The following is a 144,179-nucleotide window of genomic DNA, read 5'->3' on the forward strand; positions in this document are numbered from 1 at the left end:
ATTGGGCATTAAGCTCTAGAAATCATGTGGAGTGGCTTTCTTGATGGTGACAGCAACTGTCTTCTCTCAAAGAAACGTATTATGGGGCTGGGGATGTGGCTCAAGCAGTAGCATGCTCGCCTGGCATGCGTGCGGCCTGGGTTCGATCCTCAGCACCACATACAAAGATGTTGTGTCCGCCGAAAACTAAAAAATAAATATTAAAAATTCTCTCTATGTCTCTCTTAAAAAAAAAAAAACGTATTATGCCAATACTATCAATTTCTTAAAAAAAACAAAAATCTGAGGCAGGCCGTACAAGAGGTAGGGGTGATATGAACCCCCCTCAAGACTGAGGTCAATCCAAAGGGACATGGCTTCTGGAGGGTGTGAGTCACGGGAGCCTGTTGGCACCAACACGCACACCACGCAGCCAGGGACACACCTGTCAGTGTTCACAGTCGACACACATGTGCACAGCATGGTTCTACCTGAAGCCGTGGTGCAACTGATCCTTCTTGAACAGCTCACCTGCGATGCCCGGTGGAGTCGGGGGAACGCCCACAGTTGTTTACAGAAGGAGGACCACATTCTCAGGATCCTAAGAGGTGGCCTGAGCGACAGCGCTTGATGGTTTCAGAGAAGTGAAAGGAATGTCTGTTAGGGCGGCTTTGAGGCGAGTGGTTCCAATAATGCTGAGCTAGCTCCAGGTAAGGACCCAGCCCTCTTCTTGGCCCCTAAGGGATGGCCCAGACACACAGCCCGCCATCCACCTTGCTGCACCCCCCTGCAGCCTCATTGCGGAGTCCTCTTCCCCTGCCAAGTGTCTCCTGTTGCTGTAGGTACCAGGGCTTACTCTCTTGTGGGCTGCAGCAGTTATGGGCTTTGATGGACAGCCCAAGCACTGGCCATGGCTGTGCAGGTCCACGGCAGAACTTTCACTGTCCAGAACATTTTTTTAATTTTAAGAATCCTGCATTCTTTTTGTGTATAACAACTGTGGTGACGACAGATGACCACTGATTTTAGTAGCCTGTTTGGGTGAAATCAGAAAGCTATTTTTGCCAGAAGGTAACAGTGGCTGTGTTCTCAGTCCTCACCAGTCTGTCACGACACCGTGCAGGTTCACCCTCAGGTGGCACAGTCTACCAAATAGGTCGGCTCTGCCCCACAAAGAGCTGTCAGCCTGAGAATCCCACCAAGTCCAGATGTGGCAAGCGCCAGCACCCAGCTGTTCAGCATGTGCGTTCCCGCTGCACCTGGGGACAAATGCGCATTGAGCACCTGGCAGGAACATGGCAGCGGCTGCAGGCTGGCTCTTACCTGCAGTGTGCCGAGTGTTTCCACTGCTTCACGTCACCATCCTGGAAGGGTTAAAACAGCTGGGTCTTGAGTTACCTATTTCAGAATAACTCTGATGTAAATGCTCTGCTGCCTGAACTCCGTAAATGACAGCGATAGTGGAACAGAAACACGCAGGAAGCTCAGTGGGGAGCCGACGTGCACGTCTACGAGTGTGTGGATGTGTGTTCTCAGTGTCACGTTTACACACAATTCCCGGTTCTCTGAACAGCTATTCCTCACCAGGACCCTGGTGAGGCACGAGATAAAACTTGTGGCCTGCCAGGAGTCAAGTCCACGGAGGACCCTGCTTGTCGGTGGCTTAGTAAAGCAGAAGTGGGTTAATTCCAGGCGGCTGCCTTACTGCTCCTGAGGCCGCTGTGTCGCACACACTGGCGGTCTTTGGTGTACTAACCCCACGCTGCCACACATGCGGCTTGTGTCAGACACGCTCCCCAAGGGACGCTCTCGGGCCCCAGGGCCGCAGGACATTTGGGGGCCAGAGCACTGCCCTTCCCTGCGGCTGCACCAGGCCAGCACCTCTCATGGAAGGCCCCGTGGCCAAGGCAGCAGAGCCGTCCTGCGGGGCTGCCTCCTCAGGCTTCCCTCGTCCGCGCTCCTGCCCTGTCTTCTGGCAGGTGGGAAGTCCCAGGTCAAGTGCTGGCAAGCTGGTCCCTCCTAGGGGACCTCCCTGGGCTCTCCCCCAGCCTGAGCTTGGGAACTCCTCAGTGCTCCTTGGCCTGTCCACACGTCACCTCGGGCTCTGCCTCCGTGTTCAGGGGCCTTCTGAACCTTCTGAGGGTTTATTCTTATACAATTCAAATAAACTAAAAGCTATCAACCCCGAACTCCACGAACCACGGTCTACTGCTCGTATGGGATTAACGCACTAGTAACTGTGGGGGGCACAGAATAAGACCCACATTTGTGAATATGCTGCTTCCTGACAAATGGTAGTGACGGGGAGGCAGTCATCAAGGAGACTTGGCCATCCTGTGTCATCCCCCGGGGGAGGGGCATGTGGCCTGCTGATGTGGGTGGGGGCTGGGTTCGACACACATGTGTCAGGCACCTAGATGGACTGTCACCAAACTCCACTTTGGTGAGACTAAGTAACTGCTGTGGGCTTTCCTTAGCCTCCTGGAGAGAACTCGGCCGGCCACAGTGAGACAGGAGAGGAGCGCCATCAGCTCTCCTCAGTGTTACACTCAGGAGCAGGGGAGAGGGTGAGCAGCCAGACGGGGGGTCTTTGTGCTCATGTTGCTACCATCTACAGGCAGACGGACACCAGACAACCACGAAAACCACCACCTCAATGTCGACCAGTGTTACTGAAAAGGCACCGACTGCTCCCAGCGGTTTCTGCGGATGGGAACCTTGGGCCTGCTCCTCAGCTCCTGGAAGAGGGACAGCTGAAAGGAGATCAGCACGTGCAGAGGGACGGCAGCTCGCGGTGGGCAGTGCAGCTGGACACATAGCAGGTGTGGGCAGCATTCTGCAGCAGCCTGGCGACTCGGGGTGATGGTGGGGTCAGATGCCTTCTTAGACGGGCACACAGGACATCCTCGTAAACTCAGTGAGCAGCTGTCAGAGTGACCTGGGGATGGAGGCCGTCTGTGCTGTGGCTATAAAGGTGAGCACCAGCACTAAATGCTACCCCAGTCACGACGTGGGGTTTCACCAAGAAGGGCATGTGGGAGGAGCTTCCACGACACTGATACAGCTGTGTCTCCCTGTGTAACTGAAGGTCCTGATCCCTGCCCCGCCCCGGGAAGTCCCCCACCTGCTCTGCTCCTGAAGACACCTTCCGAGTTTGTAACTCCTGGTGAACTAGGCTGAGTGAGACCAGAGAGGGGGGAAAGACAAGGACGGGGGCTAAGGACAAGCCCGGGGCAGCCTGTCACTGGAAATGGTGGGAGAGAGAAGTCCATAGGGAGATGAGGAGGAGCACCCAAGTCTGCGTGGAGGGGTAGGATCTGCAAGGTGGCAACACCACGGCCCTGTGATGGGTACTTAAGAAATAACTGTCGTCGGCTTTTTAAAACACTGAATTTGAGCCAAAATCAGCTTTTCTTTATAAAAGTAAATAAACTGCTGCTGAAACATCAAGTGATAAATCTGTCCAATAATGTGAAAATACTAAGTGGGTTAGAAGGAGTCAGACACACAAGCTCAGGTCCCTTTCCTGCTCGGAGGGTGCCACGTGCATCCTGTCCTGCACCGGTCCAGGGCTGGGGACAGACTGGACTGCTACACCGTGTGCTTAGTGAATCTGCTTACTAGGAGAGGAAGCTGGACGTCGCGGTCAGGAGCCTCGGTACAGGCATGAACCCTCTCCCCAAGCCATGGAGAAGGGCCCCAGAGGTGGAACACAGTGGGTCCCTACCACTTCCCCCTTAGGAGGGGGCGCTTCTGTCCCTCTCCCTCCTCGCAGCACAAGCAGAGCCATCCTGTCACTTGGGAGGCAGGATGTTTAACAATGTACCCCTCCCCGTCTGGACCTGGGGCAGATCTTTACAGGATCTCCCTAGGCACTGCACAGCCCAGACCTGGAGGCCCAGGATCCTGTGGGGAGAAGGGCAGGCCCACAGGAAGCCACATTTGGGAGCAGTGGACCCTCCCACCCTCAGGATCTGGTTCACATGGGTACCACACACTGAACAGGACTCCTTTCTGCAATTGGGCTAACTCCAACGAAATTCAGTATGACTGCATCATGAAAAGAGCAGAAAAACAGGACTACTGAGCTATGTTTTGCAAATGCTAAAAGCAAGGCTTGATCCCCATGAAAGTCAAGACAGAGTCCCTTCAAGGCAGTGGAGAAGAGTATATGCGAGCCTTCTAGAGCGTGGACAGGCTCTGCCCTGGTCTGGGGGGAGACCACGATGCTGGCTTTATCTTTTGTCCAGCTCATGTATAGGCTTTATGAATCGTCTGTGATGCTGTGTAACTAAGAAACGGATGCAGTGGATAGAGGTCACCCTCTATCCTGCACAGCAGGAGAGCCACATGGGATCACTGCCTGGAAGCCAGATCTGGGGTCAAGGAGACAAGGACTTGTGACATTTGCCATGTAAGAGGAGGAGAAAGGGACACAGAAGGTCAAGAAATCCAGGCAAAGTTGTTTTTAAATTAAATTTAAGGTAGAACTTTTCACAGGTTTTCCAACTCATTGCTCCTGTGAGCACGTGTGCACAGTCCTCTGTGGGCTGACGCACAGAACACGGCGGTTCTAGCTCCTCGGACGTCTCGGTGCTGCTTCTATATCCAGACCCACGCCTGCCTTAACTCCTGGACCACTCACCTTTCTCTCCCAGTGCTTCCCTCCTTCCAGAACAAGGCAGACAGGACTGCACCATACCTGACCTTGGGGCATGGCAAGTTCCGTTCAGCATAATGCAACAGAGGGTCACCCAAGTTTCACATGGCATGTCTCTATCACCCACAAACTTTCCACTGTATGCATGGACCCGTTTGCTCATCCATTCACTTGCCCAGGAACATTTGTGTTCATAATCATATCTGGGTGATTTTAAGTAAAGCTACAAAAGCTACACACACTCATGCAGATTTCTGTGTGAACATAAGCTTTCATATCTCTGGGGCAAATATCTGCCCCAGAGTAATCATTGCGGCTATTCTAGTAGAAACATTTGACACCAGCCCAGAGCTCTCCCCTCCACCCAATTACCCACTTCTTGGGCATGTGTGATCCCACGTGGGCATGGTCAGCACCAAATGCTTATTTTGAAAATATAACTTTTTTGTTTTATTTTTTAGTTGTAGTTGGTCACAATACCTTTAGTGTATTATTTATTTGTATGTGGTGCTGAGGATCGAACCAGGACCTCGCATGTGCTATTCGAGTGTTCTACTGCTGAGCCACAAACCCAACCAAAATATAACACTTTTTGAGTGTCAAACTCAGTTTTTCTCCTAAAGGAGGAAAAAAACTTTTTATTAAGTCATCCTACCAAAGCTTAGAGCAAATTTGACAGAAAGCACCTTTCACAAAGTACTGTTCATCATCTTCTCTTAATGCCTTACAAACTTTCTTTCTAAATGTTCTAACTTTCTGAGCAAATGACTCTCAGGTCTCTCCTATCTCACAATGACCTTCCCAACACTGTCAGTTCTAATGTGCCCTTCTCTCCCCCTCCCAGCACGGCTTGGGAATCCGTGGGGAGATGCCAGGACCTGAAATGCCACCCGAGCCCCACTCAGCAGGTTAAGAAGTGAGTGTCTGTCCTCTGCACAGGTGACTAGGGGGCAGAGGCAGTCTTCCATGCTGGCACAGCTTCCCCCACTGAGTGTGGCTCTTGATCTCAGCTGATCTCCATGCACTGTCCACCTCTGGTGGTCAGGTGCTTCACCTGTGAGGCAAGGCTGTAACACCTTGGGCTCTGCGGGGCAGAGACGAGAGGGTCAGAACCCAGTCCAGCACCATCTGCACCAGGGGAGATGGGGCCAAGAATGTAGTCAAAATTATTAAATATAGAAAAAAGTAAGGACAAATAAGATAAAAGAAACTAACAGCAAAAATAAGTAAACCCCTCTAAAGTAATCTAAATAACTAATTTCTGAATATCTGATTTTCTCCATTGCCAGTCCGCCGGCTACCAGCAGATGTGCAAATGACTAGAAGTAGCTTTAGACCTGGACAGACCTTGCAGTATCAGACTGCCCAGGTCTCGTTCTTAAGGCACACAGCATTCTAGGATTAAAAAAAAAACCAAAAACAAAAAAAAAAAAACAAGAATATGGCCTAAATGAAAATTTTCTTTTTAAATTTTTTAATAAGAAAATGATAAACTTTTTTTAAACCTAGGAACAAATGTGGACTTTTAAAACATTATGCCCGTATTCAATATTACATCTGTATTACTGTTTAAAATGTTCAATATATTTCATAATATATTTACAAAAATTAAAAGCGAGCTCCCCCCCACAACTACATGATGACCAGTTTTTAAAGAATCAGTTGTTTCATTTCCATACCACGGGCAGGAAAAGGAGCCTGCTTCAGAATGTGGCCCACACATGCGCTCTCCTGCAGTGAATTTTTCAGCAACATGCCGAATGTTTTGGTGCATATCTTAAAACCTCAAAACCTATGATGGTATATAAAAAACATCGTTTTCCCCTTCAAATAGAAATTCAACAATCTGTCCCAGGGAATATAGCCCTGTGTTTTTGTTGGATGCTCTCTGCTGCACTAAATGTTTAAGGGAGATGATAAGCGCAGGCCAGCAAGCCATTAACCCTTCGGCAAGATGCGAAGATGGCTGCCTGACACGGATTCAGGAAGGCTCTACCCAGGGCTCCTGGAGACCTTTCAGCAAAGTGCCGGCTGGTGCTGCTCCACTCACTGAACCTGTGTGGGAGGGAGGGCAGGCAACGCCATCAGGAGCTCAGCAGGCCCAGGAACAGCAAGGACAGGCCACCCCCCGACACTGCCTGGACACCCCTCAGCTCTCCAGGATTAGGAAAAACAAAAACAAAAATCAAGACTATGGCCTAAATACTAGTTTTCTTTTTAAATTCTTTAATGAGAAAGTGATGAACTTTTTTTAAATCTAGGAACAAATATGGACTCCCCTTCAGCCAGTTTTAGTTTTCAATGATTTTCTAACTCACATATTAATTACATCCAATAAAAGTGACACAGTACAGACCTGTAACTGCCCCAAAGCGCACAGAACTACAGAATGCAAGCAAGGAGGACGACCAGATTTCACATTGAACAGAAAGTTATGAAAAGAACAAGGACTTACTCGGATGACATGCTGGTCATGACTAATGTTCTCGTTGGCTAGAGATTTCAAAACAGAAGGAACAAAAAAAAAAGAGTAAAAAAAAATGTTTTTCTCACAGAAATAAACTTTAATACTGTTTTTGAAAAGTTACATCACTTAAAAACAAACATTAAAATATATATCAAAGAAAAAAACCCTCTATATTCCCGGGAGAAACAGCCCACAAGATAGAAATTAAGATACTATTCCCAAACCCATCCCAAATAATCCAGACATGAAGTAGGAGAGAGATGTCCACCTACTGGCTGGAGGGCCTCTGGCCACATGGACATGCAGACCTGGTCGTGAGTGGTGAGAACTTCGAGGATGGCCTGCCAGAGGCTCCCTGGTGACCACACTAGCCCTGCAGATGTAGGTGTGGGTCAGCAGGCCCCACAGAGAAGCACGGGCCTTGCTTACAGTGCTGGCGTTTGCTACCGACTGGAGATGTACATGTTTTCTTAGAAGACTAAATACTCAGAAATAAATGCACACTTACTGTAAAAAAGCTCAAACGCTATAGAAAATAATAAAATATGAATCCTCTGTAACTGTACCAGCCAGAACCAATAATAATAAAATATATATATATATATATATATATATATTTTTTTTTTTTTTTTCCTGACAATTTGGTGACCTATTGAGCCCAAAGTACACTCTCTGGGAGTCTGTTGGTGTACATTTTAATCTTTGTAGTAAACAACACAAAATGGAAACTAACAAAAGTACAACTGATTTGTGTGTCGATTTTATATCCTGCAACTACACTGAATCATTTATTACTGAACGTTTTATGGCTTGTATTTACCTGAATCCACATGACCCGTGGGTTCCCTGGTGCACACGAGGTGCCTCCAACGTGGCCGACTGTGGGGCATGACCCTTAGCCAGGCACTCACATCACTCATGTCCTGAATGGCCAGCATGCAGCACATGAGGGACAGACAGGCTGACAGACGGCAGGCCTGGAGGGACCCGACGTCTGGGAGGCAGAGGAAGAACGTGGGGGGAGCACAAACCCGAGGACTGGCGACTGCTGCCCGTCCTTCTGCCAGCCTCCCGGAATATTCCACAGTTAGCTCTTCTGTATTTCATACTCCACACGTGGAACCCCACACGCAGCTCCCTGGGTCAGGTGGAGACCAGGGCTTTCCACGGCATCTCTGGTTATCAAACACCGGTGGCCGAAACCCAGGCCTGCTCTTCAGTACCATCCAGACAGGAATCAAAGGTGCACCGTGATGCACCACCCAAAATGGCTCTGTGGCACCACCCTAAAGAAACCTGTGGTGTTCCATTTGTAGGGGGTGCCCATCTCAGGACACCAGCAATGGGACACTGACAAGGGAACTCTCCATTACTGGAGCTGTGTAGTCGAGGCCTCCTCCCCGTGCTTCACCCTGACCCACGCTAGCCCCCCGCCTGCTGCCGGCCCTCTGGCTTACACACCAGCCCCTGCTGTGGCCCTCTGGCTTACACACCAGCCCCTGCTGTGGCCCTCTGGCTTACACACCAGCTCCCTCCTGGTGGTGGCCCTCTGGTTTACACCCCAGCTCCCTCCTGGTGGTGGCCCTCTGGCTTACACACCAGCTTCAGAGTACCTGGTGGCAGTTCCCAGCGTCACATCTGCAGCAGGGCCCTATTCCCTGTGTTCCAGACTCGAGCATTCCCCTTTCCTGGCATGTGCCCCTGGAGTCTAATAAGGATCTCAAATCTAATGCCTTCAAAATAAACCTCTGCTCTCACCAGGTGATGAGGCCAGAAAAAGAAACCAGTGAGATCCAGATAAAGAAGAACTATCTGCTCACTGATGAGATTAATTTATATGCAGAAAGCCCTGAAGAATCCAGAAAAAAATCCCAGTAACTAATAATTCAACAAGTTGCAGGATATAAAATCAACACATAAAAGTCAATTATATTAGTATAAATGAGAAACAATTCAAAGAGGAAACTAAGAAAACAGTTCCATTTAAAATATCAAAAAGAATAAAATACTTGAAAATAAACTTAACCAAGGTACAAGATTTATGCCTTGAAAATTAAAAATATATTGCTGAAGCCCAGTAAAGTCGACCCAAGTACAGGAAACCGTTCCACGTTCACATGTGAGCTGACACTGTTAAGACAGCAGCACACCCCAGGGGCTCCCACAGAGGCAAGCCGAGGCCCGTCAGAAGCCCAATGGTCTTTTACTCTGTTTTTGCAGAAATGAAAAAAGGCCTCCCCCAAACTCCTGTGGGATTCCAGGAGTCCCACATTCCCAGGTCCAGAACCAGGCTGCAGAGCGACACATCTGAACTACGGGGTGCAGGCACAGGGACAGGCAAGCCACCTGGAAATAAAGGCTTGCCTCTGGGTCAGCGGGTTCTTTTCACAAGGACACAAGTGGGTGACGACAGTGTCTTCAACAAATGGTGCCAGAACACTGGACATACACATGGAAAAGGGAAAGCCGGACCCTCCCCCTACACCATGTATAAAAATCAACTTAAGAGACCAAATACCTATGTTTAAGAATAAAAATATAAAATTCCTACATGAAAAACTTCATGGTGTTAGACCTGACAACGGTCCCTTGAATATGGGACCGAGAGCTCAGGCAGAGGAGGACTGGGACTTGTGGAACCAGACAGGCCCCACAGGAAAGAAGTCTCCAGGAGAGGGAAAGGGCAACCCAGGGACGGGAGCGAACACTGCCGGCCACACCCTGATGGGCTGGCCACGTGGACTGTGGTAAAAAAGGCCAAAGCCCTAATTTAAAAAGTGGGCAGAGAAGACAAGCACGCGGGCAGCAAGCACGAGAAAACATGCTCTCCTGGAACTGGAATCCCACCTCAGTGACAGCAGCCTCCAGCCCGCCAGGTCGGCTGTTCAACAACACCCACAAACAGAGTGGAAGACAGCAGCGGGAAGGAGCAGGTTGGTGAAGCCTTCTGTGCTGCGGGGCTGGGTATGCAACAAAGGGAACGGCGACTCCACCAGAGTGACAGTGGGGGCAGCCCAAGGCCGAACACCAGGCTTCCTCTGATTGTGGTGCTGGGACATCAGACAGGTATGTTCTGAAGAGGAGAAATTCATTCTACCCAGTCCTGGAGACTGGGAAGACTGGAACTGGGGGGCCAGCCCTGGAAGGCTCTTCTTGGGGAGGCGTCCCATGGCAGAAGGCAGAAGGGCTCGCTGCTGCAGTAGAAGTGCTCTAGGGATGAACACACTAATCCTCACGAAGGTCCCACCCCTTGCACTGGGGACAAAGTCCCCAGCACACAAACTGAGACAGTCACAGCTGGGCTCAACCCACATCATTCAACAGATGAAGAACTAACAAAAGCTGGCAGACACACAACGGAAAACCACCCAGGCTGAGGAAACACGGGCACTCTGGTACGTGCTCCAACACGGTGAACCTTGAAAACCCACTGAGAAAAGCCAGGAAAAAGGACAGCATGTCCAGGTCCCCTCCCATGAGCTCCTGAGAGCAGGCACTTGCTCAGACAGAAAGCACTGCTGCATTCCAACCCCCAGGGCAGGGCCTGGAGGACAGCAAACATTTGTCTGATATTTATCATAAATGCATCAATGAAAAACTGGAGATGAAAGTCGATTTCTACAGATCAATGCATATATTTCATATTACCTATCAGTCTCTAATGTCGTATCTGTTAATATCATTCAAACAAATTGAGACCTCCATAGGGCTGGGGTGAAGTACAGCTTGAACAATTCCAAGTCAACAGGGCCACGGCAGCACGTCCCAGGCCCTGGGAGAGCAACTATCTCTATAAAGAAACTCCAAACCCTAAAGAGAAGGAAAAAATAGAGGGAAGGTAAGAAAGTGATCATACAAAAGAATACTGTTCTTCTGCATCCCTCTGGCTTGCAGATAGCTAAAAAGAAATCTGGAAGACCCAAGGTTCTTTCCTCAGGCCAGCTACAGGACCTGAGAGGCAAGTGCCCACAGAGTGTGGTGCGTACCCCCTTGGAGTGTGCCAAGAGAGATGGCACTTGCCAAGGCTGTGTGACAAATGACCTGGCCCGTGTGCCAGTGAGTAAAAAGAGCAATCTACAGTAACAGCACGTGGATCCGCTTCCTGATAGTTTGAGCAAGAGATTGGAAAACATATGCAGGATGATTCCTCTGGCTAATCAACGAAGCTCCTAAGAACATGACAGCTACTGATGTCTGCAACTACTTGGAAACAAACTGAAAGATGAGAAGCTTGGTGGATGAAGACATGGAGAGAGAGATGGTAAATACAGCCCAACAAAGGAAGTGAGCAGGCCCTTCACAGAAGAAAAATGAGTGCTCAACAAATATATGAAAAAGCGTGAAACATCTCTAGCATTACAGAAATGCAAATAAAACTACACTGAGAGTCCATCTTAATCCAGTCAGAATGACAGTTATCGAGAATACAAGTAACGGACAGGCTCAGTGGTAGAGTGCTTGCCTAGCACACGTGAGGCACTGGGTTCGATTCTCAGCACCACATAAAATAAAGTAAAGGTACTGAGTCTACTTACAACTAAAAAAAAATTTTTAAATAATACAAGTAATAATAACTGTTGGTGAGGGTATGGGGAAAAGGAATGCTCATATATTTCTGGTGGGACTGCAAATTGATGCAACTACCATGGAAAGCAGTATAGATTCCTCAGAAAACTTAGAATGGAATCACCATTTGACCCAGTTATCCCACTCCTCAGTTTATACCCCAGGGATTTAAAGTCAGCATACTACAGCAACACAGCTACATCAATGTTTATAGCGGCTCAATTCACAATAGCTAAGCTACAGAACCAATCTAAGTGCCCCTCAACAGATAAATGGATAAAGAAACTGGTATATACACACAATGGAATACTACTCAGCCTTAAAAATGAAATTACGGCATTTGCCAGTAATTGGATGGAACTGGAGACTATCATAGTAAGTGAAATAAGCCAATCCCACAAAACCAAAGGCTAAATGTTCTGATATGCAGATGCTAACAATCGAGAGTGTGTGTGTGTGCTGGGGGGAGAATAGACATTCATTGAATTAGACAAAGGGGAATGAAAGGAGGGAGGAGGAATGGAAATGGAGAAAACGGAACCAATTGGACATAACGTTCATATATGAACACATGACCAGTGTAACTCCACATCATGTACACCACAAGAATAGAAGTTATACTCTATCTATGTATATCAAAATACACTGTCATGCGTAACTAAAGAGAAAAAAATCTGAAAAAAGAGCCCAAAGGTAACAGTTATGAAGTCAGGGCTGGGGGGGAAACTGGAACACAGCACTGCTCACCACACACGCTTCAGGGGTAGGGTTCCCTGTCTGTCACTGTTTCTGATCTAGTGACAACTAAGTAGAAAACTCTTAGTAATGCAAATAATTCTTGTCTTTGGCATTTCTGTCACTGTGTTCTTTTGATTCTCCTTTGACAGGAAAAAACGGTTTTCTGGTTTGCTTGTAAGTTAATGAATTAAATTAAGCTTCAGGAGAGGGAGGGAGGGAGGGGGAGAAAGAGGGGGAGGGGGAGGGGGAGGGGGAGAGAGAGGGGGAGAGAGGGGGGAGGGGGAGAGAGAGGGGGGAGGGAGAGGGAGAGGGAGAGGGGGAGAGGGAGAGGGAGAGGGGGAGAGAGAGAGAGAGGGAGGGAGGGAGGGAGGAAGGGAGGGAGGGAGAGGGAGGAAGGGAGGGAGGGAGAGGGAGGGAGAGAATGGCCATTATCAAGCATACAAGCAACAATAAACGTTGGCAGAGATATGGGGGAAAAGGCACACTCATACACTGCTGGTGGGACTGCAAATTGGTGCAACCAGTCTGGAAAGCAGTATGGAGATTTCTCAGAAAACCAGAAATGGAACCACCATTTGACATTTGACCCACTCCTCAGTTTATATCCAAAGGACTTAAAAATCAGCATACTACAGTAATGCAGTCACATCAATGTTTACAGCAGCTCAATTCACAATAAATACCTAAGCTATAGGAACCACCCTAGGTGCCCCTCGACATTTGCTTGGGTAAGTAAAACATGGTATATATACACATAAGAAACTACTCAGGCATAAGGGAAAAAATGATGGCATTTGCTGGTAAATGGAGCTGGCGAATATCAAGCTAAGTGAAATAAGCCAATCCCAAAGAACCAAAGGCCAAATGTCTTCTGATATGCGGATGCTAATTCACAATGCGGGGGGTGGGTGCAGGCTAGGGAAGATAGAGGTACTTCAGACTAGACAGAGGGGACTTAAGGGAGGGTAGGATATATGATTACATGATCTGTGTAATTCTACATCATGTACAACCAGAAGAACGAGAAGTTACGGTACGGAACAACACAACATACCGATCGTTCTCCCAACTTTGCTCTTACAGAAGGCTTAATTACGAAGGGGGCTGGTAGTGTTGTTGCTTTATCCCTGTCTTTATACAGCTGCCACATACATTAAAGAAAGTTATCAAGAGAAAGAAACACGTGTTAATAGAAGAGATAACGGCAGATGACAACCTTGAGCTTCCAAGAGTCTCTCCTGTTTCTTCTGCTGAGTCTCTGGGTTACTGGAATGCAAGTCACCAGGTTAACAACATAACTGGACACCCTTTAAGCCAGACTGTTCTCGGCAGATGATGGTCCATATCTGCCATCAGACTGTGGCATGCGTTGGATCTGGAACGTCTCCCAAAGGCTCACGGCTTGAAAGCTGGTCCCCAGGGCAGCAGTGTTCAGGGACAGCTCTTGGGAAACTGGATCATGAGCGCTCTGCCCTCTGAGTGCATTAACCTGAGGGCTTCACAGCAGAGCAGGGTGGAGGCTGTAGGAGGCAGGAGCTACTTGAAGGAGCAGGTCCTCAGGGACCTGTGGTGCCCCCCCCTTCTTGACCACCTGAGGTGAGCAGCTCTTCTCTGCCAAGCCCTCCCCATCATGATTTTCTGCTTTGTAACAGGCCCAAAACAATGGAGGCGCTGACTTCGGACTAAAACTCTGAAACCATGAGCCAGCACAGATCTCCCCTCCTCTAGCTTTTTCTCATCTGTTTTGTCAGCAAGGAAAAGCAGACAACAGTCCCAACGGACTGCGATAACTGGATCCGAGTGCTACTGAACCCTTGGTTCTCAGGGGCTTCTGGTAGGACTACTCTCTGTGTTTTGAGCCTGACAAAATGATGGGATGCAAACTCTTAGGTCTTAAATGTTTGAATGCAGCCATCTGGGAGTCACACTTTGACCATATAAATAAGAACAAAGAATTATATTCAACTGATGTGACGACAACTCGTGAGTTCCATACGGAGATCAAATACATCCATAACAGTGACAGACCATGGAATTCACGCTCAAGGTTTTGGTCAATCGAAATTGAGAGGCTGCATGCCTGTAGCTTAGAATGCTATCACTACTGGAAACCCCAAAACCCCACAATCACACAAGAATATTCAGAAGACAGAGAAACTCTGCTGCCAGTAGACAGAACAAGCCCAGCTCAGGGAGGCTTGCCGCTCCCGTGTGGGTGCGCACTCGACGGCCACCTCGTCTTCAGGTCTCATCTAAGAGATGCCACACTAGATCACTCCCAGAGCACCACTGGATCAATGATTCTGCTGAAAGTCAGCCTTGACAATAGGAGTTCTGCAAACCAAAATCTTCATCATATGTCATTACAGGGGAATATGAGCCACTTCTCAATGCAGTAATTTATCTATATAACCTCTTCTTCGTCACATTTCAACCACAGTGATGAAGAAGCTGGGAAATTTAACTACTTTAATAAGGGTAACCTGGCCCTCCCACTCCCAATGCCATCTACAGTGTAAGACGATAGTACTAATGCACAAACCTAGTCAGTAAATTTCATGTAATGTCACTGGAAAAGACCAAAAGGACAAACTAACATAAAGATCAACAAATTAAGTGCTGAAAAATTGAATAGATCTTTACATTTGAGTCTTGGATAGGTACGTTATATATGCCTATTTTGTTGAAAGTCAATTCTCTGCAACAAAGTTGAACTTAGTTAACTGAGCCCTATGTCCCTAGAAAACAGAGGAATGGTCAAGGAACCTCCCTGGCCTGCCTCCTGAGAAGAGGCTAATCCAAAGGACCCCTCTGCTCTCCCAGAGTCCAAGCCGACACCCACTCCACTCCTGGTCTGCGACTCAGAAGACCACAGCTATCACCTCCCCCAGGGCATAAGACTCGCTAGTGATGCCGTCGGCCTGCTCCTAGAGCCCCTTCCTTTCCTCTGGAACAGCTCTACTGCAGCAGTTTGAACAGCACCATCTTAATGGGCGCATTTGACTTTCCCAGTTTGGCTGCTCTGGCTGAGGTCTTGCTTCCTGGTCCAGGAAAAGGGGACCCTAGGTGACCAGTATGCCTCACTCCTGAATGGAGATCCAGGGACCTATGGCAGAGTCCAGCTCCTAATATTGGGCTCTAGACTTGTCAGTTGGGAGCATGATAGAAAAAAATATTCAAAATTAAATTCTTATGTCTTCTGTCAGCTTCTTTTGGCTTCATGGTCTGACCTTTTGGTGATCTTTATGAATAGACAGTTTAGAGAGATCTTGTCTTTGTTGGTGAAAACAACGCAGAATCCAATTCATGAAAATTGTCAGTTTCTTTTCTTTTCTGAATTAAGCTCAAAACAACTAAGAATTTCATACCACCAGGAAGCAGATACACTGAGGGTTTTTGTTTTTGTACATATGCCTGATCCCGACTGAAATTCTAGAACTAAAGCTATAAACTATTTTATGTGTTTATGTGCCTGTACTACAGACACAACACTGTAGTGAACACACATAAGTTTAACTTTCTTGTACACAAGCAGCGCTCAATCACCTTTAACAGTTCCAGGTCTAAACCTGCCTCCTCCAGGTCTCCAGATGGTTGCCTTATACAACCTCCTCCTCCTTACTCTTAGCAAGGTTCATACACGTTTCTCAACTTCTAGTTTCTGAAAACAATGAGGATGTATGTCAAGTCAAGATTTTAAGGAATGAGTAAACGTTTTACTTGCCCAGCATCTGTGCTGACACTCTTGGGGTCACAGCACTGGCACATGTAATTTCTACGCTCCCATGAGATGGAGAGGCCAGGACCTCTCCAGAAGACAGATGGATATGCGCCTACTTGACTAGTCCCACTGACGCTCACACCTACACCACAGTGACCATCTCTCAGTCACAGCCTGGTGCCACAGAGCTTGTTCTAGCTTGCTCTAAACCTGCCAGGAAATGCTCCATGGCAATCCTATTTGGGTAACATCCTAGACCCTGATCAAGGAATGGGCCCTTAGTATGTCCCTGGTTCTTCAATCCTTCCTCACCTGACCTGGGGATGGAGGACTGCCCTCCTGATCTGCAGCAAACTGCTCAGGAAGTGTAGGTAATGTCTTTGACCTCATTCCCTTATTGAGGCAGTAAGTGGTGGTATGCGGAAGTTAGCTTCCAGCTGAACAGCAAGGGCTACCCGCACCCCTCCCCCCCAGCTGGACTCCCCTGGGATGTCAGGGAGCATTCAAAGAAGCATTCCCAGGACCAAAGAGATAGCCAGGTCAGTGTAAACAGGACACAGGTCAGATATGAGCACCAACGTGTCGGCCAGGACAGAAAAGGGTGCTGTGTGAGAGACCGTAGTTGTGGGTCAGAGCTCTCTACGCATTGGCCCCCACCTGGTGAAAAAAGTGTCCACAAGAGGCCCCAAAGCACCTGGGTTCCTGTTGTGGAAGGTGCCAATTTATGGCGGGGGCCCTCAAACAGCTGTTGCCTCCAACCTGATCTCAGCTTCAGGCTGGCCCAACGCCCCGCCCTGCCCCTCGGCCCTGAGGTTCTTCAGGCCTAGCTTCACCCTCTGACGGCTATTAGGCTACTGACCACGATCTGCCTGACTGTGAGGGTCGAGTGTCCTTGCCTCGGGTGTTCCCCATTGTGAGCACAAACACCACCCCAATCTGAACAGCCAGCCCTTGGATGTTCAGTACATCCTGCCCCCTATGCGCCCCACGTCTGTGTCGAAGGCCCCCTAGCCGTGCTGCAACCTCTGCCCCCTATATGCCGCACGTCTGTTAAGTCCCCCCTGGCCGCTGGGCCCTCTGCCCCTGGACACACCGCATGTCTGTATTGAGCGCCCCCTAGCCGTGCAGTGCCCTCTGCCCTCGTATGTGCCCCACATCTGTGGTAAGCGCCCCCTGGACGCGCTGTGCTGTCTGCCCCAGGATGCGCCCACGTCTGTTTGAGCGCCTCCTAGGGGTACAATACCCTCCACCCCCATACGTACCCCACACCTGTGCTAAGCGCCCCCAAGCCATGCAGCGCCCTCTGCCCCCGTACGTGCCCCATGCCAGTGTTGAGCGCCCCCTAGCCATGCAGTGCCCTCTGCCCCCGTACATGCCCCACATCTGTGGTAAGCGCCCCCTGGACACGCTGTGCAGTCTGCCCCAGGATGCGCCCACGTCTGTTTGAGCGCCTCCTAGCGGTACAATACCCTCCACCCCCATACGTACCCCACACCTGTGCTAAGCGCCCCCAAGCCATGCAGCGCCCTCTGCCCCCGTACGTGCCCCATGCCAGTGTTGAGCACCTCCTAGCCGTGCAGTGCCCTCTGCCCCCATACATGCCCCACGTCTGTGTTGAGTGCCCCCTAGTCATGCAGTGCCCTCTGTCCCCGTACGTGCCCCATGCCAGTGTTGAGCACCCTCTAGCCGTGCAGTGCCCTCTGCCCCCATATGTGCCCCACGTCTGTATTGAGCGCCCAAGCCATGCAGCGCCCTCTGCCCCCGTACGTGCCCCACGTCTGTGTTGAGCGCCCCCTAGCCATGCAGCACCCTCTGCCCCCCGAACGTGCCCCATGCCAGTGTTGAGCACCTCCTAGCTGTGCAGTGCCCTCTGCCCCCATATGTGCCCCACGTCTGTGTTGAGCGCCCCCTAGTCATGCAGTGCCCTCTGCCCCCATATGTGCCCCACATCTGTGTTGAGCGCCCCCTAGCCATGCAGTGCCCTCCAACCCCATACGTGCCCCATGTGTGTTAAGTGCACCCTAGCTTTGCTGTGCCCTCCAACCCCGTACGTGCCCCACGTCTGTGTTAAGCACCCCCTGGCTACGCTGTGTCCTCTGCCCCGTGCGTGCCGCATGTTTGTGTTGAGCGCCCCCTAGGCGTGCAGTTCCCTCTGCCCCCGTACATCTTGAGTGCCCCCTAGCTGTGCAGTGCTCTGCCCCTATGTGTCACACACCTGTGTTGAGTGCCCCTCTAGTTGTGCTGTGCGCTCTACCCCTACGTGCCCCACGTCTGTGTTAAGTGCCCCTAACCATGCAGTGCCCTCTGTCTCCGTGCATGCCACATGACTGAGTTGAGTGCCCCTTAGCCATGCAGTGACCTCTGCCCCGTAAGTGCCCCACGTCTGTGTTGAGCACCCCAGCCGTGCTGTGCAGTCTGCCCTGTACGTGTCCCATCTGTCAAGTGCCCCCTAGCTGTGCGGTGCCCTGTCCCCTATGTGCCGCACACCTGTTGAGTGCCCCCCTAGCCGTGCTGTGCCCTCTGCCCGCTACGTGCCCCACGTCTGTTAAGCGCCCCCTAGCTGTGCAGTGCCTTCTGTACCCTTTGTGCCGCACGCCTGTTGAACAACCCCTAGCTGTGCTGTGCGCTCTGCCACTGTATTTGCAGCATGTCTATTTACACACCTGGGAAGAGGTTTGACGAAGGCTGTGAAGACCAAGACACGACTGGCTCAGCTGGCCTTTCACTGAAACCTTATAAAGCTATATAGCATAAATAAACTTCCAAGTTTGCCTTTGGTGGGTTTCAAATTAAAATTGACAGAGGAGGAGGAAGCCCTGGCATAATTAGAGTAGACAGACTCAGGTTCCCTCTGAGAAAGGGCACTGTCCCTGGACATGGCCCAGTCAGGGCTGACATACATGTGAGCCACAGCAAGGCTCCAATCACAGGACCAGGTTGGGGATCCAGAGGTGGTCAGGTCATCCCTGCCCTCGAGAAGCCACTAGGATTCCGAGGGCCTCCTCGACCATTTTCAAGCCATTACAATCCAATCATATCTATGATCAGATACAAGCACAGTCCAGAGTGCAGAGAGAAGAGAACTCTGCCCAGCACCTTATAGAAACAAGTGACAAGCTCAGGCTGCGAGGAGGAAGAGGAGTTGGCAGATGGGAAAGGCCTGCAGCGGGCGCATGTGAAAGACAGTGGCTCCGGGGAGCCTGGAGAGGTGCCCCTGGCTTCACCAAGATGCTGCCTAGGTGACAGACGTTGTAGAAGCTCTTAGGGCAGCAAATAACTGTCCCAAGTGGAGTTTAGGGGACAGAGGCGACTCCCACAAAAGCCTGGATGGGAAAGGGTGGAGGTGCTACCACACCCATGGGGACGAAAAGGGGACGCTGGACTCCATGACGGGAGTGGCAACGCCCAAGGGCAGCAGGGGTTCTGTGCAGGTGGACATGGGTGACAGAGGGCCTCCTGGGCTGTCTCTCTCTGCCACACAGAGGCTCAGGGCTGCTAGCCCAGCCAGGCAGGAGGCAGAGGCAGGGAGTTGCGAGGGTGAGGCCAGCTTGGGCAACTCCAGGAGACCCCAACTCAAAAGAAAAATGGGCTGGGATATGGCTCAGTAGTAGAGCACTAGCCTGCCAGTGTGAGGCCCCAGGTTCAATCCCCAGCACTGCAACAGGACATCTGTTTACTTCTGGCGGAGTATAGCCGTGGAGGATTAAGCCATGAACATCTTTTACTTCTCAACAATGGCAACACCTTAAGAACAGCAGTCCTTAGACCGTGGCCAACTCTTGTGCAGAGAATTGGAGAGAGAATCAGGCTAGTCACCTGGCAATGGACGAGTTCAGAGAAAAGGGGGACCTTCCTAATCTTACTAGGAAGGAAGGAACGGCCTACAGCAGTACCGTGGGTGTTCCCCAGCCCGGGACGTCACAGATTAAGAACCATCTGTACATCTGCCACTAATGGAGCCAAAAGAAGCCTCCACAAAGTGAGGGGTCCACTGATTGTCTCGGTACGCTGTCAGCAGGGCACAGCTGGCAGCAGGACACGGCTTGGGGCCCCACAGGCTTATGTGTGTTCATAGGCTCACTATATTTATGCAACCCAAGAACAAATGAATGCATAAGCACACAACGCTAACATCCAGCCTACTGCACGAAGGTCTCAGATATGGAAAAACATCAAGATGGTACTAGCAGACAGCCCCCAGAAAAGCTAGAAACTTGAAGCTGCTGTTTGCAAGTGCATTCATATAACGTTTATTTTCCACTCTGGTCACAACTTTTCCCTTTTTGAAGTACCCATTACAAAAAGAAAACAAGCCTTTTATGTTTTTGATTGTTATTCAATGGAAATAGAAGAGGCAGGACTCTTCCTGGATGGGAAGGTGCTGGTCCATGCAGTGACAAAGCCCGATAGGCCAGGAGACACCCCAACCAGAAGCCAGTGGGCACCTGAATCACTGCACTGGCTCCAGAAATGGGGGGGCAGGGGGTGAGGAAGGGAGGGAAGGGAGAGCATGACATTTGGGAAACGCGGTGGTTGATTTCTTTTACTAAGATCAAAGGTAAGTCAAACAAATGTACTTGTTTTATTAGCAATAAAAAAAAATTAAAACATGCTTTGAAGTCTTTTGGGTTTAGGTACCAGTTTTTAGGTAAATAGTAAAAGCTACTTTTCCTTTAAAAGAAATGAAGTAAGGAGATAGTCCACATATGTGCAAAGATTAGTGATCTGTTCACTACTGATAAGCTACTGATAAGTCCATGTAAATATATGAGCACTATCAGAATCAATTATATGAATTTTGACTAGAGAGAAAATTAAACAGACCGAGTCAAATATGACAAAAAATAAACTCTGGAGAAGTGCCCTCACACCTCTCCCTGTGGATATTCTTTGATCAGAGTCCTGGAGGCCACGTCATTTTTCTTCTAAAGGGCCTTGCCCATGTCCCCAGGCTCCATGCTCACAACCAAGCAGCTCACAATGTGTCCTTCATGCTGTTGATCCCCGCCTTTCACTTGATGGATTTCACGCCCTGCAAAGCTGAAAACTGGACCTAAGTACTTCTTTATATCAATAGTTCATAACTTCATTTTCCTTCCTTATATGGAATCTTTGTTTAGAATTCCAGAGACTCCTAATATTTGAGTAATTTTTCCTAAAAAGCATAGCATCTTTTCTATATGTTCTCAGCTATGATAATAGTGATCAGCACAGCATCATTGTAAATTCTGAAGGCCCACTGGCCTGGATGAGGGTGGATTTCTACAGTGAAAAGCAAACAAAGCGTACAACCAAGTAAGTCACCACCGATGCCCACGTTGCTAGAGATCCAAGATGCTTTATCAAATGTAGCTGCGAAACCCAACCCTTGGCCTGGGTCAACACACACTCCCTCTCTGGTTCAAGGGGCAGGGTAGACGCTGCCGCAAGGGTGGCACCTGGCCCTGGACCCTGCTTTTGCACCCCTTCTCCATCCCAGAGAACAGACCCTGGGAGTGGGTAGCAAGGAGGAGCCCAGAGGCCTCGTTGTTCCTGGAAAGGATGTGCCGAAGGATGTGCCTCAGTGTGTGGGACAAGGGTGCCTTCAAGGGGGCTCTCATAGGCTAAACCTGGGGCTCTGTAGGGACACCACTGCCCCACACAGTGCAGAACCTCTGCCCACATTGCTTTCACACTGTCAATCATTTGATGTGGACTTTAAAAGCCACACTTGCTGGGCACCGTGGTGCACGCCTGTAATCCCAGCAACCTAGGAGGCTGGAGGCAGGAAAAGCTCAAATTCTAGCCAACCTCGGCAACCTAGTGAGGTCCTGTTAATAAAAAAAAAAAAAAGAAAGAAAGAAAGAAAGAAAAGAAAAAGAAAGGTCTAGGTCTGGGGATGCAGCTCAGCAGTAGAGTGCCCCTAGGTTCCATTCCTAGTACTTAAATCCCTAGTACTTAAAAGTCAGGTCAAGTTGCCTACCTTTACATGTAGGGCAGAAAGACACTCCTTTCATCAGCCACACTCTACATACAACCCAAGACTTACCAAAAAACCCGGGGGGGTTTTGCAAATCTGTGGAGTTTCCTGATTAGTGTTGCTATTTGAGACACATGCAACCACCACCTGCAAATCCTCCCAGGGTTACACCACAAATTCTACACTTCAAACTGCTTCTGACTCCCAGTTTCCTATCCACAGTCCTTCCTTTAGTTAACATTCACCTAAACAGAACCATGTAGAAAAAAGGGGGGGGGAATCCCTAAGAACCAACAACTCTATTAATACTAACAGATTTTAGTGCCTTTGAGAAACAAATTATAAATATTTTAAAATGAAAACAATTCTGCATAAAAATAAATAGTATAACTTCAAAAACAAGTGTTTGAAATAAAAGATCACTGACAATGAAGATAATAAGGGTTTATGCCGAGCTGACTGTACACAGTGTGATTGTACATGGTGTTCTTTTAAGGATGTCCTAAGGATTAACCTGAGAAGGGCCTCAGCCTAAGTAATTCCATTTTAAAATAAACTGCAGTTCCTGCCAGTCACGACTACAGAGCCCTCCAATATTGTCATCGGGCATAGCCTGATAAGTCACTTTCCACAACCCTGATAAAACTCAGAGTGACATCTTCACCCTTTACCCTGACAAAGTCAGAGGTGAGACCAGTGTGGAAGCCACCAAATGTCCTGACCCTAGAATGAAAGATGTCACTGAGAAACCGGGTGATAGCCCATAGGGACTGAAAGGGCAAGCAGAAGCCCCCAAATTTAACATAAATGACGGAGCCAATGAACAGACCTTCAGCCAGCTGACACCGATGCCCACATGCCAGAGAGCCTGATGAGGACCATGACTGACATCCCAGCTCTTACCTGCCTGGTCCTGTGCATGGTCCTCACTGCTCTCAAGCTCCACAACCACATCTTGATCCTGATGAGAACCACGACTTCTCCTTATAACCCTCTTCTCAGCCTGCCATCAGCTCCACCCCAGGAGAAGCCTGCCTTGGTCCCTAACCTGATCAGGGCGGACTTGGCCTAAGGCTTGAGACTTTAGATCAGGCACTTGAGCTTAGCACACAGAGGGAGTGTCTGTAATAGGTTTGTCATGATTAAGTGTTTGCAGTGCTTACAATTAACTTAGAATTTTTTGCTTTTAATTGATTATGTCTATTGAAGTACCCAGCATTAAGGACTATAATTTTCTTAAGAACCTAGAGTGGAATTGTATTAATTTTTTTTTTTTTTTTAAAGAGCTAGCATTGGGCTGGGGATGTGGCTCAAGTGGTAGCTCGCTAGCCTCGCGTGCATGCGGCCCGGGTTTGATCCTCAGCACCACATACAAACAAAGATGTTGTGTCCGCCAAAAACTAATAAATAAATAAATAAATATTAAAATTCTCTCTCTCTCTCTCTCTTAAAAAAAAAAAAAAAAAAAAAAACAAAAACAAAAAAGAGCTAGCATTAAGGAGCTTAAGGAAAGGCAGAGAATTAAAACTCTATGATGGGGCAGGCAGTCACTAGCCCCAGCTGCTTGGGACATCGCTCACCATAAGGAGGTCTGGCTGGGGACAAAGGCACAGTGGTGACACACTGCCTCACAGGACTCAGTGGCCCGTCTGCAAGCACTGCTGTCAGGGCAGTGAGCCGCAGGGTCTGCAGCTGCCCGCCTGCCCAGCTCCTCTGCACTTCACTCTTTTGGCTTTGATGCAGGGTGCAAGCCGTTCTAGCCACTTCTCTCCAGGACTCTCCAGTGGGGGAACACTTTCCAGAACTCTCCCAGGAGGCCGTAAGACTTCCCTTCACATCTTACTGGGCACAGCGAGTCACATTCAGGATGTGCACCATCAGCTGAGTCCACTCTGGGGACACTGGGAAGGTGGGAGGGAACTGAAGAACGGACGCCCCCTCACTGAAGGGCAGGTGCCTGCACCAGGCAGGTCCAGGGCTGAGCGCCGATTTTCTCACCCAGTTCCTTCACTCCTGAGTACACTTTAATTTTTCTAGACACAAGGTTTCAGGCTTACTCGTGCAGCAAGTTATTCGAGTTTCTACATATCCCAAACTGATTAATTTGAGATTTTTAAAAAGCAAATTACCATGGTATATTATCATTTAGCAAATATCTGCCAAGTGGAGAATTTGGTAAACTGGACCTTAGAAACCAGCAGCTAAAAGTATTTAGAGTGGTCCTGTGCACTCTCCATTGCCCAGAGCACTGACCGCCCACCAGTAGACCTTGGACAGCCTCACGTGGCTCCTCTCGGTGCCCCAAAAGATCTTGCTCAGGAGGGAGTATACCACTCCTCTGTGGCCCAAGATGACCACTGAGGGCCTAAGGAGATCCACCCCACCTGGCCCTGGCTTCCACCACCTCCAGTCCAAACACATTTGATGATTTCTGAACCACATACTTCACAATGCTGGCAAAAATCAGCCATTCGGTATAGGACATGGAAATAATGCTAAAAGATGGAGCTCTTTGAAAATTCTATTTAATGTTTTCTATAGAAATATTTTCTTTCACACATAAAAAGAAAAAAATAGCATGCTAATAGGAATTGAAATCAACCACGGCCATCAAGAGGCAGCTGGTTTCCCAGGGGCTTTATAAAGTAACACCTGCTGGCTCCCGCACCTGTCACAACCAGCACAGCCCACCTCTGCCAACTTTGGGCTGGCTGTGCCAAGAGAGGCTTATCAGAGTGATCACAGCCCACTGGAGACCCCGTGGAGTCCAGAGCGGCTCTGGCCTCGGTAAGCCGTCTCTCAAGTGAGGGCCACTCCAAGCTCCCACCACACGGGAGGCCTCCATCTCCCTGCTGCAGCAGGATGAACAACAGGAAACCTACACGGACAGTTAGGAAGCGTGCCGTCCTCAAGGAGGTGTGGCTAACCCTCAGTGTGTAATCACACTCATGCTGAATGTCCAAGAAAACAATAACAAACATCACCTGCCGTTTGGATGAATCACTGCTAATAACCCCTTCAACAACAAGAGTAAACCGAGAAGTCATAAAATAAAAACCTTAGAGGAAAAAAACATTCATGTACTTTACCAGAGTGCTAGCACCAGTCGGGGTCTACCATCTTTCTCTGCCAGTGACCTACAATTTATAAGCCAAGAGGATAGAGGTAATGATTGCTTAACTCAAAAGTGGCTCAACAAGGCCAGGCACAGTGGTGCACACCTGTAATCACAGTCGCTTGGGAGGCTAAGGCAGGAGGATCACAAATTAAAGGTCAGCTTCAGCACTTAGCCAAGCTCTAAGCCACTTAGTGAGATCCCATCTCTAAAATAATGATATAAAAAGGGTTGGGGATGTGGTTCAGTGGTTAAGCACCCCTGGGTTCAATCCCTGGTACAAAAACCAAAAACAATTAGGGGAGTCTGATTTTTCCACTGACTTCTATAGTGACTGTAAGGTCCTTGCTTAGCATCTGGACAGCCATCTTAAGTGATAGCCGCCATGTTAAGAAAAATTTCACTTTCCTGCCCAAGGGCTTTACTGAGAAAGGCTAACCACTCCCTCATACTAACCCCACCCTTAACCACTTCATTAGGACCCTCTGCGCTCTAATCCCCAAGCCTGCCTCATAAAAGTCCCGAACCCCAAGCCTGGTTTGCCCCCTTGTCTATAGAGAGATGTGCCTTTACTTGTCAGCTCTGACAGATAAACTCCTGTGTGAATCTCTGCCTGGTCTGTCATTTCTCGTTCACTGTCTCCTGGTTCCTCCTTTCACGACTTCTCCCATTAACAGTACATACTGAATCAAAAGTTAATAAGCTAATAAACAATAAGAATTAATAACAGAAGTTCTACCTCGGATTCTACAATTCCTCATTGAATAGTAATTGTTTTCACTCTTAAAAGAAATTAAGTTCATCTCAAATATCTTTTGCAAACAAGGACTAGAAAGTTCACCTTTTGAAAGCCCTTCTCTTGTCTTGGTCTTTCATGGCTCCTTTCTCTGAAGGGTCTGGAGCAGAAACCCTGTCTGCAGAAGTCATCTTTGTTGGGTGGGTTTGAGGTGATTAAGCAACCTGTGTGCGTCAAAGTACCACCAAGCAGGCGCCGCGGAACCACCCATCAGCAGGGTCTCCTGGTCAATCCTGGATCTTCGCCAGCTCCCCCAACCCACCCCAGTGGGACAACAGACTCTAAAGACCCCTTTTCCTGTCCCAAGCCCTCCCTTCCTGCCCTAAGCCCAGTAAAAATTCCAGTCCTGTCGCGCTCCCCACACTTCTCCTTAGACCCACTCTGCTGGTCTGAGGGTTCCGCCCGGGAGCGAAATCTCAATAAAGCAGCCTTTTAAAATCTGCCTCCTTTTGGTCACCGCTGCCTGACCTTACATTTTTAATGAAACGTAAAGGTGGACTATAGTCCTATACAACCTCTTCACTGTGATCAATTAGCAAAGCTGGCCAGAGTGTAGACAGACACGCACGCACACGAACACGCACACACACGCACGCTACCTGAAGACACCGCCCAGGAGCCAGGTGATAAACATGGAAAAATAAACCACAGACTCAAAGCAGCACACGAGGTTTAAGTTCCCTGGGGACACCCGGCCTCAGGGACAGAAGCACGACTTCAAATCATGTCAGCTCCTGACTAGAAGACAAACCAAAGATAACCAGGCACACGAGATATGGGACATCTGACTGAAAACTAAGAAACAGACAGAAAACAAAATGGAGTTATCAGGCAGATTCCAAACTACATGCGCTTCACGTGCTCAAAAACATAAAATAAGGTTTAATGATTTTAGCAGAGAATTATGGGACAAAAGTCAAATTACAAGGATAAAAGTATGAAATGTGGAAGCTCAATGGGGGTGTTCAGCACCAGAATAGACAGATGAAGAGGAAAGGATGAAATGGGCAAGAGGTCAGTAAAAATGCACAGAATGAACAAGATGCGAGAGGACCACTCCACAGGAAGCCACGACGTGTGGGCCACAGAGGCCAACCTGTGACTGCACCCCCAGCCACGGAGGCATGAGAAAAAGGGACGGAGTAACAGCTGGGAACTTTCAGATCAGATCAAAGACAGGCAGGCCAGTGACCCTCAAGAAAGACCACCACCTCAGTGAAGCTACGGAGAACCATGGAGGCCCACTCTGGCACCTCTCCTCCGCCAGGTTCTGGCATCCATTCCCAGGCCAACCCCTCCAGCAGCTGCTACTGCCTCCACAGGCTCCTACTTCCCCATCTTCCCGACCTGCCCATCTTTACCCTGAACCTTCCTACGACACAGATTCAGGATAAGCCACCCCTACTGGGCCTGCTTTGCAGGGCAGCCAAGGCAGACAGGACCTGAATGCACAACTCCAAGCTTCAGATTTAAAAAAAAGAGCATCGGGCCACAGGACAACTGAATTTCAATCTATTTCATAACTTCAGAAAGGACAGGTAAGCCAGCCCTCAGGTGAAGATATAGAAGCCAGAGTTAGACAGGCAGAGAGGCCAAGGCCAGACCCAGAGAATGGAGAGATTGAGAGGCTGATTCCTTCAGAGCTCCTCCTCCACCTTATCCAGATAACCTGCCCAGGGACTATCCCCCTACAGGGAGTAGTTAGTTACAGCCCCTTCCTGCAGGGATCCCCTTCCCCAGCCCCTCCAGTCCACCTGTTTTCCACCTTAGGGCCATCCCATCTAGCATTTCCTAGGAAGGAGAAAGAAGGAGAAGAGAGTGGGAGAAAAAGGAAGCCTAGGACATATAAAAAGGCAAATCACCCTCACTTCTTGGTATACCGAGATACCAGGATATCAGCTATGGCCCCCTTCTCCCTCCCGGGAAAAGTCTGTTACCCCTTTTTAAGTCAACCCTGCTTTATATGCTTGCCTCGCTGTGCTTCTCTAATGTTATTTCAACCTGCGAAGAAGCAGGAATCACCACAGGTAACCAGTGGTACCAACGTAAGAGGCCACCCCATACCCTAGGGCCAGCCCCCTCCACTGCAGTACATGCAGGTCCTCCAGGAATTAGCTGATGGAAGAGCTAGTCATGAACTTACTTTTCTTAATGTTAAAATTCAACTACAAGGTTTATTTTTGTTTTTTAAAGAAAAAAACCAAGTTTGGTGCTTGATAAAATCTAATCCCTTAATATATAGTTCCACATAAAAACATGACTAAGTTAAAAAGTCTCAAATTTCAGCTTAACATAAATTAACTTGAAATCTAACAGGGAACAAAAACAAGCAGAGAAGACCTCCATTTCCGCAGGTCAAAAGGGAATAACTGAGATACCAAGGACCCTCGAGGCCTGTGAGCCATAGGTCAGAAACTTGTCTTGAATTCACTAGTCCAATCCCTGTGCGGTTCTGCAGAGGACCTAATACAAGGAAACCGGACAGTGCTTTTGTAGGCTGGTCACAACCTAAGATGCTGACATAATGCCTCTCCCCACTCCACATTAGATCTCAAAGTACCAGGAAGTTGTAGCTTTCACACCTAGAACTGCACGTTAAACACAGGTCTCCTCCTTCCCAATCACCTGCAGCATGATAAACCGTGACCACTCATCTCTGCACCGCTCTCTAGACTTGCACTTCTGAAACTCTCCGGCTGAAGCAAAGCTGGTCTTGGCATTCAGTGCTCTGTGGTCCCCCTGTAGCTCTAACTCAAGTTTCTCTGTGATTCCTCCTGGGCCTCATAAAAACGAGGCTGAGAGTCGTAGGTCAAAGCCGTCTGGGTTCTCTCCCTGTCCAGGAAACACTTGCTGAAGCTACAAAAGGGCAACTAACCTGGGCACAGCCCATCAGGCCCCAGAGACCTCCAGGCTTCTCTGCCAGCAGGGAACTTGCTGGCAGAGTGACAGGGCCAGCTTGTCCCAAGTGAGACCCCAGCTGTCAGATCCAGATCTCTCCGACATTCACCCACAGTCAACTTTTTAAGAGAACATAAGTTGCCGACTCGTTTCCTCCATGCAAGGTGGAACATTACAATGTCGCACTGACCTTTTGGCCTTTCCCGCCTTCCTTCGATTCCTCAGGAGGCTGGACACAGTCCTGAAAGCCTTCTTGAGAGCCATCCGGAGCAGCCTTCCTTGTGGCACCTAAAACCCAAGTGGACCAAAGGTTAGAGTGTAGGTGGAATGAATACTGAAGCAATGTCAGCAAAACAACGAGGAGTCCCTTTTACTGTGTTCAGTGGTGACGGGAACCTGTGGGCCTCTACGTCAGCATGCATGTCTTTGCTCTTTGAAAATTCCTGTCCCTGACAGGAGTCCAGGAGTCCAAAAGTCCAAGGCATACATATGCATACCTTGTCTTGCATTATCAAAGGGACAAATGTGATGCTACACTGTAACCACATGGGCAGAGTTGTCCCTGACTGTCCAGTTAAGTGAATTGCTTGGGACGTTTACATGTGCAATGTAGCACCACAATCACCAAAACGCAGCTCCTTGGAGAAGGTGGTTCTAGGTGAGAGGCTGGAAGTGATCTCAGTCTACAGTGCAAAGCTCCAGATTTCAATCTGCAGATGACAGTTGGGTACGCTCCCCCAAGATTCCCATCTTAGGCCAACATCTTGCCATGAAGACACACCAGCGAGTGCACTGTGGTTCCGTTAGGTGCTATACCGAGTGGACTCCCCCAAAACCCATGATGAAGAGAGCTATGTTGGGGTGCACCTGCTTGCTGCTGATGCCCTATGTGGCGCTCCATCCTCTCTGCACCCCAAGTCGCCCACTTGGTGAACTAAAGTTGGATTTTTTGAGGACATAACAAGGGCCATCATGCAGTCCTGATACGCCGGCACTTGCAGGGGCCACGGTCTCAGCCCTAGTCAGGCAACGGTCAGCCTAACTGCACACCCCACTCATTCACTGACGTGCTCATCGACAAACACCAATGACGAGAGGCTCCCTCTGGAGATGCAAACGCATGAGACACTGTCCCAACCAACAGGAAAGGAAATACTCGATGCAAAAAATAATGTCACCACTCCCAAAGTTCACATTGCTTAAGAAAGTCTACAGACAGGACACCATGATATAACAAAGTACAACTAAGTGGAGAGTCTGATCTGAAAACTTCAAAAACAGTTCAAAAAACACAGGACAACAATGGTGAGGCATTTTCCTGAATCCAGATTCGTTGTCATCCGCGACCCTGGTCCCGATACATCTCAGGGTCAGGTTCTGAGTCAAGAAACCAACATTCTCTGCCTATGAACTCCTACACTTGGTCCCTCTGGAAATGGCAGCCACTGTGATGCCCTGTCCCCTGCAGTCTAGTGTCCAGTCTTCCCAAGCCCTGCTCAGCGCCAGGTGACTATCCCATAAACTAGGACCTCAGCCAGCCAAGCAAGCAATGGAAGAGAGCAGGAGGCGAGAGGCTGTGTGGGAGGATGTCATGCAGTTTGTGCCAAGATCTAGCCGAGTTTCTTACTGCTGTTCACTCCTGTGACTTTCAGTAGTCTTGTTTAAGTGCTGAGAACTCCTAAGCCCTATGGTGGAACCTGGATGAACCTGCCCTTCATCTTTAAGGTCTAAGACTAAAAACAACTAGAAGATTAGAATCAGTGTTAATTGTAACCACTATGCATTTTCATTTTAAAATATATTGAAAGGAAGAGTATATCAAAATTAAACAGGACTAAGGATAATTTAGGGATGAAGTCTCTCAATACTGAATCACACGCAAGTCTGCAGCTTCCTAGTATACTGAAAAAAGGTCAGCAGCCACGTGCTTCAGTACTTGCCTCGGTTCTTGCCTAACAGAGACAGGTGGCAAAGCATTCTGCAGGCAGAAAGCTCTAGGCAGAGCATCAGAACCACCTCAACATCAAGACCAACAATCACGGTGCATTTTCACAATTCCACAGGTCTTGCAGTCACAAAATGATGGAAGTAAAAGACTTACATTTCCAACATTCTGCCCATTCACCAGCGATTTACTGAAGTCTTCTCTGTAGATTTTAATCAGGAAGCCGAAAGCAGCTGAGTGTGCACGGTGGCTCAGTGTCCACCTGCTGCAGATCCAGAGGCAGGTCTACCTGCCATCTGTGGTTCCCACCTGCTTCTCCCGAGTGCTCCTGTGTCATGGGTCGTTCACAGGCTTCTTCCCTAGATGACTTCAACACTCACCCTTTGCCCCCTTAAAGTGGGCCTTACGGAGAGTCCCGATTCTGTCCCTTGTCCAGAAATCCCAGGTAGGGTATGAATGGATATATCCAATGAGTTAGTGGACATCTATTTTGACAGTCTCAGGAACTGTAGTGCGTCATGCCCACGGTCTCACCCTCATCCCTCATCCTCCATCACAGCCTGGTTTGATGGACATCTTCATCAGCTTAGGCTGCTGTGACCCCACACTACAGACCAAGTGGCCTGAGCAACAAATGGATTTTCTCAGTCCTGGAGACTGAGATCCGAGTGACGTGACAGGTTCTGGTGCAGGTTCTCTCCCTGGCTTGCAGAAGCCGCCTCCACCGGGCTCAGAAGAGCAAGCCTCAGGGGTCTCTCATCCTTTAAAGGCAGTTCGGCACCATGACGGCCCAGCCTCATGACCTCCTCTAAGCCGATCCTATCCCAAAGTCCAGACTCCAAATGTCAGCACATTCAGGGGCAAGGCTCCAACACAAGAATTTTCAGGGGTCACAGTTCAGTGCACAGCATCTCCTTATCAAACCCCACTCCTCATGCTAGCTTCTTTCCAGTGATTCAGGTCTAAGTTTTCATAGAATAACCAAATTCAGAGATAAAAGAACTTCATCACTGCCGAATTTGTCATGCTGTATTATCTGAAGCTTCACCATTTAGAAGTTTGTATAATATCACAGTCACGCCAAGGGTCATTCACCTCTCAGCGTGCATCACCATCTCCGCCTCTCAACGCACGTAAGCGAGGTTAAGAAAGAGTTGATACTGGGGGAACGTGGGATGGGATCCCTGCTGAGGCAGGACCAGGCTAAGGCAGCACGAGGACAGTAGTGAATCAAGTCCCGGGGAAGGAGGGAGAGGGGAAGAGGGTGCTGAGAAAGAGGAGAGCAGCCCGTGTTGAAGGTCTGCCTGGAAACAAATGAGCTCTCCTTTCCAAGGTCTGCCTTCTGCACATCCCTCTTCCTACTCCAGGACAGCAGGCAGGTGAAGGACACTGGTGTATCTGACAAATGAGTCACGTGTAGGAGCACCATGCAGAATTCAAGGGCCAAAAAGGCTTCTGAAGGCAATTTAAGAACCCGTGATTTTAACATGTAAATAAGCATAATACCATCTAAATATTATCCTAATGGGAACTTTTAAATGGGAATATTTGAGTCCAAGATATGAATAATGAATTTAAGAATGCAAAAAGCTTAAAACTGTGGGGAAAAAACCTTAAGACAGGACAGACACTTCCCACCACTGGGATATGTGCAGTTTATTAACAGCCTCATCTGGGACTGTGCTCTCAGCCGTTACAATCAAGTTCACTTTAACTTTCGGGGGGGGGGGGGGGGGGGGGATGATCTAATCATGGTCTACAATAGATTGAGGTAATTATAAAGCAGAAACTTCCATTCAGACAGTTAAAACTAACTTACATAAACCCATATTTTAACACTACATAATTTTCCCATCGGGAGTTTTCTGCACCTTCTGAATTCCCTGGCATTCAGTGGCTTGACTGTCTTTCCTATTTGCCTAACCTCCCAAGGGAGGTGAGCTCCGTATTAACATTACCTGCATCTGTCTGAACACCCTGCACATAATAGATGCAAACATCTGACTGACGAAAACGCGTAACCAGTCGGTTAAAGGATTGCAGCCTGCCTGCCTCATAGCCAACCTTCCTGTTTTAGCTGACACCCATGCTGAGCTGTTCAGACTGCCTGCAGCTTAAGGCCCCAGGGAGTGGGGCAGACTGTGGGGAAGAGGGCCGAGAAATGCTCTCTTTGCCATACTTAGATGATCTGAATCATCCAGAAGTGCAATAGTTACTCTTCAATTTAAAATATTTAAGGAATTCATGTACACTTATTTGCTACAATAATCCTCACTTCCTCCTGAATGAAGAAATACTGAGATGTACAGACTATCAGATAGGAACACCTACATGCCTATGAGTGGATGGGCTAGTTCTCAAAGCACATACAAAATACCTTAACTAAATTTTTAAGAAGGTGTACATTGATGATTTTAACGACTAAAAAACACCAGGATTCTCAAGCTTGCTCAGTGGTGCAGATCCAATGTAAAGATGCGATTCTCTGCCTTGGGATTATGCGCATTCTATACATACATGGCCTCCACAATGACTGTAGCATTTCTGCCGCTAGTTCTCAGTCGTGATGTAAATAAACCTCAACTTGAGCCCTACTGACCTCCTCCAGGCAGGCACTCCTTCAGAGCCAGGGTGCCACCCCATGGTCCTTCCCAGGCAGAGATGCAGGCAGGGGCCACGCCCACCCGAAGTCAGTACAGGCAGCACGACATCCGTCACAGACCGGACCAGCAAGGTGAAGCATCTCGTGACAACAGCAGCACAGGCCACCAGACCACTCCAGAAGCATCAGCCACAACACTAGCAGACCATACTCCAAGCCAGCTTCGAGTCCTTCAGGCCAACACTGCAGGCTTTGTTAACTGCCACAGGGGTGTGACAAGTGAGCTGAACTTGGTGACATCACTAGCTGGTTCATCAGCACAGTAGATGTTAAAGTTTGACTGGTAAAATTCAAGGGCTTCCAAAAATGGATGGATCGGTTTAAATGCTCCGGGGCGAACCCTGCTCACACAGAGCCTGGAAATCCAGAGTGAGCTACAGCTGGCATCCCTCAATGGCATCCTCAGCATCTAACTGAAGATACCTGGTAGCTGAAAAGATCAGACACGTGTGCCAAGAATACTGGTCAACCTTTCAGATAAAGTATGGACAGTCAAGCAGGGACAGACTGGGGCTTCAGCACATCTGCCCTCTGGTGGACCGATTCCTCCGCCTGTCAACAGATACCCGAGTCACTTTGTCTGAAACTTGCTTCATTAAGACCTGGTAGACAGCTAGAAGAGTAGTTAACCATCAACCTCCAACAGCTCACGACTACTAGCTATGAAAAAGAATCTGGCAGCTGCACTCGCCGGGTTGCTCAGATAGCCCACGTGTACAAAATGCTGACACGTAAATTCCCATCACACAGCACAGGAGAAAGCTGCATCAAACCAGGGGGCAGGAGTGGCGTGCGGTGTGAAAAGGACTCGCTTCTGCGGACGGCCACACAGCACCCTTCTGCCCCCTTCATCAGTGAGGCAAGTAGGAGCCCAGCTCGAAGTTCAAACCAATGTCAGGTGGCTGAAAGGCTGTGGTCAGCACCTCGGGCAGGAGGGACGTTTCTCTGCAGCCTTCCCATCTTGGCCCTCAGGGACACAGTGGTGCACACCTGTCACCCCAGCTACCCAGGAGGCTGAGGCGGGAGGACCATGAGTTCCAGGCCAGCTTCAGCAGCGTACCGAAACCTCATCTCGTGGACTCTCCATGCCTATCTGAATTTGCTGTAGACATTTTCCTTGAGCTACAGCAGTGTTCTCCAGACCTGATGCAGGAGCAAAGATGTTCTCACTTCAAAAATCCCTCCACCAGCACAGCTGAGCTGCCTTCTAACTTCCAACTGACTAATCTGTATTGCAAGGACATTCTGAAAGGCACAGAAAGGGGCAGTCTCAAATTTCATGAAACTTTCTCAGCAGCAAACATGCACCATGAAAATCATTCGCTCCTGGACTGGTATCAGAATTTGACAAAACCTATTATGCAAAGGCCTTTTCCCAGGTGAAATAGGGAAAATCTTATTAAGATGTTTTATTACACATCAGCCTTAATGAACACTTAGTAATTTGTGACAGGAAAACTCAATTTGAGCCTCAATATTATTCTCCCCACCTAAAGAGTTGTATTCTCAATAGCCCTACATTATAAAAAACCTACTGTTTGTTTCATTAAAACTGAAAATGTCTTATCTGCCCAAGTACCTACAAGCCTTGACTTGGCCCACAAACCCCCAAATATTTACTGATTACAGAAAATTACTGACCCTTGATATAGATTAATAAAAAAAAAATGAAGCATATCAATACCATCATGGAAATATGGCATTTTAACTTTAAAAAGGCAACAAATTTCAAGGCAACAGGATAATTCTACATATGCACAAGCAAACCGTTAATGTTTGTCCCTCTGCACACTCAGGTGTCTGCCTGAAGGACAAGGTCAACAGTGATTGCCTCCAGCAATAGGTGTAAGCCAGTCTGCTCCCCAAAACATCCAGGGTCCACTTAAAACATCACATTTGACTACTCTTGTGCTCCAAGCACCCAAGGGACTTCATCACACTGAAAAGCCAATTAAAACTGCTGCTCTTCCTGGGGACGCAGGCCATCCCCCGCTCCAGCTCAAGGGCTCGTGGCTGCTCTGGCCACCCTGCTCCTGCAAACTGCCTTAGGACGTTCATGTTGGCTGTCACCTTGGATTTGGATCAAAATGGTCCCAGTAACAGCTACTGGCCCTTTTCCACCTCTGCACTGGTGATCTGTGCCACCCGAGAGCTGCCACCTCACCCAACACCTTTACTACAATGTGAACAAACATGTGCACTGCCTATAAGTTAAAACATGGAAACGAAGTCAACATCTTAAACACAATTAAGTCTTATTTATCACTGAGTTTTTGTAACTTGCTCTTGAAACCTTTCCACACACGAGACGTTGAAAACAGTAAAAGGCACAAGTGAACTGAAAAGACTATTTCAGCCTGGAAGGTCTGGAGAGGCCTCGTCTGAAGGGGGCCGTCTCCTGCTCACAGCTACGGTGCGGCAGGAGCGCGAGTCCATGTAACTGAGGGCTTCAAGGTTTTGCAGTGGTAGGTTCCCCCAAGACCCAGTGGCCGACAGCAGATACTTCATCAATGAGTCTCCATTATTCTCCAAGTAAGAGGGTCGACCGGGCTACACAGCATGGAAGTCTCTTCTTGCCCTAGGATCTGATGATTTCTGTCTCGTGGGGATGATGTGAATGAAGAGAGGCACAAGGCTCCAGAAGATGCCCTACACCAGGCACACACACGGTTCCCATCTGAGTCAGACAAGGACACAGGAGCTGCCTGCACACCCGTGTGATGGCCCACACCCACCCTCACAGTCTAATGTCTCCAAGTCCTAGGGAGGCAACCAGCCCTGGCCCCTCGTCCTCTCCCACTCAGGGCTGGGGACACCCCGGCTCAGCCCTGGGACAAGAGCCACGTCAGTCCCAAGGACTGCTCTACTCTCATCAACACTGGGATTTAAGGGGCGACACTGTCTGGAATCAGTGTTCTTCCAGGTAATTCCTGTGTGCCTGTCACTAAAAGCTATTCAAAACCTTAAAAATACACTAGGTGAAAACAGAGTAAGAGCACAGGCTGGGGAGCATGGTGTTCTGACCACCGGAACAGCCCACTGCGAACTACTTCACACCCACTTTAGAGGCAACACGGGTCTACAATTTGAAAACACTAAGCTCAAGCTACAATTTGACATGTTAAGAAATATCAGGGTTCATAATCCACTTGAATCAAACCGTGTAATATGATGTATTAAGAACTATGTAATGTTATGAACGACCAATAAAAAAAAAAAAGAAAAAAAAAAAAAGAAATATCAGGGTTAAAATATAGAAAATTATATTAATATTTTTAGTGAGACAATTCTGGAGAACTTATAATCCAGGAGAAGATATGCAACACTTCTGGTTACTTCACTCCTGGTGACTTCTCCCTCTTGAAAATGGTGGTTAAAACCACTGGACACTAGAGAAACAACTTGGAGTCAACCGAGTCTTATTCAGGTTTTACCCAAATCTTTAGGTAAGGATGGTCAGAGCCAAGAATTTTCAATGAAGTGCCAAATGTTTATCATTACTACTTCTGCATTCGCTGACGCTCTACATAGTCTATTATGCTGCTCAATAAATAAGTCATCATAATAGTTACAATTAGAGTACAGACAGGAATAAAGTTAACATCACCCAAACCTGCTTCAAAAATAAAGGCTGATGTTTCCAAGTTGCCCCTTTCACACCTCCTTCCTTGACAGAATCACCAGCTCATGCCATCTTAATTTCCTGCTATATGAACAGCCGCCGGGAGCGAGCCCAGATTTTAAAGTCCTGGTGTGCCACAGGGAGCCCACAAAGGGCAGGACAAGTGCTGCCCGGCCAACTGCTCCCGCCAGGACTCCTGTCCCTTTCACCTGTACCAGGGAGAAAGCTTGGGGAAGTGTATTAACAACAGCTGGCTGACGAGTCCACAGGGCAAGCAAGCACCCCTAAGATTTATCACTTCTTTAAAGTCAGAAGAACGGTTTAAATTATGAAGAATGCGGTAGGTTTTAAGTATGGACACATGTTACAGACTTTCATAATATTAAAAAGATGCACATACTTGCGCTATATGCCGTGGGCAGGTTTTCCTTCTCTTCTGTAGATTTCTCCACATTATAATCAGCTTCAAAATTCACTTTGGAGGTGAAGCACCCGGCGTTGGCAGGGTCCAGCACTGAGGAGGGGGAGCCTCTTTCCTGCCTGCTTTGTACACAAAGGGACCCTCTCATGTCCTCCCCGCTTCGCTCGAGGGGACACAAGTCGCCCTCGCGTTCTTCTGGTGGCGCGGGGCTTCCACGTGGGCAAGCGTCTGCGGCCTGCCCCGCGCCCCCCCGGCCGTCCTCGGCGGCAGGCGTCTGCCCGGCAGCTGTGCGACTGGAATCCGGGTTCTCTTCGAATTTTTCAGGCTTCTGAAGTTGGGAGCAAGTTTTTGCTGTTAGCTGAGTCACAGGGACCGATCTGGGGCTTTCACCAATGCAGGAAAAATCAGCCATTTCTATTAAACTCCTTGCCCTCCTCTTAAAAAGACTCCTGCAGCCGAGCTGCGCATGGCTTGGCAGTGGAGATCCGGCGGCAGACTGCTCCGAACCCCTTTCCCTCAGGTTTTCAGGTGAGAAATAGTCCTCGTAGGACTCCCCACCATCAGGAGTGGCGGGGGCAGGCCTGGCGGCTAGCAGCAGGCCACGCTCCAACCTGAGCTGCGACCTGGGCGTGGCAGGCTTTCGGCTGAGTCTCCTTTTCTTCACCTGCTCTTCTGGAGGTGAGCCCAAGCCCACGGATGCCCTCTCCCGCCTTGGGGAGGCGCTCCAGGGCCGTGAGTGCACCAACACCGTGGAAGCAGGCGCTGTGGAGCAGTCCCCAGACACACCCTGGGCTGGCCTCCCGTCGGGGGCGACTGCTTCTCCTACAGCGTCTTTCTGCCAACTCCTCTCCTCCTCCGAAAGAGGACTCGCGGATCTCTGAGGGCTTGAGGGACAGAGGCGACCAGACAGAGCTGGTGAACAAGTGCTGTCTATTTCTAACACACACGAGGACGTGCACGTATCACTTCTAGTTTCATTAGTAGTCCTTCCCGATTGGCTTCCCTGGTTTCTACATCTCGATTCTCCATGGAAAGCATCCAAAGGTGAGCGTGAGCCACCAGCAAAGAAGTCGTCTGAAAAACATAAAGACCTAACTTTTAAAAAATGGTTTAAATATTATACTGCTGGGTTTCTGTTCGCCACTAAAAGGCTCAGGGGTCACTCCAGGTAAACTGGGCTAACTGGATGCGCAAAATAACCACACAGGAGGCAAATATTTTCTTTGGGGTCGCTGTGATGCCTCCTCTGACCTTAAGGGTCCGAAGAGACAGAGCACACGCTCTCTTGAGAAGCTATTCAAATGAGGCAAGAGGTCAGGTTTCAGGGGGCTGAATCTACCTTCATGATGTCCACTGTCAGCAGGTTGACTGACATCTGGGTAGGCCACACCCAAGGGCACAGTAAGAGTAGGGGACACACACAAGGCACTTCCATGGAACATTCTATCCTGAAGAGGGCAAGGGGTTATATTACAAAGGAACAGGTAGCTTCACCCACGGGGCTGTAGGAAGACAAGCCTGGGCATGAAGACACAGCCACTCGAACCCTAGAAGAGCGGGGCAGTCTAGCAGCATGGGTGACTGAAGCCACATTGCCCAGCAGGGTCACGAGCGAGGTTGGTCTCCCCCATTACACAGTTCAGCCAGGTGTGGCGGTGCACACCTGTAATCCCAGCAGCTCTGAGGCCAGGGCAGAAGGACTATAAGTTTAAGGCCAGCCTCAGCAACTCAGTCTAAAAGAGTCAAAAGGGCCGGGGAGGTGGCTCAGCGGTAGAGTGTCCTGGGTCACTCAGACTAGGTCGTGTGCCAGTCCCAGGAAACAGTGCCCCAATCACCACAGCTTGCCTCGGCCTTCCTGCCTCCAGTGAAGGCCTTACATCTTTATACTCAAAAGTGAGACCAGGGGCTGTTTCCCCGAGAGCAAGGCTGGGCTGCTGCACACCACCTGCACACTCTGCACCCTTCCACACTCCTCCCCATCTCCCTCGACTCGGACCCTCTGGGTAGGATCCATCCTCCCAAACTCCCTTGAGCAGCACCCAGGTCCAGGCTCGTCAGCCAGGTTCTCCTGTGGCACCTACGTGCACCACACTTGCCATGGTGACTGTCCTGCTCACCATGACACAGACTGCTAGGACAGCCGTGTCTAGCCCAGGCCTGGCTCCGCTGTGGACACAGCCTGCTGGCTGGCTGGAGGCCCCCACTTTGGCTACACAGTCTGGAAGCAACATAGGTTGCTGTAACTTTCCGAGATCACTCCACCTCTACTTTTAAAAACCAAGTTCAATGTTGGGTGTAGTAGCATACACTTATTATCTAGCAACTCAGGAGGCTGAGGCAGGAGTATCACAAGTTTGAGGCCAGTCTCAGCAACCGTGTGACCTTATCTCAAAGTTAAAAGAAAAAAAATGGTAGAGCACCCCTAGGATCAATCTTTAATGCCCACCCCGACCCCCAGAGGAAGAACCAAAGGAAGAACTTTCCTAGAGTCTGTAGGGCAGGGCCATGCTATGCCTAGGTCAACCCGTCTTTGGGGAAGAAGCTGGAAATATAAGTCACTGACTGGCCTGTGGAGGTGCATACGCTCGTCACTTTCCAAAATGCCAACTTGCAACGTGATGGTCGTCCAGAGAACGCATTCTGAATCCGACTCCTCAAGTCAGAAGCCTGGGTTTGCCCCTCACAAACCGGGGACCCTGCACAAGCTGCTTGGCCTCCCTGCGTGCTGGTCCCCTCCGGCAGGGTGGGTGTGGTGGTGCCCTAACTCACAGGGCTGACGGGAGCCTGGACCCGATGCAGCAGGAAGTTGGGCAGAGCAGCGTCCATGAGCGGTAACCCGCGATCCCTGCCACCACCCTCCATTTCCAACCCGTGGGAAACCAGGGGTACAAAAAGGGCACTTTAGGTAACTGGGCAAATGACCTCAGCCAACACAGAAGGGATGACAGGGAGCGACCAGGCAGGGGAAGGGGCCCGAACCTCCCAACGGCTCAACACCTGGGCCTTGCCACTGCTGCAGCCTCCATGAGGCGGCCCCGGAACCTCTCAGACATTAGCAGTCCTTGACTGCCATCGTTCAGGCCCTCTTGTGGGATGGATGAGAAATCCAGGAAACCCAGTGCAACCAGAGAAGTCGCAGCCCTGAAAACCCGTCATCCCCAGTGAACCAAGGCCCCGTTAGAATAACACACACACACCCGCTGACCCCACTCAACACACCCCACGTGTTCACTGAACAGCACGAGGAGCAACTCAGCTGACTGTTCGGGCCTATTTAAACGGTGTGCAGGTCAGTTCATACAAGTTTTAAAGATGAGCAATTGATTCTGTAGCAAGGAAACAAATGCATAAGAGAAAACCCACAGGAACCAAAAAAGGAGATTTAACTTATGCATTTCTCAGGTCTTAATTTATTCCAATACCAAATTTGGGGTGAAATTTATGAGTTCTAGTTATACCTAGATGTTCTACTCAACGGAACTATAAGAAATGAAGCGAGAAAGTTATTTCTAAATCTCAAATATCACAAAGAAAATAATTTTACCTGAACACAAAATATCAGGTGAAATGTTCAAAGTCACTTCACACGCGGACGCAGGGTTACCTGGCTTCTCATGGGACTGCTCAGTCATCTGGGAAGCTGTCAACAAAAGGAAACATTCTCGGCTTCAGTATTTTCAACTTCAGTACTTTCTAGCAGATAAGACAAAGTTGGGATGGATTCGTGTATGCCACACGCACACCAACTTGCTCCTCAGACCCACCACTCCGACTGAATACAAACAGGAAGCACAAAAATCCCCAGTCAAAACTCTCAGACAGGAATCGTGAAAAATCTGAGGCAGTCATATTATTTAAAAAGCATGAAATCACACAGAATCAAAGACCAGAAGGGGCTGGGGACATAGCTCAGTCAGGGCTTTGCTTAGCATGTCTGAGGCCCTGGGTTCGAGCCCCAGCACAGCAACAAAACCTCAAAACCCCACAAAGCTCAGCTGAAATCTTTAAAGGAAAACAAGCTCAACTTGCTGAAGCTAATCAGTCCCAACAAGGGGAGGCAGAGGCTCCGTTTTCCTACTTGAGGACCTCGGCCCTGTCAGCAGGAAGCTCACCGCGGCTACTTCCCTACCAGAGCCATAGCTCTCACTGGGAGCTTGGAGCTCCCAGCAGATCTTCAGTATCTGCAGGAAGGATGTGACCAGAGGCCAAGGTTGCTGGGCATGCCACCATGCACAGGACAGTCCCACAACAGAATTACCCACCCCATAATACCAGCAGCGCTGGGGTCGAGAAGCCCTGGAGGTTTTGGTCAAAACAAGAATGACGTAATAAAGGTAGCCTGTATGTCACCTGCGCACTGCGACAGATGAGAAGCCAAAGGCATGTTCAGGTCTATACCCAAAGATGTCTTTTAAAGAGACCCTGAGGATACTTTTCTGTGAACACTTTGATCAAACAAAAATGCAAACAGAGTAATCTAGCCAGGTGCGGTGGCGCAGGCCTGTAAATCTCAGCAGCTTGGGAAACTGAGGCAGGGTATCATGAGTAAAAGCCAGCCTCAGCAAATGCGAGGCGCTAGGCAACTCAGTGAGACTGTCTCTAATAAAGTACAAAACAGGGCTGGGGACGTGGCTCAGTGGTCGAGTGCCGCTGAGTTCATTCTCCAGTTAAAATAGTTGTAAAGAGAATAAATTCAGGGAAGGAAGGTGACCCTGGAGAAAGTTCTCCACGTTGAGTTTTAAACCACGCCAGACTCGGGAGGCAGGACCAACTCCACAACGTAACTGACACGTCAAGACCAAGGCGGGTTGGCTCACGTAGGTGGTCACACGTCCCAGCAGTCTGGATGCCCAGCTTGCTCCACCAGGTCCATTCTCAGCTCCCTCTTCACAGAGCCTGACCATCTCCCAGGCTGCACTGCAGTCCTGGCTATAGCCAGGAGCGGTCATCAGCTAAGTCCCGCCCACGGACTCAGGCAGGAGTATCGGGTGGGATGGGTGGTCATCTCTGGGAAGGTGGCTGGAGCTTACTAGCCTGAAGTTAGATCTTGGAATGGAAAGGCACCAAGGAAGGAAAACAAAAGGTGGGAACCTCAACTCTTAGGACACCACAGAAGGTCAAGCCCAATGGCCTACTTCTGACTTGACAGAGTAATGCAATTCTAACCCAAGTCAGTTTGTTTCTTTCTGTGTTACATGTAGCTAAAACCAACCTCTTGGATACAGGTGCAGTAAGACAGGTTAAAGGTCTGACCTTATGGAAAGCTCATACATAAGAATAATAAGCAAATGAACATAAAATTCAGAGGCAATTATTGATTACATTAAAAAACTGGCAAATCAAAAAAGTCAATCATATGAAGACATTCAACCTCACTAAAAATCCAAGAGAACTAACAAAAATACAGTTGTTCAACCTCCAGACTGAAAGACTTAGAAGCTAGTGCCATCCAGTTTTCCAAGCATGGAGAATGAGCATTATGGTAAATAATGGTGTAGGGTAAAAGGCCCCACAGTTTTGAAGTGTCATTTCAATCTATCCAAGTTTTAAATCCCGTCTTTATATTCAGAAATACACAAAGTACACAGGAAAATAAGTGTTTGTGAGAGATGTAGGTGGGGTTATAAAAAAATTTGGGAGAATTAAAATGTATATACCATGATCCAACTGCAGTAAAGACTAAATCACAGCTCCACGCAGAAACCCAGCCTCTATCATGTGCACACAGATAAGTGATGGCGTGAAGATGATCTGGAAAAACAGATGGAGTTGACAGAGATCCCCTTGCAGAAGGGCGGAACTGGAGGAAGAGGAACTTTCACCCTTGGCTACAGGGTTCTGTTAGAACGTGCTCAGCTGTTACCCAACTAGTTGAAAATGTTACAAGACACTACAGAGGATTTTAAACCTGGAGGATACTGTATGCCCAATAAAAGTTCTTAACGAAGACTTTCTGGAAAAAAACAATGAAAAGATCTTTACTGAAATAGGTCAAAGTGTTAGAAATCAGGAAAAGCTAAAAATATCCAGGTTAAAAACTTTCCACCATAATTATTCACCTGCCTGCCCAAGTTTCATTTTCTAAGACCACTTACATGTAGGGGAAAGATTTTCCCTCCTCTCCTTCATGTCTTGTAATCTCTTCTCCATTGTGCTGTGGTGGTCACTAATTTGAGTTGTGGGACTATACATCGATGAGTCATTATCTGACAACAAAAATGTAAGCTCAAGAAAACAGCTTTGCATTTCCACAACATGACTCCTTTTAAGGAATCCTGCCCCATAGCCTTCTCCTTCAGCATCTCACCAGCACGGATGGGTGCCACTGCAGTGTTGGCTGGCACCGCGCTGCACAGGCCATGCCCTGGCATTGTGATGGGCATAGCACCCACTGGTCTCAGCAGACCTACCTCAGACCCTGCGTCCTCACTTAAAGATGAGGAAATACCTCGGAATCACATGGCCATGAAGAGGCTGCAAAGCTGAAAGCAACCGAGCTCCTACACGTGGTGTAGACCCAGGTTCCAGAGCTGCTCCCAGGAACCCCAGCTCACAAGCTCAACACAGCCACCCCTGGCAGCAGGTCTGGTGTTCTCAACTCCAGAAGGACACAGCATTTAAGGTTTGCTTATTTCAGATAAGAACTAATATCAATAAGAAGACAAACCAATGGAATCTGTTTCAACAAGGCTTAGCAAGGTTGCTTTTCTTCTATGATCACTCCCAAAGGTCCCACCAATCTGGTAAACCGATGGAGACCCCGCTGGCCCCTGGCGTCTGCTGGGCTCCCAGCAGGCCCCACATCAGCTCTGTGCTCCTTCCTAGGCTAAGGCCACTCGGTCTTACTTGTGGCCCCTGGGCCCACAGGGCAGGAGTGAACCCAGGGCCAGGGCTGTTGCCTGAGGCTGGGCCTACCTGGGGTCATCTTTTGCTTTTGTAGCTCTTCAGTCATCTTCTCAAATTTCCTTTGAAGTCTTTTGTCATTTTCTGGTGTTTTAGGAATAAAATCTTTGGGCTGCATACACTTACGCTGTGGAAAGGGGACATAAAAATCAATACCATATCACAATTGGTTTTAAGATGGGAAACACTCTTTCCCATACGCTTCTGATATAATCTTTTAAATATCACTAATATTTTTTGCATGTATATAAATTGGAAATTTTAAAAGAGACAGAATTTGAGAGTTTAAATGAAAGGCTGTGTACCACGCAGTGTTTCCTGGCTCTCGGCACTCATTTTCCTCGAAAATTCGTAGAACTAGCTTCTTCATATTTTTTGCTATTCTCACATCATTTTCCCTCCAAAAAATCATGACATAAAGTCATCACTTTGTATTGTATTACTATAACTAAAGAAGGAAACAATCATTTAGTCTTTCCTGCTTGCCTTTAAGCCACAGTAACTCCATTCAGCCAGTGAAATCCAAACCCTAACTACTCACCAACACCTGGATCTCACACCTGGGATCCAAAGCCTCAGCTAACTTTCTAGCCTATCTACCCTTGAACAAAAAGGAGACAGACATCCCTTTGAGACCACTTCAGCTCTGACTTTCCTGCCTTCTGTCCTTGGCTTGACCCTTCTGTTCCGCTCTTGAGCCCAGAATCTTATGAATATCCTAACTTGCCCTCCGTCCTGCACCCGAGCTCTCCAGGTTGAAGCCACAGCCCCAACTAGCTGACATGGAACCTAGTCAACTTCCTTAGTCTTAGTGTGAACTGCTTTTAGTCCTTCAAGGCTAATGCTCACACTTGCGTTCTCAGGATCCGACTTTTAGTAACGCATTCAATCGTTTACTGACAATGTTATGTGTCTGGCACTGGCCTTGTTACCCAGAAAGATCCTTGGATCAAGAATCTTGCACTACTGGTAAGAAATGGTTACCAAATACAGCTCAAACTATACCTCCTGGGTGCTGGAGGTTAACCTCAGCAGACACACTGCTCTGTAACCATAGGGCCACACAGTGCAGAGACAGGCTGTATAGCCTTTGACACTGCTTACCAACAGGGACTAATGGCTTGCCCAGAGGACTCTACAAGGGATAGGGTCAACTAAGCAGCAGAGGACAGGCTCTACCTGTGCTCCTGGCTCCAAGGTGCTCTGTAGATTTGGAGCCTTTGTTACTTTGAGCTTCTGTGAATCCTTGGTAACTGAAGCCCATCTGTCACCACGGTTGCAGTGGGAGAGATCGCAAGCTCTACAGACAGGGACCGGAGAGCTGGCACCAGAGGAAAGAAAGCTTCAGCATGCAGGGTGTCAGAGGAGATGCCAGGGAGAAAGTAACATTCACAGAGAGCCTTCAGGAAGCTGGAAACCAAGTCGTGTGGATGGATTTGGGAGAAGCATGTTCCAAATGGAGGGAGGAGATAATGCAATAAATGGCTCAAAACAGAAACAGTCCTGGTATGTCTTGAGCAGCAAGCCAGACTGTTAGGCTAGGAGTAGAACTGACATGGACGAAAGCAGAGAACTTCCAAACAAGGTCTCAAGTCATGTTTAATTTGCAAATTACAAACGTGCACGGTGGTGCATACCTACTAATCAGAGGCTGAGTCTAGAGGATAGCAAATTTGAGGCCAGCCTTATCAACTTAGTAAGATCCTGTTACAAAATTAAAAAGAAGAAGGTCTGGGGATGTAGCTCAGTGATAACAAGCCCCTGGGATCAATTCCTAGGATAAAAATAAAAATTGCAATTGCATTTAAAAAAGGAAAGTTTTATTTTTAGACAGAATTCAAGTATATGAGCTGTCATTATGCATCAGATCAGCAAAAAAAGATCATATCCAGCATTGATCAGCATCAAGAAATACACTTCTGATAGAATGTAAAATGTGTATTCTGAGCCAGTAATTTCTAGGTATCCAACCTGGAGATATAAAACTCAAACACGTCCCACAAGTAAAAAGCTTCGCAGAGGCTGACAATGACCTAAACACACTTGACCTGGGGAGAGGCACATCCATGCTGTGTACCACGGTGCAGAGACAGTTCCACAAAGGACCTCAACGGCAGACCATCGAGACCCACTCCCAAGTGGAAAAGCAAAGCGACCCCGTAACCCACCACTCACAGCTGCAGAGCCCCAGGCTCAGAGCTCACGGGTGAGTGCAACACGTGTGTTCTGAGGCGGTCCTCCAGGACCCTCGCAAACTGAAAGTTGCTTATTTAGAGGGAAGGGCATCAACAGATATCTGTGTTATCGGGGTTTCCTCGACATTATCTCCGCTGGCACAGTCGGGAGACTGCTGGGCACGCAGCCCACACTCATTCCACCACTGCCCTGCGACTGGGTGCACAGAGGCCATCACGTACCACCTGGAGAAGCCACGGCTGCTTCATTTATAGGAAGTGAGCCGTTCACGTGTGCCTGATTCGGTTTGGACAAAATCTTCAAGTCTCTAGCAGAGATTCTAGTCTAGCTTTCACTTTCATAGGAAGCTACCCTCAAATCTCAAAACTTTGAAACAAGTCAAAAACTGAAGAGGCTGCAGTTCAAATGTGAACTGGACTCAAGGCAGGCAGCGTCCTCAACGCTGGCTGTGAGGCAGACCTCCTGTAATAATAAAGGGCTCTTCACACTCAGATGTGTTTGTACTGGGCTCTTGAGATTCTGCAAGGAACACAGACCTTTAGTACAGGTCTAAACTGCGTTCTAAGCAAACCCTGAAGCACCCGAGGTCAGCAACTGCTAGTTTTCCAGTTGGGTCAACCACAGATTTCCCCTTTTCATAAATCAATGCAGTCATGGGCCAAGATGAACTATAATGTGCCAAAACACCACGCGAAGAAGATGACAGGATCACGAGCGTGACAGATGACTCTGGAAGATACTTCCGGAAGCCCTGTCTCCTAGGGGTCGGTTGCCCGGGCCTGCGGCAGATGGGCACACTCACCTTCCTCCTCATCAGGCACGGCAAGAGCTCGTTAGTGTTGGTGGCAGGGAACAGCGACTCCTCGACGCGTGCTCCGGCTGTCCTGCACCTGTGTGGTGAAGATGAAGAAGCACTTAGGAAGGGTCTCCGTCACCTTCACACAGCATCCGTCCTGCTCACGTGTCACCCATCCAGGAGATTCAGGCATGGGTCATTTAAAGTAAGCACACTCAACACCAAATTCAAATCAATATGCATTAAACTTTCCAAGTCTTCTCCACGCGGCGTTTTGGTACATTTAAGAGGAGTAGCAGGTACAAGCAGCAGGATTTTTATGTAACATTTTTAGGCTTGTAACACTTTATACTCACCAGTGCATGACACTCATGAAGGTAAAGCAGACACTGTTCAGTGTTTAAGAAGATCAGGGTGAACAGGTCGTAAGATGAGTGGGCAGGAGGGACAAGACAAAGTTGAAGCCAGAGACTTTCCTCCAAATCCCTTCGCATGCTTGTCAGAGGCTCCAGAGCACCAGGTGGGCAATGCCATGACCTTGGAGCTATGCCTTCCACCCCAGCCCTCCACTGCCACTTCAGAGCACCCTGCTCATCCCCTCAACCATTACCCTCCCCCTGGGCACCGTACTCAGACCTAGACAGCACATCTGCTTTCCAAGGGACCTGCGACCTCCGATTCCCTTGTATCACCGAGATCTCAGAACATTCTCTCTCCAACCCAAGTCAAAGACCTCCCGTCACTCCTGTGTTTGCAGGACACTCTCACCCACCCGTCGGTCAAGTCTTATAACATGGCCCCTAACCACATCTCTGGTTACCTCTCACAAGCCTGTCACTGGTCAGCGTCTAATATGCAGCAGATGTTTGAAAAAATAACATACTAAAGAAGTGCAATGAGGAATGCCTGCCCACGGGTATAGAATCCACCATGACACACCAGAAGAGGAGGAAGTTTCAGAGATATGTGTGATGTACATGGTTTGCACAGAACATTAAAAGAAAAACAGGACGTGACCAGGGCGGCGATTCGGGAGCTCAGAACACCCCTGTTGTTCCCGACACCCTTTTGAACACATGCAACAGCAAAACTGTTCCACCACTGGCATCGCCTCCTTCAACTTCCCAGGTCCTGTGGGTGCACACAGGGTTTCAGGACCTTGGCACCAACAAACTGCCCACAGACACGAGTACAACCGTCTTCAAGGAAGCAGGATGCAGGAGGAATCTGCAAAAACGTGGAAGAGCAGCAACTGTAGGAGAGGAGCACAACCAGGCAGAGCACACTGGACGCCCGCAGGCCAGAACAAGCCGCGGCCGAAGCAGGTCCCAGGCCCAATGCTGTGAAGGAAGACTCAGGACAGGGATCCCACCCGAAGCACAGCTCTGGCAGAGACACCAGTGTGAGCAGGTGGCACTCTTGGGAAACACCATTGGAAAGAGGGGATGAGCAGTCAGACGGCCAGAGAACTGGGCACCTCAGGGCTGCAGGCCAAGAGCAAGAGCCCGGGCCCCTCCTGTGGGCTCCGGCTTAGGAAGGGTCACAGGCGTGTGCTCACAGGCAGAGGGCTGGGTCCAGGACGATGACCCAGGAAAGACCAGTCAGGGATACCATTGTAACTGAGGGAGGTGGCACTGAGGCTCAGCAGGGGCAGTGGGGGTAGGGATAGGGGCCAAACTGAGCAAACTTTAGGTAATGAAACAAAGTCCTTAACCTTTGGTTAAGTCTGGTCAGATAAACACGATTTTCTCTTACCCCCAAAAGTCCCAATAAAATGCCAGGAAAACAGAAAACCCAACAAAAGTGAAGAGTAGATAAGAGTTGTCTGAGGAACTACAGCGCAGAGAGAAAGGAAAGCCAGGCCTGGCAGCAGGAGACCTGAGCCCAGGGGCTCAAGTGCAGGAGCCGAGAGCAGAGGGCTGCTGGACCTCGGGCAGGGCGCACGGGAGCCTGGGGACTCGGGTCCAGGAGCAGAGGGCTGCTGGACCTCAGGCAGGGGCACACGGGAGCCTGGGGACTCGGGTCCAGGAGCAGAGGGCTGCTGGACCTCAGGCAGGGGCACACGGGAGCCTGGGGACTCGGGTGCAGGAGCAGAGGGCTGCTGGACCTCGGGCAGGGCGCACAGGAGCCTGGGGACTTGGGTCCAGGAGCAGAGGGCTGCTGGACCTCGGGCAGGGGCGCACGGGAGCCTGGGGACTCGGGTCCAGAAGCAGAGGGCTGCTGGACCTGGGGCAGGGGCACACGGGAGCCTGGGGACTCGGTCCAGGAGCAGAGGGCTACTGGACCTCAGGCAGGGGCACACGGGAGCCTGGGGACTCGGGTCCAGGAGCAGAGGGCTGCTGGACCTGGGGCAGGGGCACACGGGAGCCTGGGTGGGGGGGCCTCAAGTGCAGGAGCCGAGAGCTGCTGGACCTCAGGGAGGTGTGAAGGAGCCAGAGCCTGCGAACTCGGGTGGAGGAGCAAAGGGCTGCTGGACCTCAGGGAGGCACGCAGGAGCTGAGAGCTGCTGGACCCTGCAAAGCTGCAGCAATGCCCAAGATGGCCAACCGACTGGCTCTGGATGCAAGGATCCAGGCCAAGCTCTGGGAGAAGAAAGCTCCACTTGAGGAGAAATGTGCCCTGGTAGACTCAGAGCCAGTACAGTTTTACAGTTTTAATACAAATGCAGACAACTGATTTGATGAAAACTTATGTAGATTGGAATAAAAACAGGAAGATTGCGACTGTGCAAACAGCGGGTGCATATACAAGGGAGCAGGGTGCCCTAGAAGGGAGCTAGCTACAAACCTCTCCCTGTCAGAGTGATAAGAATTAGGTAGGGAACATCCAAACAAAAATCAAGACAGCAGCATGGCCTGTGCTTGGAACTGAGGGGACAAAAGCAACCCCTGTGGAAACAGCAAGCCTAGGAGCCAAGCAGGGGTCTGGAAGGACGGCTGTTCTCCACCATGCACCTGGGAAGGGGGTTCGCCCGGTCAGTATTATGTTCCACACACACACTCCATCAGGACAGGGAATGAAGCTGTTCACCCGACACCTGGACCTTGCCACAAGCAGCACATACATGGTCCCATTTATGTGAAATGTACAGAACAGGAAAATCCAGAGATGGAGCAAGTCATTAGATGCCTTGGGGTTGGGTGATGGCTAGAGGGTAGAAGGTTTCGTTTCCAGGCAATGAAAATGTTTTAAAATTGTGGTGATGGCCACACAACTATGTGAATGTTTAAAACCAGTGAAATATTTTAAGAGAACTGTAGGCAATTAAATCTTAACACACCAAGAACACGAGACACTACCGCATATCCACTCAAATGGCTAAAATTCAGATGATAAATACCAAAAGATGGAAAAATGCTGGTGAAGATGGGGAGAAAACTGAATGCTCACGCACTGCTGGTGGGATTACAACCACCTCGGCACCAAGCTGGGAAACAACCCAAGAGGAAAGAAAGCAAACATGTATCCATAGCAACTCCATCCAAATAACCACAACACAAACCTCTCCAAACCCCTCGGCTGGGGAGCGGATAAGCACACTGCGGCACAGCAACAGAATGCTACTCGGCTGTAAAAAGCCCCCCCCCCAACCCGCACCCAAAAGACCTCAGGAACAGAGGAGCCAGGCCAAGACGGCATGCAGGCGCCACCCGTCCCCTCCCTGTCATGCAGGGACCTGGGCAGGAGACAGGCTGCCGGTGTGGGCCTGTGGGAAGGTTCTGGGTGACCACACGGTTCTGGGTTTGGTGGTGGTGACTTGATGCATTTTTCAGAACTCAGCAATCTGTACTGTTAGAATGAGCATCTTTATACAAATTGTGTTTTTATTTTAGTTGTACATGAATTTTTTTTTTTAAATGTAGTGTTGGGGATCGCACCCAGCGCCTCACACATGCGAGGCAAGCACTCTAATACCAACCCACAACCCCAGCCCTGTAAATAGTTTTTATAAAGCCAATTTTGATAAACCACGCAAGCCTGTAGAAAGCCTATTAACTGCATGGTGAGCAGAATACTGGCCCCAAGAACAGAGATGAGAAACCAGGAGGAGGGGTGGAAGAGAACAGGTATGGCCGGCTTCTTAGGTGGCCCCTTTCTCAAATACCCTTAAGTTATGAATTTCAACCCTGAACAGTTTTACCGGCTTCTCACTTCAGCAAAATATCACTTATTTACCACTAAGGCCAGTAACAACATGTAAGAGGAGGAGGGGCAGTGCACACAGCTGGACAGAGGAGAGGATGGACAGACGGGGGCAGCTGTCCCAGCACCACACCCTGCCTTGCCGTGAGCACACAGGTGCAGCTTGGCTGGCTGGAGCACTGCTCAGGCCGGCAGGCAGGGGCCTCCACCTGAGGACAGGAGGCTCAGCCCAGAGCATCATTGGCAAGTGGCTTCCCAGCTGGAACTCCAGGAAAGGCTGGAATAACAGGCAACGAGGCGGTCTGCCCCCTGGAGGTCCAGCTTCCCAGCAGCTGGTCGGGATCTGAAGACATGGAGGACACAGTCCCCGGATCCCGTCTGCCTAGGCTGAACTACTGTCCCCACAAGGAAGCAAACAGGTCTCAAGGCGGGTCCCGTCACCCTGTATGCGAACAGCCTGCCTGTGAGCTTTCACAGTGACATCTGCAGCTGCTACAGGGAAAGCCACATCCGACAGGCACTTGAGGGAGACCTAGTCAGACAGAAAGCTTCCATCCCATTTTCTTTATATAAATTGTGTTTTTATTATATATAACATTAGCCCCCCACCTAGTGGTCAGAAAGAAAAGTATCTCAAGAAAGCTCTAGAAGTCAACTCTCTGACCTTGGTCCTCTAGCATTCGAGCTCCAGAGCCCATGGAGACAAAGGGGCACCCCTCCTCTGGGGAGCCCTGCTCTGCGGAGCTCCTGCCCCCAGGCTTCCCTCGGCACACCTGCCTGGCCCTCAGGCTGCCCCGACTCTCCTGTCCAACCTCACTGCGACGTGGCCCACTGTCATCACTGTCCTCTGAGCCCCGTCAGCTCAGCAGCCTACTCATCCCCTACAGGGACGGTGACTCCAGCTGCAAGCACCCATGTCCCTGTGGTTCAAGGATGAGCCCAAGCAGGGCCCCTGGGAGCCGGGAGGAGAGAGTTCTGGGAGCACAGGGAAAGCACAGGTGAACCTGAGCTGGGTGTGGGCACAGAGCCCCAGCTGTGGTCGGGCTCCAGGAGCTCCCATGCCTGGGCAGCCCCACCCCGCGTCCCGTGGGGCCCCAGCATAGTGGGCATCTCCACAACACTGTGCTACCTCCTGGACAGACGACCGGGAGACAGCCTTAGGACTCAGCCTGTGAAAAAGGAAAGAACTTTAACAAGGGCACGCCAGGGAAGGGCACTGGAAGGCAACACCGCAGCAGGTAACTAGAGCAGGACAGCAGAGCTGCCCCTAGGCCATCTGCTGCTCAGCAGCCCTCGTTCCTGACGTGCACGGGAAGCCAGCGCCAGAGCAATGAGGCCCACAGAACTCCTCCATAAGGGACCACAGTACGAGGGCTCGTTTACCTTCACACTAGGGGTGCAAACACTGCGGAGATGCAGACTTTCCGAAGGGCGGGCAGACAGAAGAGGGTGAAGGCAGCAAGTTTCCTGCTCACCGACTTTTCTTGAAAACACGTGAGCAGTTCTGGAAGGCCCCAGTTCCCCTCCACACTCACTCGCCTGGCCACACTGTCCTCCCACGGGCTCCTGCCAGCAGCCCTCCTGGGTCTGCAGCAGGGGCTTCTGTACTGCTGTGAGCAGAAGGCTTGACTCCATCCTGGATCTTATGGAATGTACGCCTAGGATATAAAAACCTCCTCAATAAAGGGGACAATGCAGTTCCTGATCTGGTGACACCTTCAGTATGTCACAGATCCCAATAAGCTTGCCTTGAGCTACACAAACGCCGTGGCCATGAGTGATGAGCTCTGGCCAGTGCTGGAACTGGACAGACTAGAGCAGGAGGAGAAGCCTTTCAGCTTCCCAATGGCTGCCACATGCTGCACCACCCTCCAGGGACAAAGCCAGCCCATGTGAAGTGGCGTTTCCCCCACTTGGGGCAGAAGTGCTCAGCACCCTCCAAAGCCACTCACAAGACTTACCCAGAGCGTAGAAGCCCCTCCAGCTGAGGCAGCCTTCAGACCTCAGCCCGAGCCCCACCCATCCTGTTGCTTCCCCAGGAACCCTGCCCCACTCACGGGGCTTCAGAGCCATCGTGGGCAGACCCTGACCTTCAAGGAGTGGGTGGGCACTGCGGAGAAGTGCCCGAGGTGTGACCTGGACAGCCACAGCTGGCCATCACCCATACTGACCGACGGCAGTTCTTAAGCATTTGGACATGAAAAATGTTGGGTCCTGAGAATCTGGCAGGTTTAAAAACCATTTGTTCTTTTGACACAACTTCTCAGCACACAGTGGGCTTGGCAGCTTGCAGCAGGAAGAACAAGTGAACTGACTCCGATGGCCAGCCTGTCCGACCACCTCCAACGAGCCCTCCATGTCCGAGTACACAGCACCTGGAGCCCGCTTCCCTCCAGCATGCAGACCCAGGGCACAGGGACAGAAGGAGCGGCGACTCTGGCATGGGGCAGAGGCACCAGACAGGACCACACCAGAGGGGCACCCATGCAGAGCACAGCCCAGAGAACCAGAGCCACAGAACGAGGGCAGTGCACAGGACCGGAGGTCAGGATTCGACTGGGGTGGACGAGTGTCCATCAGGGACTGGAGCTGCGCGAGGAGCCCCTCCCCTCAGGCAGGACAGCCTGGCCCAGGGTGTGGGTGGCAGGCGGGGCCATGGTGCTAAGGCCCGTAAGTCAGGACAAGAGTCCCCGGATCCCCAGAGCAGCTGATAAGACAAGCAAGGAAGGTGCGCTCAGCAACTGCAGCCGGCACATCCCCCTGACAGGCCCAAGTCCAAAACCTGTGGATTCGGGATTTTACGGGCTTGGTCAGAGGCAGCCTGATGACCGTCTCCCACCTTCCTAGCTCCCCCCATCCTGCTCTAGGCTTTCTCAGAAGTGTCCTCCACAGCCATCCAGGTGGCCTCCTTAGAATGAAATACCACCATCCCCCGAGAGAAATCCCAAGTGACCTGGGAGTCTCCCAAGATCAAACACAGGTCACACTGCATGGGCACACTCCTGGCGAGGGCAAGGAGGACCGGGTATTTACCCACTGGAAGGGCTTTTGCCCACGCCAAGTGCACTGCACAGGGAGCCCTTGGCCATGAGGAAGTGCCCCACCAGCACACCACCTGAGGTCAGTGAGAACAGGAGCTGTGGGGCTTCCCAGGGAACACTGCCCACAGGGAACTGGCAGTCCTCCACAGCGCCAGCCTCAGGAAGCCCGAGAGTAAGGGACAGGCTCAGGGCTCCAAGGTAGGAGGCGTCCACAGGGTTTCCCATGGACACTGCCCATGGCCATGCAGGACCCGTCCCCAGCCTGGGAAACAGCCACCCCAGGGGTGATGGGCAAGGACCCTCCCCCCGGTCAGTGATTAGTTTAGAAATTTAACTTCATGATCAGCTTTCCTTCACAGCTTGGCGGCGAGAGCCCAGCTGACCTTGATTTCTTCTGTTTTCAATATAGACGTTTCTGCTGTCCAAAGGAAATGTCAGAATCCTCCCAGTGGCTATTAGACAGCAAAATGGGATTCTAGTGACACCTAGCGACCTCACACAAAATGTACACACCACAGGAGAAACAGGGGTCATGGGACAGTGAATAGGCTGATGTGTGACAGATGCGAGGTCATCGCGGCTCTTACCCGTGTTCCCTGGAGAGCTCAAGTAAGCTTAGGACAGTCAGGGAAACGCAAATGCAAACACCACTCCTCACCTACACACTAGGAAGGAAAGGTGCTAAAACAGGTGTCCTTTGACCTGCTTGAAACAGGGGAGATGAGCAGTTTTCCAGGAGCAACAGGCAGCATCTATCAAGCATGAATATAAAACCCTTTGAACTCAAACTAGAACCAGGGAAGGACTCCTACGTCTGTGACAGAGGCCGAGGCCAGACAAGTGAAGAGTTATGTTCCCGACAGGCAGGCAGAGTCTGCAGATCTATCACAAAACACTTCTATAACTCTGCATCACGTACAGCCCCGATAGAATCCTAACTAGAATAGGGTTTGTTCTGTGTGTGTATAACTTGTCAAAACACTTCTACCGTCATATGTAACTAAAGAGTGAAGTACGATGTTTAAAAAAGGGCTGGGGATATGCTCCGTGGTAAAGCGTCCCTGGGTTCAATCCAGGGCCTACCAGACTGAAAAGATCAGTTCAAAACACATCACAGTAAGCCTGTCAGACCACAAGGGGGGAGGAAGAAACCCGGAGTTCCCGGTGAAGAGATCAGATAACCAGCAACGGAAAAGAGTTACACTGGTACCAGACACTCACAGAGGGCACTCCAGGTCCCACTTCTGCCTCTTCCCAAACCAACGCCCAAGTACAGTCCGCACTGTGAAGAGCTCTGAAGGGGGGGAGAGGCAACCCTAAAGGGAGCTTCTGTGGTCCCCACTCCCTCCTCTCCACGGAAGGAGGGCAGTCTCTGGGGGAGCAATGGCGCTGGGCAGCTCAAGGCACCAGAAGAACTTGCCGTCACTCAGCTGGACAGACCAGGGAGAAGCCTGCACAGCCAGGACCACCAGGGGCCAGGTAAGGATTCAGGGAATAAAGGACCAGAAAGAACCTCACACCTCAGAGGACAAAGTCAAGTCCCCTAGGCGGACCACCTGCAGCTAAAGCTAAAAAGGCTAAAAAGAACATCCCCAGGCTTAAGATCACAGTCTGCACACTTCAACTTTCAGGGAGTGAACTTTAAAACAAAAACACGGGCAGGCACAGTGGCACACGCCTGTAATCCCAGCAGTTTAGGAGGCCGAGGCAGGAGGATCGAGTTCAAAACCAGCTCAGCAAAAGTGAGGTGCTGACAGTGATAAAACACAAAACAGGGCTGGAGACTAATTCAATCCCCAGTAGCACCCCCCCCACACAAAAACAAACAAAAAAAAACATGGGTACTCTAGAGTCTACGCAATATTTACAGCACATTGGGTTGACTGTAATCTATCACAATTACAGCCAGGACCGTCTCAAGAGAGCCAGGAGAGAGGAATTCAAAGGCTCCCAGAGAACTACACCGACTTGGTCTTTATCATACACATCAGATGGCCACATTGTACTCCATAAATACCCAGATCATCAACTAAGAAGCAATCTAAGCTAGCAACTGAAGAAACAGCATGCAAGACGGCCAAGTGGGTCTCACCCTGGGAACGCGAGGTGCTTCCCCCACAGGGCCACATGCGCCCACTCTAACAGAATGCAGGGAAAGTGCATGCATCCTCCAGATGCCCAGGAAGCACTTAACACACCACTTAATTAGGAAGAAAGAACAAAAAGCCAGGAATGGGGGGCTCCTCAACCGGGAAAAGCACCCACAGGGCAGCGGTTGTGGCTGGTGGCAGAGCGCCTGCCTGGCACACACGAGGCCCCGTGTTCCATCCTCAGCACATGAAATAAAGGTACTGTGTCCACTACAACTAAAAACCTTAAAACATCTACAAAAAGCCTCCGACTATCGTCACACTCAGACACCGAAGGCTCCTCTCCCGAGGTCACACCTGTTCAACATGCTAGAGGCTCTAGTGAGGGAAATTAGACAAGGAAGAGAAACACAAGGCAGCCAGGATGCCAAGAAGATGACCTCTCTAATAAACTTAATCAATGGAGTACACAGTTTGTACACTGAGAACTACAAAAAACACAAAGCAAAAAATACATCTTGTCAGGCACAGTGGCACACACCTATAATCCCAGTGGCTCAGGAGGCCGAGGAAGGAGAATCACGAGTTCAAAGCCAGCCTCAGCAACTCAGCGAGGCCTTAAGCAACTAAGCAAGACCCATTTCAAAATGAAATATGAAAAGGGCTGGGGTGTCACTCAGTAGTTAAGCACCCCTGGGTTCAACACCTAGCGCATACACAGAAAAACATTCATGGATTTAAAGATTAAATATTAATACAGCAACATGCTCCTGATTAATCCAGACTCAACACAATCTATCACTCCCAGCTGCTCTCCACCACCCCATTTTTATCCTCTGCCCCAGAAACGGACACACCAATCCTAAAATTTACATGGAAATGCAAGGTACCCTCAGTAAACAATGTTGAAAAGAAAAATGAAGTTGGAGGACTCTTGTCCCAATTTCAAATTTTACTGCAGAACTATAGTAAATCAAGACTATGTGTTAGTGACACAAAGATAAGCTTACAGTTCAAAGGGACTGTGGCTCCAGGAAAGAGCTCATGCATTTATGGCCAACCAGTTCTCAACAAGGGTGCCAGGACCACTGAAAGGGAAAAGAACCATCTCTTCAAAAAACGGCGTTGGGTCAACAAAGGTGACTGCATGCAGAACAGCAAAGGTCGAAGTCCACTCACATCACTCGAACACCGACTCAGGTGGGCGCAGACCTAAGCGTGACAGACCAGTCTGTAGGCGCACCTGTGTGAATCCGTGTGTCCTGGGATTGAGCAGCGATTTCTTGGACACAACATTTAAAGCACAATGAGGTGGGGGGAGAGATGAACTACATATAATCAAAGTTAAGACCTTTTCTTTCAAAGGAATACTATTGAGAAAATGAAAACCCATAAAACGGGAAAAAATGTTTACAAATAACACGTGATAACCGTCTTATAACCAGACTACATAAAAAACCTGACAAGTCACCCGATTTTAAAATTTGAACCATGTATTTGAATAGATGTTTCGCCAAAGAAAATAACAAGACTACCACTAAAAGCTGCTCAGCGTCATCAGTCATTAGGAAACAGCTTTGACAGGGAGACAGTCTTCTACAAAGGCTGCCTCAAGACAAGGGCTCGGGGAAGTCGACCTTCACACATCACATGGCACAGCCACTGTGGAAAACAGTTGGGCAGTTCCTCAAACCGCTTAAGCACACGGGTGGATCCCATGAGAGCCAGGAGAATACACGTCTACCCAAGAAACTGAGGATGCACACTCACAGAAAAACCTGTGCACCGACGTGCACAGCAGCCGCATTCACAGCAGCCAGAAGCTGTCGATGAGCGATTTTACCAAGCCATTAGTGTCAGCAACTGCACTAGCCACACCAATGGCTCTTCACAACACACTGTTTGTAAAAAAAAAAAAAAAAAAAAATCATCACAACAAGCCCGAGTGTGCACAACCAGAACAGCAAATCCAGGGGCACAAGCTGGGTCCCAGGTTCCCAGGGAGGGGGCTCAAGGTGTGACTCCTAGCAGCTCAGGGTTCTTCTCCCCAGTAGAGGAGGGACCAGAACTGCGTGTGGAAGGTACAAGAAACTCTGAAAGGACGGGTGGGCTCTGATGTGAACTTTATTTCAAAATAGCAAAGGCTGAACAATTATGAGATGGAGAATTATTCATTGAAAGGAAAACACCAGAGGAAAGAAATCTTCAGGAATGAAGACCAACAGAAACATAAGCAAGCAATGTTCAAAGTCAGACAACTATTTAAAGCAAAATTTACAACAATATCTCAGAATTCAGAATGCATACGTGTATAATCCACAGGAGAACCCTAACACAAGGCAAGATGTGCATCACCCAATTCCTGTGGCTAACGAGCACCCATGATCAGAAAACTTGAAACCCGAAACTTTAAGCATCAATATTTTGCTTAAAATGATTTGGGTTTGGGGGGCTGGGGCTGTAGCACCTGCCTAGAAGGTGAGAAGCACCAGGTTCAATCCTTAGCACCACATAAAAATAAAGGCATTCTGTCCTACAACTACAGAAAAATGGAAAGACTGGATTTTGTAACACTCCAAGTTTTAGATTTTTGGATTATAGATATTCAATCAATAAAGTCTACAAAAATTTTCCAAAATCAGATACTTCCTCCGGTCCCTTCTGTAATTGGGATACTCAACACGTGTGTTGACTTCTCGGCAGACTTAGAAATGGATATGTTGTAATCCTCAAAAGGAATCACTATTTAAAAAAAAAAAAATAATAATGGCAAGAGCTATAGCTTTGAAAGTCAGCTCAAATAATCCCAAATAGGAAAGGGGCAGAAAAGCATAAGACGCTTACCTCTCCAGGCTCGGAAGGTTAAGAACAGCAATGCCCAGGGGTCAGTGAGCACCCCAATGCCCAGATCTTAGTCTGATGCTGCCCCAGAGAAGAGCCAGGCCCCTGAGCAGGTGGCGGATTCCACAGCTAGGGTAAAGCAGGTGTGAGACAGACTTATCTCACCTTGTGACAGCAGTAAAGAAGTGGTCCAAAGGCAAAACCCACAGTGCCAAGAAACCAGCTCAAAGCTGCCACTACCAGACCTGAGCAACAGGAGCCCCAGGGAGTAAAACTGATGAGTTGATGAAAAACAGGCATAAATGGGTCGGGAATACTCATCCTCAACACGGAAGCAAGCAGGCATGTGCGGGTGGTGGACGGCACACATGAAGGTGGTGCTGGGCGTGGAGAACAATAACCAAGAATCATACGTAAGACTGGACAAGAATCAGGCACGATGCTGCACCAGAGGGAGGGAGAGCTGGGGAGATGCCCAAGGAGCAGAAGGCCTGGGCGCTAGATGACACCTCCCACTGGCAGCTCTAAACCATCAATGGTGTGGTAGCCACACCTGCCACACAGCTACTTGGGAGCTGGAGGAGGGGGTATCACAGGTTCAAAGCAGCTGAATGAGACCCTGTCCCAAAATTAAAGTGCTGAGGATGTAGCTCAGTGGTAGAACACCTGGCTCAACCCCCAGTACCACGTAGATAGGACATCAGTGCAAAACTCAAACTCTGCCAGGTGACTGCAGTAAACATGACCACCAAGGGCAGGTGGGGCACCCCAGCACTTAGGGAGCTTCTGACTACCTGATCTCAGGACAACCCAGTGAAGAGCACCCATTTTACACAAAAGGGTGTTGGGACCACGAGGCAGGATTCTCACACATTCAAAGTGTACTTCCCAAGACATCTTCAAATGTAAATTTCAAAAAGAAATTTTCAGAGGAAAGTATTCTGCTGTGGTGTCACCTAAAGGCAAAGGGGTTACAGGCTTGGTCCCCAAGGTGGGGGGAGGTGGAAGAGGTCCTGGGACTCCTTTGGACTGTGGGACTCCAGCTCCTCCTCTTGCTTTAGGCCATGGGGCAGTTTGCCCTGCCACATGCTCCTGTGCCACAGTCTGGCTGGGCACAAGATAACTGAGCCGCCAAACAGCCTTGTAGGTTCAAAAGAGGAACTCCTTTATTCTCTGCACTCCCGCGAACACCACGCACCTGGCCTTCTCCCGGGAAACACCACTCACACACACCAGAAATCCCTCCAGAAATCCCTCCTCCAGCACTTCCCCAACCAAGGCGAACTCCCCAAGAATCCCTGTGAGAACTCCAAAGTAGCAGGCCAAGGCAGTGGACAGCAGGGGTCTAATATACAATTGAATACACAGCTTAACATAACCATCATCATCTCAATGGCTTGCTGGCATCACCTCTCAATCACTCCATTCTGGCAAAAATGCCATGGTCATCCCCACTCAGCTGTGGCCCTCAACACTCCTGTCCCACATACCGAAGACCAGAGGGTAAAAGCAATCACCCCAGCCTCATCCTGCACTCAGCTTCCAAGACCAGGAGCAAACCGACCTTTCCTGGGCAGCATCTCTGGTGGCATATAGTACTAATGTGAGCCGACAATGCTCATCTTAGTAGTTTAGCTTCCTGTAACTGCTTCTCCCAAAACTGATCACATAAAACATCCACTATTAGAGCCACACAGAATTAAAGCAGATCACAAGCAGCAATTAAGCCCCAAGACTCTTCTACATTCTCACTAAATTAATGAAAGCCTTGAGTAATAGGGCCCAGGGGGCCGTGGAGCAAGGCTGTGTGAGGTCAGGGTCCAGGAGCTCTGGAGGGGCCATGAGGAATGCCTACTTTCCATCAATCTTACTGGGACCTTAAAACTGGTCTAATTTGAAATACAGTTGGTCTTCATTTCCTGCAACAGAGCTCCTAAAACCCTTGAAAATCCCCAAAGGAGGGGTCTTCTGTTGTTCACGTGGGTCCACTTTCACAAGGCCTGCGCTTGTGCCAAGACTGACTCGGGGTGGGGCCCTGGACGGCTGGTCCTGGGAAGCCTGGTGAACACCAGAGGCCTGGAGCTTTCAGCCCCATCCTCACACTTCCAGAAAAGCGAGGGTTCAGGGAGGGGACGGGAGATGAAGCTCTGTAGCTCTTCAAAGGGGAGTCTAACAGGCTTGGGTTGCTGAACAGGGCTGGAGGTACAGGAGGCTGGCACACCTGTACCGACACCCCAGGCCTCGCCCCATGCGTCCTTTATCTTGTATCCTTTAGAAGAAGCCAATCACGGAAAGGAAAGCATTTTCTCGAGTTTTGTGAGCTGTTCTAAGTAATCAGCAAACTTAGATTCCCGGACCGGGTGGCATCTGGTCTGAAGGAGCAGAGGCCAAGACTTGCAGTTTGCATCTCAGGTGGGGACAAACGCATGGGACCACACCCCTAGCTGTGTGATCCAGAGAAGTGAACCAAAGTCTAGGACACCCAGCTGGTGCTCAGGGTGCTGGAGAACAGCTTGACATGGAGAAACCGCAAACACCTAGTATCAGAAGGCTAAGACCACAGAGACACCAAGCGTGTGTGTCCCCAAACGTAAAGTCCACTGATGGACAACAGTAGGGTGCAGCCTCAAGACTCTTGGGAGGACATGACCTTCTAAAGGTTTTCCAGACGATGCCACAGGGAAGATGGGCTCCCAGGTCTGCAGCCGCAAGGCCCTGCCTGCCCTGCCTTAGCATTCCCCTAGGTAAGGAGTTATTTGAGGTCTATCATGTCCTGGGATCTCCAGAGCACCTGGTGTACCTCTCTGCCGGTCACTGCTGAATGCAGAACCACTTCCAGGATAAGTGGCTCAACACAGAAGGGTCCCCTGTGGACTCAGGCCCACCCTCCAAGCTTAACGCTCTCCAGCCACACCCTCCTTTCCTTCCAAACCCAGTCTCTGCAGCACCAACCACCCCTCAACCTATCCAAGGGTATCCACTGTTACCTCACAGCCTCCCCCGCCATGTGCTCCTGAGCTGGGGCCCCATGACCCCTTGGATCACCGCCTTGCAGGGGCCTCACAGCCTTCCCTCTCCCGGTCATGGCTGCCTGGCAAAGCCCCAACCCTGGTGAGCACAAGACCCCTGCTCCCTTCTGCTTGAGGGCCACTGGACAAACCACTGTCCTGCTCCCCTGGCCTCACAGACGTCCTCAAGCAAGCCCCGAGCACAGAGCTGGCGTAAGACCTTCTCTAACCACTCTCACCTGTTCCTAGACAGCTATTTCAAGTGTTATCCTTAGCCCCCTGACACTACTTACCCTGCCCTCATGCTCAGAGGGAAGCCTTACTTCCTCTCACCAAGGAAGCAAACAAACAAGCACCCCCCTGTGATCCCAGAGCCTGGGGAGGCTGAGTTAGATGATCAGGTCTGAGGCTAACCTCAGCAAGCTAGCCAGACCCTATCTCAAAACAACAGAGGGACTGGGGATGTAGCTCAGTGGTGAAGTGTCTTGGGTTCAATCCCTAGTACCAAAAAGAAAATTCAAAATAAAAGATTTCCACAAGTCCTGACTGCCACATCTGCTCACTTAACAGGAACTGCCCAGAACATCTGCATTCCCTCCTGTACTCAGGAGGATGGTCCAACGACCTGTCCTTGACCCTGCCCACCCAGTGAGGTAACCCACAGCCCACCTGCACTGGTGGACGGCTCCCCGTGCCTCAGCATCACTGAGCCCTGCACTGGACCCCCTCAGGCCACACACAGGGATGCTACAAGACTCACCACGCTGCCCACCTCGCCCCGTTGAGTGGCCAGCATGCTGCACTTGCAACCCTCTCCTCCCAACTTCCATCTCAGGGACTCCCATCTTTATTACTCCCACAAATCAAATCTGCTCCCCAAGATGCCCTGTGACTCGGCTGCGGATTCCAGGGGTGACCTCTCAGAACTCCTTTACTCGGCCCACTGCTGCTTTAAAAGTGTCACCAGACCTCCAGAACCCTCCTCCTGGCTGCTGATCTTCGGTTCCTGGCCTCCAAAACCCAGGAGCACTCAATCCCAAACCTCTCCCTTCCCTTCTATGTCCACCAAGGAGCACCTCCAGCTGCCGGCTTTGACATTTGCAAACTGAACTCCCACATTCCCATCTCCCCCCAAGTTCCAGACATCTGCCTGCCTGACGTCTCCACAGCATGTGGAGTAAACGCCTCTAACTCGGTGTCCAAACAACCCCCGATCCCCCAGTAAGCCCTCCCGAAGCCTCCCCAGTCAGTAGGTGGAACACCATCTTCTGGTTCCTCTGGCCTCAAATTCTCAGTCATCCCGATTTCTTCTTCTCTACAAAGACCAAATCCTCAGGGGATGTGCTTTGCCCTTACCTTCAGAAACACCTCCTGACCCTCAGTGCCACACTGCGGCCAGCAGGTCCAGCCTGGACTCCAAGCCTCCCTGTGATCTGCTGGCCTCTGGCCCGGCCTGCTCTCTACACCACAGGGCCTTGCACACTCTGCTCCCACGTCCCTCTGAACTCAGCCTCCACCTCCACCTCCCAGTCTTGCGATGGCTGTAATGTGTCCCCAAATTCATGTGTCCTCACCCCCAGGAATGTAGTCAGTGATCACATTTGGAGACAAGATATTTAAAGAGACAACCAGCCACAGCAAAGTCACCGATTTAGGCCCTAATCCAATCTGACCAGCGTCCTGGCGAAAAGAGGTTGGGACACAGACACACAGGGAAGACCCAAGAGAAGGGGAGAAGCAGGCTCTACACAAGTCAAGGAGAGGCCTCAGGACACAAGCCTGGGGACCCCTGGAGTTTGGACATGGGGCCTTCCCCAGGCCAGGGCATGTGGCCATCCCAGCAGGAGTTGGCTAGTATGCTCCGTCCCTGATACCCAGCACACTGCCCCTCAGGTCTTCACACCACTTGCCCTCTAGACAGAACTGGTTCACACCATACCCATTTTCAGCTGCAGAAACTGAGGGCTTGAAGAAGTCAAATGTCCAATAAGAGGTAGAGGGGAAAACTACCTAGTTTCCAACCCATGCAAAATATCAGCAGTAGGTTTCTACTAGTAGATAACGTCAACAGAAGAGCGGTACTTACTTTTCCACCCAGAGCACCGATACGAGCTTGGCCCCCATCTTCTGGGCTTTGTCCCAAGTGCTCTGGTACCCATCTTTGAAAACAACGTGAGTTACTTGTTTGTTGAAAGTTTTTGATACCTGTAGACAAAACACAGAAAACCAAAAGTACATTACTATTTGCTCAATTTCTTATGCACAAGTGATCAAAAAGGATATGTTAATCAATATCTGTCAATAAAAGTGTCCAAAGCCCCTACACCCCCGTGTTCCATTCTGGCACACTGACGACTGTGTACTGCTGCTACTGACGCAGCTGGTTAGAATGGGTGTCTGCCACCCGCTTACCTCTGCTCCCCCCAAAAAGGCAGAGTCGAAGCTGCACGAGGACAGATGAGGGGAAAAGTGGACCAGAGGAGGCACACGGCTCAGGGGCAGGGCAGAGGGAACCATCAGACCATGAAGGCTCCCGAGAACCACCGCTCCTTCAAGTGAGACAAAAAACTCAGAGGACACAGGAATCGCATGTCTAATATTAAAGGCACCTAGTATTTCCAATCACTGCACTCCCGATAAGATTGGAAGATTACCTCTTGAAAGGATCAGACTTGGAGGTACTCGAAATTTTTAAAATGAGAAAAAAATTCTACATAAATATTGGACAATGAGGTTGAGGAAATATCCCGAGAGCAGAGCACACAGGAGACGGGGAAGAAGTAAAAGAAACATCAGAAGCACAGGGCAGAGCAGGACCCACCACTGGACGGCACCAATTAAAAAAAATGGAAAAATAAGATGAAAAATATCTTTGTTACTGGACTGGGGGGCGGGGACCAAGCCAACCCAGGGGACTAAAGAAATTACAAAAGAAATAATCAAAGAAAAATTTCTTAAACTTCAGGACATGCATACTGAATCACGGGAAATCCCCCAGGGGCCCAGCACCAGGGTAGAAGCAGGGCCACGGCAAGCACATGTAAGAAGTCAGCAGGTTTCAGGATGTCTGGAATAAAGACCAGTCTTCCAAAGGGCTTAGAAAGGGGGTGAAAAGGGAAAGTAGCCCCCCCCCCCAGTAGTAAGAAATAACACTGGAAGTGAGGAAATAATGAAAAAGCCTTCCAGGGAAAAATATGTGCTACCATTTTATAATCAGCCAGACACCAAAGGAGATGGTACAATTCCAACATCCACAGCATCAGAAAATAAGTCTTTTAGGTAGCCTTTCTGGATGTGGAATCACCCCCGTTTTGTAGGTTCAACTTTATTGAAGGAATACCTGCCCTCGGGCCACCACTGGCATTGCCCAGGCTCCAGGGTCCTCACTGACACTGCCCAAAGGTCAAAAGCAGCCTAAGATCGCACCCCAACGCCAAGGTCTCTGGCCTCACTTCTCATCTCCTAGGCCCTCTCACATGGTGGAGGGGGATCAGGACATGAGGCATTTCAAGAAGGACACAGGCCATTCACAACTTACTGCAGGACACCGTTAGGATGATTCTCCTTCATTATTGCTGCAAATCCTTTTACTATGCTCAATTAATAAAACAAATGACTGTATGGGGAAAATCGGTCTAAGCAGGGTTTGGTATTATCAGTGGATTCAGGCATCCCCTGGGGTTTTGGAATGTGTTCCCTGGGGTTAAGCAAGCTGCTCAACATGGGGAACAAAGGGTTGTTGCTTTGCCAGGTCTGTGTTGTCCATTGCACACCCTGCCCATCTGTCCTTTTAATATCGCACAGGGGGAGCTTGAAATGCAGTCAGGAATGGCTGGGCTGAGATTTCAGGACAAGACTGACCCCAGATAGCCACTCAAGCATTTGGGGCCATTTCTCCCAAGGCCTTTATCGAGTTTAGCAAACTAGCAGCACTTCTAAACACCTTTTAAGGAGGTGAGGTTGGTGAAAATTGGAACACATGCCTCAGAACAGAAGGGGGTCTAATGAAATCCCCAGGTCTGGTGTCAAGAAGCCAAGGGCTGGGCTGGGGATGTGGCTCAAGCGGTAGCGCGCTCACCTGGCATGCATGCGGCCCGGGTTCGATCCTCAGCACCACATACCAACAAAAGATGTTGTGTCCACCGAGAACTAAAAAATAAATATTAAAAAAAATTCTCGGGGCTGGGGATGTGGCTCAGCGGTAGCGCGCTTGCCTGGCACGCGTGCGGCCCGGGTTCGATCCTCAGCACCACATACCAACAAAGATGTTGTGTCCGCCGAGAACTTAAAAATAAATATTAAAAATTTTTTTAAAAAAAATTCTCTCTCTCTCTCTCCTCTCACTCTCTCTTTAAAAAAAAAAAAAAAAAAAGAAGCCAAGGGCTGCATCTAGGAACCAGGTCAAGCACCTGTAAGCTGGAAACCCGAGTCCCACATTCCACCTATTGGATATGGAAAACAAAAAACCCCAAGGCAGTGTGGCCTGAGAAAGGGGAATGAAAAGGAAAGTCACTCATTGACAAGTCTTTCTCAAGGTAAATCCCTTTCAGACACTGGCTGCAGGCAGGGAGAAAGTGTTTCATCAAACCTAGAATGATTCTCCAGGAAACACTAATCTCTTCAAAGATAACTCCTCCAGGTGCTGGCCACTGACCCCAGCCCAAGGACTCAAACTCCCGAGTGCCCAGACATGCTCACCAAGTCACTCACAACCTATAAGCCCAGTCCCTTCCTTTGTTCGGTGACTCATTTTTCCACCGGGAAAGTGGGTTCATTCCCATAGTTGTAGTCCTATTCCTGAAAAAGGCTGAAATTATTTGTGAAGTTTGCGTTCAGCCAGGTCTCTTTGCTTAACACTACCATATCCAGTAAGATCTCTCTCTCCACTGCAGGCTGTATTTTTATAGAGTTGGTCCCTGATTTACCATGATTACACTTTTTTTTTTTTTTTGACTTTAAGATACACAAAACTGGGGCTAGGGTTGTGGCTCAGGGGCAGAACGCGCACCTAGGATGTGCAAGGACCTGGGTTTGATCCTCAGCACCACATAAAAATGAAGGTATTGTGTCCAACTACACCTAAACAGAAATACACAAGAGTGGAACACATTCGGTAGGAGTTTTGGCCTTTGCCCTGGCTGGCACCGAAACAATACTCTGGAGACACTGGACAGCGGGATGCTGCAGTGGTTCCCCACCGGCCACGATCACCAAGTTGACCCTGTGCTGTGCTGTGTTAAACGAATTTCTGACATTCCGTATTTTCGATTTACAATGGGTTTATAGCAGAACATAACCTCATCACCGGGGTGGGAGGGTCTATAATCCAATTCCTCTTCCTGCAAGTCTGATCTCAGCCTTTGATCCTTTATTCCCCAGGGAGTGGCTAGGGTGGTCAAACAGCCCCCTCCCCTGTGTGAAATTCAGAAACTCTGGTGGGGGTAAGGGTCTCCTTATGCCCCAGGCACCCTTTGCCTCATCCTAATCCTTACATTTTAATTCACCCTGGTAGACTCAGTCTATACCAGCCAGCCTCTCAGATGCCAAAACCACACTTAATTCACAGCTAAACTTGCCAGCAGAGTAGTCTATGTTCACTGCACCGTTTCCTCAAATGTCAAAGCCTGGACCAATCTAGATCCCCTTCACCCATTTCACAGAAAACTGGCACTGCTGAGTTCAACAATAACCTTCCAGTTCTCAACCTGAAGTACACTTGCCATGCAGCCTGGGGATATAGCTCAGTGGTAGGGTGCTTGCTGAGTGTGCTAGAGGCCTTGGGTTTGATCCCCAGCATGGAGGACAAATTTTTGATAAAGTATATGTGCCATCCTATGTGTCTTGGGGCTCTGTGCATTTTCAAATTCCATCTTAATTTATTTATGTACTGGGATTTAAGCAGAGGCACTTCACCGCTGAGCTTCCTTCCATCTCAGCCTCTCTAGGAGTCACTGGGTTACAGGTGTGCCATCACAAGGGCCTCAGACTCCATCTTTAAACTCCTTCCCCCACTTGCCTTCAGCACGGCCCCCTCATTTTTCTGACATTCCTCTGCCTGCCTCTCAATGCTCAGCAGGCCTCTTAAGCACTGCTCCTACTAACCATGCAAGAAGGACAATACCCACACTCATGGCCTCATCTGACCCCCATTATCATGTCTCTAGCCTTCAACATCTCAAGTTCCAGATCTCTACATCCAAGCATGGAACAAGGTATTTCCAACGTGCCCAAATTCACAACCTTTCCCTCAGAAACGCACCCCTTTTCCTGCTTTAACAGCACTATGCACCCAACACCAATGCCGGAACCAGGCCTCACTACCGTCCCTCTACACTTGAGACCTACCAGACCAGCTCTCAACGCTTCCTATTTTGGTTCTTCCTCCCACCACTTCCCACTACCTGGTCCTTCGTGTTCTAAGTAATCACACCTGATAGAAGAAAAGGCAAATGCCAGGCGTGGTGGAGCACTCCTTTAATCCCAGCAGTTTAGGAGGCTGGAGCAGGAGGATCACGAGTTCAAAGACAGCCTCAGCAATTCAGTGAGGCTCTAAGCAACTTAGTGAGAACCTGTTTCTAAATAAAATATAAAAAAGGGCTGGGGATGTGGCTCAGTGGTTGAGCACCTCTGAGTTCAATCCCCAGTACCAAGGGGGAAAAAAAGGCAGGTGTATCTCTTTACTTCTAAAACTGTTATATGGAACACCAGTAAAATGAATTCTTACCTTTGCCCCCATATCCAAGAGTTGGTTTGTAAATGTTTTTGAGTAATTCTCTGTCCCACTGGAAGACCACACCTCAACGTAGGCAACAACATCTGAAAACACAAGACGCTCATGTGAAATACACACTGGTCATTTCAGCATCCCTTTGCCCAATAGATTTTGCTCTTGTTCTATTGAAAAGTTAAAACTTAATAGTACCAGTGTTATTTATGGTACTCAAAAACTTAATCCAACACCTTTCCTGATATCACATTTTGCATTTCTAATACCCAATGCTCTTCCCAATTTCCTAAACAAGGTTTAATTATTCCAATGCAGGAGTCACCTTTCTGGAAAGGGACAGAAAGTAAATATTTTAGGCTTTGAGGAACAAAAAGCGTCTTCCAACTATTTAACTTCATGGTCACAGCCTAGCCACAGGCGGTGTTAATGAGCTAGCATAGCTGTGTTCAAAAAAACATGGGGACATACATTAAAATTTGTCATTTTTTTTCTTTTTAACTACTTAAAAATGGCAAAATTTCTTAGCTTGCAGGTCCTACAAAAACAGGCAACAAGCCAGATCTGGCCTTGGCTTAGGGCACTAAAACAGTACCTCTGTTTTAGTTGATAACTTCTAAAAACCTGGTGTTTTAGAAGAATATTCCTTGTGTCACTGGTAAACAACTGAGCCAAGCAACAGGAAGGTCAAGTTCACTTCACAAGATACTGAATAGTATTAGGAAAATAACTCCAGGAGATTAGAGGGCATGTAAAAATCACTGGTCTTTTGACTCAGATCTTATGCTACCCAAGCTGGCCTATACAGACTCCTTTCCTCCAGTGACAAGCAACAAGCACCTGGCCACTGCCTCAATCCTCAGCTCTTGCAAGTGTGCAGCCAGCAGAACCAAGAGCAGCGGGTGGGGGTCAGAAGATCCGTCAAGGAGCTCACCCCCTGCGGGCTCTGCAGGCCAACGTGCAAAACAGAGGTACCCCAACTCCAAGCTCTAGCCTCTCCACTTGTAAAATGCCAGTTTCTGCGGCCGGCAGAATGAGCCACTACCACAAGGCACGCACCCTGCGGGACACTGAACGGTCACTCTGGATGTCAGAGCAGCAAGCCCGGGAGGTGGTGTCACTTCTTTTCCGGATTCTACAACTGCCCACGCCCCTAGAGTCACTCGGCCATTCAGAGGCCCCGGGCTATCTGGGAAGGGCGAGTCCGAACCCTTTCCTCAGTCGCCTCCCTACACTGGGGCCGCGGATACCAGTTGCCAGAGCGGGAAGCAGCCCCCCGAGTTGGGCATTCGGGGGGAAGGGCATCGGGGGCAGAGGGGACCGGCTGGGGGCGGAGGGGGGACCAGTGGGGAGGGAGAGAGACCTGTCGGGGTGGGGACGACACTGGGGGGACCCTGGGTAGGAGACCACAGTGGGGCGGAGAGGGGACGAGCGCGAGTGGAAAGGGATGGGGCGAGCCGGGATGGAGGGGCGGGCGGCCGGCCGGGCTGCTCCCCGCAAGTTCCCGCGCGCTCGCGATCCACCCTCAGCGGCGCAGCCCGGCTTCGCGCGCGCGGAGCGGGAACCCCTCACCTTTCAGGAAGGCGCCCCCCGCGGCTCCGGGGGCGGCCATGCCGCGCGGCTGATCGCGACCCAGGGAAACCGCACGGGGCGAACAGACAGACGCGCACTGGGCATGCGCGGGCCGAGCACCGCCCCTCCGCGCTCGGCGAGTCCGAGCTCTGGTTTCGCGCGCAGCGCAGCGCGGGGCCGGGCGGAGGGGCGGCTGGGAGGGCTCGGCGCGCCGCTTCCCGCCTCCGCGCCCAGCGATCGCGCCCTGCCGGCGGGTGGCCTTCGGGCGCTGTTGGCGACCGTGAGCCGAACCGCCGCCGGGTCGTCCGCGAGGCTCCTCCGCCCAGAGCCCGGGGCGCCCCGAGACCTCCAGCCATGATCCGGGGGGTGCCGCTCCCCGGGGGGCTCTGCGGCCGCAGATTCCGGAGCGGAGGGCTGCGGGGCGGCCGGGGCCGGGGCCAGGCGGCAAGCGTCCCGCCCCGAGGCGCGATCAGCCCCGCCAGCCGCCGGTGAGCGCCCGGGAAGGAGGCTCCTGCTGGTTGATAAAGTTCTGCTGAATCTTCCTGAAGCACCCGGCTGAAGCGCTAAGGAGAGAAGAAACAAAAAAACTAAACTAAACACCTTCCTCTACCCTCGCTCTCAATACATCTTTATTGCATCAGAAAACGTGCTCCTCCCCACGGAAAGCTAGAGGGCTCCTTTGTAACCAGTGCGCCCCAGCGCCGCCTCCACTCGGGACCTTGGGGAGCCCCAATGCCCGCGCTTGGCCACCTCTCGGCGGGAATTCGCCTCGACTGGCTCAATCAGAACCATCACAACTATTTAGATGTCAAGTTGGCCTCAAAAGCAGGATGGGAACTCCCACTGGGCCAGGTAGCAGAAGGCGACCTCGGTAAGGAGGATCAGGATGGAACCTGCGAAGTCTGATCAGCTAGCGTGCCATTACTGTTTGCAATTAAAACAGATGGGACTTTTAGGGGCCTGAGGCTACCAGCACAGTGGTAAAGAAACTCCCACAAGGGTCCAAGAATGTGCAAGCAAAACGTCAAATCAATCATATTAAAGATATTGACTTAATCTCTTAGTCTGGTCAGGGCTGCCGTAACATATCAAAATACCAGCAATTAGGTAGCAGTTCTCCCAGTTGTGAGGGCTCAAGTCAAGAACAAGGTGCCTCAGATTCAGCGCCTGGTAAAGGGCCTTCTGTGCGCGTCTTCTCCTAAGAGGGCTAGCTTGCTCGCTCGGCCTCTTTTATAAGGCACCAATCCCACTCACGAGGCCACCCAATACTCATGATCTAACCATCTCCCAAGGACCCCCACCTGCTGGACCTAATCATCTCCTACTACCAGCATCTGGGCTTTGTGTGACTTGGGTTTGTTTGGTTTTTGTGCTGTTTTAAGGGCAGTTTTAGCACATGTCAAAAAGCTTTGTTGGGGGGGGGGGGGTTAAAAAAGACTTGAGTGAGCAATATCATTTGGAGAAAGGCCTGCCCCTGACACAAGAAAATACCCAATTTAAATGATGTTTTCTATCCAACCTATTTGTTTCACAGATTGGGGAAATATGGGTAACTGCTGAGCAGCACAGACCCACTTCCATTAGTGTTAGGTTGAATACAAGAAACAAGAAATCGGTAGGAAGGAGACATAAAGAAGGACCAGTAAAAGCGGTCTTAATTCAGAAGTTAAACCTGTCACTCTGATACCAGTCTTGGAGCTCAGGAATTGGTGTTGAACTTGCCCTGATGTGGAAGATTAAACCCCTGAGAGAAACGCTGAGGCCAAGGTAGAAAGCCCGTTTTATTAAAGAAAAGGAACAGCCACAGACTTCTCTGGAGAGGAGAAGCCCCAGAGCTGGGCGTCTGGGAGGAGGTCTGTCCTGCTTTATGGACCCCAGAACCCTTCTCCTTAATTATCGTCTTCTCTTTCTTACCCCAATATACGACCAAGGGCAGGGACCTGGAGGTTGTTAGCAACCCAGAGTGCCCAGGAGCAGGATCCACAGAGGTTAACAACCCATTGTCCTCTGTTTGATAACCACTGATGACTCTCACAATCTACCTTTGTCCCCTGCCTCAGTTTGCTGAAGAATGTGACATATGTCCTCTACTCAGGCCAGGTGGGGCTGCAGGCAGATTGCTTTTTTGGTGAAGAAAGTGAAGCCAGATTTAAAGTTAGGTAGTCAGTGTAGTTAGGTAGATCAGGTCTAATATCGAGTAAGATCCAAAATGGAGGCCATGTTGAGAATGAATTCCAGGAAACGCAGGACAACTCATGGAATGTTAATGAAGCCCAGGAAAAAGCCCAAGGCCAGAGCCCATCCCAAAGAAGTGTTAATGAACAGCCCCCAGCAAACTTGAAGGTGCTGACTCAGAAGTCCTTCCTGACCAGGTTACTTCCTTGGCCCACCTGTGCCCCACCCCTCAGGCCTTCCCACCTACATTCCATCACTGAAAGAACTATAAAAAGGGGAAACAACCACACTTCCACAGATTCCACCTCTTGGGTCCCCTTCTTCCTCCAGGAGAAGTCTTTTCTGCTGTCCTTTAATAAACTTCTATTTTCCACTCTAAACTTGCCTCAGCGAGCTTCTCCGGGGAAGCAAGGACTTGTCACCAGGCAACAGCGGTAACAAAAGGATGTGAGGAATCAGCACAGTGGGCTCATTTTATAGAATTATTCTCTTTTTTAAAAGATACTGTTTAGTTGTCAATAGACCTTTATTTTATTTATTTATAGGCGGTGCTGAGAATCGAACCCAGTGCCTCGCACATGGTAGGCAAGCGCTCTACCACTGAGCCCCAGCCCCTAGAATTATTCTCTTAACCTCGTGTTCCCATCATGCTCATCTATCTGTCCCCTTACAACTCCCTAATGTGAGAAACAGAAAGTTAGGTGGTCTGTTTTCAAAATATAGTGTTTACCCTTAATTGGGATGTAAGATCCATGTGTAGCCATTTTAGTTATAGCCCTTCCCTTGAACGTGCCAATTTTAAAATCAGCTGATTGTGTAGATTGTAACCCCGAGCTTCTATCAGGGCAAGGGGAAACACCTTGGTAGGGGTAAAAGCAGACAGACTGCCCGCCAGGTGTGCTTGCTAATCAGGGTTGGTAGTGCGCGCTTCTGGCAGAAGTAACGTTGGCCTCGCCTGCCTGCTTCTGAGCACCTGTTTGATTTATTGGGGTTCCTCAGTATTTCTAATACTAAGCCTATCTCTCTTCCAGGCTGCTACTTCCAAATTCCTAAGAGGTCTATAAATTGCACACTGTTGATTTATTAGCCCATCTATAAATAAAGGGAGATAAGCTTGAGGATTCTATAATTAATGACTTTTTGGTGTGATCTACTGATCAGAAAAGGAAGACCATGTCAGCCAGAGGGTCCCGAGACTGACCAGACCACCTGCAATGGTCTTGGGATCACCAGACTCATGCCATTCCTACAGATCTTCCCACACCACACCCACCTCTCTCCAAGTTCCCTTAAAAAGAAGAGCTGGGAACCCCCAAAGCACGTTTCTTGCTCTCGAGGCAGCCCGCCTTCTCCCTTGCCTGGGTTCTAAATAACCCTCTGCCTCGGCGTCTGACTGGCGTGTTCTGACATTCTTTCCATCACCTTTGCCACAAATTGCTGAGGTCCAGAGTTGAGTTCCTGCTTCTCTGGGGGACTCCTGGGACACTTCTTCAGAGACATCTCTTCTCCCATGACAAGAGTCAGTTCTAGAGCTCAGATAGTGCTATGAGGTTCAGTCTGCCCATTTTTTTTCATTCCATAGTCTTTCCATAGGTATTTCCCTACACCGTAGGAGCTGTGATAGACTTCAGATATGTGACAATAAAGCTAACTTGACTTCCTCATTATTTTAGAAGGACTATCCATCTTCAAAGCACAAGACTAAGAAACAGTGTTGAGCAAGGCAATTAAAATTAATACATGCAAGAAATCTGACTACGCGCTGATACGCTGCAGTTTTGTTTTTTGTCACTGTGTTTCCCTTCAGGATCTTAATAAAATAATCCCATTTAAAAAGGGACCGGGTGAACACTAAAATGATGCGACTCTGTTCATACGTTCTCTACTCTCTGCCGAAGGAAAAAAGATGAAAGCCATTTTCTCTACCAATACTCACCTGCAATAAAAGGACTGTACACTAGAAAGTCCTTTCAAGTGGATTCAGGCAGAGAAAAAGCTGGAAATATTGACTTTTGTGAGGCACCCGCTTTGGCTCAGCAGGTGGAAGGCTTTCAGAGTTCTTCCTAACAAGCTGACAGCACTGGACAGAGTCAGGATGCAAACATCTCTGAGAAGTCCTGGCAAACAAGTCAGGTAAAAGGTTCAGCTTCAGAAGGAAAATCCTGGTGCCTTGGAGTCTGAAGTGCCCCGTAGAAGCTTCATTCTCAACCTCAGCAGCATAAACACTTAAGGCGGTGGTACTTCTGGGTTCCTAGGAGTCATGATCTCAAAGGTAAGGCACAGACCATGCAAAAACACTTTCCCTTACGTTTTTTTTTTTTTTTAAATAAAACAAAAAGCAAAGGAGGGAGACATCGAGGGAGGAAGACAGCCAGCTGAGAGCCTAGACCTTAAATCTGATAGAAAACTTAAATTTTATATTAAAATAACAGCTTTCTATTGCTATTTATGTTAGAGGCTCATCTAGCAGTTTTTCTGACTAATACTAGCAAAATACCCTTGTTTTAAATTTTTTAAAAAGAGGTTTTCTTGGGGGGGGGGGGTTCTAGGAATTGAACTCAGGGGCACTTGAATACTGGGCCACATCCCCAGCCCTATTTTGTATTTTATTTAGAGACAGGGTCTCCCAGAGTTGCTTAGTGCCTCAACTTTTGCTGAGGCTGGCTTTGAATTCGTGATCCTCCTGCCTCAGCCGATGGGATCACAGGTGTGGGCCACTTACTTGGCAAAATAAAGGTCTTATATGTTCTAAAATGAGGATGCTGTGTGATGGTTTTGGAACTCAGAATGTTGCCACGAGGCTCATTCTCTCCATCTTTTTTTAGTCGATATCCTTCCCATAGGTATTTACTGAGCACCTTCCACATCGTAGGAGTGTGTTCCACTCTAGAAAAAAAAATAGATGAATTCTGGTTTTCAATGTGTCACAGCACTTAAAAAATGGAACTTAATACCTAAATTAAGTTGTTATTCCTAATGAATAACAGTGGAGTTGTGATTCCTATTGAAGTGGAATGTGAGTTCCAGTTAGGGCTTATTAGGAAAGAAGTTTTTACTTTGACTAGCCATTTCACTTAGATGCTGAAAAATGCGCAGCCCACAATCTATATTCCCCGTAGGATCTATGTGAAACTCATTCGGAAAACTGAAACTGTTACCCTTTGGTATAATAAAGGAAAATTGCAAGACAGATTGCCAGGGAATTGGTTGAATTGCAAATGCTAGCTTTTTTAAAAACGTCGTTTTGGGTTACCCAGGTAACCAGAATTTAAAAACATGAGTGAGCTCTTTGCCTCCTGTTTCCTACTGCACTTACCAGGCCTCTGTCCCTGCATTCACTCCTAGTGTTACCCACTTCCTCCCTTGGGCCCTGGGCAGGGAGGGACCAGTGCACCCCAGGGCCAGGGAGGAGGATCCCCTGTTGTGCGGGTGGTGGAAAGAGTTTTCCGAGGCCTAGGCAACTGTTCCTCAACGCTCTGGTTAAATCCCCTTCACCGGGAGTCAGGCTTTGCTGCACCCCACCAAGATCCGGAGGCAAGTTCTTTCGAGCCGGCTTTGGAAGGCAGAGGAAAACTTGCTGTCTCCAAGCTGGGTCTGGGGGCCACAGATGAGACCACAGCTTCCCTCTGTGTGAACGGAGGGAAGGGGGTGCAGCGGGACACCAGCAGGAAATCCATTTTCAGACTCTGCCTGGCCTCCACCTCGAGGCCGCCTCCTTACCACATCAAAGGGAGCCTGGGCCTCCCGGGGCCAGAGTCTGCATTCTTTCTCAGATGCCTTGGAGCTGTGAGGAGACTGTTTAGAGGGCTTTCCTAAGAATTTAGAGGATCCTGAGAAAGGAATTGTAAAGACCCAGAAATAGATTAGGGAAAGGTCCAGGGAACCGGAAGTAACTGTAAGAAAAATATCTTCCCAAGGGAATAATCATGGTAAAAACACGCCTCCCCAATTGCTGTTCCCAAAGCAAAAAGATAAACGTAGAAAATGCCAGCTGTGGGACAAGGGTCCCCAAATGGTATGAAACTGAACAAAGTAAGGCACCTAGTTAGGAAGGGTAGGACCTCAACTGTAAAATTCAACATTTATCCCCCAATTTCAAGCCAGGGCATTGCTAAAATATGCAATACTTGCTCCATTTGAAGATTGCTACTGTCACTTGATGTGAATGGATCTGCTGCTCTAGCCACCTTAAGGCCTCTTTTGGTTTTCACCCAGTTTCCCAGCTGTCCAGGCAGAAACTAGGACACTTGGCCCCAGATGTCTCCTCTGAGTGGTCACTGCCTGTGCCATAGTAGCTGTTAAATATTGTATAATTATGTCTGCTTATATGCAGAAACAATTGTAAAACAAAATTAACTGCAACTGCTCTTGTCTCCTACTTTAATTTTTTTTAAATTAAAAAATTAATTAACATAATCAGTTTAACATAGTTATGGGGTCTGATGTGACATTTTGATCCATGTATACATTGTGCAGTGATCGAATCAGGGTAATTAGCTTATCCATCATTTCTTTCAAACATTCCTCATTTCTTTGTGGTGGGAACATTCCAAATCATCTCTTTAAGCTATTTGAGCTGTACAATATTGTCAAGTATGGTCACCATTTTGTGTAGTAGAACACCAAGATTTCCTCCTCCTCTCCAGCTCTGCCAACTAACTAACGTCTCATCTCCCCGACACCTCCCCTACCCAGCCCCTGGTAACCATTACGCTGCTCCCTACTTCTGAAGTTAACTCTTTTTAGATTCCGTAGAGTGCTAGGGTGCTGTAGATGTCTTTCTATGCCTGACTTACTCCACTAAATGCTATGTCCCCCCAACTCTATTCCCAGAAGCAAGATGCTTCCACCAGGCCATACACCTTAACTGTGGCAGCCACCTGGTCATGGAAGATGGCTTGTGCCAAAGGCCAACGGGCTCCTGATAAGGGAGATAAGCTTGGGTTACCCAAGGAAGACTTGAAATGGAGCAGATCATTTCCCATGAGCATAATATGCACCTAGAAATACAGCTTCAAAATGTTCCAAATGACAACTTTCAAAATTGCAAGGAAGAAATAAATGAGCAGCTCTAGTGGGAGATTCATATGTACCCCTCTCAGAAACTGGTCAGGCAAGCAGGACACAAGTAGGAGAACTAGTGCAATGGTTGCCTCCGTTTAAAAGATACTACGGTGCTCGCTTCGGCAGCACATATACTAAAATTGGAACGATACAGAGAAGATTAGCATGGCCCCTGCGCAAGGATGACACGCAAATTCGTGAAGCGTTCCATATTTTTAAAAAACCTGAAAAAAAAAAAAAAAAAAGATACTACGTGTGCATGTTTACATGAAAATGTGCACACGAGCACATGTGATGCTATCATTATTGCTCTACTAAACACTGTGCAATGGTGTGTGAATGCCCACTGACTGACTCATGTGACCACACCGGGCCCTGTGGTGCTCTCAGGTCACCTCTTGTTCCTGTTTTCCTGTGTGCGAGCGTGTATGTTATGGTATGGGGGAGGGTGTGGGCTTTCAACAGCAGGAGTCTAGGCACACCGTGCTTTCTTCTGACAGCTGGTCTTGGTTGACGGGCTCCTTTCACCTGCAGCCCCATCAAGTGTGGAATGCTGGCTCTCGGGGTCAATTTTTGAGGTTCAATTTATAGTACAGAGCCCCCCTGTGGAATTAGTCTGGTGCTTTTGCTTGGGTCTGTGCTGAGAGCCACAGCCGAGTCAGAATGGCCCCTGGCATTTCGCCAGAAGTAATGGTTTAGAGGGGAGCCATTAAGATGATGCTGGATTGGGGCTGGGGATGTGGCTCAGATGGTAGTGCACTCGCCTGGCATGCATACGGGTTCGATCCTCATCACCACATACAAGAAACAAACATGTTGTGTCCGCCGAAAACTAAAAAAAAATAAATAAAAAATAAAAAGATGATGCTGGATTGATTCAATTGTATATTAGACCTTTACACCAGTAATAGGGCAGCTCTTGCTGCCTGGGGGGCCGCTACTTTGGAGTTCCCGTTGAGTTCTTGTGGGGATCGGAGAGTATGCGCGCAGCCCAGGGGAGGGAGTTCTGGTTGGTGTGTGGTATGTTCCGGGAGGAGCCACGTGGGTGGTGTTCGGGAGATGTTCCCGGGGAGCGTGTGTGGAGTTTGCTGGTGGAGTTCGGAAATAAACTTTGTTCCTGCTTGAGTGGCTTGTGCTTTGTGCCCAGCCAGACTGCGGCAGGTCTGCACCTTCTCTTGGCCTTTTGTCAGGTGGCACCCAGAGGGTATTTAGGGTTGTGAAAGTACTCTGCCTGACTATGACAGGGCACCGTCATTGTCATTATTCATTCATGCAGAAACCTCGATTCGAAGGCTATACGTAGGTACAATACTGAGGCTATCTTGTCACTCTTCTCTTCTGGTCACCACTGCTGAGCCTCTTTACTCTTGACAATTCAGTAGCGAAAAGGAGAGTTCACGAGTCAACCAGGGAAGAGGATTATAAACACCACACCTCAGCGAGCAATGCTAACTTTCACAGCCCCAAGGAACTAAAGGCAGCCAAATAAAAACTGGGTAGAAAATGGAATGATTGGAAAGAGAAAAAAAAAAAAATGAGAGAAGATGAAAACACTACCTTGCAATTGTGGAGGGAAGTGTTATCTATGTCCCCATTTAAATTTTTAGGTGACTTTTTCATATAAAATTTGGATCAAAAAGTAATATAAAAGTGCTTCTAAAAACCGAGCTCTTCCTAAGGCTCTCGGAGCCTGCAGGGCCAGCAGCTGTCTTCATTTTCTCCTCCAGCGCAGAAGTGCTGAACAGTTCAACCATGCTTTCAATTTTTTTTTGCTCTTTTAATCTTAATTTCATTTGGTAGTGTTTCACTTGTATTTTCCAGAAGAGAAATTACTTAGATAATTCATACCCTAATACCAATCCTTCAAAAACTTATAACTGAAGAATCAGAGCAGCAAAGTTTCATTGGTTTTAGTGAAGGGTCTGTTCAAAACATGGCTTATTGATTACATACATAACGAGGGACGCATCAGAATGGAGACTTTGAAGTTCAAGCCTATCAGCCCCTGAGACTATCAGAGGGACAGGCCAACTCAGGGCACCTCTGCTCTGCCCCGAAGCCCTTCTAGTGTGGAGCATTCAGCTGCAGATGGAAATGCATGATTCATGGAACCCTTGGCAGCTCGACCAGTTGGGCTGACTTGAGAAGTAGGCAGAAATGAAAGGTGAGGCCTGTCGTTTGATATTGGACAAGAACAGGAGTCCTTCTCCAAGTCTGCATCTCTGCGACTCCACAGAGGTGGAGAGGTGTTGATTGCAAGATCAGAGGCTCTCGGCAGAACGGCTGATATGATACCAAAGGTTGTGTCCAGTCCGGAGGCGAGTCTGGGTTTTGATATCCACCTGTTCATGTAGATGGCCACATTGGAGAGGAGCAATAATGTAGATGACGAAACCGTTTGAAGGCCACGAAAGCCAAGGCAGCTCAAGCCCCATCCATCCCTGCTGCAGCCAGAGAGAACACAACTAAGTCCTTCACTGACCTTGCCGTCCTTAGGGAACATGCAGGGTCCTCACTGCCACCTGAGGCTGGACTGACCTTCCCTCGCTCACCTCAGGCTCCTGTCTAGGCTCTGCCCTTTCCTGAGCTCTTACCTGCTGGGGCCTCCCCACTGCTTCCCTCAGCCTGGGATGGGACCCCCTTCTCTCCCCCTGGTAACTTCTACTCATTCTTCAGACGTCCACTTAAGCATCACTTCCTCAGGAGAGCGGCCCTCAAGCAGCGGCCTCTCTGGCACTGTCCAAGCCTGAGCTCTTTCCCAGTCTTTGGAGCATTTCCTCAGCCGTAAGGAAGCACTTCCTCCTGCTGTCCTCTGGTCACGCTGGCCTCGGTGCCCACCCCCAGACCCACAGGCTGGGTCCGTGCTCACCCCCAGCAGAGGGTCCACAAATACTTATTGAAAAGATGAACAAAAAAACAGAATAACAGCTTCCAACAAATGTCTGCAGCACTTCAACCTTTCGCAGGTAGGAAGAGCAGGTGCAGCGGGCCAAGTCCGAGGGAGGGCGGGAAGAAGCCAAAGGAACGCTGGAATTGGGGAGCACAGGGGAAGGTGGAGGTGCCTAGGAGAGAGGGGCCAGCTGTGGCCAGAGCCAGAGGGCCAGCCAAGGGCAGGATGGAGGGTGTCCACGTCAAGCTCCGTGGCAGGGAGACCGTGGGGGCAAACCTCAGGAGGACATCCTCTCATGGCGGCTGTGTGGTGAGGGAGAGTGAGCACAGGCTCGTGGCCTAGCTCAGACCTGAACCTTCCCATTTCCTGGGCAAGGACCTCAGCCACTGACAGGAGCCGTGTTCTGTTCTTCTACAACTTGGGAATGATAATGAAACCCACCTGCTGGGTCATTGGGAAAATTAGAAAAAATGAATGCTGCAGATCTTGCCCAAGGAGATCTTCAATAAATAGTAACAGTAGTGATAATCTAGTTCAGCTTTGGAATTTAAATTTACTGGTCTGTGAAAATACACTTAACTAAATCAATAGCAGGCAAGGCATTTTTAAAAAAAAAAGTTTATCAGCTGCTTTATATTCGAGTCAGGTTTTTGTCAACTCAGTTGCTTTTTATTTAGATATAATATCACAGGAAATAACAGTGTGTTTGTATGTGTGTGTGTTATTCAGGATATACAAAACACTTCTAAGTATATTGGTATAGCTATCTCACAAGGAATTACTTGAATAATGTCAGTACAAAAATTAAATAACACAAACAAATCTTTGGTCAAATCATAGCACCACAAAAAAAGAACACCACCAACAAAAAAGAATTCTGATTTTGATTTGAGGCAAAAACACTTGGACCAGGTAGCATATTGTTTCTCTCTATTTGGGACTTATGAAAGCCACAAGTGGGTGAATGTTGAAATTTATTCCTCTGTGATCTGATATTTATTTATTTATTTAATATCATGGATTGAACTTAACCACTGAATCACGTCCCCAGCCCTTTTTTTGTGTTTCATTTAGAGATAGAGTCTCCCTGAATTGTTTAGGACCTCACTAAGTTGCTGAGGCTGACTTTGAACTTGTGATCCTCTTGCCTCAGTCTCCCAAGCTGCTAGGATTTCAGGTGTGCACCACCATGCCCGGCCCTTCCTCTATGATTTGAAATGACTTTGGTGTTCAGTACTCTACTTTTTGAAAGAAGTGACTGTTACACTAAAGTAAAAATTTTTATTTAATATCAATATTTAACTAGTATATCTAACTCATGTTAGAATCTTATGTTTTCTAAAATGTTTCTCCCCCAATTTTTATACACTGTAAAATGTGAATAAATATTTAAGCTATTAGCAAATATATTATTAATTTTTATTCAATTCTGAAGGACAGTTTTGCCAAATATATACTTTTTGGTTGACAGTTCATTTTCTTTAGGATTTTTGAACCTGTCCCCCTGTCTTCTGGCCTCCACAATTTCAGATGAAAAATTGGCTGTTATGCTTATTGAGGATCCCTATGTGTGACCAGTCTCTTCTCTTTTGCTGTTTCAAAATTCTCTCTGTGCCTTTGGCTTTTGACAATTGACTGACACAGGTTTAGGCATGGATCTCTTTTAGTTTATGCTACTTGGAATTTGTTGAACTGATTGGGTATGTAGATTAATGTAGTTCATCAAGTTTTCAGCCATTATTTCTTCAGATATTGTGTCTGCCTCCTTTCCTCCCCTTTCCCTTTGGCCCTCCTCCAGTGTACACATTGTTAACCTTGACAAGTCATAAGGTTCTGAGGCTCTGCTCATTTTGTTTCTGTTCCCCCTTCCTGGATACTCCGTTGATCTTCAGATGTCCAGATTTCTCTGCCTGTAGGAGTCTGCTATCATGCTCTTCTGGGGCATTTTCCATTTCCATCACTGTGTTTTTCAACTCCAGACTTCGGTTTGGTGCCTTTTTATAGTGGCTACTTCTTTCTTGATGTTTCCTTTCGTGACCCAGAAGTTTCATCCTTTGCTTTCATTCTTTAGACAAAGGTTCCTTTAGTTCTTTGAACATATTTAAAATAGCTGATAAAATCTTTGCCTAATAAATCTGCATCTGGGCTTTCGTTAAGGACAAATTCTGCTGAGGGTCTACCCTACCACTGGTATGAGTTCTGCTTCTTATTTCTTCGTGTGTCTAACAATTGTTTAAAAGTGAACATTTTATGTTATATAATGTGATCACTATGGAAATCGAGTTCTGCTCCCTCCTCAGGGTTGTTTGTGGTTGTTATAATGGTTATTTGTTCAGGGACTTCTCTGAACTAAATCCATAAGTTGTTCTTCTCCTTCTCCCACTTTCTCCTCCTGCTCTTCCTTCTCCCTGAAGTCTCTACCTGAGTAGCCTAGTGGTCAGCTTTCAGTTGGACAGAGATTTGCTTGCCTGCCTGCGTGGAGCGGCTCTCCTTCTGGGGGTGGGGGGAGGTGTTCTGTGCACATCTGGAGCCTGCTTTTGGCCCTCCGCCTGTTTCTGTCTTCATGTTCCCTTCCTGCTGGCTCAGCCTGCAGCTCAGAGGTGAGAGGTCAGGGCTTTCTCCCATCTGTCCTTGTCATGGGCAAAGCACTCCCTGCAGCTTCCTGGTAACTAAGAATACTGTCGGAGCATTTCAAAGTCCCCTGTGGAAATATCGTTTCATAACCATTTTCTTTTACATTTTTTGGTTGGCTTCCAGATAGCACCAATTGATAATATTGCCTCATACATTTATATAGTTAAAAAAATAGGAGTTACATATCAAAATTGTCTCTGATCATCTTCAACAAAAGCCCTGGAGTAAGGCCATTTCACTGAGCCAGTTCTGAATGAACTGGAGTAAACATAAACCCTGTGAGTGCAGGTTCCCAGGGAACTGCCATACGCGGAACAGGTAATCACAACCTATTGGGAATGGGGACTCCAAGCCCATTCTTCCTCTCCACTGGTTGCTATGCTGATGTTTTTATCTGATTGGGGCCGTTGGTTTTCAAGGCTACTGCACAGCTGGAGCGAGGGGCTTGGGAATAGGGCTGGTTACTGTGACAAGACATCGGATGTTCTTACTGAGATTCAGCTGTTTTTCTTGAATAAACTTGTCCCAGATTGTTGCAAGTCTCTGGTTAATTTGCACAGTGCTGAACAGGTTGATCTTTGGCAGTTTTGCCAGTTTCTCTGTTGCTTTTACGCAGCTGTTTGGGGATCCTCCCTCTACCGTTTCTGCTAGTGTCCTGGCCCAGTGTTCCTGAGTTCTGCCTGTGGTGTGGCACCTGGCAGCAGCTCACTGGCTTCATCTCTGGGTAGTATTCCATCCTGTGGGTATGCATTTTGCCCACCCACTCTCCATTTGATGGATGGATGGTTTCCAGCTTTTTTCAGAAATAGTGCTTCTTGAAATGATCCAATACAACTCTTATTTCCATGGTTTTACCCTTACCTTGGAGTTTTGTGTTTGACTTTTTCATAGACAAACTATGAAACTCTTTTCCCACAGGGCATGTGGCTTCATATTCCCACCCCAGAGTGTGGACGCTCTCGTCTCCCACGTCCTCCTGCATGATGCTCCTGTCCACCTCATTCATCGTAGCCCTGTGGGCAGTGTGAAGTGGGTCAGTGTGTGTGTGTGTGTGTGTGTGTATGTGTGTGTGAATTTGGACAACTTCCACAATAAATGGTTTTGAAAAGCTTATTTTATAGCACCTTAATATTCATAAGGCACCTCACATAGGACCTGATGCAACAAGGATGGTGAGATTTAAGCAAAGGCATCGTCTCCACTCCTCAGGGGAAATGAAGACCGTGGAGTTAAGGGACCAGTTAAACACATATGGCTTCCAAGTGACACAGTTCCGCTTATCGATGCCCAGGCCAGTACCTCTCAGGTGGAAGAACTGCAGTTCTAAGAGACATGGACTTTTTTTTACATTTCCAAGATCCCCTGAGTACCCCAGGTGAAGTCCAGGGTTTCATGTCCACAGTCATGGGGCCCTGTGCAGTGTCTGGGGTGGGGTGGGGTGGGGTGAGCAAGAAGGAAAGACTGGGAAAGATGGTCTCGACAGAATACAGATTTCTCTGCTCACTTATTCTGGAAGTACATTTTTGTGCCCCTCATATGTGCTGGTCAGGGTCTTGGCACTGTGGATATTCATTAGTTTAAAAAATGGTCATTCTTATTAGCGTGGAAATTATATTTTAGCCAAGGTTGATATGTGGTAATCAGAATAAATAAGTGGAATGTAAGCTATTAGGTGGTGAGAAATCCTACCAAGAACATTAAACTAGGAAAGGGGTTAAACATGCTGGTGGAGGGAGGTGAAGAGCGGGTCTGCACTTTTAAAAGGCAGTAAGCACAGGGTCCACGGGCATTTGAGCAAAGGAGATGAAGAAAATACCTCAAGAGAAGGAGTGGCGTTGGACCTCTCAGGGGTGCTGGTGGGTGGGAGCAGAGCCTCCGCAGGGCACACAGACTCCCTCCTGGGTCCCTAAGGCTGGAGCAAACCTGGCTTGCTGGGCAGAGAGCAAGGAGGACTTTGAGGGAAATGGAGAGTCAGAGCCCAGTGTGAAACAGAGGTGGTGAGATCTGACGCAAGTGTGAACAGGATTATTCCACCTGCTGTTTGAGAATGGACTGTCAGGTGTGTGGGAGGAGGCGTGGAAAAGCAAGTGCATATTGCAGTTATTGCACAAGGATGATGATGGCTGAGACGTGGTGGTGGTGGAGAGTGGACGAGGGGCAGAGTTCAGTGACTTCCCGACAGTCCATTGTGCGCTGGCCACTCTGGTTAGCACCTGCATGCTCGAGCTCATTTTGCCTTTCCTGTGGGCACCATCATTGCTGTTTGAATAGACGGTGACACTGCTGCTAACGAGGTTAGTTAATTTGACCAAGATGGAATGCTACGGCCAGGACTGGATGGAATCTGCTTGACCTCAGACCTTTGCCTCCATAACTATGTTATACCACATTCCACAAAATTAAAGAAAATTTGTAGAAGGTACTGAGAGATGTAATAACTGCTGTTAAGGTCAGAAGCCAGCAATTAACCACTAAATACGGTGTGTTAAATTATCTGTTATATGGGTGAACTAAATTATTTGGAATTTTTAAAGGCCATAGCCTATGACAGGTAAGGCACCCATCATTCTTTTCTAAAGCATGACCATGAGTATTGTCAGTGTGTTAGGACCTGTGGTGGGCAGGTCATGTAATAGCTCTCTCAAAGAGGCCACGTCCTATTCCTGGAACACTGGGTGTTGCCTTTATGACAAAATGGGGTTTGCAGATGAGACTTTGTTGAGAGCCACAGCCGAGTGGCACCTGGCATTTTACCAGAAGGAGTGGTTGAGAGGTGATGCCAGCGAGCCATTAAGATGATGGAAATTCAGTTAAGCTGTGTATAATTGCTGTGACTGGATGATGCTGGATTGAAACAGGCTGTGTATTCATTTCTATATAGACCCCTGCTGTCCGGCAATAGGGCGGCTCTGCTGCCTCCTGGCGCCAGCTACTTTTGAGTTCTCCCGGAGCCGGTTGAGGGCTGGGAAAGTTCCCAGGGAGCGCAAGTGGAGTGCTGGTGAGGGTTCGGGCAATAAAGTAGTTCCAGTTTGAACCTACAAGTGCCTTGTGGCGGCTCGGTTATTTTGTGCCCAGCCAGACTGCGGCAGGATTTAAGTTAAGGGAACTGAGTTGGGCAGATTAGACTGGATTAGCTTCAGCGGGTGGGTGCAGTGTCATCACAGGGTGCTTGCATGAAGGAGGGGGGCTAGTCAGAGTCAGAAGAGGACTAACGATGGACACAGAGGCTGGGCGATGTGGCTACAAGCCAGGAGTGTGGGCAGCATCCAGATACCAGAACAGGTCAGGGGCAGGTCCTCCCCTAGAGCCTGCAGAAAGTCCACAGCCCACACTTCCCCTGGACCCGAGCCCTGGGACACCCCTCGTGGATCTCTGACCTCTGAAACTGGAAGGGAATGGATTTGAATTCTTTAAAGCCATTGCATGTATGGCAACTCGTTACTCTAGCAACAGAAACTAACACAGAGGCAGGAAAGTGGACTAGGGAGACCTGACCTTGGGAGCAGGGCTCTCTGTGGCGACCACCCCCTCAGCTGTACGGTCCCACCCCACATGCCTTTACTGGAACTTCCATCTGCACCTCACACACAGAGTTGATCTCAGGGTATGAAGGTGGACCCAATCACAGTCCCAACTGCTAACAAAGTTTTCAAAAGGCAAAAACTCTGTAAATCTAAAATCTGAACACCTCTCAGAGAAGTTACTCAACTTGCTAATCAGCAGGGAAAACAGTAAGTTATTAAAACTGCTCCAAAGGCCCTTTGGGAAGCCGTGTGTTTTGGAACAATGTAGCGGAGAGGTGTGAGGATAAGATCCCAGAGCCTGACCCCAAACTAGTAAAGGTGCAGGACAGTAAATGGGTATTTTGGTAACTACTTTTCCTTCTGGACAGAAGTTATTTTCATATTTGTAAGTCACTTTTAGACCCATGATGTCACACATCTTCGCCAAATCTGGGAACCTTACTCAGTATAATCAGAGTGACCTGTGGCCTTCACTCTCCTCTGACCATGAGGATGTGCTGCTCGCCCTTTGTCTTGTACTCCAGCTTGGAATGACTTTTCTTAACGCTGCCCTCTGCCTGGTGACTTCCAGATTGCTAGCTGGTGGGAAATGCAGAGAAACAGTAACCCCGGGCCGTGTGGTAAGGGGGACGAGCAGCGTGGGGTCTTGCTGGCATGGAACATGCCCATGAGCACCCTTCTTATCACTCTGGAAACAGGGAAGGAACGGACATTTCCAGCAAATCTCGCAGTGCTGTTGCTGCTGTTCACTGCAGAAAAGAGAGGAAGATAATTAAAGGCACAAAGCTGTGGTGAAGAATCCAAAAAGAACCAGGAAACTGAAATGGAAGCAAAGCAGGTGTTGTTGGCAAGCGGCTTAACTTCATTCAGTGTAACATCCTGTGCAGAACTGGTGATCCGTCATGTTTCACACCCAGAAGCGCCACTTGTTAAACTCCCAGAAAGGGTCTAGCTCAAGAAAGGATTAAATGGGAGATATTTTCTGCAGAACCCCTATGCCGTTAAAATTTTCTAAAGATTAATTAATGGATGAGTAATAAGAAAATAAATCTAGTGATAGGGTTCTCATGGTAATTTGAAAAATAATTTAATAAGGACAGGAGAGCTGTAGACCAAGATTCACTCTCTGTTATAATTCTATAAGAAAACATTGAAATGCATTTGTCTTTAGGTGAAATGTGTCAGAACTTGCCAACAGAATCCAAATTTTGTGAAGATCTGAAAAGTCACTGAGAACTTTCACAAGATGTACAGCCAGAATTGATGAAGATTTGCAGTATTAGCATTTTTGTGGTGGTTTATAAAGCTTGTGTCACCACCAGAAGCAGAAGCTGGACTGTACAATCTTCTCTTCAACAAGTGGAAAGCTGGACAAGAGGTCTTGTTTAATTGCCACACCAGGCCAAAACCCAGGCTGGGCAGGAGGAAGGGGCAGCAGTACACTAGATGGCGCTGCTCCCCTGTGAAAACGTCAAGGACCGCAACTTGCCAAACAGCAGTCTAGTGACACAGCCAGGTAGCAGCACCTGCCACCTTGAGGAGGGTGCTTGACCACAGCGTACCTGCAACAGGTGATCACTGTGCAAAGGGACTCACAAGCACATTTCCGCCTCTCCCACCATAAGGTAATTCTGCACACGGATACTCTGGGGATAGAGATGTTAGGTGGAACAAGAAATTAGGTGGAACAAGAAAACATCACCCAGAATATTGCTCTCAAAATACCCAGACATAACCTAGGTTCCATTCAGGAAAGTTGGGAAAGGTGGATAGTCAAAAAAACAACAAAATTCTCTATAGCCTTTCAACACAGCTTTTTCAAATCTTCAAGTTTGGCGTCTTGGTGACGATGGACATCTAGGAAACAGGAGGCTGCCTGTGTAGACCCTGCTGATCCTTCACATCGCCCTGTGCTGGCCTCCTGGTGCCCCTCACCTCTGCCGTAGGCACAGGTCTCGTGGGCGTGGATGCACATGGCTTAGTAATCCATGTTTCTGAATCTGGGACACGTCCTGCTGTCCCTCTGCTTTACCCTCTCTGTGGGCCAGGTGGCAGTGGTGCAGTGGCTGTTATCACCTGAGCATGGGAGAGCCCTAGTGACATTTGCTTGAAGAAAGACTGTAGGGCTAAGCACGCCTCTGTCTGTGACTCCTCTAGACCAAAGGTCCAGTGCAGGAAGACGGAAGAACAGGCGTGTCACCAACATTCTGCGTGGGGACCAGAAGCAGCCGAGTCCTGCTGTTTGCAGAGCAGGCTTGCGAGCCCACCAGTAGCTTTAACTTGAATCATGGATGCTCTCAAGAAAGACGGTATCCCCCACTCTTTAACGATTGTGGATAAAAAAAAAAAATACATTGACATTGACATCTCTGAGAAAAAAAATAGTGTTTCAGAAGAGTTGCACTCAAACATAAAAAATTTTAGAAAAGAATTTAGAGAAAATTTCCTCTGCTTATAATTGTTCTTTTGTAATGTACCAAATTAACATAGGAAAAAAAAACTGTCTAATGAAGTCTAAATGAGTTTTTTCAAGAATTATGAGTGTCCTAAGTGATTGTGTCTTAGTTTAAGGGGAAGGAATTTTATTTCTTCTGAGATGCATCTTACAGTCAGGTGAGGGTGCATTTTAAAGCAGATGGACTAGAGGTAGCAGGTGTAAGCTCCTGATTTTTTAAAGATATTTATTTGTCTTTTAGGTGTAGATGGACACAACACAATACCTTTATTTTTATGTGGTGCTGAGGATCAAACCCGGGTCCCACCTGTGCTAGGTGGGGGCTCTACTGCCGAGCCACAATCCCAGCCCCAGCTCCTGATTTTTATACTAACACTACAATGTGGTGGCTAAGTTTCCTGACTTCAGTACTGTAGGACCCCAAACCAGCACGGTCTGGGTTGGGAACATTACTTAGACACTGTCTTCATCCTTCTTTCATAGGAAAACAAAACCTCACAGAGGCTATCTCTTTAGGAGATAATCCTTGAAACCCACTTAGGGACATTCTAGTCACATAATATGGCAACAAGTGCTGATGGGTCACTGATTGTCAGACATTACAGTAGGTGGACACAGGGAGAAGTCACAATTCACTCTGCAGATCTTGAACCTGCTGCTTGACGTATCTGTAGTTGTCACACAAACATCTTGTTTCCCTCCTCCATCTTCACATAAGGAGACAGGTCCTCTGTCAGCTGTCGCCCTAGGGGATTCCGTCCACCATCCCATCTCTGTTCCCAGCTCTATGGCAGACCTCTTCCTGGGGCCCTGTTGGTGTATCGAGCTGCTTACTCAGAATCCACGTTGAAATGTCTCTGAGTGTCCTGAACTTCACCCAGTCCAAACAGAACTGACTCCCGTCCTCCATCCGATTCCCCCCGGGAGCCCCTCCTCAGAATGGCGACTGCATGCAACTACTTGGGCGGCCTCCTTGATCCCTCTTTTCCTCACGTCTACCTGCAGCACATCCCGAAGGCCCTCCCACCTGAACACATATCCCCCGGACTCTTTCTTCTCTGCCAAAACACTCTCCTGCCTGACCTCGCCTCCACCCCGCTGCCCACCAGCTCCTGCTGGTCTCCCTGCCTCCACACAACAGCTGCAAGTGACCTTGCCGAAGCATCAGTCAGATGCCCCCCGGCCTGTCTGAAACCCTCCAGTGGCTTCTCGTGAGTCAGAGTAAACTGCAAAGACTGCTGTGGCCTGTGAGCTCGTGCACACCTCGCCCACGTCGCCCGTCTCCAGGGTGTGCCAGGGTGTGCCCAGCCTGCCTTCTGCGTCTTACACAGGCACACCAAATTCCCGTAGGACCCTGCGCTCCTGCTCCCTTTGCCATTTGCCACTCCTCTTCACCATCTGGGTCTTTCTCACGTGGGCACCTCTTCCTAAGGGGTGGCAGCCCTTTCTAATCATTCTTTGGTTTGCTTGGCCTAATCCTATTCTGGGAATGTGTCAGGGCCTGAAATTTTTACTCCTGTTTTTTTTTTTTTTCCTATCTTTCCATCTATCCATGGAGTGTTTATTCTCTGTCTCCTTCTACTAGAATAGATGCTCTTCAAGGGCAGAGGACTCTACTTCTATCAATTTTCTATCCTCAGTCCCAGGAGTAATGCTGGGCCATGGTGGGGACTTGACACTTGATTGACAGACAGAGCATGGGCATCGTCTCCTGAACAGCATGGCAGTCTTAGACAAGGAAAGAGCCTCTGGCTATTATGCTGTAAGCATTTTCATAAACTGGGAATAAAAATCATTAAACAAGTTAAGATGATGGTGAGACCCAGCATAGGTCACTTTTTTTTTCTCCTGCTAATTTGTTTTTGTTAACAGGAAACCCACACATGTGTGACCAGTGGATTTTCATTAAAGGAGCCAGGGTCGTGCCATGTGGATAGAAGAGTCTTAAAGCAAAGCGTGCTGGGACAACTGGATGTACATTTATAAAAATGGAGCCCAATCCCCCCCTCACACCATACACAGAGTATGGACATGGACTCAAGCTAGATAAACATTATGAAATGTTGATAAGAAAGGCGGAAACATTTTAGCAGTCTTGGGGAAGGCAAGGATTTCTCAAGACACAAAAAGCATGAACTATAAAAAAATTGATAAATTGGATTTCATCAAAATTTAAAATTTTTGTTCTTCAAAAGAAACCATTAAGAAAATAGGCAGAGCAAGGCATGGTGGCTGATGCCTTTAATCCCAGTGACTTGGAGGCTGAAAGATTGCAAGTCTGAGCCTAGTAACTTATTGAGACTTTGTCTCAAAAAAAAAAAATCCTCACTTTTTTTTTTGGGGGGTACCTGGTTTCCAGGATTAAATCCAGGGTACTTAGCCGCTGAGCCACATCCCCAGCCCTTTTTTATATTTTATTTAGAGGCAGAGTCTTGCTGAGTTACTTAGGGCTTCGCTAAGTTGCTGAGTCTGGCTCTGAACTGTGGTGCTCCTGCCTCAGCCTCCCAAGCCACTGGGATTACAGGCATGTTCCTCCGCACCAGGCTCACAATAAAAATAGAGGGGGTAGGCTGGGGTTGTGGCTCGCCTTACACGTTTGGGACCCTGGGTTCAATTTTCAGCACCACATAAAAATAAATAAGTGAAATAAAGGTGTTGTGTCCAACTACAACTAAAAAAATAAATATTTAAAATAAATAGAGGGGATTAAGGGTGTGTAGAGTACTCCTGGGTTCAATCCCCAGTACTGGAAAAAAGAAAAAGGCAAGCTACAGTGGAGAGAGACTATTCTCTATTCTTAGACAAAGGACCTGTACTGAAATATTTAAATAACTTACATTGTTGATTAAGAAGACAATCCAATAAGAAGAACTGAGAAAAAGATTTGAATAGAAATCAAGTAAACTGCAAGTGAAAGATGCTTAGCATCACTTGCCATCGGGAACCACAGTGAGATGGCGTTTCACAGCCAGAGTTGTGGCTAAAATGAATAATAATTCAAAATGTTGATGAGGACACAGAGTGATCCGAGCCTCCGTGGTTTCTGGCAGGAGTACAGTACAGTGCATCTGCTTTGGAAATGATTTCTTACAAGTTGTACATATAGACGCTGCATGACCCGGAAGTTTCACTCCCCTAGTTCCCTTGGGGCACATCATGACCTGTGTTCACACACAGACTGTTCTCAAATGCTGATGGAGTGTGAACTCAGGAGACCCAACCAGAAGCAGCCGGCAGACGGGTAAATCCACAACAGTAGACCCACATGGCGCAGCAAGCGGTCGCTACTACACGCCTCAACACGGGTGAGCCTCCAGATGGAGACTGGAGTGAAGGAAACTAAACACAAACACGTTCATACAATGGGATCCCTTACCAGGCCTGGAGAAGGCAACAGCAACTCTTGGAGACCAGTCGCCTGGGGCTGGGACGGGCAGCAGGAGGCTTCCTGGAGGGATGGAGAGACCCCGCCCGCTGGCTTGCTGGTGGTCTCACTGGTTTACGCATTTGCTCAGACACCTCAAGTGAGACCTTCAGTAGGTGCATTTTTTTTTTTGTATATAAATTGGATGTTAATATAGATGATTTATGGAAGAAAAAAATGGTCTGTTCGTCATCTGGAATCATTATGAGAACATCTGTGAAAGCGTGGCTTTCAAACTGTGACAAGGGCATCTGAATCGGAATCTAACCTGGCCAGTACTCTCTCCCCTTTGGGAAGAGCTGTCCCTTGGTTGACTTTCCCAAGGTGCCCTTGGGTTCTGAGAGGTGAAAATCCACTGGGCAGAGGGCCAGCATTGCTCGTGGTCCGAGTCGGGAATCCGGACTCTGCTGTCCCTTTGGGTGTGACTGCATCATGGACTGTGCAGTGGACCAGGCCAGGGTCCACAGGGCCTGTCATGCTCGTCACCTGTGACCTCCTTTCTCATTTTCACCTCTTGGGACCTGGAGGACACTGGTGGCCTTTCTTTTCTGGTCTTCTGGAGCCTGGTGAGGGTCGCGTTGGCATTTCCCTGTCCTTGAGGCAGGCCTCCTTTCACTGCTTTGACTTCTGTGTCTGAGTTTCACCTGCAGAGTTGAAGGTTGAGATTCATTATGCAAAGTCAGGCGGTGCTCATTGAGCAGACTGATGCAAATCGGGCTTGTTTGTCCCATTTACATAAACACGTCCACGAGGAGATGTGTGGTGTCGGTCTCTGCCGTGGCCTTGATGATATTCCTGGACTAATTTACTTCCCAGAAGTTTCTTGAGCTTAATGGCATTTGGAGATTGGCGGACATGGGACATCCTCCTCCAGGATAGGGAGCCAACCAGGCGAGGGCAGGGAGTGGGGTGAGGACCAGCCATGGCTCTAGGTCCAATCCTTCTCCTTATTCACCAGGGAACTTGTTCTGGTCTCACCTAAGTCGCTCAATCTTTTCCAGGTTTCCATGTCCTTAAAATGGGGGTGGGCTGGGGATATGGCTCAAGCGGCAGCGCACTCGCCTGGAATGCGTGCGGCCCAGGTTCGATCCTCAGCACCACATACCAACAAAGATGTTGTGTCTGCCGAGAACTTAAATAAATAAATAAATATTAAAAAAAATGGGGGTAATGTCATCCATCTAGGAGCATTTGAGATTTTTTTTTTTTTTTTGAGAATTAGAGAAAATGGAAATATTTTGGCCCATAGTTATAGGCAACCAACAAATGGTCTCTTCTCCTCTCCCGTATCTCCCTGAGACTTGTGTGCTTACCCAGGGAGTGAGGCTCTGGGGCAAGAACTGGACAAAGCAGAGAGTGTTTTTGCTGTTCCAGGACAAGGATGAGGTATTTGTGAAATCTCCATTTAGCTTGACTGAGCTTGGCCCAGCCACTGGACACTAAATAATAATGCTCTTCCTAGTCTTTGTATCAGAGGTTTGCAGGTAAAGAGGGGGTGTTGAGAAGTTTCTCTCTTTACTCAAAGTTGCTGACAGGGAGGACTTTGTTTTCCTCCCCTGGTCTCAACAGGGTGGGACCGCTTAGCCTATGTCTCCTCATTTGTCACCCGTGTATAGCTGTAGAGATTCATGTTGGCCATGTCAGTTACCTTACATGATTGAGTTTCCAGCCTTTGCAAAGGGAACTGAAGTTGTTTGTAATTTCACTTAAACTGCAAACATATACACCGTCCAGAATAGTTCACATGGAGACCTGCTGAGTTTTTGTAATGAGGGTTCCCATTTCTTCCACGTTCTGTGTGGCCTGTGATAGATGACTCACTTTATTGCAAGGAAGGAGAAGCAACCAGATCATGGGTGGGAAACCATGAGCTGCAGTCTCTCCTCCCAGGAGAGAGCATCTGAATACAGTCACAGGGAACCCTTTTGGGACTTGCAGGGTGAGTAGGCGTTTCCTTGAAGATGGCAGAGCCCTTCAGCCAGGAGGAACCACCATGTGTAGGGAGTCTGCAGCTGGAGGAGGGGGTTGACGTGACCGGCCCCCTGGGGCTGCTCCTTGAAGTGCATTAGCCTTGAGGAGGGTGATGGTGGAGGAGGTGGAAGGGTCTGTGGTTAGAGGCCCACGGGGTGAAGATGTGGCTGTGGGAATGAACACATGTGAGTCGGGCGTATCTGAAACTATAGCTTCAAAGCTGGGCGAGGGTCTCAGGATGACAAGTTAGCGTGTGTTTGGGGGATGGACATGGTCATGCTGTGGTACCTGGGGGGGACACAGTAGAAATGACCGAGTGGAGGCCATAGTCACCAGAGCTGGGATGAATAATGGTGTCGTGAGGCCGCCTCACGGTGTTAGTCTAGAGTGGTAGAGCTGAGTGCTGACAGTCACACCCCAGCACAGAAAGAGAGCCAGGCAAGGCCAGTGGACCTGGCCCAGGGGAGGCACAGCCACGTGGCCCAGGGTCCCATGTGTTGCAGGTGGGAGAAGGTCGGAGGAGAAGGCCTTCAGTCCACGTTTCTCTAACTATAAGGTCAAGGCTGAGGGCCAGCCAAGCTCTTTGTCCCTACTGCTCTGTGCCTAGAACTCAAAGGACAACATTTTTGATTTATTTGTTTATTTTTTACAGTCCTGGAGGCTGAACCCAGGACTGTAAAAAATAAACTTGCCCATGCCAGGCAAGTGCTCCACCACGGAGTCTCACGACAGCCCATGACATATTTATTTTTAAAAACTTATACATTAATGAGACAGCTTTGTGATTATTCAATCTGTATTCTTAAACTGAATAAAGGCAAAAGCTAATTTTCTCTGTGTTATAGACTTCTTTCAATATTTTAACCAAAATGAATCGCTAAGAAACACTCTTTTTTTTTTCTTTTCTTAAAAATATTGCCTGGAGGGGCTGGGGATGTGGCTCAAGCGGTAGCGTGCTCATCTGGCATGCGTGCGGCCCAGGTTCAATCCTCAGCACCACATACAAGCAAAGATGTTGTGCCCGCCGAAAGCTAAAAAACAAATGTTAAAATTCTCTCTCTCTCTCTCTCTAAAAAAAAAAAAAAAAAATATTGCCTGGAAGGATATGAAAAAACAACTTGGTATGACTTTTTAAAAAAAGGATTTTATGCTCAAAATAATTTTTCTATGCTCTGATTTTATTGTTTGGTTTGTGAATACTTGATTCCCCTGCCCTTCCGTCTCAGCTGACTTCACATTCTCTCCACTGCAGCTGACTTTTGACTTTTCTCTGTCCTTGCTGTGCTTATCAAGGTGAGGAAGACTAAGAAGTGCGTTGGAGGTGAGCGTGAAGGGTGTAAACGGGAAGACTTTGGAGGTGAGTGTGAGGGTGTAAACGGGAGTATGCTCCCCTTGGAATCTCTGTGTGAGGCTGTCTTTCTGTTTCACCCCACACGGCTTCCTGCAGCTCTGGCTCTGTCCTGGGCATTTGTGGTCCTACAGTTCTGTTCTCAGAATTTCTCTGCTCATGACCGTTTTTCCCTCTTGAACCGACACTCACAGAGTGGCTCCTTATTTTCATTCTCTCTGTGTGGACAGCCTCCCTGGTCGCCAGGCACGGGGCTCCAGCTTCCTGGAGGCCTCAGGTGAGACGTCCCCCTGTCTGACCACAGCCTGACCCCTCTCTCTTCTCCTGGGCCAACTCTGGTTCCGTGGGCTCTCCCATGCTAAATGGGCCCCACTCTCCACTCGTCTTCTCCAACCTGTCTCCCCTTGCCTTTTGAGTCAGCCTGGCTCTCATCACGGGCCTCCTCTATCAAGCAATGGCTGGCTCCTGGGCTAGGCTTTGTCAGCTCCTTGTCAGGATCTCCATCTCTATTCCTGGCCCTGGGCAGCCCTCACTGGGGCTGGCGAGGTGACATGGCGATTTGGATGGAGGAAGATGAGGAGAGGGGCTCGTGGATCTGTTGTAACACTGGATTTTAGTGCAAGAAATTGATGAGATTATACTATTGTGCACGAGCAAATATGGAACAAGAAATACCATTGTTATGTGTATTTATGATGCACCAATAAAAAGAAAAACATTGGCTAATAAGATGAAGACTTTTAACTTGGATCACATGGTACTAATCAACATAAATTGCAACTATTTAAGATGTTTTTTTTGCACAACATAAAATTGAGAATATTTTAATTGGTCTATCAAATAATAATACGATTATGTTTTGGGGATTTGACTTGAGATGGCCGATGGAGGGTATTGGAAGGACCACATTCCCTTCTCTTGACACACCAGGCTCTGCTGCCCAAGGCAGTACAGGGAAGGGATGTGGGGGACTATCTGTAGGAAAAGCACACACATGTAGGTCCATGCTTTGCTATGAGGATGACATGCTGGGGTTTACATGATCACCATGTGTGTGTGTGTTTTGTGTGTGTGTGTGTGTGTGTGTGTGTGTGCGCGCGCTTGCGGGATGCCACTAAAATGTATTTAGCATCAGCTGCAAAGAAATGTCCTATACATGCTCTGCAAGATTTCCTTCTGCTCCCAACAAAGCAGGTGTTTAAATTCATTAATTGTGAATCAAGTGAAAAGACCCAGGCAGCAGAGCCGAGCTGCACAGGCCTGGCTCACCCACAGGCGAAGTCCTGGGCTGCATTTTCAGGGCACATGGAGCTGCCTGGGCCCTGCGAAGCCCTTTTGCAGCGCGTGCACTGGCCCTTGGCTTTCAGCATCCAGCATGACCTGGGAGGGTGACCAAGATGCTCAATTCCAAGTGTGTCCGGTTGGTGCATGGCGCCAGGCTCTGCCTGGGAAGGAGGGGTGGGCTGGCGCTCTCCTGGGTGGCAGTGTACGCGGCCTCTATGGAAACGACTCCTGCACGACTGTGGGAACACACTCAGGGGAGACGTGGCGTGGTTCTCAGTTGGCTTCAAGGAGGGCAGGCAGGGTGGGGGTGAAGAAAGGCTGCCTCTGCTTCTTCACTTGTTTGTCATTCATGAGTTAATTCTTTTATTGAACATTCACTGTGCAATGTCAGGACCAGACCCAAGACCAGACTCTGACACAGCCATAGTTCCCAAGGAGCCACAGGAAGTGAAGGAAGAGGAAATCCAACACGTGGATAGAGAAGGAGGGAAAGAAACGGCCCCGTGAAGAAGCTGTCCTGTGAGCTGACCTTGGGACAGTGAGAGAGGAGTGCAGAGGGGAATGGCCTGGACAAAGCTCAGGAGGACTGAAACTTGCACAGAAAGTCCTGCAGGACTCCCTCACCCTTTCCCAGGGGCAAACACGGCCATCCCACTTCTCCAGAATCTCCTAGCGTTCGGGGTTTGGACCTTGACTTTGCAATCTGCTGTGGGACGTGAACCCCCCTCTAGAAACCCTCTCCTGGTCTGTGGCAGGCTCGTGGGGACAGGTGCACTGGGCATATTGGAGAGCATCCTGTACCATGCAGTGGGGAGGAGAGCATGTTTCTCACGGAGGAAACAGAACCTCTGGAGACGGTGGATTTGTGTCGGGGAGGAAGGCACAGAGCACCAGTATCGTGTGCAGAAGGTGCTCAGCTCCGGGGACAGCTCTCGGTTTCCCCCTCCCTTTCTAGCTCGGCACCCCACCTACTGCTGATGCTTCAGGGAGTGTGTGATGCCATGTGCTGGGGATCCAATGGCTGATCCATGGGAGAAGCCTTGTGGGGAGCAAATACGAGGGTCAGGGAAGGTGGCCATTACGAAGAAGGAAGGGTGATGTTAATTTGCTATGCTTGGTGGAGGCTGGCAGTGGAGGCCTTTCGTTTTGGAGGGTTCTTCTCATGGCTGCAGGACTCTGAGCTAGACCCACTGCTCTTGGGAGGTTTCACAAGAGATTAGAAAGGCGTGTGGCACGTGAGTGGCTGGCTCACATTAGGACTAGTGAACCCGGAGCTCCTCTACTTAAGCTGCACCTGCCTGCCCTGGGTGCCTCACTCCTGAGTGCACGCGTGTGTGTGTGTGTGTGCGTGTGTGTGTGTGTGTGTGTGTGTTCACTGTGCCTCTTGGTCTTCGGTCTAACCACTGGGGTTGTGGGGATGAGCAGCTAGGAGGTGACAGTGTCTCAGGTTGCGAGCTGCTTCCTGAGGTTCCCGTGTTAACAAAGCATGTTGGCAAAGGAGGCCTCATTCAGAAGTGTGTGAGAGAGGATACACGATCACCAGTGGTCACCTAGAAGAGCCGAGAGACCTGGAGGCACCGGAGGGTGAAGAGCAAATCCACCTTTTCTGCTTAGTATCTGACTTTTAAATTTTTTATATATGAGAATGTTTTGTTCTATCATGTGCTTGCCAGGATTTACTATTGACCTCTACTTCAAAGACAGTTTTTTTTAGTAAGCAAATTTTTTTTTTTACATATGCATTTTTACTATTTCCACAGTTCTCTTGTCCATAAAAGTTATCATGAGATTGCAATATTTATATATTCAAATCAATTTAAATGAAATCAATGTTTATAGGTGTTTTGTTGACCCAGAGGGCTGACACATGGAGAAAATATAGGACAATTTTGGTGTTTGAACAGAACTTTTAGTCTAGTGGCTCATTTCAATAAAAATTTTGTTTTTGTGTGGTGGCATGTGCTACTACTGTAGCTGTAAGACCTAAAAAGGGACATATTTAGTTTATAATGTATTATAAGGACTGAATTGTAAGGAAGTTTTGGGAGACCATGTCATATACTATCTATCCTATAATTTTAAAAATAAAATAGCTCTAATAAAGTAGAATAAAGACGCCTTTAAAGTCAAAAAGATACCTACTAAAATAAATTGTGTGGGAGGTATAAATGTTTACATCATTTTAAACTTATTTCTGATATTTTCTTGTGGGGAGAACAATGATTTTGATTTTCAGCTTTTTAGAAAGACTTAGTGGAAGGAGATGGCACATAGCCTTTGCTGGGAGAACAATGGTTCTAGCACGCTGGCAATGTAGTCTGTTCTCTTCCTATGTGCCGCTCCTAGAGGTGCTCTTCCCAGGCCCGCCTCCCTTGGGCAGCCTTGTGGCACTGGGTTGGCGGGGCATCCTTTGGCTGGATCCTTCCCGGCTTCCACGTTCTGCCAGTGTAGGTGCTCCACTGGGAGTAGGGCCGCCTTTGTTTCTCCCTCGGGTCTCCGACACGCCCGACGTGGGCAGAGACAAAGCCAAAGGGTCCTGGGGATCGCTCGCCAGCCTCTGCCCGGCACACATGGACTTGAGCATCTGGAAGACGGCGAGAGGGGCCACGTTCAGATTCAGCAGGTCCACCAGGATCTTGAACACGTCGGGATCCATGGCGGCGCCAGCCGCCTGCGCCAGCTCATACAGCTCCATCTCCTCGGCGCTCAGCACCTTCTTCCGCCGCAGCGCGAGTTTCTGCAGAGTTGCAGCCTCCAGAACCGGGGTCGCCCCGAGTCCGGGACCTCCGCCGGCAGCCGCCATGTAAGCTGCGGGTAAGAAAGCGCGCGCCCTGACTCTGCCCACCCGGCCGCCGCTCCGCCAAGTCCGTAAGCAAATGTTAATTTGCTTATTTTCCCCCTACAACTATTATTTGACATATTGAAAAGACATTGACTATCCGAGTAGACCTTGGTAATAATGTCTTCTGTTTTCTCTGCGTACAGGTCAATGACTGTATTTTTTTTTTAGCTAACTAATGCTGCATTGAATCTTGCAAGTCAGTAGTCATTGTGAAATTAAACTTTGTAGGTTAAAAGTAGATTAAAAATGTAAAAAGATGAATATGTAATATTAAGAAGAGAGTTTCTAAGGTTATTTTCAAAATGAAACATCAGTGGTGGGAAATGATTATTTTGGCAGAGATAATACTTAAAATAACACTTGGATCTGCACATTGAAGAACATCAACAGAGTAATTCATAAATGTGCTCATTTCCTTCTTGCTGGCTATTAGCCAGGAACACAGTACAGCACGTGGCTTGTGATGCTGGTGGCTGGAGAGCACAGAATGGAGTCCAGAGACGAATGACTGTTTTCTCATCTGATTCCTGTCCTGTCCGCCTTTCTGGGAACTGGTAGCTGTGGTGTGTGGTTCTGTTATGAATGGAGGGCCGAGTTGGGGTGCGGTGGAAGCCCACAGGGGCCTCTTCATCGCAGAGAGCTGAGCCTCGTGCTCCCCTGGTGGAGGCCCGAGGGGCAGGCTGGCATTGGATGGCATGGTTTTGGGGGATGGAGCAGAAGTACTCCTCTCTCTCCTTCCTGCTTGTGAGCTAAACCCCTGAACATGATACGCAAAACAGACAGGAAGACTGTGAAGGGTGGGGGCGGGCAGATGGCTAGGACACTCAGGACCTGAGGGACATCAGGTGCCAGGGGCCTCCCAGTCCTGCCTTCAGCAGCAATGAGGGGTCCCTCCTGCCTTGGGGTATGAGCAGAGACTGAGTGGGGAGCCCAGGCCTCTGTGTCTGTGCCCACGCAGCAAGGTGACAGTTCCTTTCCCTAGGCCCAGGGTGTGATGTTTGCTCCCATGACAGCTTCAGATCACATTAGGACTAGTGAACCCGGAGCTCCCTTCTGTTCTACAGCAAAAGAGACCCCTCTTGATTTGTCGGGTGGTTTCACTCTCTCGACTCGGAGTTCCTGTGCTAGATGGCTGTTTCCTTGAGGGTAGAGGGGGACTCCATTCATCTCGGAGTCAGAGTCTAAATAAACCTCGGTGTTTGGCCTTGTGTCCTGGAGTCTGGGCCCCGAGGCGCTTCGTGAGCCTTAGCTGACTTCTTTATGGAAGGGCCGAGCACATGTGTGCTCTCCAGCACCAGGGCCGACTTCACACTGGTGAGGCAGACACATCTTACAGACACAGACCTGGGTGAAGGCAGGGCGGGCAGGTCTGCTGCCAGCTCCGGAGTCTGCGCAGGGTGCAGGGCGGTGGGAGGGCTGCCACAGGCAAGCTCCACAGGGCCAGAGACTCCATTTTTCTTGGGAGTCCCCAGAGGGAAGAGCTGACTCTGGTGATGGCACTAGCAAGCAGGCGGGGGTGAATCAGAGGCAGTGTGGGCTGATCAGCCTGGAGAGCAGAACTGCAGAGGGGCTGGCATCCCCCTGCTGGGGAAATGTACAAGAGTAAGTTCCATTCAAGCTTGTTATGCACTAAGAGCTGTGTTTTGTAATTTACATACATGTCACACGCAGTTCCCACAATCCATCTAGGCCTGTGATTATGTAACTAATTTCAGATGAGGATCAAAGACTTAGAGAGATTGAACAATTGACCCAGGTCTTCCTACTAGTAAATTATGGAATTGGCGATGGAACTCAAGTCTCTCTGCCTCTGAAAAACTATTCCTAAAAGGCACCTCACTGCTTTAGTCTCAAAACTGATAAAAATAAGATCAACCTTGGAGAGGTTTAAAATAGTGAGGCAATAAATGTAAAAATTTCAGAGCAGGGTCTAGACTAAGAGAACAGGTTCAATAAAGGTAATTACTATTCCATTATTCAGAAAAATCATGAAGAGAAATTGCAGATAACACTCCACAAAATGATGATCACTGTTTCTTAAACACTATGTGCCAAGTTTTCTATTAAGTGAATTTACACACTATCCCATTTGCTGTTTGTGAAACACTATTACCCAGATATTGTTTACTCTCCTCCTTTTTAAAAATAGAGTAGTGTGACTTGGAGTGGTCAAGTGCCAAGCCCCCGGCACAGCACTGAGGACTGAAGCCCAGTCAACATCAAGGCACAGTCGTTTTTGTGTGTGTGGGGTTTTTATTTCCAATGACTCTGTTCTGTGGGCCTTCTAAAGAAGGAAAGCTTCTGACCCCAGAATGAACCTGAATTTTGGAAGAAGTGTGTACAGATTTGGTTTAGAGGCCCATTTGGGCCAACATCTTTAGTAATAATGGTAGCCAAGAAATAAAACAACTCCAGAGAGCCGCAAGCTGAGCAGGAAGGGAACCGTCTTAAACCAGGAAACGGGGATTAAGTCGCCTGGGGAACAATAGATCCAGGCAGGTATTGGATGAAAGCCCTGCGCTTGAAAGCCGCATCGTGAGTTGGGTTAGAGTGGGCCTGGCTGCCTCCTGTTCTCTTCAGCTCACCTGGGTAATCTCTACAATCAAATCGGCAAGAGGTAGTGCTCCTAAGTCAGGTGGGACCTAAATCCCCATTTTGTAAACTCTGAATGGGTTCCAGCAGACGGTTTAGTGCCAAGTTGCTGACGTCCTCTCTGATTCGGCCTGGTCTTTCCATCAGCTGTCGCCGTTTCCTTGCCTCTAGAGACAACGCTAGTATACAGCATTCAGTGCTCTGCAACATGGCCTTGGGAGAGTGACTGAGGGCTGGCGTCTCGGGGACTCACGTGGTCCCTGGCGTGTCCTAACGGTAGGTCTTCCTGATCATCACCACCCCCAAGTTCCTGAGGGGCCCCCTCAGCCTGAGATGCTTTTCTTGACTCTGCTGGGCTTTCACTCCCAGTTCTGAGTCGAGCTCACCCCTCACCTTTGTCCCCGAGCCCCTAATTCAAAGTTCTTCTCACTTGGTCTCTTAGAAAACCCCAAAGATGTCATTAAGGATGTGTAATGGAAAAACGTGTCTATTTTTCCTGCCACAGGGAAGGGCTACATCTAACTCGCTCTGCTCTATTTCCAGAGCCTAGCTGGCCTTGTGTAGGTTGGAACATATGAAATTGCCTATATTTGAATGTTTTCCACCAATAACAGTGGCAGTTTCATATGGTTCAACTAAAAGCTGAACACCTAATGGGTCCTTCATTGGGATCTATGAAGGTGTTGGATTTGGCTTAGCTACCTCCAGCCTTATCTCCTGCATCTGGAAGAAAGTGAAGGGGGTTGTGGAAGTTGGATTTTAGAGGACAGCAGTTCTCCTGCTAAAGCTGCCTTCCAGAGTCATTCTCCGGTTTCTGGAATTAAGCAACTGAGCGGTAGGTGGCTTTGGCGAGTCCCATGGCCATCAGTCAGACTGACCCGAAGCTGAAGACAGTGCAGGAGCTTTATTAAAGCAGAGAAAGATTAAGTGACTATGGGTTAAGCTTTTAACTGTGATGTACTAACTGGAATAGTAAATAACTGGTCCCATGTCTTTCTTTTCTTCAATATTTCGGAAAGAAAAAGAAATTGCTAATCATTGATTTTCCCCTGAAATTTCACTGATCAATAGAAACTTGAGCAACATCCAGAATGGACTCATTTGCTGTAGCCGGTCTCTGCAACCAGCATTCGGCAAAACAAACTCCACAGTAATCCTTCCAACAAAGAAAAAAATAACCTCGAATGGGAAATTATTGAAGGTCACAACTGCCTACAAGTCCATGAGAAATAGGGACCTAATCACGCCTGTGGAGGGGGCTGAGGGAGAGCTGGGACTTTGCCAGGGCTGGGTATCAAGGGCTACTGTTCCTGACAGCTTCCAGAAAACTTGGTCGTCGGGCGTGCTGATATCCTGAAAGCAAACTTGCCAGACAGACACACAGGAAATGTTATTGATAAGAAGAGACACCATCAAATTAGGAAAGATTTTGGAGAAACCCAAATGTAGGTAACGACACTGTATAATGGAATGTAGGTCCTTGAAAAGAGAGATGATCTGTCCATTCTATCTCAGCAGGCCTGGAAAAGGGAGAGGAAAGCAGCAGACTTCACTAAGTTTCTCCAGCATAGCAGACTGAATGTTTACATGTTTACATTTTTTTTTCTATGAGTTTGAGAACACTGTTATTTGAATTTTACTTTTCAAAAAAATTGCCTAGAATGCAGGGGGTGCAACCCAGGGTCCTCCTGCGACGGGCAACTGCTCAGCTACTAAGCTCCATCCCAGCCCCTGTTATCTGGCTCTTAGGTACAGATGACCTTGCTGGTTGTTAGGATCATCGTAGTTGTAGTTAGGAGAACAATCGACACGAGCATGTTCCCCTCTCTGTTTCTTGTCTATGTAAAGTGTTCCACATGGGTAATGTTAACCTTGAGTGTTATATGGACTTGTTTACCATTGTCCAGCATTTACCAGCTCCCAGTCTACCCCCCTTTCCTTTTGGGGAATTATTCACCCCATGTTTTGTGCAGTCACAGGGGACAGTAGTGTGGGTGTTTTTCTCCCTCTGTGGAAGCTGAAGTGGCTAGATCCTTTCCTACCACATCCAGCTAGAGAGGAGCCAGTGGCCAGTTGGACCAACCCCTGGACTTGACTCTTGAAAGCGTAGCTCAAGGATGCATGGAGTCACTGTGGGGGCCTCACCCTGGTTTGGATGTCCTGCCAGGTCTGGTTCTGCTTCAAGACAGACGCTGTGGCTTTGGCATCCCACTTCCTAGGGGGTCTGCCCAGGTATGTAGCCACTCATGACTTTATGAGTTCTCAACATGCTGAGAGTAAGTTATGTTTTACATACATTAGTCGGAGTCAGTTTCTATTGTTTATGACCAAAGAGGCCGACTGAACTCTCCCCTCTCCCCCTCAGACACCGTGTAGGAGGAAGAGCCAGCGAGCGTGGCGCTCAACGTCTGATAGAGCAAATATCACTATTGAGAGAAGGATGTGGACTGGTCTTCACTGAGGTTGGATTCAAGTTCTACATCTGCCAATTAATAACTGTCTGTCCTTGGCTAGGTCCCATACTGTTTCAAATTCCATTTCAGATGTTATATGAAACTGGTCATAGTAATACCCTTTTACCTAGGGTAGTTAGAAAACCTAAATGGATTTGAGCTTGTGAAGCTCACAAATGCTGCCCAAATGCTGCCGTGGGCGGGCGAGTTGACCCTCTACAGCTTTCCCTGAGCACACGGTGCTCTGAAGATGCAGACAGCACTCAATTATTCATTTGTTCCATCAACAGGTATTCATCCAGTGCCTCCTACATGTCAGTAGCTGTTCAGGGCAACTGTGAGACAAAGATCAAAGAGAGGCTCATCTTCCAGCAGGCCGGAGCCTGGTGGAGGGGACAGAAATGTAAGCGGAGGATCGCGCTGCGCCCTGACTGCGGCCAATCCCGTCAGGAGGCTCGGGCTTCAGAGGCAGTGCAACGGGAGGACACATTTATTTGACTTCAGGGGGTCAAGGAGTCCCTGTGCTTGCTTTGGGAAGAAGAATATCTTTTTATCAGATGGACAGCAGGCGTGGGCAGTCTAGGCGGAGGGCTGGCTGGCTGTGCTCCGGATGCAGGGTGATCCATGAGGCTGAAGATGGTGTGTGCTCAGGCCTTTGAGGAGAGCCCAGTGCCTAGGGCTCTCTGACACTCCCAATAGCGCAGGTGGCCAGACCTCCATGGGTTAGGGACAAAGGACGTGGAATAAGTGCTTGACAGGTTGTTGTCAGACCTGCTACCCCCACCACCTCAGCTGTGGGTGTGCTGGGCTCTGTGCACAACTCCAGGGGAGGGCCATTCCCGGCCAGCTGGCCTCCTGCAGCCCACCTACAGGAAACAGATCGGTTCCCTCGGGGAGATGGCTCACATCACTCCTCTGGAAGGAAGAGACACTTTCACACACAGTTGTGCTTTCAGCAAGGATTGTTTTCATGCTGAGAATTCAATAAAACCAAATTCCACGGTAACAGCCTAAGCAAATCAACAAACAAGCCTGGGATCCGCAGTGGTGGTGAGATGTGCACCGAGAACAAGCTGGAGAAGAAAGAATAAAACCCGGCCGTGGAGACATCGGGCCCCTGTCTTCAACTCTCCATTGGCTTCTCGCTGTTCTTAGTATTGACTGTTCCTAGTACTTACTTTCTTTTGGTTGTTTCAATTTACCCACAGGTTTCAAGTCATCAGGAAAGAGGAGTCCCAGGCACAGGGACCCTCGCGGCCTTCTCTGTGGTAGAGGGTTTGACTTGAGTGGGAGGACTCTGGGCTTCCCCCAAGAGGCCCCACCTATTCTGGAAGGATCTGGCCCCAACTTGAGTCACAGACTAGGTGACAGGTTCCCAAACTTGGCAGGTTCACAGATCCCTAAGTGTCTCAGTAATTTTTTTTTCATGGAGTCCTTAAGCTCAAAAATATATTTAATGGCTCTGTTTATTAAGTAGAGATATTATAATGAATTAATAAACATGTATGAACCACCAACTTAGCAACCATTTGTAAAAACCCCCAAATTGAAAGATGTTTTTTTCTTAATTAGCCACAGTTGCTGGCTCTGGGACCTGAGGGACTGTTGGCAGGTTCACAGCCTAATTTCTTGAATGTGGGAATCAGATTGGACACCAGCCCTCTCATTTCCTCTCTCATCTTGACTTTCATATATGCTTCCTTGTATCAGAACTATTAAAAACCCAAATTAGCACAGATCCTATGTCGCCAGACCTCACATAATTTTAGCTTTTGCTGGCTTTTGCCTTCTGTTTTAAGCCAGAGGCCAGTGAACCATGGCCTGTGGGCCAAATCTAGCTGAGAGTAGTTTCTATATGACTGAAAAAAAATTTAAAATAAAAAAATATTTTGTGACACCTGAAAGTTATATAAACTTCACATTCTAGGGTGGATAAAGTTTTATTAAAGTATGGTAATGCTTATTCATTTACATGCTATCTATGCTTTGGGGCAACAATGTCAGACTATGTGTGACTATGTGACTTGTGTGGTCTGACATACCATCTGAACACTCTCATTGTTCCCACTCCTGCTCATCACATTACAAATCACAGTGAACTCAGCTGAATCTCAACCATTTCTCAAGTGCCATACATATCACTGTACCCAAATGTTATTCATTTGCTACCAAATACATGTCATCATGTTAACAACAACAAAAAAACAAAAAAAGGGAAAGAAAATGTGGACTTTAGAAAGATTACACCTCAGACACAGTAGAATGTTGATTATTTTCTTATTCAATTAGATGGCAAAGGATTGTGTTTGTGGTAGAATGATGATTAAAGCTGTATTAAAAAATCCAATGTGTATTATCATAACTAGACTAATCTGTCATTACAGTGTTCCTAACTTGAAGGAAAACAATATCCAAAAAATTAGAAAATTTAAAATATTAAAGAAGAATTTCTTCACAAAAAAGAACAAGGAAAATAAGGCTGCAAACAAAGTAGTTTCCAAGTTGCTCATTGATTCATCGAGCAAGGTAAGCTGTTTACTGATGGTAAATTAATTAAATTGTCGACAGCCTAAGGAACTAGGCTTAAAATAAACTTGTTTATTTTAGTCTTAAAATAAACTTGTTTAAGACTATCATCCTTTGATCAGGAAGAGTTGTGTGCAGAGTTGAAGAATTTAGGACCAATGTCAATAGTCAAAAAACAAAACAAGTGATTTTGAGTAGCACCCCCACCATTCTTGAGGAGAGACAGATGTTACCAATATTGTTCAGTTGTTTGAGGGATTTGAGCTAATTTTTAAGCAATGAAGAATTAGCCTCCATGAATAATTCGAGCACATCTGAGGATGTGTTCTATGTTTAAAGAAGTGAGAAACCACTAAGTATAATCTGAAGTGGAATCTGATAAGATGTGTTACAATTAATGATAGCAAAAATATGTGGGGGGCAGGAAAAGTCTTAGTTGGACGAATCTGTAAAGCTTGTCTTTTTAATTCAAAGTGTTCAAACCCTGTAGTTACTTATTTTATTATGATCAGGGGGAGCAATGTTGATGATATCTAACTACACCATGCATTGTTGGATAAGTAGTGTCAATGTTAAATTACATTTGCTCTTGTAGAGATCGGTTCTGTAAAATGTTGTCAGAAATAAAAGTGATATGTTCTCATCTGTCTTACCACGCAGTAGTTTAATAGCTAAGCAATAGTAAAGTTTTAGGGTCAAGGTTAAAATTTTTCTAAATGAGAAGAACTACTCTCAACCATTATTATGGAACACTGAATGACTTTTAAATTAATTTTGCTACAGACTTGACAACATTTAAAAAATGAATCAAACCTAAAATTACAAGACAAAACAATGTTTTTGTGTGAAACTTACATTGCTGTAAAGTCATTTTGATAACAACTAATCTTTGGGTTACAAATAAGGTCAAGTTACTTTATACATTTGCAGTGATACCAGAAGCTAAAGTAAAAAGTGAAAATGCTATTCCTACACAGTTCTAGTATGGATATAATTTCTAAGATCACGTTATAGTATCAGTGACATTTTTTAGGCCCCATTGCAAATGCAAAGGAAATGCTCATATTTCAAAACCCATTTAACTGTGAGGTTGAGGAGTTTGTACCTAACATTCAATAGAAGTGATCTACCTGAAATGCAGCGAAATACTAAAACTATTGGGAGAAAACTCTAATAGAATTCTAAAATATCATTTAAAGTGATGAATAGCCTCATTTAAAACGAATGTCCATGGATTTATTTCAGTATTTGATAGTTCCTATCCATGTGGAACAACATCTTCAAAGGCAAAACACATCCAATCATAGTACAGGCGAACACTAATGAGGAACATTCACATGGATTTGGGTGATAGAGAACATAAACTTGGATCCTCAATTAAGTGAAACATTACCTACTCCTCATGGAAGAATTGCATTCTTCTCAATAGTAGATCTACATTAGAGAAGTATTCAATTATTATATTTTGAATTTTATCAAAAATTTTATAGAAATCAGTTTTATTTCTTGTTAAATAATACCTATTAGATATCCTCGATATTGTCTCTTGGCCTGCAAAATCTCAGATATTTACTACCTGGTCCTTTACAGACGCTAACACATATTTACTGAGGGTGTGAGAGAATTGACCAGAAGTATTGGCTTATTATTCTTGGAATGAAAGTGACATCATCAGTTTAATCCCCTGACAGAGAGTTAGTCCCTTATTTCTAGAACACTCACTAGCACACGTATCAGAGGACGCCAGCCAGCTTAGGGAAGTGTGTGTTCTGAGTTGAACGTGGGCAGTGTCAGCTGGGGAAGTCTGGAGGAAGAGCGGCATGAGAACTGCACAAGAGGGATCAGAGCCCAAGGACCAGGTGTCAGGCCACAGGGACTTGGAGACCCCAGCGCTGAAGGGGAGTTGAGTATCGTGACACACTTTGGTCATTGAGCTTATTACACTTTGCTTCGTGGAGGGACCTGGGTAGGTTCCAAGTCTGAGGTTCAGAGTTGGAAGTTAGGATTGTTGGCTTGAGTAGGAGAAAGTAAGTGGGAATTAAGGGGTGGTGGAAAGAATAGAGGGTGCTCTGGGTAGAGCACTTGACCCCAGAGGAGGAGGTGGAGAAAACTTCCCCTGTTAGAACCTGGCCCTGGCCCAGGGGGAGACAACTTCACAGGAGTTCTGTGGTCTAGTATGTGAACTTCAGCTCTACAACCGGGAAGCTTCTCTCTGTTCCTATTATTTGCAGAAAAGGGAAACTTAGGGCCAAGTTTTGGAAAACCCTTGCCCTTTCCCCATATCTCATTCCATGTTATTTAGTTCATAACATAGAAAGTACTCTTTGACCATCCTAGTTGGGCTCAGCCCAGCTTCAGTATCCTGGGTCAGAGCAGATCCTCCTGGGGGAGGGAGCAAGCTGCTGGTCAGGACTCCAGGTCTGGGGAGTACCACGAGGAATGAGAACTGGGCAGTATTGAACAGGAGCAGCAAGGCACCAATCCAAAGTGAGGACAGGTGGAGAGCAGAGGGACAGACAGGGATGGGATGAGAGGTAACCTCAGAGGAAGCAAGATGGAAATGGCCCTACGCCACGGCTGGCTGGGGTCACCAGGAGAATAAGGGGAGAGGGCAGTTGGAGACAGGCTGTTTGAAGGTGCCTTAGGCAGGCATTTAAAAAAATAGATTAATTAATCAACCTGAGACCAAACTGTAGCGGCCCAGAGTTCTTTTCATTGTCAAACTCTTACATTATTGGAAATGGATACGACAACCACACACCCACCAACATTCACCTCTCTTGAGACAGCAGCGACAGAGCTCTTGCAACTCCTGTTTCCTTGGTAAGAAAACACAGGTGTGTACACGTCCTCAAACAAATTCAATGGATTTACCTTTTAGAAACACCAAGAGTTTCCAACCCATTTCCCGGTGTCCTTCCCCGATCACTTGCCCCAAATTCCTATTTATTGCCGAGGAGCCATCCAAACCTCCTGGAGGGAGCTTGGCAACATAGAAGCAAAGTGTTAAAAAAGTTGTCACCCCACACACGATCTTCTAATTCCAAAGGAAAATGGTGCCTGGATAATCAGAAAATGCTGCAGACAACACACCTTCCCCAAACGATCAGATGTATCCCAAGCATGCTGAAAGGAACTGACTGCCCCCTCCCGGAGGGAGTCTAAAGACACTGTCGGCTCCTGAACACTGCTGCCACGAAGGGTTAACAGGATCCCATCGTGAGCAAATAAATCTAAACTGAGGGCCTTCTGCGGAGCAACTGGCCTGGAAACCATCAATTTCATGAAAAACAAAAAGCCTGGGGTAACTGATAAGGTTAAAAGAGACTGCCAAGATGGAACTGCTCCACGAAAACACGATTCTCGATTGGCTTCTGGGTGAAAAACACAGAGGCTATCTTTGGAACAACTGAGGAGCTCTGAACATGGTTGCCAGGTTAGATAGTCGTGCAGCATTGATATCATTTCCCCCCTGAGTTTACTGATGTGCTGTGGTTTGGAGGAAATCCATCCTTTAAAAAAAAAAAAGATGCTAAAGTACATGGGGTGAAATGTCAGGGGGCCGGGGAGGGTGGAAGTGAGAAATGAGAGAAGCAAAGTTAACTTGGGTGTAGGTCAGCCATTAGAGACTGCAGATGAAGGGTCTAAGGACACTCATTGTGCTAGTGTAACCATTTTTCTATAGGTTTGCCAATTTCCTAAATAAAAGACAGGAGACTTCCTCACCCCACTTCTATGACTTGATCCTAATGAAGCAATTGTGAAGTTGCATAAAGACGTATGTGTGAGTACACTTGTCTTGGCTTTGCTTATGAAAGTGAGACACTGGAAATAATTTAGATTTCTAGCAAAAGGAGAACTGGTAAAGTAAATTTGGGTGCTGCTTTTCCAGATATATGGTTGTAAATAGTGCACATTCATTAAAATACTTTTAAAGGAGACTTATTGGAGATGGGCACCATTTGTAATGTATTGCTAAGTGAAAAGAAAACAACTGGAAAAATGTGGTTTGTAGGTATACATCTCTAAAAAAATACAAGCACATGCCATTACACATACTCATAAACATTTTAAATACTAAAAGGACCTACACTGAAATGTTAATAATGTTTTTCCCAAGGCTTAGACTAAAAGTAATTTTTAGAAGGAGTGTTTTTCTGTGTTTATTTTTTTTTTTAACAGTGAACATACTATTACTCAATTTAAGAGGAAAAATGCCTCTTTGAAATGTGATTAAAAATCTTTCCATGTTACACAGATCATCTTTCAACTGCAGGAATTTGGGTTTCCTCTGCTATTTGGAGAGGCCCTTGTTTTGTGTCAAACCTCCTACTGTCTGAAGCACTCCACCATTTACTTATCTTCCCCCCATGGCTTTTTCCAGAAGCCTCTGCTTGGTGCCATCGACTTGGGAAAGCACATATTGATGCTGTGGCTTATTAGTGCTGACACTCAGAGAAATGGAAATATAAAGTGGTGCTTAATACTTGGCTACCTAGCGCTCATCTGGCTGGGGATTTAGTGCCAAGAATGGAAGACGTGACATATGCAAGAGGAATGGTTTAAGCAACAAGGCCCAACTTGCTAAAAAGAATGTGGCTCAGAACATGGAGACACTGGAAGCCTGAGAAGGAGCTTCCGGAGCCCCCTGAACCCAGCCCAGGTTCCTCTCAGCTCTGCTGGGCCTGTGCCTTGCCTGGACCCGCAAGCTTCTTCTCTCTAGAGTTGGCAGGAAGTGCTGGAATGAAAATCTAGAAAAATACTCCCAGTCCTGGGCCATCTATGATTTTAGTGATTTTAGTATCAAACCAAGGGAGGAGTCAAACTCTCTATTTTCATTCTCAACCTCATTTTTATCCATGAGTAAAATGGAGCAGGAACTGTCAAGGGAAATCGGCTCCACCCACCACCCCCACCCATCTGAAGGGGCTCAGGGGGAGGTGCCAACACTTTTCAGAAGACAAGCTGCTGCTGTGGGGACTGTGCCCTTGCCAGGTCACTGCTGTGCCTACAGCAACCAGCCAACTAACATCATCCATGAGATTTTCCATCTGTGGCTTAGAGGAAAAAGATTCTGCTTATTTCTTTCAGAGAAAACACCAAGCTCAGAACTCATATCAAAGACCTAAATTTTAAGCTCATGTCTGGTCTGCCCATGGAAGCTTGGAAATGTGGCTTGATGGACGGGCCCTGCCAGCCCCCGTGACTGCTCTTCAGAAGGGTCAGCCTGTGGGTCCGGGCTCTGTGCTCCACACACAGGTGCTGTCCGGGCAGGTCCTCATGTCAGGCATCTCCAGGGTGCTAGCCGGGCCTATCTTCTGACAGTACTTATCTCTCTGCATTATACCTGCTTTTGGGGGGCTGATTTGTTCTTTAAATAAACTACAGAGCTCCCATTCTGGTATGCAGTCTGGAGTGGATGCTTAAGCCCGTTACTGAACAACGGAGACTGCACTATTCCCAATACTGTTCAAAGCCTCTTCCCTCTGTCTGCCTGGAGTAAAAAAACCAAGCAAGACTGAGGTGCCTGAAGTCTCTCTTTTATTATCGTGGTAAAAGATACGTAACAGTATGTACAAATTTTAGCCATTTTAAGTGTGACAGCAAGGACCCACTGTCCTCCAGTCATTGCCACTAAGTACTGGCGCCCGCTGCTTTGTGTGGCTATTTCCACTTTGCACAGTGGTTTCAAGACTCATCTCTGCTGTAGCCCATGTCAGAATTTCTTTCCTTTTTAAAGTGTCGTGGTATCTCATTGGACTCACAGGCCACATTCTCTTTCTCAGCTTCTGGAGATGGACATCGGGTTGGCTCTGCCTTGGGTGTGTGAGAACTGCTGTGTGAGCTCGAGGGAAGAAATATCTGGCCAAGCTTCTGCTTTAGACTTTTTGGATAGGTACCCAGAAAGAGAGCTGCTGGTTGTGTGGCAGTTCTGTGTTCATTTCCTTGAGGAAACACCACCCCGCTCTCCACCATGGCTGCCCATTCTACATTTCTACCATGGTGCACGAGGGTTCCAGTTTCTTCACATCCCACACCCATTGGACATAGATATTTTGGTTTTGTTTTTGATGATAACCATGCTAATGGGTGTGAAGTGGTATTCCATTGTCCAAGTTTTCTTATAGACTGTCTCACTCATGCCTCTGAGAGGAATAAATTTCTGAACTGATCCCCAAGAGATCACAGAAAGATTGGGAGATGAGTACAGGGCAGGAAGAAGGTCTGGGGAGAGTGGACATGGAGTCTGGGGAGGGTCTGTGAGCACTTGTAACTGGAGGGGGCCGGGTCTGACTCCTGGGCTGCTCTGGTGTGCCTCGGTCTGGCTTTTGTGTCCGCTCCACAGTACGTGAGTAGGACAGACCCTTTTTAATTATACATCACAATGCTTGTGGCCACTCCAGTGGAGAGGGCTGTCTCCAAAGAGCTGCCTATGGGAAGTGTCTGTCTGTTGGCTCCATGCTGAATTTTAAACATGTGTTTTCTCTTTCTTTAAGATCAAAATAATAAGCCACACACATTTCAAGTGGCAAAAAATGTTTCTGTATTTCAATGAGAAAAATTGTGCAATATTTTAAGTAGAAAATCATATGAGATGTCTGTGAACCTAGTTAGGCTTAAGGTTTGCTGATAATTGGCCTGGGAGCTCTCCTTCCTCCTGTTTGGGGAAAGAAAGGAGTCTCACGGCATCTCTCTCCCTTCCCCAGCTACGTGCCTGCCTGAAGGCGATAGGCTGCATCCACAGTACCTCTGCCGTTTTCATGCATGGATGCATTTATAAACAAAGTTTTAGTTTGAACCATGCATCAGGGCTGTTGAGCTGCATGAAGGTATAGATTTGTGCTACAGATATCAACACACCCTTCCACTGCGGCACAGCACTCTTGGAGCAGTTCACCTTTCCTCCTGCCCAGGTGCAGCCAAGTTGTCTCCACGATTTTGCCTTTTGCAAAAGGCCTCTCAATTGATTCTTCCTGTCCACGTTATTTACTTATTTATTTTTTGGTGGGGAGTACATATGCATGAGTTTTTCTAGAAGTAACAGGTACAAGTGACAGGGAGAAGGCCTGGCATGTATGTCGATTTCCTGGATATTGCCAATTGCTCTTTTGTGTTTTTAACAATTTACACTCTTGTAAAGAATTGGTATTAGCAGATGTTTTAAAATGTAGATTTCATTATTTTTCAAATAGGATCAGGAACCTACTGCCATGGAAAAGACAGTTTGCAGCTCCTGAGATGGGGTCATGCCACACCCTGTGGGTCCTCTCTGGGAAGACCAGGGAGGGCCAGGCTTGAGTCAGAGCCTTTACTGTGGCTTCCATGAGGAAGGCAAGGCAAGAAGAGAGAGCATGGAAAGGGTGGTCAGTCTGAATGATTCTAGTGGACTCTAAGTTGCGGGGTCTGTCTCTGGTTGTCTGGGACCTGGCAGAGGAAGGACTGTTGCCTCCTGGAGCGCAAGAGACACTCTTGACCCAAGAGGGTGTTCCGTCAGGAGTGGGAGGTCAGGAGGTGCTGGTCTGCCATGAGAGGCATGCTCACAGAGAGGGTCTGCTGTGTCTAGGGACCAGCTATCCCTGGGAGGAGCAGTCCTTCCCTGGTCAGCCATGCCCCAAGATGTCAGAGCATGGAAGACAGAGAAAGTAAGAAGAGAGAGAAACACATAGATTTTTAAATGTCAACCAATCTGCAGAGCTTGGAATGTTGTCTCATCATTTGCATTTCTCTAAATATTGTGAGGTTAAATTCTATTTGCATATTTATCCTCTCTGGGTCTGTTCCTCTGTGAATTGCCTGCGGTATCATTGGTGCATTTTAATTTATCTCTTTCATATTGACTTATTTATGAATGATTAATGTGTTATGCATATAGATCCATTGTGGATTATATGAGCTAAATCTATCTTTTTCTTATCTGTGGATTCATTTCTCTCTGCTCATGATGTCTTTTGTTAAATGTATGTTTACATTTTTAATTCTAATTTTTAATTTTAACATAGGTATATTTAACCATCTTTTCCTTCAGTGTTTGTGATTTTTCTGTGTCTAATTCAAGAAATCATTTACAAAGATCTACATCATATTTTTCAGAAATTTTGGTTTTTCTGATAACATTCAATGATCCAGTTGTTTTAGTGTTGTTTGTAGAGTGTCCATGTTCAATGCACTAATTATCAATAACATCCAGCAAGACCTACTAGATGATCTTTTCTTGTGTAAACATTTCATGAGCATTTCAGAGAGAAGATTTATTTTCTATTTCTGGGGTGTAGAACTTAACATATATCAATACATCAATAAGATGTACCTTACTCATTACCAAAGTTGGATTTTCTCTATCCACTGTTACCGAGCTGTGGAGTGTTTTATCTGTTATGGATGGAGAGAGATGAATTTAAAGTGTCCCGCACCCACTACTTCTGCCTGCTCGCCTGGCACTTCCTGGTTTTGCGTGTTCTCTTGCTGCTGGGAACTTGGGACCTAGACAGTCAGGACTGCTGTCTCCAGTGTGCATTTAGCCCGTGCTACTGCGAAGGGCCTCGCTGCTCACTCACTCAGTGGTTTCTCAGTGTTCCGAAGCTCTCGTTGGACACGAGGGGGCGATCCTGCATTACGTGTGTGGGATATAACTTCACCCAAGTTTTTCTATTATCACTTTCTTGGTTTTGCTTTGTGGTCTGGTCTGAAAATCTGTTTCTCATGAGGGAGGTCTTTTTGTGTTTGCTAGATGATAGTGATGCTAGGTCGTGGCTCAGAGCATTTAATCTTTTGCTTTCTGTTTTAAAAATATTAGGAAGATAGTTTGGGAATTTATTACAAAACTAAATATATTCTTTTTTTAAATTTTAATCTAATTCCTTTTGTGGTGCTGAGGATTGAAACCAGGTCCTTGTGTATGTGAGGCAAGCACTCTGCCAACTGAGCTATATCCCCAGCCCCAAACTAAATATATTCTTATTCTTACCCAACATATTCGATGTAACAGGAGATCCAGCAATTGTGCTCATTGGTATTTGCACTAAGGAATTAAAACTTAGGTCCATAAAACCTGCACATGAATGTTTATAAGAGCTTTAATCATAATTTCCTAAACTTGGAAGCAACTGAGATGCCTCAATAGGGTGAGCGGTTAAATAACACATGCTGCTTTCAAACAGCACAATATCATTAAACAATAAAAAGAAATGAGGTATCAAGCCACTAAAAGACTGGAAGAATCTTAAGGGCACATTACTAAATGAGAAAAGTCAGCCTGAAAAGGTGACAGACCATATGACATGGTAATGGCAAAGCGGCACAGACTGTTAGGAGGATCAGTGGCTCCAGGTGTTGGGGAGGGAGGGATGAATAGGTGCAGGCCTTGGATGCTCCTCACATGCAAACCAGGGGCTTGGGTGTAATGATGAGTCCATGTGTTTCTGATGGTGACAAAAGTACCCCTCTGGAGGGGACATGGGTCTGGGGGAGGCTGTGCATATGCAGGGTAGGGGTGTATATGGGAATTCTCTGCAGTTCCTCTTCAGTTTAGCTGTGAGCCTAAAACTGCTCTAATAACAAAGTCTATTAAAATGTATTATGAACTTTGAACTGTTTGTTTCTTTGCTCAACTCTTTGGATAATTAGTAAAGTTGCCATTTTTACTCGAAGGGTACTTTTACCCATCATGCCCCAGCCCTCTTTAAGTTCCTTCTGAGAACAATAACATTGGCTTGTTTCCCTTTTCACCCAATCCCACTCTTAAGCACCCATTCAGGGTTGTTAATATTATCATGCGTAGTTTTGTCTTAGTATTATCATGTGTGTTTATGCTTTAATTACCTCATTAGTTTTAAAGTATATTTAAGACTCCCGGATATTTGGAATTAAGCATTCAGTGACTTTCCTCCACCGTCCGCGCCTTCTTCTCCGTTGCCTGCTGCATTTTTAATTGGACTCCGAGCAGATGTGTTGCAGCTCCACCTGAATCTGGTGTTTGTTTGTGTCCTAGTTCTATATTTAAACACCACAGCCCTCTTTTGTTTCCCTGCTATTTCCTTACCTCGGTTGACTGAGATTCCTCCTTTGTTCATTTTCTCGGGAAGACTCACAGGAACAATGTTCCCTGGTTCTTGTATGTTTATTACAGTTTCTCATTTTTATGACTTGGAAGACAAATTGTGGTGGCCACAGAGACAAACGTGACTCAGGAGCAGAGACTGCCTTTGGAGTCTCTGAGCCCAGGGGAGCAGGAGTGCTCCCTCCCTGCTGGGCCCTCTGCCCAGGCTGTGGCTGGTCCCAAGTTCCCAGCCCTTGTCCTCCCTCCCCCAGGAAAGGCTGCACGAGGGGTGTCTTGTGATTGATTCTGCATGTCTTCTCTTCGGCCCTGTTGAGTGGTTTTGCCCCAAATCGGTGGCTTTGGGCAGCTTCCATACCTAATTTGTAGTCTGCGGGCCTCCTAGTTTCACTGAAAAAATGTAGTCTGCAAAATGACTTTGGTTCTTCTTATTGCTTTTCTTATGATTTCCAGGAGGAGAAGGGGAACGCGCTGACTCACAGGCTTGCTTGGCCCTGATGTTTCTGGGGCAGTGCTAATACGTGGCTTTCTTTTGGTTGTGCTTTTGGACACTTCTAATTTTATTGCTTTATGGTCAAGGAACATGGTCAATATGATATCGATTCAATTATATTGGTTGAGAATTCCTGTGCAAATTAGTGTGTGGGCAATCTTTGCAAATGTTCCACGTGTGCTGAAAATGTATTTTCCAGTTGCTTGGAGCCGGTTCTACATGCACTCATTACATTAGGCTTATTTATTGTTTAGTTCACATTTTTGGGATCCTTTATTTTTTCTGCTTGTTCTGTCATTTGCTAAGAGAATGCACATTATACTCTTCATTATGATTTTAAACCTTTTCCCTGGAACTTTAAAAAAAATTTACATCTTGTTAGTATAGGTTTCAAGGCAACATTGTTAAGGTTAATGAGTTCACACAGGCTGTGATAACTCGCTTGGTGGATTGATTCTTTCCTTCTTGTGTGACTCTCTTTAATCTTTGACTCTGACATTGATCTCTTGCAATGCACTGTTTCTTCTGCTCTACACACACACACACACACACACACACACACACTTTGAATCCTTTTTACAGTGTCAAGGAATATAACACATACCTTGCAGTTTACTACTTTAATCCTTATATTTAAGTCTCAGCTGTATACTTAAATGACAACCATTCTTTCTCTATTTTCCTAACTTTATTGGCTGAGATTTGCTGAGGGCCATTGCCAAGTAGGAATGATGCATCGAAATTTCCTTGCCAGCGTACCCCATGTTAAATGGACTTGCCTTGGAAATTCACTGTGACATTGCATGTGTGTTTGAGAAAGGTGACCCTGCTCAAGGACCAGGGTGGATCCAGGTTTAGGGTGTATCCTGCAGGTTTTAGGAAGTATCCTGCTCCTTGGGTTTAGGGCATTCCCGGTTTAAGACAATTTGGGTTTAGGGCGTTCCCGGTTTAGGACAATCTGGATTTAAGGCAGTTCCAGGTTTAAGATTATTTCTGCTGGGAATAGGGCGTATCCTGCTGCCTGAGTTCCTGTTGAGTTCTCCTGGAATTCAGAAAGTATTTGGGACGTGAATTGGGCGGCAGAACTTGGATTTCCCCAGAACCTGTTTGTAGAGGGCCGGTGCGAGTTCGGGAATAAAGGATTGCTGTTTGAATCTACTAAGTGTGAGTGGCTTGTGATCTTGTGCCCAGCCAGACTGCGGCAGAGATTCAATCTTTATCAATTTTCACAGGAAGATGTGTGAAGACTTCAGTATAGTTACATATCTGTTAAATTTTATTCCCTTAATTCCAGTGTGAGTTATTTTATTTTTGGTGCTGGGGATTGAACCCAAGACCTTGCATATATCCTCAGCATGTGCTCCACCACCGAGTTACACCCTCAGCCCAGTAGCAAGTTTCTTAGTTCCAACCCTGTTTCTTGTTGTGGAACTCATAAGAATATTTTTATAATTAAAAGAAATGTGGTATTTCTGCATTTACTTATACATATTGAGCTTCCCTAATCCCCAAATTCAAAATCCCAAATGCTGCAAAATCTGAAACTTTCAAGTTTTATTTAAGAATATGTAACTTTTAAAATAAATATTAGAAGAAATGAGGGATCACAAGAAATGTCACCACAAGTAGAAAATTCCATATGGTGAGACTTTGTTTCAGGCACACAATTATTAAATGTGTTGTATGAAATGACCTTTTAGCTATGTGTATGAGGTATTTATGAAACAAGTGCATTTTGTGTTCCAATTGGGTCCCTCCCTAAGGGAGCTCATTATGTAGATGCAACTGTCCCCAAATCTAAAACATTCTGAAATCTGAAACACAGTCCCACTCAACCTGGGATACTTAACTTGTCCCTCATTCTTTTATTTTCCTTCTTATATTGATTTTTCTTTCTATTGGTTAGGCTTTCTTTGTCTACCTCCTTTTCGCTACTGATTTGTAACACCTGTACTCTATTCTCTTAGGGATTGTACTTAGGCACAGTGTATTTACAAAATCTGAAGTTATTCAAATCTCTCCATCCTTCCACTGGACAATATGAAGACTTGAGAGTATTTTACTCTGATCAATAACTTCCTTTTTTCATGCTCTTTTCTGTGTCTCGTTCTCCCTCTCCTCTAGGAAGGTGGCAGTTGGGTCTAGGCTCTGGCGGGGGCTGTGGACTGGTCATCTTCTGGGTCCTTCAGTGTTGATCTTTGTTCATTTGTACATGCACCATGTTTTCCTTAATGTTTGTTTTTCACATATTCTTTTTGTGTTTGCTAAACTGAAGTTTCACAAGGAAGTGGCTTTTTGAATATTTATTTTTGTTTATTGGGATGCATGTGAGCTATCTATTATGGAATAATAAATTATCCCCAAATTTAGCCACTTGAAAACAGCACACATTTATTATGTCACTGTGTCTGTGGGTCAGGAATCCAAGCCGGCTTCTCCAGGTCCTCTGCTGCAATCTGGTTGTTGCTTGGGCTGCAGTCATGCCAAGGCCCGATCGGGGCAGGACCTGCTTCAACGCCTACCCCTGGGTTCTTAGGCTGAGGACCTCCTTCCCAGCTGGCCGTGGGCTCAGGCCACCCACAATTCCTCCTTGGTGGACCTCCCTCTGGGGATAAGCAAACGAGAGCCAAAGAGAAGATGCAGGCAGGCTGAATCTGGAAGTGGCACCCCACCACCCCGCAACCTTCTGCTTCTTGGAAATGAGGAGCTGTGTCCAGCCTGCACTCAAGGGTCGGGTACCACTCTAGGATGAGAGTGCAAGAAACAGGGATCAGTAGGAGCCAACTCAGACGATCCTCTTATCCAGGACATGAAACTTTAAAGTCTGAATGTTTACGTTTTCCCTTAGTTTTTGAAAATATTCTGTATTTTCTTCTTTTAAAAGTTTAATAAATATGCTTGATGCATGCTTCTTTTTCTTTGTTCTCTCCTATGGTTTATCAAACAGGATAAATGATGGAACTTAGAATTCTGTAGGCCCTTTGCCCTTCCTTTTCCTCTTTCCAACTAAGTTCTATTTGGTTATTTTTAATGTCTTTTCATGTTTTTCAACTTTTAAAAAGAATTTTTGAGTATTTTAATCCTCTCATTATTTTGGATTGTTCTTTTGCTGGGTCTCCTGGGGATGTGTGACTGACCCCGGGATGTCTCTGTGCTCTGGGTGGGTGCCCTTCTCACAAGTTTGTATGATTTGATGGTGAGCTCATCCTCAGTGGCCCTTTGTTTTTGGGAATCCCATGTGGTGTAGGCTGTGAGTTTTTCTGTGAACGATTTTGTGTTTGCATCTGCCTCGTATCTCAGTGATCTTAAAATCCTGAGGCTAATTTTCATATATTAACATCTCTGTTTGGGCACTTCTGAATAATCTAGGAAGAGTGAGTTGGAACCCCCATGCTTTAGTTCAGGAATTGTCAAAGTGTGCAGAATGGGGTGGAGAGTAAATACTGGCTCATCTTTGCTCTAGTTAGAAATAAACTCAGTTTTCAGTTTTTTATGAGAAACTTTTCTTTCTTTTTTTAAACCAAATTCCAGGAGGGAACGATCTCATTGTGGTGTCTTTGTGGCAGTGGGTGGTTTCTTCTGCCTGACTCTCATGGTGTGTTCATCCTTAGGGGTTTTCAGTCTTAAGGCTGTAATGACCTGCTTCGATGTCATAATGGCCTGCCGCAATGCCATTCGATGTTATAATGACCTGCTTCGATGTCATAGTGGCCTGCCGCAATGCCATTCGATGTTATAATGACCTGCTTCGATGTCATAGTGGCCTGCCGCAATGCCATTCGATGTTATAATGACCTGCTTCGATGTCATAATGACCTGCCGCAATGCCATTCGATGTTGTAATGTCCTGCTGTGATGTCATCATGACCTCCTGTGGTCTCATTTCTTGTCCTCACTTCACCCAAGTCCTCTTTGTCTATGAGGATGAGGCTGGGTGTTGAAGCCCTGTTATGGAGAGTGCTCTCAGGTGTTCCACAAGTCTTTGAAAATAATTCCATTGAAAAAGTCAAAGATCCTTCATTTCTTCAAATGTCTATTTTTAAAATCATTCATTCCTAAACATATCACAAGACAGACCCCCGTCTTGATGTGGCAGTGTACCTTAGAGGCAGAGCTGCTCCATTCAGCCTCTGTGACCTGCACAGTCAAGGCAAGTGTCACCACCCTGGAGACCACTGGCACACTAGCTTGCTGATGTCATGAATCACTGTTGAGTCACACATGTGCAGATGTAAAGTGGAGCATCACTCTTAGGTAGTGTTGGTAAGATGGTGTGTTTGTCCGTTTTATGTATTATGGGTTTCATAAGATTCTATTTGTTAAGGGATCCTGGTGCTCAGTGAAAGAGTTGGAAACCAACCCTTTACGGGGAACTTGGGCTCCTTAGTCTGCTGCACTCCATCTCTGAGACGGGACGTGTGCTCCGCAGTCGAGGTCAAGGGTACCACGGTGTCAAAGGGGAAAGCCGAAGGTGAAAGGGTCCGGGGCCTTTGTTTGCTTGCACCCTGAGTGGGTGGGCTGCTGTCCACTTCTGAGCTGCCGTTCACAGTTAGTGTCAGGCTCCTCTGCCAGATAAGGGCCTAGTCCTCGACAACACGGCCCCTGCTAGGGTCCAGCCCCATTCCAGATGTCTCCAGGCCACTGGTACTGTCAGCCACCTGGCTACAAGTTGTGGTGCTCACGGTGCCCAGGTTGGTGAGTTTGCTGCAATCTGGAAAGAGAGGTATACTTAGGACCACAGCTTTATAACAAAGGACTCAGACAAGGAATAGCCCAGTGAAGACAGAGGCAGACCTCCTTTATCCCCTTCTTGCGGGGTGGGTGGGGGGATCAGGGAATGTCACACCCTTGGCATTTCTGTATTTGCTCCAGCCAGAAAGCTTCTCTGAGCCTTAGTTGCCAAAGATTTTGGGGGGCTTCGGTGACTGAGAAACTCACTGGCTGCCCTGTGAACCCCGTCTCCTGCTGTGCTTTCTTTCCCAGAGGCTGGGCAGCCCAGAGTCCCAACACTCTAGTCACATCTTGGTCTTCCTGGTGACCAGTCCAGGGGGCCTTCAAGACTCCTGGCAGCAACCAGGAGGCATCCATTAGTGTAAGGAACACTCTGGTACCAAAACAGCATTTCAAGGTCACAAAGCTCTGGGCCAGGAGCTGGGGACCAACCCAGCTTCATTCTTCATCGTACCACGGCTGTTTTGGAGGGTTCTCCATGGATTCTCATTTTGGGTTTTCTCTTTTCTGACCAACCTTCTCTGCCTTCTGTGGTTGGCCAAGTAGAGAGAAGAGGAAAATTCAGGGGAAAGAAGCCAGTGTATTCAGTTCTGGCAGAAGGTATTTTTTTTTTTTTTTTTTTTAATGCTTAAGATGGTTTGGCTCTGCTCTTGCAAGGTGGGAAGCAGCCAGAGGGCAGGAGGCCCCGGGTGGGGGTGGGGTGGGGACTGTAACAGAGCCTGCATGTGCCTGGGTTTGTCCTGGTGTGTTCACCCAGGAGGTCCAGCAGAGGGCCTGCAAACGTGACCCTTGCCCAGGCAGGACTCTGGGGTCGCGGGAGGTCCGTACTTGTTTGTCTTTGTCTTCTTGCTTCTTCCTGGCTGCTTCCTCTCTGCACAGATTGGTCTATTTTTCTCCATTTCAACTGTGTATAATCTTCCTGTCCCAGTTCTTGCCTTTGTTAAATTGTCTCTCCTCTGTGCTTCTTTCTGAGATCTTTGAAAATTCCAAATAAAAGTGCATGTATTTATGTGGAGTGAATAATGCAGGAACCCATTCCTCTCAATGCATGAAATTGTGCCCCTTAGAATGTCACTCATTAATCTATATGGCAAAACCAGTGGGAGAAGGTCGATATGGTTAAAGATAATTAGCAATTGATTAGCACCCGAGAAGCTAAATAAAAAGACACATTCTCCCTGCAGTGGCTCGGGTTGATAAAAACAAGAATTCTCATTTGAGGTGTCATGGTGTTCAGGAGTGTGATGGGGAAAAATCTTTCTGTTAATATGGGCATGAATCAAGGCGAGCATTTATTTGGGAAAAGAGACAGGAACTATTCCCACGTATTTGCAGTGTATTTTGTTAAAGAATATCTGTCACCAGAAATCTAAAAGCTTATAAACATCTAGTGGCAAAAAATCCAAAATGCTGAAATTGCAGCACCAATTAAGCCTCTGTTTCCTCCCATGTTTCCAAGGCGGTGGTTTCTCCTCCCCACTGCTTCTCAGCACTCGCCAAGAGCTGGCTCTGACTGGGGACAGTTGTGTGTAACCGAGCGGTGGGGTCTCCTGGTGCCAGACACAGAGCCCAGCCTCCCCAAGGCTGTGGCACATGTGCCCAGATGTGGCACTGTACCTCATTGCTTTTCTAGAGCCTCACATGCATCTGAATCCTAGAGATGCCCAATAAGTCTTCGACAAAAAGGAACAGGTGCGGAGGCTGTCGGCCAGTGGGGATGAGGCGGTCTCGACTGGCTTCCTTCTCTTCGGCTTTGCATCCCTGTTTCTAGACTCTGTCTACCTGTGACAATGGGCTCTGACCATGGAGCAGGAATGTTTTACATAATTGCATCTGTACTCAACACGTACATACTTCTTTTCTTTATCCTTAGTCTCCAAACAGCACAGTGTAAAACTATTAATAAGGCATTTCCTTTGCATTAGGTATTAAGTAATATAGAGATGATTTATTTATTTATTTTTTTAAGAGAGAGTGAGAGAGGAGAGAGAGAGAGAGAGAGAGAGAGAGAGAGAGAGAGAGAGAATTTTTAATATTTATTTTTTAGTTCTCAGCGGACACAACATCTTTTTGTTGGTATGTGGTGCTGAGGATCGAACCCGGGCCGCACGCATGCCAGGCGAGCGTGCTACCGCTTGAGCCACATCCCCAGCCCTAGAGATGATTTAAAGTGTACAGGAATATGTATAGAGATTGTGAACTAATATTATTTCATTTTATATAAGGGATTTGAGCATTCTTGAATTCTGGTTTCCCCAGGGGTGGGTGGGGGGGGGAGAGAGGGGGGGAGGGGATCCACTTCATGTGGGTACTGAGAGATGACTGTTTTTTCCATTCTACTCCCTTGTTCCCACATAAAGAGTTTTGGGTGGAGGAAATGAAAATTCCTCTGTCAAGTTGAGTACAAGAGGAATAGGGTCATAGCTATGAGTCTTTTCAGTCTGAATTCCTTTAGCCCTAAAGAGGAAATCAGAGGTGCTTATCACAAATGTCCTTCTTCATGTTTGTAGCTCATTTTTTTTGCACTTTTTTTGGGGGTGTAGGATAACCAAGGATTGAACTCAGGGATGCTCAACCACTGAACCACATCCCCAGCCCTACTTTGTATTTTACTTAGAGACAGGGTCTCACTGAGTTGCTTGGCACCTCACTTTTGCTGAGGCTGGTGTTGAACTTGTGATCTTCCTGCCTCAGCCCATCTGAGCTGTTGGAATTACAGGCATGCACCACCATGCCTGGCTGAAGCTAAAATTTTATCAGGAGCACTTCAGATGTGCTCATATTCCTTTTATTTTTAAAATTTGATTCTTTTTAGTTATACTTGACATATACTTGACAGTAGAATTCATTTTGGTATAATTATACAAGCATGGAGTATATCTTATTCTAACTCGGGCCCAATTCTTGTGGATGCACATGATGGTAAGATTCACAGAAAAATTATGTCAGATTCATTCCACTATGTTTTCTATCCCCACCCCCTCCCTTTCCTTCATTCCCCTTTATCTGATCCAGTGAATTTCTGTTCCTGCCCCCACTCTTATTGTGTGTCAAAATACACATATCAGAGAAAACATTTGAGGTTTGGTGTTTTGGGATTGGCTTATTTCACTTATCATGATAGTCTCCAGATTCATCCATCAACTGTCATTCTCCTTTATGGCTGAGTAATATTCCATGTGTATATATGCCACATTCTCTTTACCCATTCATCTGTTGAAGGGCACTTAGGTTGGTTCCATAGCTTAGCTATTATGAGTTGAGCTGCTATAAACGTTGATGTGGCTACATCACTATAGTATGCTGACTTTAAGTTCTTTGTGTATATGCCAAGGAGTGGGATAACTGGGTCAAATGGTGGTTACATTCCAAGTTTTTTGAGAAATCTCCATACAGTGTTCGGTAGTTGCGCCAATTTGCAGTCCCACCAGCAATGTATGAGTGTGCCTTTCCCCCACATCCTCACCAACATTTACTCTTATTTGTATTCCTGATAATTGCCATTCTGACCGGAGGGAGATGAAATCTTGGTATAGTTTTAATTTGCATTTCTGTAATTGCCAGAGATGTTAAAAGTGTTTTCATATATTTGTTGACCCTCTGTATTTCTTCTTTTGAGAAATGTCTGTTCAGTACCTTAGCCCATTTATTGATTGGGTTCTTTGATTTTTGCTGTTAAGTTTTTTGAGTTCTTTATATATCCTGGAGATTAGTGCTCTATCTGAGGTGCAGGTGGCAAAGATTTTTCTCCCATTCTGTAGGCTCTCTCTTCACGTGCTTGTTTCCTTTGTACACTTGATCTTAGCCAAAAGGCCAAGAAGCGATTGTTTTCTTTTTAATGTGATACCATCTCATTTATTGATTGATTTTACTTCTTTGCTTTAGGTGTCTTGTTGGGGAAGTCGGTTCCTAGGCTGACATCTGGAGAGCAGGACCTGCGTCTTCTCCTGGTAGGTGCCGGTTTGTGCTCACATTTCTATAAAGGCTCACCACTACTTAAAAGGCTGGTTGGAGTGGGGGCACACTTTCTGGAAAAAAATACACTGAGCAGGGGGCCAGGGAGAAAGATGCCCCCTCCTCCCAGAGCTGGCCCAGCCGGGGGCAGTGTGCAGGACTGAGGCCTGAGGCCCACGCTCCTGTCCAGCAGGGGGTGGGCATGCAGACCAATAGGACAAGCCTTGGACTTTGGCATCTTCCTTCCCCCAAAACTTCTTCCTCATCCTCTGTCAAGATCTGGCTATGATTTTAAAAGGTAAAATATTCTTTAGTAAACAAAAATTTACTAAATACTTTCTTTTGGTGGATTTTTCTTACTCCATCTAATTGCAGAGTATTTACAATAATCCTCGTCACTGTGATGTTAAAAACACCCAGGCTTATAGGAGTCAGTGAAAGGATAAAAGAAACTGAAGTTAAAATGTAAAGGACCAGGTATTGTAAAGTTTCTAAGCTGCACTCAAAGCCTGAAATTCCTGTAGCAGTTAAGACAATTCCCGGAACTGCCCATTAGATGTGTGTCGAAATCCCCCCCCACCTTGACTACCTAGTTGCTTAACAACCCGACACCGTGCAGCTCAGCACGTACACACCCCGGGGCCTAAACCAATCAGTTTGAATGTATACCCCGCCATAGGACTGACCTATCACCCCCGCCCGACCTGTTTCCGCCAATGAATGTGCTAATCATGTTTGAGAGTTGTTGTTTGATTTTCCCGCGGTGTTATTTGCTGAAGGAAGCTATGATATATGTAAAGTCCCTGCCCTCTCTAAAGAATGTATAAAAACTCTGCTCAAGTGGTTCTCAGGGCTCTTTGTTCTGCGCTCCTCTGGAGTGAGCTCTGAGCCCCAGCATGCTGGACCCCCAATAAACCCCTTGCTGTTGCATGAGACGGTCTCTTGGTGGTCTTTTCCTCCGACGTTCGCCCGACCTTTACATCAGAACCAATTTTTCCTTCTTCTTGGTTTTTCCCATGAGAAGGCCTTGAGGCCTCCTTGAGGTTTGGGGTAAAATCTTTGGTTCTTGGGCTGGGGATGTGGCTCAAGCGGTAGCATGCTTGCCTGGCATGTGTGCGGCCCGGGTTAGATCCTCAACACCACATACAAACAAAGATGTTGTGTCCACCAAAAACTAAAAAATAAATATTAAAATTCTCTAAAAAAAAAGAATCTTTGGTTCTTGTTACACAATCAGTTTTCATTTTGCTGTAATCCTGTTCAACAGGCAAAATACCCAAGTCCCTTCTTGGAGCTCTTATTGCCTTTGGTCCTTCTGTCTACACTGCAGTTTGTTGAGGTTCATAAATTAAGATTGTTTCCCCAAGAAAAACCTGGCCAATGCTGATAAGGATACAGTGACAACAGATGACGACTTGCATTGTGCGATTCCTTCCTGTGAGCTGGCTCCCTGCAGCCAAGCCATAATCCCCACTGAGAAGTCGTGGGGGAGGGAGCAGTGGGCCAGGATTGCTGGGGAAGGGGGCGTGAGCACCAGCTGAGGTAAGACACCACCTACCGCCCTGCAGTGGCCTGGCAAGGCAAGGCGGCCGCTCCACCCAGCACCACAGCCCCAAAGCCCCGAGCATCCACACTTTCCAGGAGCAGCAAGAGAATGGTAGTGGGCAAAGCTGAATGGGATTGCAGGGCTCACCATAAGCAGGGCACTTTTCCAAACCCTATCAGCATATATTTGGACCAACAGTGTTGACCTAAGTGCTACACAGACCCCTAGACTAGCATGCTCCAGTGACAGCCTGGTGTCAGGTGGCTTCTCGTCCCTGTGAGAGTTCTGTGTCTAGTCTCACTTGAGTAACTCTCTCTCTCTCTTTTCTCATACTTTCCATGATCCTGGGAATTTCATTCTTCATATTTATGAGACAAGAATCTGGAAAGAAGTCGGTGGTGAGCTGCTGGGGTCTGTTGCCACTCTTCAGGGCTATGACACAGAGACTGTGACATGCCACTTCATGGGAGTGGAAGAGAGTCAGGCTTGGCTTTGCTGTGAGCTCGGAGGTGACGCTGGCAGGCATTGGCATGGATTAGCTGCTACCACTCAGTCAGGCTCTCTCTGCCTCAGGGGCCTGCAGCGTACACGGACCCCACCCACTAGCAGACGCGGAGAGTCACAGGGACTCTCACACTCTGGCTTCGACCGTGTGTCTGCTTCACAGAAATGGCTGCCTGTCGTCCTCACAGCAGCTCCCCCAGAGGCATCTCTGCCTCTTTTGCAGAGGGAGTGTGGAGGCTCAGGGCTGTCTGGCCCAGCTTCCATGGCTTGTGACTCCTGAGATTTATATCTGGCGCTGAGGAGAACCAGGCTGCACAACACCTCTGAAACCAGTCATTTCCTGTCTTCAGGTCTTCAAGTCTAGGAACCTGGCTAAGAGAATCTTACCACAATGTTAAGAAGTTTTTCCTACCACAGTGGTGTAATAACAAGCCAAGAACTGTCAGTGATTGCTTTCCGCTACCCAGCTGGCTCACTGTGAGCCCGTCTGTGGATGGGTATACCGGTCACGGTTCCGGAAGCTTCTGTTAGGAAGGGCACAGAATCCCAGCAGTGGGCCAGGGCAAAGGGAGGGAGGTAGAGAGGTGCACGTTGAGCTGTGGGAGTCAGTCTGGGTGTGGGGGACTCTGGGCAGTGGGCTAATCCATGTTCAGAGCCCACGATGGGCGTCACATCCCAGGGGACCGCAGGGTGGGCTGTGCACCAGAGCAAGCCTGAGGTCCGAGGTGGTGCTGGAAGCAGGATGGGCTCATGCTGGTGGCAACGGGACTAGGTCAAAGGGTGCCAGGGTGGCTGGAACCCATTTTTTCTGGGTGTGTCCATGAGGGTGTCTTCTGAGGACACTGTCAGGTAAATTAGTAGAATGAGGGAAGAAGATGAGCTCTCACCAACGTGACAGGGTGCTGTCCAGTCCAGGCAGAGTCGGGAGGCCTTACTACATCTTCTCCAGCCCAAGGACATCAGGCCCCTTCATTCATTTTTTTCTTTTTTTAAAGTATTTATTTGTTAGGTGTAGTTGGACACAATACCTTTATTTAATTCATTTATCTTTATGTGGTGCTGAGGATCAAACCCAAGGCCTCACATGTGCCAGGCGAGCGCTCTACCACTGAGCCCCAACCCCAGCCCCATGCCCTCCTGGTTCTTGGCCTTCAGACTTGGCTGGAGACTTGTGCCCTTGGCTCCCTGGTTCTCTGGCCTGAGGTCATGCACTGAACTATGCCGCATGTTTTCTTGTGGCTTCTGCTTCCAGATGGCAGGCTGTCGGACTCATGGTCTTCATAATGTTATGAGCTAATTTTTGACGATAAGCCTCCTTTAAAAAAATTGGTTTTTTAGTTGTAGATGTACACAACACCTTTATTTTAGTTATTTATTTTATGTGCTGCTGAGGATCAAACCCAGTGCCTCACACATGCCAGGCAGGCGCTCTGCCCCTGGGCCCAGCCCCAGCCCCTGAGCTTTTTACCTCTGTATATCCCATGGTTCTGTTTCTCTGGAAAACCCTAATATGCATGCTCTACTCACATTTTGGGGGGGGATACTTGGGATGAGGAGCCCTAGTATGTTTGGGGTGTTCTAAGACCATTGAAGCACTGTTACTGGGTGGTGTGGACTCCACTGGACTTAGCTCATCACAGGTTCCTACCCCAACTCACTGTAAGTAAGAGCAAGGAGAGGGGGTGCCAGAGCTCAGGGGCTCTCCTCCTGGCCTGTCTCCCTTGATATCACCAAGGCGAATGCTAGAGACGCATTGCTGGTGGGGATGGGTCTCCTCCCAGCTTGGACCCACATGGCCTAGGAGCAGGCATGGCTGAGTCCCTGCACTGAAGTCACCAGGGTGCACACACAGTGACAGCCCCGTGGAAGGCCAGGGGGAGTGGACTTTTCTTGTGACTTCAGGATGAGCTCATTCTGCTTTACCATGTAAGTGAGCCCCCACCCCCAACCCCTGGAGCAAGGCCCCTTCTGAAGTAAATAAAGCAAATCTACACATGGTAACGTGATCTCTCCAAGCCCTAATGGAAGCCATCGCTGGCTCTGTCTTCCTGCAGAGAGAGAACTTTTTCCCTAAGAGCTATTTGTATTCTGCTCACTTTTCCTTTTGGATTCAATGTGTTGTCTTAGACCAAAGAAGTTAACACTGAGTTTCTGTCTCTCCCATGAATTCTAAAACGCACCCTGGGAAACTTCTAGTAGAATGTACGTTTGAAATGAATGAGCACAATTCGTTAGCAGATACTAGAAAACGCCAATTGCAAATAGTCCTGGCTATATCATTGCTTCACTTAATTTTTTCAAAGGTGAAATGACTCTTCCTGGGAGACAGCCGTGGTCTTAGAGCTGCACCCAGCGGTGGTATTAGCAGTGCCGGAACCTCCGGCTCACAGTAGTCTCCACCTCTGGAGCACGTCTTGATTTGGGAATGGAAAGTCAGGGAGGGAGGACAGCCACCTGGAGGAGGGAATGGCTGGGCTCAGGTGCTGGTGAGAACCAGGAGATGTCGGTAGGGAGAGCAGCTGCGCCGTGACCTCACCCTGGCCACCCTGGTGCCCAGCAGTGTCTACCCACAGCCTGTGTTTGTTGCAGCTTTGTTAAATGAGAGGAAATTTAAGAACCTAGGATAGAAATCCAGTGTTCTTGTGGTCTGGTGGCTCAGATTGCCTGGGTGTCTCATCGCCTGGCCCTGGGTGGGCCTTCCTGTGTGGCTGCTTGGATGGTTAAAGATCCCATGATCCTTCTTTGGTGGGAGGTTCCCTGCAAACCTTGGGGATTTTCTGAAGTTCTGCAGTCATAGTTGTTCTGTTACCTATTACTGTTCACAATGTACTCCCTTGCTGAGAGCCATTGCCAAGTAGGAATGACACATGGCATGACCCAGGTCCTTTGCAGTGACATTGCATGTAAGGTGACCTTGCTCAAGGACCAGGGCGGATCCGGGTTTAGGGCGGATCAGGGTTTAGGGCGCTCCTTGGGTTTAGGGCGGTTCCAGGTTTAAGGTGTATCCTGCTGGGAATAGGGCGTATCTTGCTGCCTCTAGGCACCCGCTCCTTGAGTTCCCGTTGAGTTCTCGCGGGATTGAGAGAGTATTTGGGATGCAGAGCCCAGTGGAAGTGTGGATTTCCCCAGAACGTGTGTGTAAAGTGCCCGTGACAGTTCGAGAATAAAGAGTTGCTGTTTGAATCTACAAGGTGTGAGTGGCTCGTGATTTTGTGCCCAGCCAGACTGCGGCATTTGGTGGCCTGTATGCAGAACGTCTGAAACTTGGAGGTAAGTGAGATTGCTTGCCCCTGAGGGAAGGCGAGAGAATGGGTGACCATTTCAAAAAACAATGTGTTCTTGTTTTGATTTATTTTGTTTTTGTTTCAAGCTGCCTATCCCTAGAAATTTCTCAGGCAAACTGGGAAAAATGGTTGGCTCAAGGTTTGAAGTTTGTCAGCCCTGAGGAAGAGAAAATTGATACAACAATTTTTTATTCCGTTTTTGTTTCATTCAGTTTCGGTTTTGTTTTGTGTTATCTTATTGGGTTGTGTTATCTTTATAGTAGATTAGAAATTAGTAAAAAACAAACCGAAAAGGTGTTAAGTAAATTGTTAGAGGTTCAGACCATGGAGAAAGACATTTTAGATCAAGCAAAAGAGAAGGTCTCTCGAGCTAGTCAGACAGAGGAAGAAAATTTAAAGGAAAAGGGGTTATTAGGAAAAAGGCTACAACAGGAGGCTGTTACTAACTCCGTTTTATCACCAGAGGGAGTAATTCAACCAACAGCCCCACCTATGGAGACAGCTGAGTGGCCCTCAAACCCCGTAGTTGATAAATGGGATCCTGAGACAGGACCTCAAAGATTAGCATGCCCTGTACTTGAACAGGTAGTAGGGCAGCAAATTCACTGTGCTTTAGATTTCAAAACAGTGAAGCAGTTAAAGGAGGCTGTAACAACCTATGGTCCGCAAGTACCCTTCACCATAAGTATGGTCGAATCTGTTACTAACTTGGACATGATGCCAGCAGATTGGGCTAGCATGTGTAAATCTGTGCTAAATGGAGGACAATATTTGTTATGGAAGGTTGCCAATGAGGAATTTTGCACGGAGACAGCTAGGCGAAATGCAGCAGCCAGTTACCCTCAAAGAAATCTAGATATGTTGTTAGGAAAAGGACCTTATGAGGGTCAACGGCAACAAATTGAATATGATCCTGCTATATATGCACAAATTGCTGCAGATGCAGTTAGGGCATGGAAGACTTTACAAGGACATGGAGATTTACAAGGTCAGCTATCTAAGGTAATACAGGGAACTAATGAACCTTATGCTGAATTTGTAGATAGGCTTATTCAAACAGCTTCCAAAATTTTGGGGGATTGAGAGAGTATTTGGGATGCAGAGCCCAGTGGAAGCGTGGATTTCCCCAGAACGTGTGTGTAAAGTGCCGGTGACAGTTCGAGAATAAAGAGTTGCTATTTGAATCTACAAGGTGTGAGTGGCTCATGATTTTGTGCCCAGCCAGACTGCGGCACTCCCTGACGTGGTGTCTTAGAAGAAAGATTTTATTACACTTGGGGATTTTGTAGGCATGGCCGACTTGGGGACTGTGCTGTAGTTGGCTCTGACTCTGTTTCCTGAGGCTTTCTTCACTTGTTGGGGGTCTTGGCTGGGATGATGGGAAAGCAGGGTCTGTGAGAACGGAGGACAGGACACCTGCATGTGGTCACTCCAGTATCATGGTCCAGCACTGGGGTCTCCAAGTGAGTGGGGAGAGAGGCTGCTGGGTTTTCAGGGCTGGACACAGATACTGGGTTTCTTCCTGCTCTACTGTACTCCACTGGTCTAAGGGGCTTGGAGCTCACCTAGATTCCAGGGAAGAGAAGGTTAATCCCACCTTCTGATTGGAGGAGTGTCAAATAGCTTGGCCATCTCTGATTTTATTTATGGGATTCTGGTGATCAAATCTAGGCATGCTGGGCAAGTGCTCTACCATTGAGCTATATCCCCAGCTTTCCACCTTCATTTGATCATGAAACACCTCAAATTAAAAATGTATCACAAAATCTAAAAGGTAGAAATACTCCACATTTCCATTGACGATGGAAGGTGGATAAAGAAAATTTGATCCATACGTACAATGGAATATTATTTCTGCTTAAAAAGGAAAGAAATTCGGGTACATGCTACAACATGCATAAATGGTGAGAACATCACGTTTAGGGACAGAAGCCAGTCTCAAAGGGACAAATACTAAAGGATTCCATTCATGTGGCATGCTCAGGGGGACTGGGAGATCCTATTTGAAGGGCGCAGTTTTGCAAGTTGAAGAGGGCCCTGGAGGAAATGGCTGTTCAACATGTGAATGTTCTTATTGCCGCCCGACTGCACACTGGAACACGGTTAAGACGGTAAGTTTTCTGTCACAAATACAACAGAACACCTGGCGTCAGGATAAGAAGATGGCAGTTCCCTGCATTTGAATGCCTTTGTCTCCAGTAAGGGCTGCTTTCCTCAAGGGTGAAGCTCCTATCCCTGCTCTGAGGCTTTGGTACCTACGCAGGCCCCTTTCCACACAGCACACGTTGAACTCACTGAGCACAGGCCCAGGTATTTTCACCCTTGGTCTCAGTGGGGTAAGGTAATTAGGTAATTTGTGAGTGTCATTTAAAAATCAAGTTCGTTGGAGACTATCTTATCTTCAGGAAAATTTCTTCCTTAAATTATTAATTCTGTTTTGTTGTCTTATTAAAATAAATAAAGCGGAGCAAGACGGAGTTCCTGAGAGGCCCTTTAACTCACCTGCCAGCGTCTCTCAGCAGAATGGACACGTGAGGCCTCCTGGAACCGCCTGCCGTTTGTATGCAAATTAATTCAATTTCCCCTTGCTTTGTGGGACCCTGTGGGCTACAGAAGCAGCCGAAGTAATTTATCCTGAATTTAGGAAGATTCTCTGTTGCCTTTGTTCCTTGGTAACATAGTTATTGCCCTGAATTGTTCAATAATGCTCAGATTGATAATTTTATTAAAAAGTCAACTATGACACATGTTCAGAAAAGTGCCCAGATCATCAATGCACAGTTCATGGCATTTTTGTGAAGTGTTTTCACCCATGATACCCGGGGCCAGCTCAGCCCTTCCTTGTCTGGGCATCCTGCTGGGGGCTGGCTCTTGTTGGCCGATGCATCTTCCCTGCTGGCCAGCGTCCTGTGGGTGGGAGCCTGCGACAGGGACGCTTCTGCGTCTGCCTCTTTCCTCCACCTTCTAGGAACCCCTGTGCTGCTGGCGGTTGCAGTTGGTCTGCTCTCGTTGAAGTGTGCCACTGTTCATTTCCTTATTCTGTTATTGGGTATTTGGACATTTTGGGTTTTGGTCAATATGAAAAGTGCTAATACAAACATCTCCACCCAGATAGGCCTGCCTACCTGCTAGGGTTACATGGAGGGTGCACAAAGGTACTACTCTGCTTGTACATTCCAGGCAGTTTTCCAAAGCCGGTGGTATGCGTTTCCTCCTCACCACCTCAGAAGAGTTCCCTTTGGGGCTGGGCTGCAGTTCAGTGGTAGAGTGCTCCAGTAGCAGGGGTCCGTCTCAACAGCACCCCACAAAGAGTTCCCTTTGCCTGCTCTGCTCCCCAGCCTTGGAATTAATAGCCTTTTCAAGGGTGACCCTCTGGTAGTGGATAGTAGGATTATGTGAGAATATCTGCCATTTATATAACCTTTGTAACATGCCGGTTAAAGTTATTTGCCCATTTATAAATATTAGGCTACTGCCTTTTTTCTTACTGATGAACAGACATTTAAAAAACATCTTTTTGATACAAATACTTCACTGGCTATGTTTATTTGCAAGTATCTTCTCCTTCCCAGTGGCTTGCTGAGTTTCATTGTACAATAGTATATGATGATTTCTCAATTATTTTTCTCTTTGCACTTCACTTTCTTGGTGTCTGGTTTAATATAGTTCCCTACTTCAAAGGCAAGGAGAAAGTCTCCAATTTTTAAAAACCTTTATTGTCTTATGTTTGAATTTTAGGTCTATAATATCATTGGTTAACATTATGTGCAAACTTGGAAGGTGATTTTGGATGAACACTTAAATCGATGGATTCAGAATAAAACAGATGGTCCTTTATAATGTGGGTGGGCCTCGTCCATCAGTGGAAGGTCTGAATGGAACAAGGACAGGGAAAGTTCCCCAGCAGCCAGCTTTGGAGGGCCTCTGAGCCACGGGCTCTCCTGGGTCTCCAGCCTTCAGCCCACACTGTAAACATTTGGCTGCCAGTTCTCTGAGTGATTGTCTCTCACCATAAGTCTCTTGCCATCCATCTGCACACCCTACTGGATCTGTTGTTCTGGAGAACCCTCACGAATCCAGCTTGTGAACTGGAGTCAAGACACATTTCCGGGGCCCTGCAACACCTGAGGTTGGCCCTCAGCTGCAGGGAGCGCAGTCTGCAGCCGTTGCTTCAGGAAACACACTGAAGGACTCATAGACTCTGACTCACGCTTGCTTCCAGCTGTCCTTCTCCCTTTCCAGGCGAGTGGGAATCTCTGGCATTGGAAGGGGGGTGGGGAGAAGGAACCCACTGGGCACAGAGGGCTGCTGAAGTCCAGACTGGAGCCAGGACGCTGTGCCTGGAGCAGAGTCAGGAAGGTCACCAACAGTGGTGATGGTGCATAGGGCACCACCAGGGGCAAAAGGTGGCGCGTGGGAGGGGTGCTGGAGGAGAGCCGGGGAAGCACTCTCTGTGCCAGGTGAGGGGCCTTCTGGAAACGTCTTGGGCAGGCTGTGGGTGGAGCTGGGAGTCGTTTTAGCCAAGGCGATCCTGGTGATGCAGTCACACGCTCTGATTCTGAATCTTAATGGCCACTCCCCACTCTACTGCGCCTGGATTTCCATGTGAGTCTTTGTTCACTGTGCTGCAGAGAAAAGAATTCAAGTGGAAGAGATGGTTGTTTTGGAGACACAGTGTCATCCTAACAGTAGTGAGTTGAAGGGAGAGGCAGAGGAGGGGCGACAAGAGCCTCTTGCACTCCCTGGTATTTAATTACACACAAACCTGCCCTTTAGAACCTGCAGGCGCCTCAGGGAAAACTATTATATCAGGTAATGAATTTTTATTACCCTTTATCTTGCACCTGCACTATCTCATTGAGTCTGTAGTTTATTACAGGCTTCATATGGGCTCTTTGGATCTATGGACTGTGAGGTTGAGCAGGAGTACTCGCATGGTATGTATGCACTGGTGCCGTTTCAGATCCGCAACAGACACGGAATTCTGCGGGATGTTTCTTTGAGGTTTAATTCAGCCTAGGAGTATAGATTAGCACAGAATGGCTCTGATGAGATTTCTGCTGGGGCAAGTGATGGAGTACACTCTTGAAGAAGATGTGATTCACATGCCGTATGCACTTGACTCTTTACAAGGCAAAGATTCTGCAGGATTAGAATGTCAGTCAAGTGCTTCTCGATAAATCCTTCCTCTCTCTTTTTTCACCTAGGTAACCAAGTGTTGATTAAGATGATGATGAGGATTGTCTAATTACATTATTTAGACTAGATTTTATGTGTGACGTGCACCTAGCCAGGCTTAGGAAAGGTACATTTATTTCTGGTTATGTACAGAATATTCTCTATATGTAGTCTTTAACTGAGTGAACCAAAAAGAAAAAAAAATCATGAATATTACTTTAAAAAGAACATGTTTAATTTTTACTTTGTATTTCTCCATAAGTTTTAGCCCTAGCAAAGTGATCCCTTTTGTGAATGTCTAATCACTTTTACAACCAATACATAATTTCTAGTTCAGTTAAAGTGCAAGACCCTGAGACTTTGCTCCACTTAATGACAATTTATCCAATTGTTATAATCACGAAAGTGGAAAAAACAAAACTAAACAAACCAACAGAAAATCCCTTCTCTGTTATGAAGATGACAGAATGTCAGCACCAGGATCCCCGAGGCACTGAAATCCCGTTTAAGAGCATCTGAAGCCGTCGTCGTCAGGGTCCTTTCTGACCCTTCGTCTGCAGACAGGATGATCAGAGGGTCCTTTCTATGATGAAGGATGCTACAAAGGCAGCCGGGGTCCACTGAGCAAGCACTCCCCTTCTTTGGGTCCAAATAAGAAACAGATAGAGGACAGTGTCTGATGGTGGAGAGGAAGGGAACAGAATAAGGAAATTGCACATAGCAGCATGCAAGTTGGCTCCCAGGAGCGAAGTCGTTTTGAGTCTCTCTTTGGCTCATCTTGTTTTGTGCAAGACGAAACTCTAACGCACAAAATGGCAAGGCCCAGGTTAGGCACATGGTGGAGAGTCGTCAGAGCAACAGCGGATCAGGGACTATCTGTCATTATACGAGTGCCCTCAAGTCTGTCATTGTCCTTGCTAGGCTATAGGTAAGGCAGCGTGTTCAGTTTTTAAGGGTCGCTTCTCATATCTATTTGTTTTCTTTGCCGTGTAGTGTGTGTGGGAGGAGATTGTGGACCCCATGTGACTCTCGGCTTTGTGGTGGGGTGGTGACCTTTGGCATCCACTTGTAACACTCTGAGCCCATTCTCCTGGGGTCCCTGCAGTCAGAGAGCCCAGAGTCTGCAGGCAGGCTGGTTAGTGACTTTTATGACTGGCTTCAGAGTCATGCCTGCTCCTCTCTGCATCCTGACTACACAAGTCCACTGCCTCCCATCTTTCAGAGGTGTATGGAGAGGTCATATTACCTGTCGACCTACTCCATTCTCTTCATTAAAGAATTTGTCTGTTAGCCTGTCAGTAGCTGGGTGGTGAGTTTCTAGGTAAGTTAAATGGGACATTTATCATTCTGGTGTGGTTTGGGTGATGGCTTTATGACTTCAAGGAATCCATGCCAGCTATTCACTGCAAATGTAGTATCTCTGTTTTCTGTTCTACAACAAAATACATAAGACCTGGTAATTTACAAAGAATAAAAGTGCATTTGGCTTACAGTTCTGGAGGGCAGGAAGTCCAGGAACATGGTGCATTGGCAACTGCTTGGCATCTGCAGAGGGCCTTCTCACTGTATTGTAACATGGTGAAGGGCATCACATGGTGAGATGGAGCAAGGGTGCTTACTTAACCCTCATAACCTAGTCGTCTCCAAATTCAAAGACCCTGCCTCAAAATTCCATTGACAAATGAATGTGGGGGTTCTCAACATATGAATATTTAGAGGACATATTCAAAGGATAGCACAGCATTGATTTAAACCCAGTAGCAGCCTCACCAAGATATAGGTGGAAGGAAGAGGTTAGTGCCCAGAGGTACCTTCTCTGGTAGGCATTTATTTTGTTTCTGTAGCTTCCTGTGATAGCATTCTACTATGTAACAAATCTTATTTAAAAAATTTCTTATGATATTGAGATGCTTCATAGGTGTTATGCTTTTTAAAAACTAGTAGATAGCCATTAGCAGAATTGGAAATTACAAAGTTTTTTGAAGAAAATTAATTATGGCCATCTGTTCACTACACTTAAAATCAAACCTTGAATTAATTACTATTACTGATTATGGGGGCTTATAGATTTAGAGATTTTGGTTCTTTTTTTTTTAAATAGAAGTTGGTTTCTGACCAGCATTTTCTTTGATATGTTAATTAACTTAAACACCTTTCAGTAAAATCATAAGAAGGAATTAGAGATGGCTAAGAAACATGTTAAAATATATTTAAGCTCCTTAGTAGTAAAATGCATCTTAAAACTAATAATAATGGGGTATTTTTGTCTATGGAGTTAGCACTGATTTTACATATTAATGACACTGGCAAAGGAACAGCCTGGGAGGAGAAAGAACTGGGATGTGTCTATAGAGAAATTTGGCAATAAATATCAAGGGACTTAATCATACATGTGACCATATGAAACAATTTTGCTTTTAGAAGCTCGTCCTAACCAAAAAATCTTTTACCAAAAGTTGGGAGCGACCTAAATATCTAATACGAGGAGACTGGTGTAATCACTTATTGTGTATATAAATATAAATCAATGTAGCCCAAATAATGTAGGATATTTAGTAACTGGAAAACCCTCAGGATACATAGTTAAAAAAGATAAAATAATATTGATACTATAATCCCATTTCATCCCTTTAATCCTTCATTTATGCAAAAAATATGGACAGTTATATAGGCAAATATTATTGTCAGAAAGAAAGCAATTATTGATTAATAAACTTATAAAAGAACAATTATAGTGTATAGAAAGATGAGCAGAAAGTACACAGTTTCCATGTGTTTATTAACGTCTGAGTTTAGTGGTCCATTTGTTGTTATAAGTGAGGGGCATGTTTATGGATGTTGAAGTCCTTAGTTTATAGTAGGGTTTGTTCTTGGTGATGCACAGTCTGTGGGACAAATATACAATGACATGGACACAACTATGACAGTATCACGTGGAATTGTTCACTGCCCTGATTATCCTTCATGGGCTACTTATTAATCCTTGCCTTCATCTCTCAGAATCCCTGGCAACCTCACATCGTTTTACTGGTTTGCTTTCTCCAGGATGTCGTGGAGTTAAAATCAGATGGTACATAACCTTTCAGACCAGTGGTTTTTGCATTTAGCAATATGCATGTAAGTCTTCTTCATCTCTGCTCATGGCATAATAGCTTATTTCTCTTCATTGCTGAACAGTAGTAGTTCATTGTTTGGATGTACTACAGTTTGTTTATCCATTTACTTACTGAAGGACATTTGGTTGCTTCCAAGTTTTGCAATTTTGAGTAAAACTGCTATAAACATTCGTGTACAGATTTTTGTGTGGACATAAGTTTTCAACTCTTTTGGGTAAACACCAACAGGTGCAATTGCTGGATCAGATGGTAAGAGTAGGTTTTGCAAGAAACTGCCAAGCTGTCTTCCAAAGTGGCTGCACCATTTTTTATTCCCAATAGCAAAAAGTGAAATTTGTTATTGCCCCACATCTTTGATAGCATTTGGTACTGTGGCATTTTGGATTTTAGCCATTCTTGGGTGTGTAGAGCTCTTATTTGGTTTTGCAGTTCCCCAGTGACACAAGATGTTGAACATTTCTGCAAATGCTCATTTGCATCTATATATCTTCTTTGGTGAGGTGTTTCTGCTTATATCTTTTGTGTATTTTAAAATTATGTGCTTGTTAACTTACTGTTGAGTTTTAAAATTTGTCTATTTTGGATACAGACCTTTTTTCACATGTGCATTTTTCAAGTGTTTTATCCAAGTCCATAGCTTGTCATTTCATTCTCTGAACAATATCTTTGGCAGAGCAGAATTTTAAAATTTCAATAAAGTCTAAATTATCAATTTTTTTTCCTTTGTGGGTTATGCTTTGGTTGCTATAATTTAAAAGTCATCACCAAACCAAAGGTCATCTAGACTTTTTTTTGGTCTATAATTCATATAATTCATCCTGAGGGTTTTGTGTGTATAAAAGTATAAGGTCTGTTTTTTAGATTCATTTGGTTGCATGTAGATGCCCCAGCACATTTTGTTGAAAGACCACCTTTTCTCCATTGTATTGCTTTTGCTCCTTTGTCAAAGACCAGTTGATGCTATCTGTGGGGTCTGCCTCTGTTCTTTCTTCTGCTTCCATGATCTGTTTGTCTATTCTTTTACCACTGCCATACTGTTTTGATTACTATGGCTTTAGAGTAAATCTTGAAGGTTAATGTCAGTAATTTTACTTCAATATTGCACTGCCTAATCTGGGTCTTTTGCACACTCATAGACATGCTAGAATTAGTTTCTCAATATCCACAAAATACCTTGCTGGGATTTTTGAGATTGGGTCAAATCTGTAGATCAAGTTGGGAAGAACTGCAACTTGGCAATGTTGAGTCTTCCTATCCGTGAACATGGTATACCTGTGTCTCTGCATTTATTTAATTGTTAGTTGATTTTTTCCAGAATTTTGTAGTTTCTTCTTATAGGTCTTATTGTATAGTTTAAAAATCATATCTATGTATCTTATTAGTTTGTGTTAATGTAAACATTATTATGTTCTTAATTTCAAATTCCAATTGCTCATTACTGGTAGCATACTTACTTTTAACAAATTATAAGCATATCAGAGGATAGGGCAAGATACACTCTCTCTTACATATCTATTTTTTGTTAAATACAAATGTTTTCTGGCAGGCTACAAAGACCATGTGTCAAAGCTGTAATTTAGTCTTGCTCAAAAGGAAAATAATTGAATATATATTCTGGAGATTTACTTTTGGAAGACACAATTTATAGGAGAAGAGAATGGTCGGCTAATCATTGTTAAATTATGTACCCTTGTCCAATGAATTTATTATCTCAACTGGCACATGTTTGTGAGAGCAAGGGCACAGTGTTAATGATTACACACAGATGAACAGGCAACTGTCCTCTGTACCCAAGGTTGTGTGATCCCTAACTAGGCTCTTGATTGGCAGTCAATGTGGGGCATGTTTTCCCAGAACAAGTCTTTATCCCATTACAGTTGATCAGAACTTGCATAAGCATTGCATGAGGTCTACGACGTTCCTTCCTCAGTGTGAATCACATCACACAAAAACGGTGTCCTAGGCTGGGCTTGGGACGGGTTTTCTTTTGCATTGCTTTTCAGTTCTTATGGAGTTAGTCTCTGATGGCTGCCAGGGAGTCCTTTCCCTCCCTGGTTAATGAGGTGTCCCTTCCTGTCCTCTCTTCCTTCCATGTCTCTCTGCCTTCTCCCAGATTTCAGGACCTTGAGGAGCCCGTGGTAGTAATAGGAATGGTAACAGAGGATTCAGGTAGACAGACCACCATATAACTAACACATATGGTTCTAAATACTTCACATACACTGAATAGATTAACTCCTAGTGGAGCCCATTTGGAGTAGATACTGCAGAAAATCTATTTGACTTAAAGAAACCAAGACAGAGATGTTAAGTATCTTGTCTAATGTCACAGGGCTAAGTGGTGGCTTTGAACACAAATAGCCTGTTTTTAACCACTCTTAGAGAGGACTGTCTGTCGAACAAACCTTTCTCTTCTTCATGTGGAACACTTCTTACCTGGACAAGGTAAGTAAGAAAGATGGAAAGTCATTGGTACGGTTTAAAAAATGCATCATTCCGCTTGTGTTGCTAAAAAAAAAAAAATACCACGGCTGGGTGGCTTGAACAACAGAAATTTAATTCCCGTAATTCTAGAGACGGGAAGGCCAAGATCCAGGCCCAGGCAATCTGGTCCTTGGTGGGGACTGCCTGCTCACTGGTGGCTCGTCTTCTTTGTGCTGTGAAAGGAGCGGGGGACCTCTGGTGTCTCCTCCTCTTCTTCAAGGGCACCGATCCCCTGGTGAGGGCTCCACCCTCATCTAAATCTAATCTGATCCTAATAGCCCACCCCCTAAGAAAGACCCCCCTCACTGGGGATGAGGGCTTCCACACAGGGATGTGGGGAACACAGATGTTCAGTCCATAACACGTTCTCATATAATATTGTGAAAGAACATACAGGAACCCGTTAACGGTGGTTATGTCTGTGTGTCAGGACAAGAGTTGTATATTTGCCTATTTGTATTTTGTTTTCAAAAGAAATTCTCCTTTCATATAAGGGAATATCATTGAATGATGGCTTCCAGATGGGCTTCTCTTTCAGTTTTTTTTTTTTTTTTTTTTTTTTTTTTTTTTTTTTTTTTTTACTGAGGGATAAAACATTCTCTTTGAATTCTAGGGCAAAGAATTTACAACACCTGGCATCCTTTAAAGTAGGTGAAGTGACACTCTGGTATTTAAGTCCACACCAAGAGTCAGCTCTGGCCTTTGTGAGAATTGCCAACCAACAGAGATGAGCCGTGCAGACCAGGCAGGGGAGGTCTCCCTTGCAGCACGGAGCATAATTATCGAATGC

The 144,179-nt window shown here is 47.5% G+C and overlaps 1 protein-coding gene, 1 non-coding gene and 1 pseudogene across 2 annotated transcripts; 1 reads left to right on the forward strand and 2 right to left on the reverse strand.

Moving 5' to 3' along the window:
* Window positions 1-7,090: 7,090 nt before the first annotated feature.
* LOC144253708 (microcephalin-like) lies at window positions 7,091-69,368 on the reverse strand. Its single transcript, XM_077796428.1, has 9 exons — window positions 69,292-69,368; window positions 64,654-64,772; window positions 47,451-47,538; window positions 44,465-44,579; window positions 43,645-43,755; window positions 41,094-41,189; window positions 37,529-38,623; window positions 29,090-29,187; window positions 7,091-7,132 (listed from the first exon to the last, which is right to left on the reverse strand). Exons 1-9 carry the CDS (start codon window positions 69,301-69,303, stop codon window positions 7,091-7,093), a joined length of 1,776 nt encoding a protein of 591 aa, XP_077652554.1. The 5' UTR covers window positions 69,304-69,368.
* Window positions 69,369-78,212: 8,844 nt separating this feature from the next.
* LOC144254041 (U6 spliceosomal RNA) lies at window positions 78,213-78,319 on the forward strand. Its single transcript, XR_013343414.1, has one exon. It is a non-coding gene; the product is annotated as a U6 spliceosomal RNA (small nuclear RNA).
* Window positions 78,320-99,753: 21,434 nt separating this feature from the next.
* LOC144253974 (mitotic-spindle organizing protein 2B pseudogene) lies at window positions 99,754-100,468 on the reverse strand (annotated as a pseudogene).
* Between the last annotated feature and the right edge of the window lie 43,711 nt (window positions 100,469-144,179).

This window comes from Urocitellus parryii, chromosome 3 (genome assembly GCF_045843805.1).
Source record: "Urocitellus parryii isolate mUroPar1 chromosome 3, mUroPar1.hap1, whole genome shotgun sequence".
Classification (NCBI taxonomy): domain Eukaryota; kingdom Metazoa; phylum Chordata; class Mammalia; order Rodentia; family Sciuridae; genus Urocitellus; species Urocitellus parryii.

Excerpts from the sequence above, each read along its gene's own strand:
- LOC144253708 (XM_077796428.1), bottom strand. Across the intron at positions 43,756-44,464 it reads AAAGCAAAAGATGACCCCAG|ATAATGACTCATCGATGTAT; the intron begins GTAGGCCCAGCC and ends TTTTGTTGTCAG. Across the intron at positions 7,133-29,089 it reads AAGGCGGGAAAGGCCAAAAG|CCAACGAGAACATTAGTCAT; the intron begins GTCAGTGCGACA and ends TGAAATCTCTAG.